The sequence below is a fragment of the Eulemur rufifrons genome, chromosome 6, assembly GCF_041146395.1.
Source record: "Eulemur rufifrons isolate Redbay chromosome 6, OSU_ERuf_1, whole genome shotgun sequence".
NCBI classification, from domain to species: Eukaryota; Metazoa; Chordata; class Mammalia; order Primates; family Lemuridae; genus Eulemur; species Eulemur rufifrons.
In genome coordinates, this window is record NC_090988.1 from 37,531,229 (window position 1) to 37,675,407 (window position 144,179).

The window sequence follows — 144,179 nt, forward strand, 5'->3', positions numbered from 1 at the left end:
CACGAAAAGTCAGAAATCCTGTCATTTGTGACAACATGGATGAACCTGAAGGACATTCTGTTGGATTATAAAGGGTAATCCAGACTACAGTTAATAATGCTGAGAGTAAGATTTTAAGTGTTCTCACCACAAAAAATGACAACTATGTGAGGTAATGCGTATGTTAATTAGCTCCATGTAGCCATTCCACAATGTATACATATTTCAAAACAACACTTACATGATAATTATATACAATTTTTATTTGTCAATTTAAAAAATCAAAAATAAAGGTAACCATTAGGAACAACTAAGACAAGGTAAAAACTTTTAAAATGAGCAAAACACACACATGAGCAAAGGAAACACAAGCTATATACTGAAAGTTATTTTGAACCATTGGTGGAAATAGTATAATGTAAGATATGGCAGAAACAAGACCAAACATAGCTGTTACCTGTAAAGTGTAAATGGCCTGGATATACTTATTTAAAGAAAAAGACTTAAATTGGATTTTAAAAGTTAATCCAGTATACATCTTATTTAAAAAGATACAGGCCAGGCATGGTGGCTCATGCCTGTAATCCTAGTCCTTTGGGAGGCTCAGGCAGGAGGATCACTTGAGGCCCAGGGTTTGAGACCAGCCTGAGCAAGAGCAAGACCCCGTCTCTACTAAAAATAGAAAAATTAGCCAGGTGTGGTGGTGTGCCAATAGTCCCAGCTACTTGGAAGGGCAAGGTGGGAGGATTGCTTGAGGCCAGGAATTTGAGGTTGCAGTAAGCCACTGCATTCTAGTCTGGGGGACAGAGTAAGGCCTTATCTCTTAAAAAAAAAACAAAAAACAACACACCATACAGTGACTCAAAACAGTTGAAAATAAAAGGATGGGCAAAAGTATATTAGTGATGCATCTAGAAAAAATACCATTAAGGGAGCGCTCAGAGGAAAATTCATATTTAAATATTTATATCTATAAACACAAAAATGAAATTGTCAAGCAAACAGGAGGCAGTGGTCACAACCTTAACAAAGGTGAATGGCAGTAAAAAGCATAAAAGAGATATAGGGCACTTTAAAAATCATGAATATGTAGAAGATCAAATTTTTCTTAACAGAAATTATAGGAAATACAAGGAGTAACAGGCAGAAATGTATTAGTAAATAAATGTAGACTTTAGTTTTCAGCCTATGACAGAGAAAGTAAATAAAAGATAAAGGTTTAGAAGACTCAATAAAATACATCTGACTCAGACATATCAAACTCTGTTCCTAAAAACAGAGGCTATGTATTTCTTCAAGTTTCAAAAACATTTACAAAAATTACTTACTTATTTAATGTTTGTTTACTTCCTCTAACTCATGAGCTCCATGAGATGGGAAAGGAACTTGTCTGTCTTGTTAACTCTGTTTCCCCAGGAACTAAAAGCAGTGACCAATAAATATTTTTGAATAAGTAGAAGAACAGATAATTCACAAAAGAAAAATACAAAAGACCAGTAAGCTCATCAAAAAAAAAAAAAAAAAAAAAAGCACAACTCTATAAACAAAGGTATTTCTGTTCAAATAACAATAGAGTACACCATCCTACCTACCAAATTGGCAAAGCTTTTAAAAAGTAACAGACTCTAAATCCTTTGCTGTATATATAAATGCATACCTGGGTAATTTGTCAACTTTGTAAAATGTCAAGCAGAATTGCTAACACAAAGAGTTCCCAATTCCCATTCCCCTCCTGCCAACAGCCAAGGAACACAGTGGCCTGTGAGGAAAGGCACTGCTTTGTGCTGTCACATCCCAGCTTCCCTTCATGTCTGAAGTGGCACGTCCCCAGGCAGGCCGTCCTGTCCTGATAGACCCAGCACACGGGCCGGCCCAGTCCTGCACGGGTCCCCGAGGAGCCCTGCTTAGCTGCTCCTGCCCATCACTGTCCCTCTGCTCCACTGTGCTGCTGCCCACCAGGGAATGTCTCCCCCAGGCTGGCATTTAGTCTGTTGCTGATACGTAGATTCACTGCACGGAGCCCAGAGCTCATTTTCACATAGTAATGAAGGTCTAGATTTCATGGTTATATTTCCAGACCATCCCCAAAAAACCTATTCGAATTTTAGAACCTTAGAATTGAAAAGGTCTAAGGTGACTTGGTTCAACCCCTAACTCTTCCTGTAGCACCCAGATAGATCCTGATTAAATATCTACCATTAAGAGAGCCTACAGCTGGAGAAGGTGGGCCCCAAATGCTAGTATTAAAAACGTAAAACAAAAGAACAAGGGAAAATGGATTTTGAAGAAGGTTCCTTATCCAAATAAGGATATCTTACTCTCTGTACTTCCTCCTTCAAGTTAGGCTTGGGATATGACCCCGCCTTGCAGTCTTTATCATTACCTGTGGTAGGGGTAGACCTAATCTCAGATAATTTGAGTCCATGTGCATGAAGTAACCATGGGGGAGGAGCCCATATCCCAGCTTTTAGCTGGATAAGAATGATGACAAGGCCAGATGTCATGTTAAACCCTTAGAACCACATTAATTCCTGATGTGTTGGCTCAGACTATGATTATTTGAGATAAAGCCTAACTGTTGTTTATGTAATGCTCTTTCCCTAAACATAATTTTTCTGTCCATCTTCTAAAGACATCACTGAAAAATATTTTCTTTGTGTCTAGGCTAAAAATTATTAGATAATGTAAAAATAGCATAACTTTTATTATTTTCCCCACATGGGGCTTTGTGGGTACACTAAAGGCTTTGTGCCCCTCTGATGTTTTGTCATCAAAGATGGCTTCTGTGGAGACAGCTCTGTTCACCATCTGCTTGCTCACAAGAAGCAATACTGGGAAGTATTAAGAGCTGGAGCCAGAAATCAGAAGGCCAGGGTTTTTTACAGCTCTGCTTCCCAGGGAAAAGGGTGTTAGCCTGGCTGACTTCATAAGCTTGTTGTGAATTTAAAATAATGCTATGTGAAGATGTATGGACTGATTGTTTGTGTCCCCCAAATTCATATACAGTCATGTGCCACAAAACAATATTTCAGTCAATGATGGGCTGAATGCACAGCGGTGGTCCCACAAGATTATAATACTGTATTTTTACTATACCTTTTCTATGTTTAGATACACACATTATTGTGTTACTACTGCCTGCAGTATTCAGTGTAGTCACATGCTGTACAGGTGTGTAGCCCAGCAGCAATAGGCTACACCATATAGCGTAGGTGTGCAGTAGGCCATACCATCTAGGTGTGTAAGTACACTCTATGATGTTCACACAACAACAAAATCGCCTAAGGATCCATTTCTTAGAATGTATCCCTATCGTTAAGCAATGCATGATTGTGTTGAAATCCTAACCCTCAACGTGATGGTATTAGGAGATGGAGGTTTAAGAGGTAATTAGGTCTTGAAGGTGGAACCCTGTTTAACGGGATTAGTGTCCTTATAAGAAGAGACACGCTAGAGATGTCTTTCTGCCACGTTAGCATACAGTGAGAAGGTGGCTGTCAACAAGCCAGGAATCGGGCCATCACTAGACACCAGATCAGCTGGCACCTGGTGGACTTCCCAGCCTCCAGAACTGTGAGAAATAAATGTTTGTTGTTTAAGTCACCCAGTCTATGAAATTTTTTATAGCAGCCTGAACTAAGACAGAATCCTTTTTTGCAAACATCAAGAGCTACACAAATACACGTGGTCATGTCACCTAAAGTGAACAATGCTCTACATTTTTCACATGAAAATGACACTTGTTATCTAGAGACATTTTGAATTATCTTTCAACATGTTGAGATTGTTTCTTTAAAGAGAAATAGAAAGCTATAAAAGCTGTAGGACTTACCTTGAGTTTTTCATATCCTCTCTCGTTCTATTTATATATATAAATTTTTAAAGAAAGAATAGAATATTGGATTATCATTGTATATTTGTAACTTCAATTTTATTGTTCACTACCATGCTATTACTGCAGATACAGATACAAATCTATTACAGATTTGGCATTTATGTTTGAAGTCCATTGAATTTTGCATTCCTTTATTGTGTTAAAAACAGAGGTGATTACAAAGGAGAGTATAGCAACAGTAACGTATTATATTTTCTTTATCTTGTTTATATCCATGAAAAAGATTTGTATTAACAGGAAAGCATTAATCTTTGGCACACATATTTTAAATGTGTAAATTGCACATTCCATATACCTTCATTGTGTTAAAACAGACAGAGATTATGAAGGTGAATGTAAAAACAGTAAACCTATATCTTTTTTTCCTAAAAGAATTTTTAGGATATTTACATAGCTCAAAATATTTAAACATTTTTCACTTAAAACCTTGAGTTTTCAAACCTAGTACAACTGAGCTGCACTTGATTCCTCCGGATTTAGAATACAGCACTTCCCTTTCCCTTATTTTGTATTATTGTAGAAGAAATGGGCCTTTAGTATACATGATTAAGTGGGGAAAACTGCATATTTAATTCCAAAATATTCCTTAGACTGGAAAAAAAATCTCTTTTGGAGTAGTCATGTTTATTTTATAGTAATTCTATAGCAGAACAATTTAGTATGTTAATGCAGAAATGCAAACACCTTTATCGAACAAAATACTTACTATTTTCTAGCTGCCTTACAGAAATTATTTACTCAAGAAAACAGAACAGAATTTCTCAGTTTCATTAATCAGCTTTGTAAATATTTTGCCAGAGGTTTTTTCTTGGGGTAGGGAAGCAAATAAAAAAGTTTAAAAGGTCATATGTGTCTATTTTGTTTTATCTTGGTGTATTTATTAAGAGTAAATTCTGTATGTCTTTGCAGTTCATCAATATGTGTATTTAGGAGTTTTTCAAGTTCTTTTGCTCGCTTCTCTTCTTCCAGAAGGAAATTCTGTGCAGCCAAAGAAGCTGGGAAGGATATATCTGGAGGAGACTAAAGAGAGAAAGAAAAGTGAGATGAGGAGTATAGAGCCTTTAAAAATCTTCCTATTTCCAGGCATGCTTCATCTCCGACATATTGTCAAACACTGCAGCTCTTAATGAAAGAATACATCTTGAGCTAACTCCCTCTACCAGTGTAATGCAGTCAGCACTAATGAAATCCTCAAGGAACTAAGTAAGACATCACAGCACCATTACATTAAAAAGTCCTAGAAGTGAATATTGTAGTGTCCAACTGCAAATTCAGGGACAATGTAATCACCACAAAACCTGCCTAAAACATGCTTCACTAATTTGCAAAGCCAACGATTCTCGTTTGAAAATAGGCAACTCCAAACCTGTATACTATTTGCAAAACAGTTCCTGTCATGCTGTTGAGTCCTGGTTGAGACAGAGCATCTAGCAAATGGACAGGATGACTTGATTCAGCCTCTGTCCGTGTCCACCCCAGTGGAAATCATGTGTGGGCCCAACAGCATGGTCTCCTCTTTCACCAAAGATAATCTAGCTACCATTGTTGTTGAATGTCTGACCTGCTTGCAACAGAAACAAAAGCTGAGCTCCTGATATGGCACTGTCCCTCAAGGAGACCAAGCAGCTACTTGGTAGCAATTTGATTACGTCAGGTCCCTTACCCCTTGGAAAAGACAATGCTTCATCCTTATCAGAATTGATACGCATTCTGTGTACCTGCCTTTCCTGCCTGCAGGGCCTTGGCTAGCATCACTATCTGAGGCCTCACAGAGTGACTGATCTGCTGACATGGGATCCTGCTTAATAGTGAAAGAACCTGCTTTACAATAGAAAAGAATGGCAGTGGGGGCATGACCATGGTATGCATTGGTCCTAACCATATACAGCACTACCCGGAGGTTGCCAGCATGACAGAGCTTTGGGATGGCCTCGTGAAGGCACAGCTGAGGCACAGCTTGGAGATCATATCCTGTGGGGATGGGGTGCCGTTCTTCAGGATGTGGTATAGACTTTAAACCAATGGCTGTTATATGGTGCTGTGTTTCCAACAGGTAGAATACATGGATCTGGGAACAAAAGGGAGGAAGTAGGAATGGCCGCACTCTATTACTTCTGTTGACCCACTGGAGAATTTGTGCTTTCTTTCTCTGTACCTCTGTTGGTCTACAGGTCCTGTGCCTTAGAGGGGGCATACTTCCACCAAGAGCACTTGAGCTTTGGCTGCCATGTGGTCCCTTTGGGCTCCTCATGCCAACAGATCAGATGCATAGAATGGAGTTCCTCCACTGGCAGAGGTAACTGACCCTAATCATCGTGAAGAGGTAAGAATGCTACTACATAATAGAGGCAGTGAGGAATATGTTTGGTACTCACATGATCCACTGAGGTATCATTTCGTACTCTCATGCCCAGTTTTAATTATAAATGGCAAGTACAGAAACCACATCCTAATAAGGGCATGGTAACCATGGGTTCACCCCACAAGACGAGCCACCTGGACCAACAGAAGAGCTAGCTGAGGAGAGAGGAATCTAGAATGGGTGAGGAGATGGTAAGTATCAGGAAAGAGCTTGGGACCAACCACAGAATCAGGAGCTGTAGTTTGTCCTGCTGATCTTCTTCCTACAAAATTTCCCAGAAATTATGACCTGCCAGAATCTTGAAGAAGCTATGCCTAAATGGAATGAACAATGTGGAGGAAGGTAGATTTGAGTGGTGCAAGAGGTGGGATATAGTGGATGATGCTGGTGTCCTACCCGGACCCCTCCAGCAGGCTGGCTCATCTCTCCTCCCACAGCTGTGGGTGTTGGCTGCTAACAGCTCACAGCTGACACCTCCTCTGGAGAACCACCCTGAGCTGTACCGGGGCCTCCTGGCTCATCTGGGAGGCTGTAGTCACCCCTCTTCCCATTCCTTCCCCTCTCTTAGGCAATGACTAACTGACACGGGCACCCAAAACACCAGATTTCTTGCCTCCAGCGGGAACCAACGCAGTGGTGCAATTCATGCTCCACGCTCCCTGGGAGACCAGGCTACACTAGTCTCCAGCTAAGACCACGCCCTTGCTTAGCTTTCCTTCCTTCTTCTCCCCTGCCTCCTTCATTCTCCTTCTCCTGAGAATACTCCATCAAACAGTCACTTTCATAAGCATCTCATCTTCTAGGAAACCTGACCTTGGACAAATGGCTTCCTAGATCCTGGCCTCAGTGACTAGGGACACTGATGCCATTCACTGAGAAAGGAAAAAAGGTAAAAGAAGCCATTCAGGTAAGGTCTTATTTATTTCTGATTCTCCAGTTTCTGGCAGATATTCTGGGCCAAAGTGTGTTTTCAATAAAAATTTTGAGTTGGTACATGAATGAAGGAAATGCATTGAGGTTTGAATAATGCTGAGTTTAAGGCGACTTGGGACTCAGACTGTCAAGTAGACAGATGGGATATATCAGTCCAGGTCTCAGAAGATAGGTCTGGATCAGAGATATAGATTTGAAAGTTATAGATGAGAATTAAAGCCATGAGATTGACTGAAATTATCCAAGATATATAAATAAACTAAGAAGAAAAAGAAGTTTAAAAATGGGGCCCTGGGGAATAACTGCATTTCAGGCATCTACTCCCATGGCCATGTCCTTGACCCTGTCAGGAATGATGACTGCATTATTCACTAATTGGGATTGAAAGCAACCTACCCATTCTCCTTCCAGCCTATTTAGCCTTGTGCTCCTACTCCAGCATTTCTTTGACTCATTTAGACTCCCTCCTTTTCACTATCCGTCTTCTTCCTCATTACCTCCTTTCCCCTATCCATCTTCTTCCTCATTTCCTCCTTTCCCTTCTAATTGCTTATATTCCACATCCATCATTACAACCACTCAGCAGCTCGTCCTCCCTGTATCCTGTCTCCATCCTACTTACCAGGTAAAACCCATCCCTACCTAAACTGACCCATATGCCTGGGTCATGCCTGCATCCAAGCAGCTGGATGCTGGGGCAGACAGGTTCCAGGGGTCAGGGGAGCAGGAACTAAATGACCACATGGACTAGTTTCACTTTACATTCATGACCACAGATGTCAAATGGTCAGCACTGCCAGGCAACTCCACCACATTCCCCTATTTTTTTTTTTTTTTTTTTTGAGACAGAGTCTCACTCTGTTGCCCAGGCTAGAGTGAGTGCCGTGGCGTCAGCCTAGCTCACAGCAACCTCAAACTCCTGAGCTCAAGCGATCCTCCTGTCTCAGCCTCCCGAGTAGCTGGGACTACAGGCATGCGCCACCATGCCCGGCTAATTTTTTTTTTTTATATATATATTTTTAGCTGTCCATATAATTTCTTTCTATTTTTAGTAGAGGTGGGGTCTCGCACTTGCTCAGGCTGGTCTCGAACTCCTGAGCTCAAACGATCCGCCCACCTCGGCCTCCCAGAGTGCTAGGATTACAGGCGTGAGCCACCACGCCCGGCCCACATTCCCCTAGTATGTTCACTGTCCTACTCATGACCTCATGACTTCATCTCCTCCTCCCTCATCATTCCACATCCATATGCCTCTGTAGTCATATTTCAGGCCACCCTTCTGTTGCAGACACTCGTCCTTCCACCTATACTGTGGGTCCTATCTCTTCTTACCTTCTCAATGACTTTGCTTTTGCAAATGAACTGTAGTTCCTTTCTTGAGCCCCTCCCACAGGTGGGGAACCTGTGGCCTCAAGGCCACATGTGGTCCTCCAGATCCCTAAGTGTGGCCCCTCAACCGAATCCAAACTTCATAGAACTAATCCCTTTATTAAAAGGATTCGCTCTGTAAAATTTGGATTCAGTCAAAAGGCCTCACTCAAGGATCCAGAAGGCCACGTGTAGCCCCAAGGCCTCAGGTTTCCAAACTTTCCTCCTCTCCTTGAAGATTCCCACTGGGCCACTAAACGTTATGACTCAAGGCTTTGTCTCAGGATAATTTCTCCATTGTACTCTTTACGTATTTTCCTCCAGTTCTATAGACTTAAATACCAGCCACACACTGATTATTCCCATATTTATATTTCCAGCTCTGACCTCTTCCTTGAATACCAGCTTCACATATCCCATTGCCTATTTAATATCTACATTTCGATGTCTAATAAACATTTTAAACTTAAATGTCCAATCTACAAATCACGATTTCTCCTCTAACCCCACCTCTACCCAATGCTCAGGCTGAAATCCAGGAGGCATCTTTGTTCCCTCTTTTTCACTCACACCCCATATCTGATTCTTTGTCAAATTCATTGTACTCTGCAGAGTATTTCCTGGGTCCAGCGTGTCACTCTGCCTCCACTGCACCAAGCCAGCATCATCGGCTCTCACCTGGACCACTGAAATAGCTTTCTATAGTTCTCCCTGCTTCCACCCTTGCCCCTCTATAACTTATTCTTTATTTAACAGTTAAAAGGATCTTTTAAAAAATTTTAAACAGATCTGTTTATTACTAAACAGAATAAAATAATTTTAAACAGAGTAAACAGATTAGTACTCCCCTACTTGAAACTTTACAATGGCTTCCCATTGCTTTAAAATAAAATCTAGACTCTTTTCCGTGGTCTCAGGTCCCTAAGTATCTGGACTTCCCCTGCCTGCTTCTATGTTCCTTTTCGTTCCATTCTTCTTCTTTCCTGCTAAGCTCCAGAAGGGCCCCCCAAACACACACTTTTTCTGGTTCTCAAACCTGCCAGACTTGTCCCTGTCTTAACATTCCTTCACCTGAAACCCTCAGATCTTTGCAAGTTTGGATCTTTCTTCATTGTTTAGGCCTCACCTTAAATGTACCCCCTCCCCAGTGATAATTTTCCTGGCCACTCAACCTATAATCCCTCACTCTCACCAATCCCTATCACATTACCTGTTTTTCTTTTTATCACTATTTGATATTTTCTTATTTGTTCATTTATTTCCAGTCACTATTTTTTCCTCTTTTTTGTTTTTTGAGGTAAAATTCACATAAAACAAAATTAACCATTTTAAAATTAACAGTTCAGTGGCATTTAGTACATTCACAGTGTTGCACAACCACCACCTCTGTCTAGTTCCAAGATATTTTCACCAACCCCAAAGAAAACTCTGTACCCGAGAAGCCATTGCTCTCCATTTCCCCTTCCCTGCTGCCCCTGGTAACCACCAATCTGTATCCTGTTTCCATGGATTTACCTATTATGGCTATTTCATGTAAATGGTATCACACAACATATGACCTTTTGTGTCTGGCTTCTTTCACTCTGCATGTTTTTGAGGTTCATCCACATTGTAGCATTTTGGGGCACAGCTCATTTTATGGCTGAATAACACTCCATTTATGTATATATCACAATTTGTTTATCCATTCATCCTTTGATGAAGTTCCCTCTTTTTTTTCATCATACTGTAGACTTCTCTATGTCATCCACAGATGTGTTTAGAACACAGCCTGACATATAGTGGGTATTTAATACATGTTTATTTTATGAATGAATGAATGAATGAATGACACTAATATTTAAGGGGCAGGTATAGAAGGGAGAACCTTGGAAACAGACTAGGAAAGAGTAAACAGAAAGGCAGCAGGAGAATCAGTGGAATATAGTGTCACAGAAGCCAGAGAACATAAAAGTTTCAAGAAAAAAAGAATTAAGGAAGATGAATACCTAAAAATGTACATTTAATTAGCAACTACAAAGTTAGTAGTGGTCTTGGTAGGAATGATATTGATGTGGGAGTCAAAACGTACCAGTGGACCCAGAACAAGGGGTCAGGCCATGTCTCCCAGAGAACTTTTAAGTCCTCCATCACAGACTAAGTTCACCACGCCCAGACTTAGAACAGTCAAGAATTTTCTTCCCTGGTTACGCTGCAGGTTAGGAATTCCCCAAAGGAGTAATGTAGAATTTTAGAGGTGGAAGGAAGCCCAGTGTTCATTAAATTAAATCAACAGATACTTTTGCATATCTTTTATGTGCCTGTTAGTGCCAGGCACTATTTTAGGTGTTGGGTTACCACAATAAACAAACAGAAAAAGTCCCTGCTTTCAGGAGCTCACATTCCAGAGGAGGGAGGCAAACAAACAAGCAGACAAATGAAACATCTCATGAAGTGCTATGAAAGGAAAGGCAAGACAAGGGGACAGGGACTGAAGAGGGAGGTGCTATTGCAGGCTGGCTGCTTAGATATCTCTGATGAGGTGACACTTGAACAGAGACACATTAATGATCCTAAAATCCTAAATCATTTGATATTAGAACCATGGAGTATTTAGCAGCTTATCATTTTTTTTATCTATTGCTTGACCAGAGTACGTGCTCACTTTGAGTCCTTAAAGACCAAAGTTTTGTTGGTGAAGAATTTGCCAACTCCCCTTAGAGAGTCTCAGAACTTAAATGAGGAAGTTTATTTTGTTTATCGGCATGAAGTTTTTTAAAAAATCTTTTTTCCCTTTAAAAACAAAACAACTACCAAACCAAGATCTAAACTTAAACAGTTCTACACCCATTCTGCAAATCCTAGGAATATGAAAATAATGCTTGACTAAAATTCCCTTGTCTTTTTTCCTTAGATAAAAGTAGTAACATGCCTTGCTGAGGAAAGTCATGGATATAAATGCCAGTAAAATATGCTGCTGTAACCTTGTATGGAGTTTTGTTCTGTTCAAAGCATGTTAGCATTTTATGTTGACATGAAGACAAAAGAGGATTTCAGGGCTTTAGAGATCTCTACAACTTCAAAAGTTAATAGTTTAAGCCTTCGCCTTCTACCGCAATAGTTTAAATCTTACTTTCATTCTCTACCAATACAGGGTGATAGATTTCAGAAAAGCAGAAGCATATTCATGGGATAACCTATCCAGTTTAAATATTTTCTGTTGTGTGTTTGTAATTTGTATCCAATAGCAGTATATCATGAAGAGGCACTGAAGAATTACATAGCATACAAGTGAAGATGATTGCTAAGAGTACCACTGTCTACTTTCTGAGGTGAAAAATCTACATATGTTAAAAAAAACTGATTATTACCCTTAAGAAATCACAAAGCAGAAAATTTCAGCAGAGAACTGGAAACTATAAAAAAGAACCCAATGAAAATTCAAGAACTGAAAACTGAAACTGACATTAAGAACCCTTCCCACCTGCTTTATGAGATTAGCATAATCTGGTACCAAAACCTGACAAAGACAGAAAAGGAAAATTACAGGCTAATTTGTCTCATGAACAGAAAGAAAAAATTCTAGACCAAATATTAACAGACCAAATCCAGTAATTGAGTGAGGTTTATTCCTAGAATGCAAAGTTAGGTTGGCAATCTAAAATCAAGATAAAACATTACCATTAACAAGGCAAAGGAGAAAAATTATATGGTCATTTTAATAAAGGCAGAAAAAGCATTTGATAAAACCCACTATCTCTTCATGAAAACATTTCTAGCAATCTAGAATAAAAGAGAATTTCCTTAATAATTTAAAAGGAATCTATAAAATATCTACAGGAAATATCATATACAATGGTGAAATATTGAAAGCTTTCTTTTTGTAGTTAAGAATGGGAAAAGGAAGTTTATCACTTCTACTCAACATTTTCTGTAGGTCACAGTCAGTACAATAAGCAAGGAAAAGAAAAAAGGTATAGGTACAAAGATTTGAAAGTAGGAAATCAAACTGTCATTATGATTGTGAACGAACATAGCACCTGTGAATTCAGTACCATGTATTCCAGTACTGCTGGGTTAATGGAACATTTCCATAGGAAAAAGGGATTGAGAATCTTACCTTACATTGTGAGCAAATATTAATTCCAGTTGGATTATAGATATAAAAATGAAAAGTAAAGAACCAAAGCCTCTAGACTATAACACAGGATAATATTTTTATAACCCAGGAGAGGCAAAAGTTTTAGATAGTACAGCAAAAATACTAACCATAAAAGAAAAGATTAATAAATTTGAATCTACTAAAACTAGGAACTTTTGTTCATCAAAAAATACCATTAAGTGAAGAGGCAAGTAAGAGTGGGAGAAAATATTTGCAGCTACAAGAAAGTTTATTTAGTTTACTTTATTGATATGAAATTTTATTCTGCTTAATAAATTAAATATTAAAGGTTTGCATTTTATGTTGAGATGAACATAAAATAGTATTTCAGGGCCATAGAGATCTCTAAAACTTCAAAAGTTAACGGTTTTAAGCCTTCCCCTTCTACCACAATAGCTTAAATCTTACTTCTAGTCTCTATTAATACAAAGTGAGATCAACATATAACCAAGAAAGGACTTATATCCAGAATATAAAGTATTCCTATAAATCAATAATAATAAAGACAATCCAACAGAAAATTAAGCACTTTACAAAGGAGGATATCAAAATTGCCAATAAACATACAAAAAGGTACTTAGCTGCATTAGGCACCAGAGAAACATGAATTAAAGCCATAATAGGATGTTACTCCACAATTGGCCATAATGGCTAAAATTAAAAAGACTTATAATGCCAAGTGTTAATAAGAATATAGAGCAAGGAGACTTCTTATACACTACTTCTTAAGGTATTTATTGGCTTAAACAGTTAGGAAAACAGTTTGGCAGTGCCTCCTAAAGCTAACCATATCCACATCCTATGACTCAGATATTCCACGTTAGGTATATAGCCAGCAGAAATGTGTATACACGTGCACCAAAAGACACATACAAGAATGTTTTTAGTAGCATTATTTGTAATAGCCCCAGACTGGAAATGACTCAAATGTCCATCAACAGTAGAATGAATAAATGAATTTTAGTATCATTGTGTGTGGTATTTATACATAATACAATAGCTTACTATAGAGAAACAAAAATCAATAAACTACTGCTGTATAAAACAATATGGATGGTAAAGAATCTCAGAAACAATGTTGAGCAAAAGAGGCCAGACACAAAAGAACACATATAGTATTATACCATATGGGTGAAACTAACTGATAATGCTAAAAGTCAGGACAGTAGTTACCTTGGGAGGAGGAAGCAGAAGCAGGGACTGGAAGGGGATAGGAATGGGTGTCTGGAGCGTTGGTAATGTCCTGTTTATTACCTGGGTGGTTACATTGATGTCTTCCCTTTGTGATAAGTCACCAAGTTATTCATTTCTAATTTGTACATGTGTCTGCATGTATGTCAGAGTCAATAAAAAGATGTTTTTAAACAGGTACAAAAGTTCACTTGCAGCTCTTTAAAATGTGCAGATCTTTGGGAGAGCTCATGCAATATCCAGGGGTGAGGTCCAAGCACTTGCATTTTTAAAAAAAGCATCACCAAGAATTCTGTCCCGCACTAGAGGTTAATAACCATTGACTGGAATACTTCATGAAACATTATGGATGTCTTTTCCTTCTCTAGATAGGTATGGCTAGATGACTCACAGACCTATCTTGGAGTCCTATTCAAGGAGCCACATTAAGAAAAAAAAAAAAAACCCACCACTATGTACATCAGTATATTGGCATCAGCGTAAAGTAAAGTAATCACCCCTTAAAGGAAAAAAAAAAAAAAAAAAATCAAACAGCCAGCAACTCACCAGCGGGAATACTTCATCATCACTAACCAAAGGACTTATCATTTCTTTGGTTTGAAATGTCAGAGATGGCAGTGAAGGTGTTGCACTTCCATTTGGCTCACAATCTTGGCTAAGTCTAAAAGAGAAGAAATGGCTGTTATTGTTGCTACCAAGGACACATGTTAGCTAAGGATTTTAATTTCTCAGATGTCTAAATAAGGGGAAAACACAACAATATGTTTGGGCTTGTTATCTGGGTATTTCTCTGAAAATGACTTTTCCTGATGAATAATTTCTACTTAAAAGACAGAATGATTAAAAATGAAGCAGAAAACTTATTAGTTGTTAAAAATATTTTGCTATCCTTATTGCCTATATTGCTTCCTTTTCTGTGTTTGACTTTTATATCTCTTTGCCATTTAATTAAATAACATGGAGTCAGTTTGAGAAAAATCTCCAAACAGTAACACAGCTGCCCTTGAGAGTTCTAAATAGATACTCTTTTTCTATTCTCCATTACACCTAACCTTACTGGCTTTCTTAACAAAATTATACTCTTTTTTTGATGCTAAAACAAGTCTTTGTAAAATGGTAACTCTAATTTCTATAGGGTGTAATAATTTAAAACATGTTTTCAATTTATATCATCGCCCAAGCTCCTCCACTTATCCATTGTGTACCGTGAACAGATGACTTTATCTCTCTGGGACTCTAATTTTCTCACTTATAAAAAAGAGTTGTTATGAGAGTTGAATGATTAATACATGTAAAACACTTAGAACACAATGCCTGGCACATAGTAAACACTTATTTAATATTATGTATTATTATTTTTGAATTAATTTGATCTTCAAAATAACCCTAACGAGGTGAAAACTATCTACAGGTGAGGTACCTAAGACTTAAAAGTTAAATTATTTATCTAATCATTTACTTTTTGAATCAGAATAAATTGCAAAGAAGTGATAATTTTGGATTTTGGACTCCAAAACAGATTTTCTTGACTGCAAACCCCATAATTTGGATGAAAGTCATAGTATGGAATTTGTTTGTGCTAAAATACAGGGTAGAAGATGAGACTGAACAAAGTAACAGTGAGATTTTAAATTTTGGATTGCTGACTAAACAAATGAATAACAAAACAAAGAAACAAACCAATTTACCCTAAAATTTTACAAAAAAGGTCCTAACAGTATAGACTGTTTAGGATTAAGTATCTTTCATGAAAATGGGGTTTAGATGTAACCAAATCATCAAAACAAAAATATTTTCAATTTAAAACTATTTATTTTTACTAATAAGTCAAATTCCCCATGGATATTGATTAACCATTTTCAATGCCTTCATATTTTGACACAGTTAAAAAAAATTCACATTATTTTTCTCTGTTCTTATCCAAAGACTATCTAATTTATATAGACTTGTTTCTTATTATGCAAACATTTTCAAACTATGCATACAAATAACAATAAAAGTTAAGTGAGGCATCTGTAAATTAGTACGTAAAAACAAACACAACATGTTTTCCATTTTTACTTATCTTGAAATATATCTTTTTTTTTTTACCCATTCTCCCAAACCATAATTACCATGGAAACAGAACAGCAAATTAAATTGAAATAACATGGTTTATGATGTGCACAATAAGATGAAACATCTTGCAATTCAAATAGAATTATAACAATTGCATAGTACATCTGCATATAATCTTTAGCTGAACCTTTTAATTTGAGTGAGGCTACTCTCTATACTTCAAAGCACACTGGAAAAATTAAGATAATTATAGAAGTGATTCAAGAAATATATGCCTCTCTGTAATCTCGGTTATACAGAGATTTCAGGCAAAGTATTATCTGTCCTAAATTATCTAAATAATTATCTTAATTATCCATTTGCTTTGGATGTATAGATATGGTTTTATGATATTAATTACTAAAATTTATATGGGAACATTCTTTTTATTGTAAGATCAATAAAATGTAGAGATTGAAAGGAAAGACTACATTATGAAGTAAAGTACTTTTGTTTTAAATTATATTTATATCTGACAAGTTCTTCTTCCAGAATATAGCCATTCAAATACTTCATAAAACCACCTTGCATAAAATGCTATGTATATCAATTTAAAAGCTATCTTAAAAATTATTTCAGAAAGCTTTTAATATCCTCTCACAAGCTGATCTGTTCAATTAGCTTTTCTACATGCCCTACTCCAAGGCTGCTGCCTAATTTTGCAGGAGAGCAGGACCTGGCTGCTTTGTTGGGGAGTAGAACTCCATCGCCTTGAGACTTGTGTCAATTTTCCACAGTTTTCAGCATTGTCTGACATGTACATCCAATCCTGTCTCTCCATTAAATTTCCCCTGGGCCATAGGATAACGTCCTTAGCATGGAACAAGATCCCTTCACACACTATGCTAATTTACCTTCTCTTAGCCTCACCTTCCAGCACTCCTGGCAAACTCCCTCTTCTGTGAACTGCTCATTGTTTCCTGGCCTAGAAGTGGTCAACCTGCTAGGTTTTGCTCCTTCTTGAGCAATACCATGGGAGAAACATTCTCAACTCACTTTTGGCTTCTAGATGACTATTGATTCCTTGACAAGGGATCATGTGAGTGGTGATGACAAACCTGCTGACTTTGTGGTTTTTTAGTGTTAGAAACTCTTAATTTATTAGCTAGACTTGAAGCCGTTTTAATGATTAATGTTTGTGATTGCTAAAACCTTTCTAGCACATGATACAAATTTTAAACCCATAAATTGACTTTTAAGTAGGTATCTTACGTAGAGATAAAACTCCATTTATTACAAAATTGATTTGTCATTAAAATTAGTTACATATTAATAGCTCTAGATACCAATATTCCAAATTAGCTTGTAAATTATCCTGAAACTTCAAAACTCTAATTTTTGAAAATGATATTCAAAACACCTTCACCAAATTCAATTACATCTCACTCGTAATTTTTTTAAAGTGCTGGTTAACTATCTTATTGGAAAGCAAGTGCTTTGGAATATGCTAAAATGCTTCACATTTTAAGTGAGTAAGCATTAAAAACTTACCTCTTTGAACAGGAGGGAAAAACAACAAAATTGAGTTGCTTCAGAGTGAATGAAAGATTATGTTAATAATGTGTTACACAAATCTTCCTCAGTTAAAAGCAGGGATTATCTTAAAATTAGACTATGGAGTTTCAAATTTTGTGGCACATATCTTCACATACCTTTACCTAAAAGCTTTTTTCTTCCTAAAACAGTTAAATAAGACCTTACTGTGTTAACCATTGATATGTAAAGATGACTTGTGTTTTTTAAATTAATTTATGCCTAATAAATATATACATATATAGCTTTTACTATTTGACTTCACTGAGCTGTGCCAAGAGGGAAAAAAAAGATTTTATTTTTTCATGTGCTAAAATTAATAGAGAGATATCTGCTTTATAGTTCTCCATTGGTGAGCTCACAGTGTCCTTGCATCTCAACAACTCTTCCCATAGTGAGTTGTACATGGTAATAATTTATTCAGAACATTTGAAATGCTGTTTCTTTTAAAAACCAGGTCACTGGAGAACACTGAAATCAGAGGCGGCATTAAAACAAATTTAATGAAACTTTCAACAAATGAAGCTAGCAGGACACAGGCTTTGGCAGGAATAGCAGTCTAAACTGCTTATTAAGATAATCTCCTGCTGAGCGTTTTACCTCTTATGCTGCTTTCGGTGTCCCCTACTGTCTTGTTTTTGTTGGACACTTTTAACACATTCTGCACTGCCTAACAAAGAGAAAAAAGGGGGCAATCCAAACAATAAAAGTACTTTTTAAAAATTATAAAAGGCAAGGTAACTGTCTTTTTGTCTAAATAACAACACCGGTATTTTCATCTAAGGCTTTAAAAGTTTTTCCAAACTAGCAAGAATAGGACACAGTGTTCTGTGCTCAGTGGGTGCTCAGCACAGATCAGTGACCAACACAGGCAGGAAGACCCTTTATAGCATCCCTAGGGGCCTGCTGTGCTTTTACAGTGAGGAAACTATATACAGTATGTGGGAGTCACGATTTGACCTATGGAGAACTGAATCCATATGGTGGAGAAGCACTTTGTAAAGTGTTTACTTATTCTATGTTAGAAAATATATTCTTATACCCAAATCAAGATTAGACCCCGTTGGACAGACTTTCTCGTGGGCACATTCACCAGAGAACTGGTCCATGGCTGTGGCCCAGTGAGCTCTTCCATCCTCCCTGTGCTGCTTTTATACTGCCACTGCTGCCACCGCCGCCCCACCTCAGCACCCTACCGCCATGCTCTTTTGGGGTAGCAACCAGTCCTTCATTACCTTACTTAGACACCTGAAGAGGGGTTATTGATTTAGCACTTTTGGATGGTTGCTGTTTCTTGCATGGGACTAGAAAACATCTTTCTAACTTATACAGGGCTGAAGTGGTGAAAACAGGAGAGAGCTGTACTACACCCACAAGATATTGAACAGACGTATTTTTAAATACTTTCCATGGACTTATGGATTTATCTACCTGTGGAACTGGGTGGGCATGCTTAGTTACAAAGATGAGCTGGCATCACCCGTCCCCAACAGAACTATCTTTGAGGAAATGTCAGATTCAACCATTTGTCTGTCTATTCACCAAAATATACTATTTGGGCACTGTAAGTTGTTGGAAAAATATTAATATTATTATAAATACTAGCAATTTTATTAGTAGCAATGGCTAGCACTTATGGAACTGTATGTTTTACATGGATTTTCTCCTATAATCTTCAATTAAATCCTACAATTATTACCCTTTTGTCAGATGGGAAATTAAGGGTGACAAAGGTTAAGCAAATTTTCCAAGTGTGTAAATATTAATTCTTTCATATAAAAATAATACGTAAGTTTTTCATTCTAAGTATTATGAGCTTCTGAGCAAATGTAATGAGGTTGGGTTTGGACCTATTAAGTCACCATTTCTCAGCACTATGGAATGTTAATAAATCTGATGTCAGCTAAGTTTGGGGAACACTGCATACCATACCCCTTCTTGGAAACTCACAATGTAAATTAACATGTTAATGGCCCTAAGAAAGCCTGTAAAAAAGAAACTTGTTTATTTTGTTGACCATTTTCCAAGTTTGGGAAAACGGTGAAAGACCTTCAGAGATAGTTTTGACTCCATAAATCTTTTTAAAAAATGAGTAAATTAGCCTATTTTTATGGTTGATATATTAATATTTAAATGTTAAAGAGCACTGGAATAATGTATATAGGAGATATTGATTTTCCATGTACTTTTTACCTGGACAAAACCTCTTATACTTCTATAGATTCCTTCCCTGTAAAATGATCAACAGTTTGTTCCGACTGTTAGAATGCCAATAGAGTAGAAAATGTACCTACTATTGAAGATAAGTGAGAGGTGACATCTTCCTGTATTTCTGTTTTGTTTGAGCAATATACCTAATATATTAAAAACTAGTTTTTTCTGTTCCCATGACATCAAAAATAAGTAAAGATTACTTATCTGTATATTCTGGATACCATATCAGCTTCCAAGAATGGTCTGAAGTGACTAACAACAAAAATCCACTATAACACTCTGCCCATTTCACTACTGTGTTTTGAAAGCCATTGACAACACAGAAGTTTCTTATAAAACAATGTATCTAGCCTACTGCATTATCATTATAAAGTAAATTTTAAACACCTGAAGAGAAAGTGCATAAAGTTATAATTTGAATTCTTTAAAAATAAATTTCAATTAAATGTTTTTAAACTTATGTCCTTATATAATGGAGACACCTACCTATCGTCATTTTTTTCCATTTTCATTTGGCTTTGATAGGCATAGCTCCCTGTTTCTTCATAGGTGCTTTGATTAGTCCATGCTGATTGACCATTGACATGAAGTTTTGCGAGATCACTTCGGAGCCTTTCATTCTCATATTCCAGTTTGTTAATAGATGTATGCCTGGAATGTTCCCTGTTAGTGAAGTCCATACTCTAGAGAATAAAATAAACTATCATTAAATAAACTGTCCCTTGTAAGTAATGCATATTTTCTGTGTGTTTGGACACATGTGTTGGAAAGGCTCTTTCATTTGAGCCAAGCAAGGTGGCTCTACTATTGCTCACCTCCTAAATGATCCTTCTAGCTCCCTCACCTCCTCACAACAAGCAGATCCTCAAGGACAGCTGCCGCTGAACACATTTGCAATAAAAGCAATGCATAAATACTACCCATGCTCCAGTACAGAAAAGATTTACTCTATGCATTATTGCTCTCTGTATCTAGAACTAATTAGCTAGATTTAAAGTTTTTTGTGTGTATAGGATATACCTTCTAGTGTTAATAATGGAATTAGAAATAATATACATTTCAATTTTAAAAGAATATTTCTTTCTGAATAAAATAATACATGGGCATATAATAATATATGGACATGTAAAATACTATGTATGTCGTTACAGAAAATAAGTTATTAAGAACAAAATAAATACTCCATGCTACCAATATTCAGTGATAACTGCTATTAACATTTATATTTATATCTTTCTAGTCTCTTTTTCTATCAATAGAAAATAAAATATAATCAACATAACAGATCAATATAATTATAATGCATGGATACTTATAAAATTATAATCAATATACAGATATGCAGTCATGCATCATTTAATGATGGGATACATTCTGAGAAATGTGTTGTTGGGCAAGTTCATCATCGTGTGATCACAAGAGTGTACCTACACAAACCTAGGTGGTATAGCCTACTACACATGGAGGCTGTATGGAATAGCCAGCCTATTGCTCCTATGCTACAAACCTGTCCAACATATTACTGTACTGAATACTGTAGGCAATTGTAACACAATGGTAAGTATTTGTGTTTCTAAACATATCTAAACATAGAAAAGGTACAGTAAAAGGATGGTATTATAATCTTTTGGGACCACCGTCATGTATGTGGTCCATTGTTGACTGAAACATCATTACGCAGTACATGACTATAAATATCAACAGGAAATATAATCAATATAAAATATATTCATACTTACAGAATTATACCTATAATTACAAAATTGTAATGTATAAAATGAATAAAATTTTAGGGACTGTTTTTTTCCTTTAACATTATATATTCTTCAAAAATAAGATTTTTAATGACTGCCTCGGTAGAGGTACAAACAAATTCATTTAACCATTCCTCTATTATTGACTATTTAGCTTGTTTTCAAAATGATAAATAACATTATTGATTTCCTTATACATAAATTTTGGCCTATATTTCTTTAGATAGATTTCAAGGACTGGGACCACTGGGTTAAATTGTATGAATATTTTTGAGGACTTTGATAAAAAGTGTCCCCAAAATTATTTTCCCATAAATCTCATAAATTTTCAATCTCATAAATTCCTACCACTAACATATTAAAGGGCCTATCTTATCACACTCACAACCATTTAATATTACCATTTTGTGTAATTTGCTAATCTGTTAAATAAAAATAGTAATTTTATTTATTTGATTATTAGTGAAGTTGAATATATTTTCATCTATAACTTCCTAGCAATTTTTACTCTGTCTTTTGTCAATTGTCTATTTGTGTCCTTAGGTTATTTTTTCCATTAGAGTGTTTGTGGAACACTTACCTTACTAATTTGAAAGAATTTTTTTTTTTTACATTAGGTATAGTAAGCCTAAGTTGTTTCTTAAGTTGGTTGAAAGTAAGTTTTCCATGTGATTTTTAAGTTTTAATTTTAGTGTGTGGTGTATTTTATCCAGAAAGTTTTGTTTTTTATTTTTATTTAGTTAAATCTATCAGTCTTTTTCCTTTGTGACTTCTTTGCTTTTATATTTCAGTTTCCTTTTTCATTCTAAAAGCTAATAAATATTAACTTGTATTTTCTATTTGTTTTATAATTTCATGATTTTACATTTAATTTTTTAGTTTCTTTGTGATTAACTTTGTATAAAATGACAGAGGAGACTAAAAATTAATAATCAATTATTGCAATTGTTCCAATCACATATTGACTAAAACATCCATTCTCCACTCGTGGATGATGCAACAAATTATATACTAAAATCCATATAGATTGGTGTCTGATCCTGGACTATTCTGTCCTACTTATCTTACAGTTGAAATTGTGCCAGTACCACACAGTCTTGAGCAATACAGCTTCATTATAATGCTTTACTGTCTCATAGAGGCCACTCAATTTTAGTGTGTCTTCAGAATAGAATATGAAACATGTTTAAATCCAAAATGAGATATTTAAGTAAGAATAAAGATTGCTGAGGGTGTTTTAATTAAATACCCTACTGTAAGAAGTTTCCTAGGGAGTGTCTAAACTTTTCTTTTCACAAAGTTTTAAAAAATAATCTCACAAGAAACACTCATGAAAATGCTTTAAATGACTTTGCACAGTGTTTTTAGTTCTCTAATTTGATTATCCATGAGTTGTGTAGCTGCTGATTAAACTACAGTTCTCTGTTTTCAGAAGGTTAATATTTTTGCACAAAAAGCATAACTTGAGTAAAATATCATTTCTGAAGCTCCAAATATCTATGGTTCAAATCTGTAAGACTATAAATGATTATAGCTTAGGATTTTCTTTTTGAAGTTCCTAAATTTAAGGCTTTAAGTGCCATTCATATGGGCTGGCACCCAATAAAATCATCCTAAATATTCTAAAATTTTTGACTAATTTCACCTTGAAAATTATTAATATACTATCATATTAGTATCAATGCTGATAAATACATGTGGAAATATACACATATTAGTTATTAAAAATGTTTACTTATTTCATGTTTTGCATCAGAGGCCAAGTCCGCTTACTACATTTTCTGTTTGCTGCCTAATGCATTATGGAAGTTTAGAAAATACGTAAGGATTTTGAATGTAAGGAAATGCTCCAGGAGGGCAAACTTTTCCACTAATATAGGATAAACAATATAGGAAGGGTTTCTAAGTCTATTGATCAAGGTGCTCTTTGAAAAAAGAAGGCCATGAAGGTATTTCTTTGCTTGTTAGGCCCTTGCCTTTAGGATTATTCAACATTTATTTTTTGAGAGACACAAATGCAGATAAAAGAGCAATCCATAGTTTTTTGCTTTAAAAGAGGAAGAAATGCTTATTCTAAAATTAGAGTAGATTTGCAATAAATATATAGGAGGCAGAGTATTATAAAATTTTGCCCTACATAAGGAAAAAATTCATATGCGCAGATCTGGTTGAAAAAAGTTGTGGATAAGATTCAAGATTTGACTCCCAATAAGACATCTACCAGGCAAAATATATAATTCTTTATGGTCTGCTGCTCAATTAAAATTTTATCTAAGCTTTTTCTATAAAATTAGATTTCACCTGTGACTATTTTTGGTCCAGTGTTGGTTTAAAGTAATTAAGAATGATAGTAATGATTTTTTAAAACCCCACAATTTGACAAATGTACTAAAATTAAATAAGTGTTGTGAGCAGGACCCAAAAGAATTACACAAATGTATTTACATGTTTTATATTTAAGTACATATTCCATTTTCCTTGACAACAAACTTTGAGGGCTCTCATTTCATGTTTTTCTTAAATACTTTCCTAGTGATTTCACGAACATATCCCCCACTAGCTGGTTATCATGTGGAAATACGCATTAATTAAATCTACCTCCGTTTTTCTGATGGGCCTTTTTATAGGCCTGCTACTCAGCTCCTGTTTCTTTCAAAATTTTAGAGTCCGCTTCCTGGGCACTTTTTACTCCAGTGACCCAGAGCTGGTTGTAGAGGAAGCAGGGCTTAATTCCTGGAGAAGAGTGTGGTCCTGGTGCCTTTCTGTCTGGGCCTCCAGGGGAACTCTGTCCCTGGAGTAGCGGTAGCCACCATTTGGAAAACTTCTTTCTACTCTCGGGGCCTGCTGTCAGTCCCATTCCTTCTTTCATTCTCTCCTCTCCTCATCCCCGTTATTAAAGACCTTGACGTGGCCTTATAAAAAGAAGGCCAGGTTTAAAAGATCTACTTGTGGAGTTGGAGGCCACTTTTTAAGTTTTTGGACTTCATGCAAAATATCGGGGGCTGACTGGGAGATGAAGTGCATTGCTAAGATAATTTGTCCCTCCCTGGTATCAGGATCTAAGTTAGTAAAAAGGCAAATGGCTTCGAACAGTCATGAAAGAAAAAAGGCTGGATTTTCATTTTGGCTCTGAGTAATTTATATTTTCCAACCCAGCAGCCTCCTGAAGAGGGAGCTGGTGTACAGGTAGGGAGGGTTTTGGAACAGCCAGCCAGAGCATGCATGGGCAGATGAGAGCGGTGGAGACTGAGAAGGAGGAGGAGGGGGGGAAACAGGGGGAGTCAAAACAGAAACATCATCTGGAAAGTGAAGACAGTGGGAGAGATGCAGGGGTAAGAAGTTATATACAGTAGGCAGAGCAAAGATCAGGAAGTCTAGCAAGATTACAGAAGGTGAGAATTTCAGACCCCTTGCTGAGGCAGTGACAATAAAAGGTCTAGTTGTAGAATGGTGTTATGACTAAGAGATCCATTCTTGGGCCAAATCTCCTGGTCATTTAATTTATATTGTGGCCAGGCTGTATTGTAATAGAAGACTAAATGTTTGGGAAAGAGGTCAGATAAGTCCCAAAGTTTGCAAATTCTTAGGAGACATCCCAATGGGGAGTCTTTAGGTGGAGTTGACTGAATGTTGCCCATGGCAACTAGGAGAAAGAAAATGTGGAAAGACTTTAGGAATAGTCATACATTGAAACACTGACAGTCTGAGTGGGGTATCCCCCACTAGACAACCGCTGGGATGCTGATCAGACATCAGGCATTCCCAAGTTCTGAGTCAGACCCAAAACGAAATGTAGGGTGCTGGCCAGAAAGTGGGCATCCCTGAGTCCTGGTCCAGACTGAAACTTAAAGGAGTTTCTCTAAAGCCAGGTGTCCCTGGGTGTGGGCAAAGTCTGGGAGGAGGTGGTTACGAGGCATCCCTCCAAGGCACCTTTCTGAGAGTGGCAGACATGGTGCCAGGATTCTCCATAACCGTGAAGCTGCTGACTCTTTTTAGAGTATATGACCATTTCCAAAGCCCTACAGACTTACCAAAGTTTGAATGAGGGTACCGAGAAGGCTGTCCTGGGAGCTGTACAGCAGAGGAAGCAGTCTCAAGACAGATGCAGAAAAGTGAGTTCCCATACAGAGCTAGAGAAGTGACCTCCCTGTATGGAGGTAGAAAAATGAATATCCATACAGAGGTAGAGAAATGACTTCCCATACGGGACACCAAATTTTAGGGTGGGGACTCATAGCACGGGATGAGAAAACATTCTCGACACAAAGATTAGAATAGTTTTAAAGAAAGAAAGTTTATTTTTCTTCCCAAAGGGGGAAGGGCACAACACAAAAGAAAGAAAGAAGTGTCGGCAGAAAGGGTAAGGGGTTTAGGATTTTTATAGGTAGTAAAAGAGAAAAAAAGAGTGATTGCTGTCAGCTGATAGAAAGGCAGCTGTGAAGCCACTGTGTCCGTTTTTTCCTTTTTTTTTTTTTCTCTTCTCTGTGAGGCCGGCTTATCAGAATCCTTGAAATGTGGTCTGGCAAGAGCTGGAGTGGAGAGCTCACACCCTTGTTGTCTGTTCAGGGCTTTTCAAGGCTATGAAAACAAACTTTGTAGGTGATTAATTAAACAAGGAAACTGTTGTGCTGTGATCTTTCCCTTTAAAGGGACAATTATGTGCTGTGAATTTATTCCTCTTTTTTTTTTGGTTAGATAGTTTATTTTTGTCTGTTAGATAGTTTATTAGTCAGGCCATCCTATCAGGTAACTGAGTTAAAATGAGGTCACCAAGGTGGGCCCTAATCCAATATAACTGGTGTCCTATAAAAAAGGGGGAATTTGGACACAGAAACAGACACTCATGGAGAGAAGATAATGTGAGAACCGTGTGAAAACGCCCATGTGAAGACAGAGATACAGAGAGAATGCCATATGAAGACAAAAGAGTGTATTGATGTATCTATAGGCAAAGGAATGCCAAAGATTGTGGGCAAACCATTAAAAGCTAGGAAGAGGCAAGGCAGAGTCCTCCCCTACGGGGTTCAGAGGGAGCATAGTCCTGCAAACACCTTGATATTGGATTTCAAGCCTTCAGAACAATGAGACAATCAATTTCTGTTGTTTCAAACCACCCAGGTTTTGGTACTTTGTTACGGCATCCCTACCAAACTAATGCAATGACTAAAAAGGTTTATTCCAAGAATTCAAAGGTGGATCAATAGCAGGAAACTGTTAACCATAGTCTATTACACATAAACAAATTAAAGGACAAAACCTGCATGATGTCATATATATTGAAAAGGCATCTTATAAAAATCAGCAGAAATTCTTAATAACAACTCTCAGTAAAATAGGAATAGAAAGATATAATAAAGCCCATAAATCAACAACAAATACTATATTAAACAGCAAAGCTCCAAAACCATATCATTTAAAATCTGGAACTAGCAAATTTGCCAGTGAATCACTATTATAATTTAATATTTTCTTGGAGGTTTTAGCAAATGATATATGACAAAAAAACTGATATGAACAGAAGAGATAAAACTATTTTTATTGAGATGATTGTGAGTCTCAAAAAACCTAAGAAACCTCTAGTAAAAAAACCTACTAGAATTAATAAGATAATTTGGATTTTTTTCTATATTAACAAGTTCCTATATATGGAAAAAGGAAAATAATTCCATTCATGATGGTGACAAAAGTTATAAAATACCTGGGAATAAATTTTCAAAGAAAGGCACAGAACCTATACAAAGAAAATCATGATATCTTATTGAAAAACATAAAATATGAAGAAATGGAAAGCTGTGTCATATTCTTGGATGGAAAAATTTACTATAATAAAAATGCAAAATCACTCAAAGTTAATATATAAACTTTTTCAATTCCAAATAGAATCCAACAGGAAGTTATCAGGAGAAAATGGATAAATCGAGCTTAATGTTCATATAAAAATTTAAATTGGGTTCCTATTTTATATCATATGGAAAATTACCATTCAAATGGATGAAAAATATAAAAATCTTTGAAAAAATCTATGAGGCTATATATATGTCTAGAAGTTGGGAGAAACCTTACTCAAGGAAGGAATCTCAGAAGCTATAAACAAAGGGATATACATATTTGACAAATAAAAGTTTAAAACTTTTTGAATGGCAAATTTATGACATTAAAAAAGTTACAAACCACAAAATTTAAAAAGTGTTGATATAAATTGACAAGAAAAAGACAAATAATCCAACAGAAAAATGAGGAAAGGATATACCTAATTCATATTAGTATACATTGCCAATAAATATACAAAATTATGCTCATCTGTAGTCAATGAAATGCAAATTAAAGTACTATTGAAAAATTATAACCATGAGACTGACAAAAATTTTAAAAATCAATAACACCTATTGCTGGTAAGAATGAAAGAAAGAAAAAAGGTATTCTTATACAGAGATAATAGAAATATGATTTGATAGTAGTTATTAAAATTAAAACACATATCCCTTTAATCAGCAGTTCCACTGCTAGGAAAGTATTCCAAGATATATATATACAAGGATTTTTCTTACGGTATTGTTCACGTGGGCAAAAATCTGGAAACAAATTTGAATAAATTATGATTGAAATAATTATGAAAAAATAGTTTAATACATTTTGATACATACCATGGAATATTACTAAGCCATTATAAAGAATGAAATGGAATGAAACCAGTTGACTTGGAAAGATTCCAAGGGATATTGTTCAGTGAACAAAAAGCAAGACACAGAGAAGTATGTATAATATGATCCAATTTTTTAAAAAATGGTAAAATACCAAAATAGGTACTATATGACTACATATATATGAAAAAGTATAAAATGATACATCCTGAGTAGTTAACATGTATTATCTTGTGGATGGGGTATGACGTGGGTGGAGAATTACAGGAAGGGGGAGGGGTGAAGAAGGCAACAATAAAGACTGCACTAAAAATACCAGTATGTGAGTTATTCAATTTATTAAAAATTATATATATTTTACATTAGTATTTACTTTTTCTAAGAAATTAGGAAAATTAAAGGGTGTCTATGTAGTGACTTGTAGAGATACCCATGATATATAGTCAAAAGGCAATTTGGGAATAATGTATATGTCATACATTTATTTCTGTAAAAGAACATTCAACCCATCCACTCCCTGTGTGTGCACAGCAAGGAAAAAGTTATAAAATGCTACAATAAACCCTAGTTTGTTAGCACTGGATATCTCTGGAGTCCAAAGTGGGATTGGGGCGAGGGGTGCGGATAATTAGCTGCTTCTTTATACAGCTGTGTGTTCTAGTCTCAAAACAAACAAACAAACAAAAACAAAAACAAACAAATAAATGAACAAAGACAAAAGCCTACAGGAGCCAGAATGCAGTAGGCTCAGTGGAGACTCTGATGACTCAGAATATATTAATACACCTAAAAACATTCAGGTTGAAATTAAAAAAAACCACGGATACCATTTTGTGAGCAAAAAGAAGACACTCATGGAGGCAGGATCTGATTTAACTTTTTGCGTGTCCAGCATTTAGAAATAAAATGTCTTAGGTGGCACATATGTTTTTATGTAACAGGGAAATCATATACTCCTTACTTTTCATCCATCTATACTCCAGTCACGGGATCCATAACCACACCCAAAGAAGAGCGAATGATTCCAGAATGTGTCAACTCTTCTGGTGCAAAAATGTGGACCATTATAACAACAAGTACATAATATCACAGAAACATAGCTTAAGAAGGGACTGTGCCTAATTCAGCTCCTTCATTTTATAGCTGAAGAAACTGAGGCCTGGTTAAGCATTGTCATACTCATCTCTTCTCTTCTCTATTCCTCAAATGGTGGAAAACTATTTTAGAATTTCCTCTCAGAGCAAATAAATGATAAACAAGTAACAAGGATATTTCATTAATTCAATAAATAAAATAAATAAAAATTCTTATGTAGAAATCAACCGTGTACATCAAACAATTGAAATGAGAAGCACATTGACTTCATTAAGGTGGAAAACCTGTTAAAATTGCAGAGCCACTGGTTATAACCAGAAGTTCTTATCCTCAATCATTCATTTATTTAATCTTCTTTTTAACACACTGACTGCTACACTATAAAAAATTTTTTTCCTTGGGGCCATGGTGTTTTATTACAAAAATAGAATAAAAAACTTCACAAACAAAATGATTGTTTCTAATTTAATTTGTTATTGTTTTATTGTTTTCTGTGTGTGAGTTATATGTGATTAAATTGTCACTATTAATTGTAACATTAAGAAATTTAACAAGCAAGATTTTCATGAACCAACAGCAGGGTTTTGCCCCCGGGGCTACCCATCACATAATTTGTATGCTGCAGCATGGCAGTGTGAGCTGCTTGTACACCGTGTGGCTCCCAAGGTAAAGAGACATGTGAGTTACTCTGCTTCAGGTGGCCCCAGATTCAAAATCAGCATGAGTTAAATACAACTCACAGACAGTTAATGTGGTAATCAACCAACATTCACCGAACAGTTACTCTATACCTGATGTTGTGAGGTGCTGGTGAAACAAACATCAAAAAGACATGGTCCCCGCTTGCCATCCACTGGGAAAGCGACAAGCTACAAAACCGTTCAGACCAAAACACAAACCACGTGTGGATGGAAGAATTCATTCTGACTAGGGTTTCAGGGGTGGCTTCATTGAGGGGAAGGTTGACACTTGAATTGGGCCATGTAGGATGTGGGGCTTCAGAGGAAATAGCAAGAGCAAAAACAAGGGACCAGCATGTTTGTCACGTTCGGGGAAATGATCAGAACTGAGATGAATCCAAGAAAGAACAAGGGAGAAAACCAGAAATTCAAATGTTCCAGCCTGAGGATAAAACTAAATGCAACTAAAGTGCAAGAAAATTTGCCACCCCAACTTCTACATGTCTGACACGTAGCACTGCTCAGTAAATGATATCTAGGTAAATTGTGACCAAGTAAGTAACCTCTTTGTTTAATTTATTGGATGATTTCGGCATATTACCATGTATCGTCCAGGGTCTAAATCTCCCATCATTCCTTTCAGATGTGTGTTTTCAGTTTTGACAGCTTTATATCTCACATCTGAGACCTGAAAGATTAGTATACAAAAAGTAAATGTAAAATTTATAATAAAACTCATAATTCTTTTAAAATTAATTTTGTTTTGTGAATACAAATATTTTCTTTCTTTTTTCGGGGGTGGGGGTGGGGGTGGCCTGGCTAGAGTGTAGTGGCATCATCATAGCTCACAGCAACTTCCAACTCCAGGGTTCAAGCATCCCTCCTGCCTCAGCCTTCCGAGTAGCTGGGACCACAGGTGCATGCCACCAGGCCCAACTAATTTTTCTATTTTTTGTAGAGATGGGGTCTTGCTCTTGCTCAAGCTGATCTTGAACTCCTGACCTCAAGCGTTCCTGCTGCCTTGGCCTCCCAGAGTGCTAGGATTACAGGCTGCCACGCCTGGCCGAATACAAATATTTTCTCAGTGTAGTGAAGGAAAACACTTCTTAGGTATGATCATTATCAATCAGGTATTCTTACTCAGGTCTCCTATCTTTGGCAGGCCCCACTTTACCCTCCTTTTCTGATCAATGCTAAATTAAAAGTAGATATTTCCAACAATGATTCATTTACTTTTTTCCTTCTCATTCCTAGAATGAGAAATTCTATTTCTCATTTCTATTTTCTATTGTATGTAAATTATCACCAGAAAAATCACAATTTTTAAAATTTGCTTGATAACACTGTCCATTAAATTTCTTTAACATCTGATTTTTATGATATGCAATATATGACTTTCATGTTTAATTTTGTTCTTTGCCAAATTTCTATCTTTTTTTTGTGTGACGACTTCATTTTGTTTCCTAATTTATTTTTTTCTTCTACTTGAACATGACTTGGATTTATCTAGTGTCCCACTACTGGGTATCTACCCAAAGGAAAAAAAGACATTTTATAAAAAAGACATCTGCATGCAAATGTTTATAGCAGCACAATTCACAATTGCAAAGATGTGGAAACAACCCAAGTGCTCATCAATACATGAGTGGATTAATAAAATGTGGTATATGTATACCCTGGAGTTCTACTCAGCCATAAAAAAATGACAAACTAATACCTCTTGTATTATCCTGGATGGAGCTGGAGCCCATTCTCCTAAGTGAAGTATCACAAGAATGGAAAAACAAACACCACATGGCCTCACCATTAAATTGGTACTAATCAATCAACACTAATGTGCACATAAGGGAAGTAACATGCCTAGTGTGTCGGGGAGGTTGTGGGGAGGAGGAGATGGGTAAATCCACACCTAATGGGTGCGGTGATCACTGCCTGGGGGAGGGGCACAATTGTAGCTGTGACTCGGGCTGTGCAAAGGCAATTTATGTAACCAAAGTGTTTCTGCCCCATAATACTCTGAAATTAAAAAAAAAAAAAAAAACAGTGCTTGGATATAGTACGTGTCCTTTTATTTATCTGGGGATAGTTTCTACATAAAACACTTGCCTTAAGATTTACTTTCATAAATTGCAAACTATACGCTCATTGACAAAACCTAGAAAATATGTAAGTATATGGAGGTGAAAGTAAAAATCATTCATAATCCAACTACCCAGATCACCATTAACACCTGTAAAATATCTTTCCCTATACAGGTACAACCAATGTGATTATCCCCTCTGTGTTGCTGCCCTATGTATTATACAAATTAATGACAGTTTAAGGCTTATGAGGGCGAAGGCTGAATCTTTTGTTTTTATAATACAGGATTTAACTAGTTGTGCTATTTGTGCAGCGACCCTTATATGCCTAGAAAGTTATTGAATGGTGCTCTCAAAACCTCTAGATTTGGGGTGAAAGGGCAGATGAATCCTGTGCTGTCAGTAGTAGGCCACCAATCTGATCATGAATAAGGGACTGTGGGAATTTAAAAAATAAATAGAAAGGAGGGAAGGAGGAGGGCAAGGGGCAGGGAAGGGAGGGAGGACTTACTTGCAGTATTTTAACAGTAGAATGTTACAATCGCTGTTTTCCCCATTTACCATGCTGTGCATTGAGTGAATGTTTAGTAAATATGAACTGATTTTCATGTTTCAACAACCATTTTTTAAAACCATAAAAGATATACATAAAATGGAGGGTGGAAGGTGTCAAAGAAGAACTGGAATAAAGACTTTTTTTTAAAGGTAAAAATGTTAATGGAAGGGAACTAGAGAAAACAAACTCAGGAATAAATCTTTGACTAGAGCATACTGTGGTTGGTGATCTGAATGTGGGTTACAAGAAAATGTTAAGATGGGATTTAATGAAATTATCTTGGCACTGTCACTTATTTTCCTACTACTTTTTTTTTTTTTTTTTTTTTTGAGACAGAGTCTCACTCTGTTGCCCAGGCTAGAGTGAGTGCCGCGGCGTCAGCCTAGCTCACAGCAACCTCAGACTCCTGGGCTTAAGTGATCCTACTGCCTCAGCCTCCCAAGTAGCGGGGACTACAGGCATGCGCCACCATGCCCGGCTAATTTTTTCTATATATATTTTTACTTGGCCAGATAATTTCTTTCTATTTTTAGTAGAGACAAGGTCTCGCTCTTGCTCAGGCTGGTCTCGAACTCCTGACCTCGAGCGATCCACCCACCTCGGCCTCCCAGAGTGCTAGGATTACAGGCGTGAGCCACCGCACCCGGCCCCTACTATGTTTTTGATGACACTTTGCATTATCTCACAAAGGTTTTATGTGATGCCATAAAACATTTCTGTGTTGCTAGTCTCAGAAATAATACCAAGAAATGCAATGCTTTTATTAGACAACAATGAAGGCTACTATCAGCACCGAGCAAGAGTGTGCCCTGGGCAGGTGCTGTTCTGCCGGTTTGCATACCTGTTGTTTTGCTAACATTTTTTCTTTTATTTCTAATTCCATTTTTAACTGTTTTTCCAGAAGGGCAGCTTTCTTCATGACGGTTGCTATAGTGATCTCCTTCTGATGAAGCTCTTCTGTTAGGTTAGAGATTTCATTCCTCATTCTTTCCTGCTCAGAGCTATGGTACTCTTCCTCCTGTTGGAGTTGGCTTTTTATCTGCAGTAGATAGAGACCAGAAACATTAATGAATCTTTTTATTTATAGAGCAACTTAAAGCTTTTATTGGCCATGTTCAGTCGTGCTATCCTAAAGCTTTGTCAGGCCCCTTTTCTGATCAATACTAAATTAAACACAGATACCTATAATAATGATTCATTAATTTTTCCCTTCCAATTCCAAAAATTCATTTCTCATTTTTATTTTCTGTTGTATGCAAATCATTACCTTCCACTGATACTACTTGGAAAACTACTTTGACAGGAAGATGGAGAAAGTACAATCAAACAGTTTTTATGGAGAAAAAGTTGGTTTAAAGAGGTGAAATGACTTGCTCAAAATCATAAAGCTAGTAACTGGCAGAGCTGGGATGAGAACTCGGGACTCTTGGCTTTGAATTCAGGTCTTTTTTTTTTTTTTGACTAAATTAGGCTGTATTGTTTGTGAATAAACACTGTGTTTTTCAGAATCGTGTTACAATAAATTTCATACAATGCATTTATGAAAACATCACCTCCTCCCCTTAAGCCTGTGGAGTCTCTTATATTCTTAATCTTGGCTAAGCATTCCATGTTAGAAACCTCTGGATCATTTTGGGCTCCTACTCATCCTCGTTTCTCCAAATCTAGTCAGGCAGCAAATTCTATCCACCCTATTTCCATGTCTCTTAAGTCTTGCCTCTTTTCTCTGTTCCTACTACTGCTGTTTTGGTTCAGCCTCTTAGCATCTTTCTAGAAACCAGTCACTGTTTCTAATCTTGATATTCAGAGGTGAAGTACACAATCATCCACCTCAAAAAAAATCATAATCCATTGGGGTGAACAGAAACATAAACAGCCAATTCCAGCACAGTATAGCAATTGATGTCTGCAATATGCAAGGAGGGTGTTTACCCCAGTCTGGTGATGTCAGCACCCCAGAGTAGGGGTCATAAGACCCGATACTGAAGGATGAATGGGGGCCAGTCAGAAGACAGGGATGGAAAAGGGCTCCCAGGCAAAGAACACAATGAAGTCATGGGAATGAGAGACAGCAATGCATACTTGGTGAACTAAAAGGAGTTTGGAATAGCTAGGACTTAGTGTGTGATGAGAAAAAAGGCTGGAGAGTTAAATAGAGGCCACTAATGAAAGAAATTTATATGCATTTACCCCAAGGTACTTACTTATAACATTGATTTTTTTCATTTCACCTTTAAACCTTTCAGTATATATCTCTAAAAGACTAAGGGCTCTCTCTCACTCTTTTTTTGTTTGTTTGTTTGTTTTTAACATAGCCAGAATACCATTATGATGTCTTTAAAAATTAACAATTCTTCAATATCATCACATATCCAGGCAGTATTCAAATTTTAAATTGTCTCAAAAATATAATGGATGTTCTTTAAGTTTATTTAATTGAATTAGGATCTAAATAGGATTTGCCCATTGAGACAGAGTCTCGCTTTGTTGCCTGGGTTAGAGTGAGTGCCGTGGCGTCACCCTAGCTCACAGCAACCTCAAACTCCTGGGCATAAGCGATCCTACTTCCTCAGCCTCCCGAGTAGCCAGGACTACAGGCATGTGCCACCATGCCCAGCTAATTTTTTCTATATATATTTTAGTTGGCCAGATAATTTCTTTCTATTTTTAGTAGAGACGGGGTCTCGCTCTTGCTCAGGCTGGTCTTGAACTCCTGACCTCGAGCGATCCACCCGCCTCGGCCTCTCAGAGTGCTAGGATTACAGGCTTGAGCCACAGCACCCAGCCATGACTGGCTCATATATCTTTTTAAAGCCTTTCCTTTTGTGTGTGTCTGTGTGTCCCAAGTACTTTACATGCATCATCTCATTTAATCCCCATAATCTCTTTATTTTGCAGATTACTCTGTTTAGCAGATGAGAAAATTCAGGTGCATAACTTTTCACAGTTACGTTCCTGGTGAAAGGCAATCTGATTCCAGGACCTGTGATCTTACCCGTTGTGCTCTACAACCTCTGAATGGCCCTAGAAGATGGTTCACACGCTGGGAAAGCTGAGTTTTAGGGGATGACACCTAGAGTAGCATGAGCTAACATGGAAAGTACACATGTCCAGAGGCAAACGTCATGCATCATCACACTTTATGTCACCAACCCCTCATCTGATTCTATCCTTACTACTAATATTTTTAGAGTTTCAGAGTTGGACATGACCTTGGAAGTTACATGGTCTAACGCCATCATTTAACAGATAAAAAAATAAATAAATAAAGACTTACAGGGAAGAGAATAAAGAGGATACTAGAGACTGGAGTACAAGTATCCTAACCCTGAAGACAATATTGTAAGTCTCTTTTAATCCCTTCTGTCTCTAAGTTTTACACTTGAAATTTATTTGATGAAACAACAGGGTTGTTCTGGAGTTTGTCCCAATCTGGATTTTGCTGATTGTATCCCCATGGTGTAATTTAACATGTTAATCTTAAAATGGAAATTTTAAAATGTAAAAAATTAATATACTATTTATGAAAAAAGAGTAATTTATTTTTATTATTTTCACGATGTTTAGAGATTAAAACAGCATACTGTATTGCAAAACTTTTCTCAGTGAGATTAATTTACCTGAGCTCCAAGTGACTTTGGCTTTATTAAAAGTACAAATTTTATCACAAAATAAATGCATAAAAATAGTTCTGTACTGGATAACAAGAAAAGAAATAAAACACTTGCAAGATTCATAATATGTGGCTCTTGTTAGTTTTATTACAAGAGAATGAAAATGCTCTCCACAAACACTTCCTGTTAAGCAACAGCTATTTATATACAATTCATTTGTTACCTTTTCTGCACAGCATTGCACTATCTAGTGGTCTCCAAGAGCCTATAAAGAGATTTGTGCTTCATATTCTCTCTCGCCACGTCACAACTGTGCAAAAGCAGCAGATTCTTTGTATTACTCAAAATTTTATTATTTTATCTAAATCCATGTAGTTAAGAATGGTGTAACTATAGCTGGCTTTAATCAATCTTTATCGTAATGTATTCACTGTTTTTTCACCAGTAAAAACCAGTTTTTTAAAGTTATATTTCTAAAATCAGTAAAATAAGTTTCATGGGATTAGTAGCATCAAAGTGTTCCAAATATAAAGAAAATGGTCATTAATTCATAATACCTTTTCTATACTAAACCTCTATTAATTCTCTAACAGTCAACTCCTTGGGAGACAGTATCTGTCCCTCATATATCATTGTACTTCCTACAGAAATTAGCAACATAGCTATATTCCCACTAGATGCTCAATAAACGTTTGTTGAATTTATATAAACAACTGAATTTATGACCCTATATATTTATGGGAGAACTTAGCCTTAATAGTAATTAATTCATTCTATAAATAATTATTTTCATTTATTGTGTGTCAAGCACTATACAGGGCACTAGTTGATAATTCAAAGCCATGCCCTGGTTTGTTTAACCTTTAACATTTGCTTAGATTTTATAGATTTGAATATTCTGTCTGAGCCTCAAACCTAAAGACCAGAAAGGTAAATAAATGTTATAATAAACTCATGGAAAGAAAGCCACTACTGGATTTTATTTATTTATTTATTTTCGAGACAGAGTCTCTGTTGGCTGGGCTAGAGTGCCATGGCATTAGCCTAGCTCACTGTAACCTCAAACTCCTGGGCTCAAGTGATCCTCCTGTCTCAGCCTCCCGAGTACCTGGGACTACAGATGCTCACCACCATGACTAATTTTTTTGTTTCTATTTTTAGTTGCCTGGCTAATTTTTTCTATTTTTAGTAGAGACGGAGTCTCGCTCTCACTGGTCTCGAACTCCTGATCTCGAACTATCCTCCCTCCTCGGCCTCCCAGAATGCTAGGATTACAGACGTGAGCCACCGCGCCCGGCCAAGAATATACTCTTTGTATGAGAGTAGAGATCCACAAGCTCTTTAAGGACAGTGCCCAGGTCTTACTCATCCTTATATTTCTAGTTCCTGACAGAGTACTTGGCACAATGAAAAATGTCGGTGTAACCAATAACAATAGTAGCCAACATTTACTAAGTGCTTCCTCTGAGCTGGGCTCTATTCTAAGCACTTTATATGCATTATCGCATGGATTTTAATTTAGGGCAAGATACAGACTCTAGAGCCAGATTGCCTAGATTCAAATCTGGTCTCTGCCACTTAGTAGCTATGTAATGTTGGGGGAAGTCACTTCTCTGTGCTTTAGTTTCCTCAAACATAAGAAGGCGATAATATTAAGCCCTACTTTATAAGATGGTTGTGAGGAATAAATGAAGTAAGATTTGTTAAATCCTTAGAACAGTTCCTGGCAGAGGGTAAGTGCTATTTCAGTAGCAGCTATTATTAGCTCATTTAATCCTCATCCCAACCTTATGAGTTTACGCTTGTGGTTGAGCACCAGTGTGTGCTCTCCATCTTCTTGATATGAGCCACCTCTCATGCAGCCACTGGCCCTCCACATTCCACGAGCGGTCTCCCCATGGTGGAGTGATAACCTAAAGTTTGTGTTTTTTAATAGTCTCACACAGAATTAGCAGCTTGGTAAGTTATCATCTTAGGAAAAAATATAAAAAGAAAAAGAAGAGAATGAGAAGGAAGATTTTTTTTAGCACTTTATGTAAACACTTTACATCTACTCGGAAGAAGGGAGCTCATATTTTCCATACCTTATTCAGTTCTTTTTCATGATTTGGTTGTTCTCGGACCACAGAAAACAGCTCTTTCCTTTTCCTTTCTGATTCTTTAATAGAAGGTGAGTAAGATGATTCAAGTCTACACATTAAAAATAAAATGAATAAAAATTAAGCTTAACTTGATAAATTGTTACGACTATACTGTTAATTTAGACCTTTGTAGGCTGCAGAGATAGATCAGAGATAAATCATTCTTGGAAACATTTCTAGTTACAGAAATCTCAAGTTCTAATACATTCAGATCCCATAAGTATTTACATCTTTGAATGAGTGCAAATGGTTTTAATGAAAAGAAAAAGAAGCAATTAATATGGAATTTCAATTATACATTAAAAATTGGTAGACTACTAGGATTGCGCATGCAGATAAGATTTTTGGATAAAAAGAAGCGACTTCCTATATTAAAATAGCTTGGGAACCCTTTTAAAAAAAGGAAACACATCCAACTTGCTAATGCATTGTGGAAAGAACTATGTCATGAGAAGTCCAAGGAGAACAACTATTCCATAAAAGAGATAAAAAATGATTAAATCTGACAGTCTAACCATAGAGAGCTCAAATACATCTATTCCTTGGCTGCTCAATTTATAAAATGGAATTGCAACCACATATTAGTACTAAAGAGGAAAAGCAGAAACTGGTATAAAAAGTACAATTCCCACAGGAAACTTGGAGAAGTATAAGCAGATAATGTTGACTTTCATATGAACATTGGTAAAATTGGTAAAATAAAATTGGTAAAATAAAAATCATCAACACACAAAAATAAAGATAACCGGATGAGGAAAACAGCATGCTTTCTATCAGAAATCAGGCTTGACTATTCTGGCGGAGGATGATGTTTTGAGGAATATACCCATTTGTGAGTGAGTACAATTTTAGATTTCAGAAAAACTTTTGAACAGATTCCATGCATCAAAAATTTAAACCACACAATTAAAACAAGAAACCAAAATCAGAGTAATGATGGAGAAACAACTAATATAATGATTGAAAATAAAAGATCTTTCAAGAGGTATAAATTGATAGTGATATCCCTGAGGTTCACATGCCTAGGCCAGATTGCTTTTTTCCGATTGTTATATATGTTAACTGCAGACAACAAAGTACATCAGAATATAATATACTGCTATAATGTTATCATGAAGGAAAGACCATCTTCAGCATTTCTGTGTGTAGTAATTGTCTTTTTTCCCCTATGCATATATGTGTATAAATAAATACACATTTCCCAGTTAGAATATACCGTACATATTACTTGTCTCAGTCTCCTTTTGTTTCCCACTTAGGAATATATTGTGAACATTCTCCACTTTGTTCAACATTCTCCTAAAATATTTCAGGATTACTCTTAAATTTTTCTTATTTCCTATGATTTGGAAGAAGTGAAAAATAAAATTCCCTATTTTTCAATTCTCCCTAAGCAATTTCTGGGAGTAGACTGCTGAAGTGAATGCTAAAAACTTCATGGTGATCTTGCAAAGTTCAGAGAGTGACTGGAACAAATGTCAAACTCTAATGTGGACAAATGCAAAGAAGAAAACAATAATCATGTTAATATTAAATGCTAATATAAATATATAAAGACTCTATTATTTGTCATGCAGAAAAATAGTGTTGGAATTATTTGTTTCTTTTTAGAGCTGAAGTCTCGCTATGTCACCCAGGCTGGCCTCAAACCCCTGGGCCTAAGCTATCCTTCCACCTCAGCCTCCTGAGTAGCTGGGACTACAGATCCATGCCGCTGTGCCCAGCTTTGATACTGTCTTTAATAATTCTCAGAACATATCAGCCCAAGGTGCTTCTACAACTAAAAAAGAAATAAAGAAAAAGCTAACAAAATCTTTTCATTATTGAGAAAGTTTCTGAAAATGAATAAAAACATTACTATCCTATTTCTATAAAACTACTGTGCGTCTACTCAGTAGTCTGGGCTGCTTCATCTTAAGACAGCTGTAAAGAAGATACAGTCCAAATAGAAGAAATCAAAACAATAACGCAGGTAGAACAGCACTCATATGAGAACAAACTAAAAGGATTTGAAACTTTTAGTGGGAAAGATGAAGGCTGAGAAGCCTACAACAGTAGCTGTGAAAAGTTAAATACATACATTTTCATCAAATCTCAGAATACCAGAACTGAGGGATATCCTCCAAATGAGAAAGATGTATGTACTTTGGAAACCAAAATAAATGCCAGTTAAATAGAGGATGGCAAACAGATAGAATAAAAGAGTTTGTATTGGCCAAATATGTGAATAAGTGTAAGATTTTAGATCAAATAATGTATTGAAGGAAAGTTGACCATGTTCAGAATTCAGCATTGGCCTTTTAAGTGCATCATAAAAAATATCTACAATGCTCTTAACAAAACCAGAGCTAGACATGGGTTGAATGGTGTGTTTTTCTATGAAATTTTTTACGTTTTCAGGCATATACATTCTTTTCTTTGCATGGAGATATTTCTCCCCAACACCACACTGAAACTGCATTTTACACATAATAAATATCCAATGGATGTATTAATGATCAGTGATGATGACATATAGCTTGTATATGAGCACTCAGTAATGCTCATTGGCTAACAGGCATTCTGCCATCTTTGGTGAGACATGCAATAGGTCATTTTTAGGGATCTTAATTTGCCATTTGTTGTTAAGCGTAGAACTCAAAGAAATGCTAGCAGGTCCCACAACTTTGAAGAAATAATTAGTGCCTTTAAAACAATGTAATCATCTTTCAATAAAATATCCTTCACCATTTGGCTCTTCAATTTTTAAAATCGTATCATTAGTCTGGCATTAGCTTTCTGATTTTAAGAAAGATTTGAGTTCTAATGACAGTAAGAGCATCAATGAACTATTAAAGCAAACTGTCTATTCACAAGCATAAACATTTATTAATCCTCAGCAATCCCATTTCCTCTGTCGTTATGGAGTACACAATATCTGTCTGATTTTAAAAGAGGGAAAAAATCTGTTTTAACAAGAACCTTAAAGGAACAGAAAAGGTGGTGAGTGTAGAGGCCAAAATAAATATAATATGTACAAGGGAAAAAGTTAACATTAGTTTATAGGCAATCAAAACAAAAGCATTTGAAAAATATGGAATACATCTTATTTCTCTGCATATATAACTAAATATCAGCTCTATACTATTATTTTTATGATATCCTGAAGGATAAAACTTCTAAGAAAATTTCTGACTCATTGTGACAGAAGTAGCCATAAATCAGAACATGATATAATTTTCTAGGTAAGTGAAGATGTTAATTTTAAAGACAAAATTACCATAAATTTTATTTTAAATATTTAATATAACCATAAATTAACAGCATGTTGTACAAGATAGACTTTTTATTCTAGTTTCAAAGATAAAACTCATCAAAATATTTAAACATCATGTTTTGAACAGTTTCTCTCAGACTATCAAATATAAAGATTATACCTCTTTTTATTTTCTTGAGCATTTTGGTACTCTCCTATTTTTAATAATTCTCTGTGTAACTGCAATCGTTCCATTTCTATAATTCTCAAGAGATCATCACGTGACTGTAACTCACTTTTCACCTCTGAGAGTCCTGCTTCCATGGCCTGAATAAAAATATAAAAAAGTTTTTTAATGTTCATGTTTAGATATCATAATATATGATATATTTTAAAATATTTAACATCTACAAATGACCCTAATTTTAAACAAATTGATATTTAATCCTTTGCTTGCTCTGTCTTACAGAATTCCATTCCTTCATTCATTTACTCAACAAATATTTACTGAGCTCTTTCTATGTGCTCTTGGGATACAAACACAGAACCTGTCCTCTGTGAGTTTACAGTTTAATGGCAAAGAAAAATCAATTTATCAAACAAATATGATTACATTGAATGTAAAATTTGAAAGAATTAAACATAAAGGTATGAACAAAGTGTAATGCATAAAATGTGAATTAATGCAAATTCATCACACACCATTTCAGAGTCAGCCCTCTATGTCTATTATCATCCTTAAGAATGATGTTGCAACCTGAGTGTTAATTCTTTATGTAAATATATGGAAGCCCCTCTGCATTTTGGTGGCAAATGTGCGGAATCTTGTAAATTTTTATGTCCTAATTTCATTTCTGCTTTCATATATTTTTCCTTTTTTGTTAATTTCAGAATATTATGGGGGTACAAATGTTTAGGTTATATATATTGCCTTTGCCCTGCCCGAGTCAGAGCTTCAAGCATGCCCATCCCCCAGACAGCGCACATGGGACCCAATAGGTGTGAATATACCCATCCCCTCCTTCCCCTTCCCAACACCCATGACTGTTACTACCATATGTGCACATAAAGTACACGTGGTGCTTGTTTTTCCATTCTTGTGATACTTCACTTAGAAGAATGGGCTCCAGCTCCATCCAGGATAATACTAGTTCACCATTATTTTTTGTGGCTGAGTAGTGGAGAAGATTTGAAACGGCTTACAATGGGAATGGGGGAGTTAGTTGATTGTAGGAACACATAAGATTGCTGGGCAGTGCTGAGTACCCGTTTGAGGTTCGTGACCATAGCCTGTTGAGCCATTTCCTGCAGTAGTTCTTGGCTGCTCTCTAGAAGAGAGGAATGGACGAGTCCTTCAATATTATTGGGTCCCTTCCACTCAGTTATATAGAGAAACTAATATATATTAGGAGCACCTGGCCCAGGTCATCAAATCCATTGCCATTTTTATAGATGAGGAAATTGAGGAACAGACTTGACCCAAAGTTACACAACTCATAAGTTCAAGAATTTGGAACAGAAAAATCCAGACCTTTTGACTCCTAGTCCAATTAGAACACTCAAGATGCAAAAATAATTTGTTTCACTCAAAATACGTTAAACAGACCTGTAGCATATTGGTCAAGATAGGGTGGGAGGTTCTGAAGGCAGGAGATTCCTATGGTAATAAAGGTCTTAGAAAACACTTTAGATATTTTCAAAAAGCATTTGTTCAATAATTCTTAATATATAGACATATTCAATAACATTTAGTGAAATATAATCCACATACCACAAATTCACCCATTTAAAGTGTACATTTCAGTTTTTAGTTTAGCCACAAAGTTGTACAACCATCACCATTACTTAATTCCAGAATATTTTCATCATCCCCAAAGAAACCCCATATCCAGGTAACCACTAATCCATGTTCTGTCTCTATGGAATGGCATATTCTGGATGTTTCACACAAATGGAATCATACCATATGTGGCATTTTGTGACTGGTTTCTTTCACTTAGCTTAATGCTTTCAAGGTTCATTCATGCTGTAGCATGTATCAGTGGTTCATTTCTGTTTGTGGCTGAATAATATTCCATTAAATGGATATAACAGATTTTGTTTATCTGTTCATCAGTTGATGGACATTTGGGTTGTTTCTTTTTGGTTATTATGAATAATGCTGCTATGAAATTAATGTATACACTTTTATGTAGACATATATTTTCTTATTAATTCTTACCCCAAAATTTATAAAGCCTAGAAGAACAATTGTATAGAAAGTATAGGACATAATGAAACTCTGTAAAATGTGATAATAATAGAATATTTACTTACTGCTATTAGAAAACTGTATTTATAAGAGTGATAGAGATATCATTGAGGGGAAAAAGGCTTATTTGTGACCTAGCATTACATAGGTAAGAAAATATATGTTAAAACTGAAACTTTCCATAATACAAATAAATAATAATGATTTGATACATGAAGCCATATGCAAAAGATTTTAATTATAATTGACAGCATTATGTAAATTGGCTGAAAAAGTACAAGAAAAGTTTGAAAGCTTTGTTGATATCGATATATTTAGAGTTATTTTTTGACTTTGAATTCAAGGTTAATAATACTAAATTGACATAAGAATTAGTGAATTTATTTAACTGAGATATAGTTTTGAAATTAGTATGCTTTTGCATGAAAGTTAAATCAATTATTTGTCAATGTGGGTGCAAATATTCAGGAAAATGATTCTTTGGTACTTGATTCAGTTATTGGAACATTTTCAAGTTTGATTGGAACAACGTAAGTATGTAAATCTACTTTTTTAATGGTAAAATTTTATGAAATCTAAATATGGATCAAGTATTTCAGATGAATACTTAGCATCTAAATTGAGATATGCATGTAAGCATAAAATACACACCAGATTTTGAAGACTTAATATGAAAAAAATGTAAAATATGTCAATAATTTTTTATATATTGATCACATGTTGGAACAATAATATTTTGGATATATATTGGCTTGAATAAAATACATTACTATTATAGATTAATTTTACTCATTTCTCTTTACTTCTTTAAATATGGCTACTAGAGAAATTTAAATTATATTTGTGACTTGCATTATATTTCTATTGGACAGTGTTTCTCTAGTACCTTAATGACACATTAACAAGCAAACAAAAAAAGGTTAAATTTTCCACCATAGACATTAGAAAAATGCAGAACAGTCTATTTTTACCATTAGCCTCCAATGGGAAATATTGCACATTTAAAAAACGTGAGTGTAGTGTAGCATAGTAAATAAAGATATGCAATGGAATTAACATGTATACTGACACATTTCAAGGTTGTAGAAAGACAAGTGAGAAGATGTGATTCATGTGAAAACTGAGATGCATCTGGCATTAAAGTGTGCAGTAAACTAAACAGAATTTTATATACAATAAATGACAGTATTTCAGATTGAAATGGTTGTCTTTTTGCATTCATGTGCAAGATGTGAAACACTGTGTCATGACAAGTTTGTAAAGAAAGAAGAGAAACTTCTTTCTAAATATATACACTGGTTACAGTATTATTTACCTCTAATTATTCCCCTTTAGTAAAATATAAATTTTGTAAAATGTGCTTAAGGCCCATCTGTTTAGTTATAAATTTGCCTAATGGCTTGAAAGGAGCAGTGATTTTTAAACTTTCAAATCAACTACCAAATATAAATAATTGATATCTCCTTATTTAGTATTTATCCTAAAGAAAAGAATGAAACATGAGTAAAATTTAGAAATAAAACAGTAAAAAGGTTAAGTAAAAGCATTATTTTCAGCATTTTTTCCAAAATGGATGAAAAATACTTAATGTATTCCTGGGAGTAGAAATCTTATCTTTTAGACATTTTAAATTTTTTGAAGGAGGGGGGAAGGCCAAAAACTTAACCAGTGGGGTGAACTAATACCTCTTGTATTAAACTGGATGCAGGTGGATACTATTCTTTGAAATAAGGTATCACAAGAATGGAAAAACAAACAACACATGTATTCCCCATTAAATTGGAGCTACTTGATCAACATTTGTATGCACATATGGAAGTAAAACTCAACAGAAACCAAGCAGGTAGGACAGGGGAGGAGGGGATGGGTAAATTCACACCTAACAGGTACAATGCACACTATCTGGGGGATGGGCACGCTTATAATTTTGACCCAAATGGCCAAAACCAATTTATATAACCAAAACGTTTGCACCCCCATAATATTCTGAAATTAAATAAATAAATGAATAAAAGACTACTTCTATCATAAAAAAAAACTTACCCATTGGGTACAATGAACACTATTTGGGTGATGGGCACACTAAAAGCCCCAACATAAGCATTATAAAAGGTATCCACGTAACAAAAACGTTTGTACCCCCTTAAGTATTTTGAAATTAAAAAAAATACTAGCCAGAAATTTTTTTAATGCAATTACTTTCCAAAAATATTTTTATTAAGACTATAACAGATTTTTTTTGTGCATAAAACATGCTCCAGAATAATTTGGTTTATTTTTTGATACATGCAATTCTTTTGTAAAATATAAAATGGAGATTCTTAGTTTAAATTTAATAATGTTCCTACATCCAAGGATAGCTAAATTATTTTTTAAATGAATAAAAATTTGTAAAAATATAATTTTGGTAAACTTCCTCATAGAAATTAGTATGAATATCAGTCACATTAAAATTTATCATTAACTGTGGAAAACATCACAAAATAAAGTTAGAGAATTGCTGGTGATGAATATGATAAAAATAACATTTCAAACTTTAAAGAAGGGTTTCTCAGCCTTAGCACTATTGACACTTTGGGCTGGGTAATTCTTTGTTGTAGGGGTTGTCTTGTGCATTGTAGAGTGTTTAACAGCATCTACAGCCTCCACCCACTAAATGCTGGTAGCACTCCTTCCCCTTGTTGTGACAACCAAATATGTATTCAAGAATTGCCAAATGTCAACAGAGGGCAAAATCACCCCAGTAGAGAGCCACTGATTTAAAGGAAAGTCATAATAATTAAGCAATTAGTACTGTTGTGTTGCAACCTTTAGAATGAATATCAGTAAAAATGTTTCACAATTACATTGACTTCTATGAAGAGCTGGTTTTAATTTCATTATATTACTTATTATTATTATATTATTAAGGTCACTAATGAATTATTAAGTACGTTAATATATGCATACATAAGGAAAAATCAAAGTAGATAACGTGGACTTTGCTTAGCTCAGGCAACCCACAGAGCTTTCTCAGGAGTACATGTAAGCCCCTGGAAGTTTGTAGAAATCTTTGAGTTTGAGAGAAAGAAGGGTGCTAAGTCAAATCCTGTTGACTTGGGTCAGGAGGTTAAGTCAACTGAATGATATCAGGAAAGGATAGGGTGACCTTGGCCAGGAGCTGGTTTGAGTCCTCTCACTTCCTGCTACACCTTTGACTCCCAGGTTGCATGCATTCTCTCTTCTTGCCAATAGGAATGTGTTATTGTGATAAGTATGAGCAGAACAGGCTTAAGGCATTTATTCAGAGGGAGGGTATAGATGGTGATCCAAACTGGGAGTGTTAATTTATTAATGTTCTTCAATGTACAAACTTCCTATATTTGCAGCATTTTTTCTTTAAGAAGATTCTCCATCCTATGTCCTGGAAAAGTATAAACGACAAAGTTCTGAGGAGGAGAAAAGGGGAATTTATCAAGGAAAGCATTGCAGAGAAAGTCAGTCATGCTGCCAAGAACAGCAGCCAGGAACAGAGGCCCTTTTACCCCCTAGGGTACAGGTGTAAGGGTAGCCATTTCTATACTGTAAGTGAGCCAGACAAAAGCTGAACCTCACCCTATAAAAAAGGATGAGTTTGGGCACTGTACACAGGTTCAAATAGAATTACTTGGGGGAAGAATAAAAGGAACTGATGTTAGTGAAGAAGTTGAACCTCACTGAAGGATAGAACCAAACTTGTAACTGGACCTACTAATGAAATACGTTTCAGGCAAACTAAACAGAGAAAAGAAAAATAGGCCTGAGCAGAGAATAGATTTGTAGGGACCAGAGCCAAAAAGACTTAAAGAAGGAATAAAGCAGAGAACTATTCAGTCTGCACAGGATAACTTGAAGCCCAAGGGAGAATATTTGGGAAGTACCCAGAAAAATCATTTTCTTATTTATTGAATACGATCCCGGTGCAGATTCCAGCAGTAGAAAGACAGCTGCAAAATATAAGTTTAAGTTGTCTTTAAACAGAAGGCATGTCCAGTTGTCTTATACTCAGGGAGGTGAATGGGCAGCAGCCTCTGAGAGGGTAAGAACCTCATCAGTGCATTACCAGCAGTCATGCAAACACAGCTCAAACAGCACAGGGTAGGCTGATGGGCAAGCTAAACGCTAGAAGCCCCTGGATACCCTCTAGAGCAGAAGAAAAAGGGTTAACCTCATTTGTAATATAATCAAGCCAAAGAAAACACTATCAATACCTTTTCTATTTCTAGACAATTTCTGGCTTCCTCAGTGTTTAGTATTTGCAGTTTAGCTTGCATTGTTTGTTTACATCTGTATGCTAATTTGTATTAGAATAAGACCTCCCTTCTCAAACAAAATTGGAGTTTGAGATGGGGGAGATGTACATCTTTTAGAAATGCCACTGAATGGGAGAAGCTAGGAGCCTTGTTTTCTGTCCCCTCCCAAACTTGGGGAAAGAGGAACACAGGAGAAGAGCAAATGCTGGCAGAAAAAGTAGTTAAACAACTAATTTGATATATAATGTGGCAGGGTAGGGGAATGAGGAGTTGGCCCAGCGCTAAGACAGGACTCTGGGAGGTTAAGTGGCAGAAAATCCTGGGTGGAATCTCTCAGGGAAGTGGAAGTCTGCCCACATAGCGACCTCAAAATGTGTAATTTAGGATGAGGATGGAATAGAGTGGGGTGAAGAGATGGGCCAACTGCCATGGAGAAAATCATAAAAGATGCTGAATGTTTGAAGCTGAGAGATAAAACCTAGAACGGGAGATAAAACCATAGAATGTCTCAAGTAACTGGATATTCATGAATAAGAAATATTTAGTAAGGAAATCAGTAATGACCAACTTTGATGAATCCTATATAACCTTTCTAATAATTGCAAGAAGTGAAAAGACAAAAAAATTGTTGGGTGAAGAAAAAAATTAATGCTTGAAAAAAACCATCCGTCATATTTGCCAATGTGAAAGTTACTTACAAATAAACTCTAGGATACTGTTTGGTAATGATTATAATAAGGTTACCGGTGATAAATCACCCCCATATGCTGAGGTTACTAGATTGTTGTATCCTTCATGATTTCCTGCATTTCTAACCCAGGATTCTTATGAGTAAAAGAGGCACAGAGTCAGAGAAGATAATAGGGAAGGGGGTGGTGTGTGGCTAAAGGACCACAGTTTTTGGACATAGAGGTCTGTAAGTGACTGCTGTTACATTGCATTGGTAATACATTATTATTATGCCACTGCACAACCAAAATGCACTCTAGTGGGATGAAGTACCTGTGGGATTACTGAATTTACTCATCAAGTGAGGAAATATGAACTAAATTCATACATGTAATAGAAAACTAGCTTTCTAATCCCGATACCTGTTGAGTCACCATTTATACAAATCATGGACAATATTAGTCGGAAAATAAAAATTAAATCTTCACCTGGCATTGTCTTTGATACATTTTCAGTTCTTGTAAGAGTTTCTGATTTTCATCTTGTAACTTATTCCTGCTTAATGCTATTTCACTCACAGCTGATTTTAATTTTTCAATAATGAACTCATCTCTTTCACTGGTTTCACAACTGGGATCTGGTTCACATATCAAATGAGGAATTTCAGAGCTGCTGTCTTCTATGCACTGTTTTTTACCATTTAGTTGAGTTTGGTAACTTTGTGCCTGTTTCTGAAAAATATGAAAATTGTGTAAATTAAATAAAGAGTATCATATTGAAGCTTACATAAAGTTCATGAATGATAGAAATGAATTAGTAAAAATATCTTTAAATATATTCCTGGATAATGAAGGTTGGCTGTTTGTAATTCAGTCCTGTGTTGGTTCTAAAATCTCAATTTCAGATGGCATAAAGAGAAAATATATCTGTATAACCTCAGAGTGAAGATGTAAAGGAGGGAAGGGGGTAAGGAATAGGAAAGTCTTATTAAGCAAGAAAAAAATCTAGAAGCTATAAAAAGATGAGAATTATGAATTCAGTTGCACAATAGTTGAAAAATGTCACTATGACTAAAAATAAATAAAATAAACAAAATGAAACATCAACAATTGGATTGTAGGGGAAAAGTTGCCAATGCATATAACAGGCTTAATGATTCCTATTGTACAAAAATTTCTACACTCAGTAAGAAAAAGACAAACACCACAAAAATGGGCAAAGTTTATGAACAGGCAATTCACAGAAGAGGAAATGAAAAAGGCTAAGAAATATATGAAAAGATGCTCAGTCTTACAAGTGGTCAGAGAAATGCAAAGCAAAGCAAACATTCTTAGACTCCCTAAGTACCTCACCCATAGGCATGCAAATACATGTGTTATTTAATGATATAACAACAATGGAATTTTTAATAGCACCATTCTTTGAGACATGTAGACTAAATTCACCATTACAGATTTTTCTTGCACTTGGGACTATACTCACTGTTGGACCTACTTTGGTTACTTTACCTTAGTTGGCATTTCTATCTGTAAATAGATTATATGCTAGTGGCAAAGATACAAATATTTAACCTCTACTTTCTTCTAATTTAGAGGATAGTATTAGATAATTTACCTGAAATTGATTATACTTCTCAGATAATAGTTTTTGTTGAGCATCTAAAGAAACCAGATGAGTCTGATATAGTATCTCTTGCTTGTCCCATTCTCTTGACTTTGCTCTAAACTCCTTTTAAAAAGTGGGAGGACAAACATAAAGAATATTACTCATTTTAAAGCACAATGAATAGTGCTTATTTCATTTGTACATCTTCATTCTGAGAAAAAAAAAGTAAGTCCATTCCTTATCTATTAGGAAAACAAAAAAAAGTATCGAATCAATCCTGTTGGATTAACTATCTTCTCATTTTCTCCAGGAAATATGGAATTTATAACTTAATCATTTAAAAATGTAAAAAGGTCTCTCTGATAACAAATGCTGATTACTAATCAGGAGTTTCCAACAATGTTTTTGCATCAACCAGTACTTCCTTACTATTTCCTGACCCCTTCTTTCATTTTCTACACTCAGTTGCTAAACTTACTCTCTTGTGTTGCAAAGGGTGGGGCCTGAGCTTATTTAGTCACGGTTATGGACTGAATGTTTGTGATACCCCCCAAACATATATGTTGAAGCCTAATCCCCAATGTGATGGTATTAGAAGGTAGGGACTTTGAGAGGTAATTAGGTCATGAGGATGGAGCCCTCATGAATGGGATTAGTGCCCTTATAAGAAGAGATGAGAGACCTTGCTTTCTCTTTCTTTCTCCCTGCCACATGAGGATACAACATACAGACACCCATATGTGTACCAGCAGAAGGGCCCTAACCAGAATCTGACCATGCTGGCATTGTGAACTTGGACTTTCAGCCTCCAGAACTATGAGAAATAAATGTCTGTTGTATAAGTCACCTGGTCTATGGTATTCTCTTATAGCAGCCTGAACTAAGACAGTGACTTTGTCCCCTTGTGGCCAGGCCTCATTTAGGCAGGGAAGAAATGATGGGAGTAGCTTGATAAAGCATGCTCAGCTTAAGTTTTTGCTCGAGTAGTGTAATCATAGGCCCTGATTATCTGTTCATAACTTAATAATATGAGCCAAAGAAAACTTCACTGTTTCTCAATTTTGCCTAGGGATGGCCATTATATCTTTTCTGTCCAGGCTTTAAGAAACTTAAGGATAAGAACTGTTTATTTTATTACTTTTGTAATGTTCCTAGTGCCTGACAAAGTACCATGAACGTACTCCATGAACGTACAAATAAAACATGATACATTATTATTTCCTAAAATTTAAACATTTCTCACTAAATTTTGTAAAGAAAACAACATGGTTGGAAATAAACTCTAGAGCTACTATATGACCATATATTACTGCATATAGAAACATGGCATGAATTTATTGATGTTTTCAATCAATTCAGTAATATTTATTGAGCACCTGATATCTACCAGGTCCTGTGGACAGAAGATTTGGAACTATTTCATGATTTAAAAAAAAATTTACTTTGAAAAAAACATAAAGGAATATATAGTAAAGTAGGGAAATGTATACACAAATAATTTTACAGTATAGTAAGTACAATAATACTGACACATAAAAGCCATGCAAAGGATATTGTGATTATCTTAACTATTTCCCATAATATGTCAATCATATAGCTAGAGTGATTTGTATTGTTTGGAAGATGGCTGAAATGACTGGATTGGTTATGCTGAAAAAAATGCTAATTTAGAGAATGAAAGGTACATTTTGCTTAAAATGAGAACATGGCATTTCATATATTCTGTAAGAAATGATTTTAAAGAGCATTTGAGGAATTTTTTATTTTATAAATTCATAAGTCCTAAAACAATTAGTGAAGGAAGGCCATAAATAAGGAAGCTTTTTATAGCAATTAAAGGTGACCTGAAATTGAGTGATGGTATTAAGGCTGGAGAAATATGGAAAGACCTTCCCTATATAATAGTGCCTCATGATAAATAGACTATATTTACTAGGATAAATGGAGATGTTCATTTAAAGTTATAGACTTTGATTCTGACATTCAACAATACAAAAATCAGGTATACGGAAACATGGTCTTCAGTAATAGTGACACATTTACAAAACTAAGCTCTAGTAGAAAATAAGTAACATTTTCAAATCAATGCAATTTAGATTTTAAAAAATTCTGTTTACTTTTAAGTTAGGAAAGAGTCTTTGGGGATAAAAGTCAAAATTTGGGCAAAGTTGACTTAAGTAGTTCATATCTTTTAGATAATACAAATATTTAGCACCATCTGCCCAATAACCTCAAATAATCTTGAAAATAAATATTCCCCAGCATGCTTTAGAGGCAGAAACATTAATCTCAACTCCTTACCAATGCTACAACAGGTAGCAATGAGGCCAAAAACAGCCAGAAATGCGTGCAACATATCAGCAGGTGCTTATAACAATCCTGGCTTCCTTGGTCTTAAGATGTATTGGTTTCAAGACTAGCAAGTCAGTACAATATATGCAGTAGTATGGAACCATGCAGAGACCAAGAGAGCTTCATTAGGGTTTTTATAGGGAGTGGAGATTTCAGCCTAGGTTTCAGAGAGTCTGTAGGTTTGCCTAGATCTCCATAGTAAGGTCTCCATGATTGGAAAAGCTTTTCTGTGTCTTAAAGCTTGAGAGTGGTTAAGGTCATTAAAATTAGAGTTTCTAGTGACAGCTACTTATTAGATTTTTTTAAAGCCCTCTGCTAAATATTGGGAGATGGTCCTTAATGATTATTATATGTCAAGGACCTCCACCTGTAAGATGGTTTAACTTTTTATTATGAAGATTTCCATACTGAAATAAAAGTAGAGAATAAAACAAACCCCCATGTACCCTTCACCCCATTCAACTACCATCGACTTAGTCCATCTTTACTTCTCCTATTTCTCTACTCTTTTTTGTTGGAGTATTTTAAGGCAACTTCCAGAGCTCATGTATTTTCATCCCTAAACCCTGAATGTTTTAGTGTGCAGCTAAATATATACATATTTTTTTTTTCCAAAACCACAGTGTCGCCTATAAGATATTTTTAACCCTATTTGCTGATTAAAAAATGGAATCTCTGTGAGGCTAACAACTTGCCTAAAGGTCACAGGGCAAGTCAGTGAATCATCAAGGCCTGTTTTGAGTTATGAGCTACCATGTTCTTCCACTACCACACTCTGCTCTCCACTCCATTACTATACTAGTGTATAAATGTTTGCTCCAAATGAAAAACATGTTTACATGCAGACTAAAACTAGACAAATCTGTCTCTTACACATTAATTTTTTAGATAGTTAAAAGTAAAAACAGGCACTTGAAACATTTTTTTATAATTATACAAGTTAAACTATATGTACATAGTTTGCTTAAAAATTTTTATGTAAGTACAAACATATCAAAACATATTTGCTACTTATTTCCACTATAATTTCATGATATGTATTTCATGTAAATATTTAGTTCCCTAAATGTAAAATGTGCACACACAAAGTACTTAATATTAACGTAAGGCTTTCTTTTTGTTTGAACAATTTATATGCATGTGGTTCTCCCAGGAAAAGTCAGTAAAATGGATAATCAGTGACTCGACTTCTGCATTTTCGGTGAAAGCATATGTATATTACAGTGCACGTCTTTGGGTATCTTCTATGAGACCAGGATATTTCTGAAGCCAGTCTGATTATATCACTGCAAGAGCCAGAGAGTACTACACAGTGCCTTTTCCTAGAGGGCCAACTTAGCAATAGTAAGTTTGTATTTAAAAAAACTGTATGTAATTCAGTAGCATGTAAAATTTGTAGGACATTTAAAGATACAACCTGACTTCCTACAAAGTTCTTATAACAAGCTAGTTTTAGGGCTGTGACCTCAGGCTTTATTTTTTTTTTTTCCTGCTCTTAAAGATATTTTAAGGCAAAAAGACTGCTAATTGAAGAGTAAGATGATGAAGTATGAAACAGGGCAATGACAACTAGATAGGAGGAAGGAGATGAGAGGTGTTGGACAAGGCAAAGGGGCAGATCTCACTCAGCTGCAGTTGAAGTGAGAGAAAGGAACCAAAGAGGGTGTCTATCCTGGGTGACTGGGAGCCGCAGGACCATTACCTATCAATGAGTAGAAGAAACTGAAATCACTGGCTGGGAGTGAGGGAGTTTTGAGAAGAATGAAAAGAAATTAAGTGGGATAACACAAAAGTCAACTTTGGGTCAATTAAAAAATAATAACTGAGCAATACTGCGAACCCCGCTGAGGTTAGATAATAGGAATTTACAGTAGAATCTTTTTGCTGTTACATGACTTATGGGTTGAATGCTCAAGAGCATAGGGAAGAAAAATAGCTGGCTTGCTTTTTCCAAGATTGGAAAGTTAAGAGGATAAGGATAAGTGCATTCATTATGCAGTGAACCTTTTTAGAGACTGAGATTTTAGAAGTTCTGGGTGATAAGGGACAACATAATTAGAGTGGCACTATGCCTTTAAAGAAAAAACCCTGAAACTTTAAGCCATGTTCTGAAAACTGCTATGAGGCTTCATTGGGATTTAAGTGCCTAATAGCTAAATGGCCATTAAAAGATTTATTAGATATTTGCTTTAACTGACCCCAGGGGTGTCCTTCAATTTCACTCAACAGCTGCAGTTTGCTTTTAACTTTTTTGGGTTTCTTCTTCCTTTTTTTTTTGTTTTTTTTTGCTCTCCCAAAATGCTGATATATTGAAAAGATGTATAAATCAAAGTATTGAAGTGATATTTTAATTCACTAAGTGCCTGAAGGGAAGGTGCACCAAGAAAATATGTTCAATGAGAAGCTGATTCGTAATAGTGTTCATTATCACAGCTGTACATGCCATTATATGTACACTAGAGACAAACAGCCCGCAACAGCAATGGAAGTCAATCTTTAATACACATGAAGAAACTAAGAAAATATATCTCACCTCTAATTTCTGGTTCAAATTGCTCAATTCAAAGGGTATTTCTTCTTTGAGGTACGGTAAATCTTTTCGTCGAACTTTGTTTTGTTTCATCTGGTGTAACCTCAGTTTTTCAAAGTTATTTGTTAGTTTGGAAAACTGTAAATAATAGAAAATGCTAATGTTTTACAATTACTAGTTATTTCTAACTTGATTTCACTGTACTTCTTTTCTTGTGTACCTCTTTGAAAATTTAAATCATGATTAGAAAGTGCAACAAAGCTTATATGTTCCAATTAGTGAAGATAGAACCAATTAAAGCTAAATTATTGAAGCTGAACACAATTCAGCTTTCATGTAAACTCGAGACTTCATTAACCGCACAGTTAAACAATGATTCACTTGATAAATGGTTTGTTCAGTTTTGTTTTAACCATCTGTATTGAAACTCATAATTAAAAGAAAGAAAAAAAATACAAGTTTTTTTTCTTACTTTTATTTAGTGCCATCTTGTGTTGACAATTTTAATTTCAGTAACTTGATCTATGAACTAACCAGTTTATACTTTATTTAAGAAAATGTACTTAATTTCAAAGAAACAAACAACATAAACCACTTATTCATGTGGATATAAGTTTGAATAAATTTAAATATCAAACTTGATTTAATTTTTTCCTTATTGATAACTCTTTTTGTAACTTTGTATTTTTTTTCCATTTCATGTTCTACCTTCAGATAATTGATTAAAAGCAGCTTAGTGTTTCAACATCTGTGAGGAAGTCTCTACAGTCACATATCTATTTTTAAACTTTTTTTGTTTATATTTTTTACTTTTAAACAATTTTAAGTTCACAGAAGTTGTAAAGTTACTACAGAGAGGTCCCAGGTCCTCTTCACCCAGTTTCCTCAGGATTTACGTCTTACTGAGTACATCAAACCCAGGACATTGAAATTGGATCAATACATGCATAGAGTTCTATGCCGTTCTGTCGCACGTGTAGATTTGTGTGGCCACAGACACAATCAGGATACAGAACTATTCCGTCACCACAAAGATCTCTTTGGAGTCACACTCAGTCCCCTCATCTCCCTACCCCTACCCTCTGGCAACTACTAATTTGTTTTCCATTGCTATAATTTTGTCATTTTGAGAATATTATAAAACGGAATCATACAGTATATGACCTTTTGAGATTGATTTTTTCACAAGGATCACACACGTCCTTGAGATCCATGTGTGAATCAATAGTTGATTGTTTTTTAGTGCTGAGTGGTGTTCCACAATACGAACATACCACAGTTTATTTAACCATTCGCACATTGAGACATTTTGATTGTTTCTAGTTTTTGGTGATTACAAAAAAAGCTATGAACAACTGTGTCTCCTTTTTCTGATATTAAAGTGGCCACTTCTGCTTTTTTTCCTCATATAATTTTTTTATTGAGATATAATTCACCTACTCTAAAAGTCACCTGAATAATATTCCATTGCAATGACTGTATTGCATTTTGTTTATCCATTCATCACCTGATGGACATTTGGGTTGTGTCCACTTTGGGATAATGTGAGTAATGCTGCTGTTAACACTTGCATAAAAGTTTTTGTGTGGATATATTTTTTCATTTGTCTTAGGTATATATCTAGGAGTGGAACTGCTAGGTCACATGGTAACTCTAAGTTTAATTTTTGAGGAACAGCCAAACTGTTTTCCAAAATGGCTACAACATTTTCCATTCCCACTCATAATACACAGGATTCCAATTTCTCCATATCCTCACCAACATTTGTTATTTTCTATTATTTTGATTACGGCCAACCTAGTGGGTGTGAAGGGGTACTCATTATGGCTTTGATTTTCATTTCCCTAATGACTAATGACGTTAAACATTTTTCCATGCATTTATTGGCCATTTGTGTATCTTCTTTGGAGAAATGTCCATTTGATTAGTAAGTTATTTATACATTCTAGATACTAGTCCCTTATCAAATATATGATTTGCAGATATTTTCTACCCTTCTGTGGGTTGTGTTTTCACTTACCTGATGGGGTCTTTTGAAGCCTAAAAGTTTTTTAATTTTGATGAAGACAAATTTATCTAATTTTTTGTTGCTTGTGCTTTTGGTGTCATAGCTAAGAAATCGTTGCCTAATCCAAGGTCATGATGATTTAGTCCTACGTTTTCTTTCAAGAATTAGATCTTTGATCCATTTTGAGTTAATTTTTGTCTATGGCTTAATGTCCAGTTTAATTCTTTTTCATGTGCCTGTAGAGTTGTTCCTGAACCATTTGTTGAAGAGACTAATCTTTCTCCATTGAATTATCTTGGCACCATTTCTGCTTTCTTTTGATTAATGTTTGCATAGCATATTTTTTCTATCTTTTTACTTTCAGCTTGCCCATATAGTTATATTTGGAGTGAGTTTGTCATACTTTTTATTTACTCTGTCAATCTCTGTCTTTTAATTGGTATATTTAGACCATTTCCATTTTATGTAATTATTGATATGTCAGGGCTTCAGCTTTACTTTTTGTTTGTTTCCTGTTTTTTCTCTAGTTTTTGGTTTCTGTTTTCACTTTCTTGTCTTCCTGTGGGTTACATAAACTTTTTTTTAGGATTAATTTTAATTTATCTATAGTATTTTTTAGTGTATCTCTTTGTACAGCTTTTTTAGTGGTTGTCCTAGGTATTACATGGTATTTACACAATTTATCACAGTCTACTGGTGTTTGACATTTTGCCAGTTCTAGTGCAGAAACTTTACCCTGCCCCATTTATAATACAATTATCTTGTCTGTATTTCCACTACATATATTAAGAACCATACTAGACATTGTTATATTTTTTTGCTATCAAAAATTTTAGAAAACTCAAGAGAAGGAGAATCTATTGCTGTGGGTTTTTTTTCCTGTGGCATTTGGCTGGAGTAGAAAGCTTATTATCTAAAAGTGTTTTTTATCTTGTTAGGCTCTCTGCTTCCTGTTCTTTTGGCTGGAGACAGCAGGCTTTCCTTGGGCTCTTTTTGTTTACACCCACTGGCATGTCTGAGTTGCTGGTTTAGCTGTTACCCAGTCTGGGATAACTGAAGCAAAAAAAAAAAAAAAAAAAAAAAATCCCAGGGAACTCACCACTGTGTCATTCTTTGTGTGCCAAGGTCCCAGGCTAATGGGCCAGTCTGTCTCTTCTCTTTATTTCTCAGAGTCTTCTTATGTTGTTTTATACATAATGTCCAGGGTTTTTAGCTGTATTTAGTGGGAGGATACTCCAGAAGCAGAAGTCTTATATATACACATACACACATATATATGTATGTGTGTATGTGTATATTTATACACACATATATATACGTATAAATATAACAATGTCTAATATGGTTCTCTCTCTATATACACATTTTATATTACAGTTTTATAATAGAAGGAAAAGAAAATATCCCCTTTTTAAAAAGGAAGCAATTTCTACGTGGAAGCTTTGACAGAGTTGAGTTACTCAAGGAAGAGTTGCAGTAAAGTATATCCTTAAGGTGTTTTAGGAAAATGAAATTATAAATAAATTAGGAATTTCAAAGAAGGAATATCAGTAGAATGAGCAATCAGCAACAAAAGCATTTTTGCCACAGCATACCATTTCTGGTTAGAAAAATGACATATTACTAGCTTTTATGCAAACCAAGTCAAGTACATAGTACTTTTGTTTTTCTCTCTTTTTCCCTCCTTCCCTCTTTCCTTCTCTTCCACTCTTCCTCCCTAACTCTCTTCTTTCTTGTCTTTTAACCAGAGAAAAACAGAGAAGCAGAAAACTGTAGTGGAAACAGGTGGTTGTTCTCTCAGTAATAGTGTAATGTTTCCAAAGTGTATTCCATGAACCCCCTATTTACAGGGGTATCAGTAGGCTTTAGTTTAAAAAATAAAAAGGTCAAACATCTTTGGAAAACGATGGATTGAGAAGGTTAAATGGGTTTGTTTAATGCAGGGCCACTCACAGCCAGTAACATGCTAATGTGCGGTGTGACTCTCTAGGAGAGAAGGAAGAGTCTTAACTTGGCCAGCATTAACTTAACTTAGATAGCTTTTCCTAAACTCTTAGTGTAGTGTTTCACAGAACAAAATTTTTTTGTTAAATTGTTAAAATATTTTTTGCTTAGCATTAAAAACCAGCCAGCAGCCAAATAATAAAATAGAGCTAAAAGTATCAAATGGCAAGGATTCATATAGTAAATGACTGTCCAGCACCTGTAAACAAGGCCCAAAACTTTTCTTTCTTGCCTTTTTTTTTTTGTTTGTTTTTCTTTTTTTAGAGACAGGGTCTTGCTATGTTGCCCAGGCTGGTTTCAAACTCCTGAAACTCCTGGGCTCAAGCAAGCCTCCTGCCTCAGCCTCCCCAGTAGCTGAGATTACAGGTGTGAGTCACCTCACCCAGCCAAGGCCAAAACTTTTTAACAAGAGAAGTGGGGAAAAACTCCAACAGAAATGAAAGATTAGGTAAACAGTGACTGAACCAGTTAAATATAACATAGAAATAGTACTTAACCTGTATCTAGATTTCTGTATTTTTTCAAATTATTCCAAATTGTTATCTCTTTGTTTACACTGAACAATTATAATTATTTAATATGTATGTTTTTGCTTTACAGCTTTATCTTTATAGAAAATGTAAGGTTGATAGACTTAGATACTAAATGCCTGGAGTCTCAGCTAGGAAGTAACACATCATTTTCATAACCAAGCTACTGTCTAGTGGCAGTTATGTGAACTGCAGGCAAAATGTGTAGGTAGGGCCGGGCGCGGTGGCTCATGCCTGTAATCCTAGCACTCTGGGAGGCCGAGGTGGGCGGATCGTTTGAGCTCAGGAGTTCGAGACCAGCCTGAGCAAGAGCGAGACCCCATCTCTACTAAAAATAGAAAGAAATTATATGGACAGCTAAAAATATATATAGAAAAAATTAGCCGCGCATGGTGGTGCATGCCTGTAGTCCCAGCTACTCGGGAGGCTGAGACAGGAGGATCGCTTGAGCTCAGGAGTTTGAGGTTGCTGTGAGCTAGGCTGACGCCACGGCACTCACTCTAGCCTGGGCAACAGAGTGAGACTCTGTCTCCAAAAAAAGAAAAAAAAAAAAAATGTGTAGGTAGACTAAGAGCTAGTCTTCTAAAATTATACCTGTTAAGTGGCATCAAATGTTTCATATTCCAATCTCAATAGCTGAATTCTCTCCCTAGGAAGGTACTTAAAGAGATCATTAACTACTTTGGACTCCCTTAACTAGATTGTCACATATGAAATCTTTGCATTCCAAAAAATATTGGTTGTAAACCGACCATATTTCATAATCAAACCATATTTCCCATTGATTCATTTACTAGGTTAAACAAAGATATAGTATCTGTTAGATCTGAGACGCTCAGCTGACTACTGCCCTACATGCTACCTGTGGTAAGGGAGATAACACTTTCTCCTTGCCAGCTCCGTGTGAAGATAGTGGGATAAGTAAGAAAGAAACTGGTATTCCTCTCATTACACATGCAGAAGTACTATCATTTAAGAAACAGCCCTACCAGTAACAAAGCATTTAATAATAACGACCAATTTTATTCTTTCAGTTATTTATTTTATAATATCAAAGTTTTTATTTTATGTTTTTATTTTTGAGACAGTCTTGCTTTGTCGCCCCTGCTAGAGTGCAGTGGCGTCATCATAGCTCACTGCAACCTCAAACTCAAGTGATCCTCCTGCCTCAGCCTCCCGAGTAGCTGGCTAATTTTTCTATTTTCTTGTAGAGATAGGGTCTCGCCCTCACTTTTGCTCAGGCTGGTCTTGAACTCCTGACCTCAAACGATCCTGCTGCCTTGGCCTCCCAGAGTGCTAGGATTACAGGTGTGAGCCACTGTACCCCACCTAAACTTCTACATTTTAAATTTCTACAGAATAAAGGACATCTCTATTAGGTAGTAATAACCACAAAAGATAATTTTGTTTTTTTGTTGTTGCTCACATAGCTAATAGTTATCATCTAATTAATCAAAAACTCTCTTTAGAAATAGAAAGCTATGCATCTAGTACTGTGCTGAACAGTGAAAGAGGTCCAGAAGGTATACAGAGCTGACAATCTAGTAAAAGAGACAAAATCAACACATATGAAGCAATGAAAGATCCCAATATAAAATTAAAATTCAAGAACTTTTGCTTACATTAAAAACAATTAGTTTTAATAAAATTATAACAATTTGATAGGTCAAAACATATCAAAATGTGTGCTATTAAATTGTAATAAGTTTTCTTACTTGAGCTTTTAGGGTTTGTAGTTGTCCTTCATAATTCTGAGTCATTGCTAAATTGCATTTTTCCAGACTGTCCAACTTCTGTCGAAGTAACCCCACCTGCATGAAGAATAAAATTTAATTTTGCTTTTCCTAAATTTTGCCTGAAAAAATCAGAAAATGTACAAAAGAGAAGCACAATTCAAATAAAATTGCTATACCAAACCAAGAATAAATATTTGTACTGCAGTTCCTAAAATAGCTATTAAAAATTAAATTCACAGAAACCAAACATTGCTAGCACTATTCAACAAAGTCCACATTAGGACAATATGGATGTTTAACAAAAGATCCTTATCACCACCACATTGTAAATGAAGGTTTAGAATTTACTTTGCATTATCTTTTTGGGAGGCTATGTCATCATTACTCAGGCAAAACCTCTACTTTTTTTTTTTTTTTCCTCCATTGCCTTCAAGGGGATCTCTGCTGTAATGGTATTATGGAATAATTGTCACATTTTTACAAGAACTAACATATTAAAAAGAAAAAGAAAAATGTCTAAGCAGTTTTTAAGGATTTGGCTTACAGAATTTGTCTGCCTAAAAAGCAGACAAGGCACCTGTTTACACATCTGTGTCATTACAGGTATAGAACTGAGAGACACAATATGTCCTCATCAATGAATATCTGTGGATTTAGGCTTATCCATAGATTGTCATTTATTTGATAGAATACCTTTAGCATACTATTAGCTGACAGAATTTCAAGCAATTAATGCTGTTGCTGATGCCTGTTAAAAAGTGTATAATAAAAACCATATTCTGATAGAATAAATACTATTTATAAGAGTCTGGTGAATTGACAATATTTTAACACATGTATTCTGTACCTCTTGGCCTTTCTGATCCAAACAAGTCTGTGCATTTGCTAACTCTTGATCCCGAAGATCTAATCGTGTCTCCAAAGCCCGCATCTTTCTTTCCCAATCCAATTTTTTATTGCTTACCATGATGTCAATTTGTTCCATTAATTCCTGAAGCTCAGCCTCACAAGGGGAAGTTCTGGCAATTGTAGGAAAATAAAATACATTTCAAAAGAGTGAAATGTGAGGGCAAGAAAACTTATTATACTGCTCTGCATAGCTTGACCATTATTTCCTCAAGTTGTTTAATTATGTAAATAGGAAGAAGTTCAAAACCTAGAGGTTAATTTTTAAAATTAAAAAAACTAATTCCAGAGCTAACAGTGTATATATATCTCATTTTTTTAAATAAATTTTTTTAAAGTGGGCTAATTCTAGGGAATATGCTAATTATGAAAAATGGTAAGACTTAGCTTAAGGATCAATGCTCTTACATTGTCTGTTGTAACTTAAGAAGGTTTGACAGAGGCAAACTGTGATATCAGTCATACTGTTCAGGGATAGAAGAGTAAGCCTGGGCTACGTAGGACCAGATTCAAGAGTACCAACTGGGCTACAGTGCTGCTCCTCAAGGAGAGGAATTTGGCATGATCTGGCTGGTATCTGTTTGGAAGGAATTTGATCAGGCAGGTTTGGGCAGAGCAGTGTAAGTCTTTAGACAGTGGGGATACTATTAGTCACATAGGTGGCAATATCTTGGGGCTAGGAAGGTCTACTGAGTTTGAAACAGGGCCCTTGGTAACAGCTAGGATTAGAGACTGAAGGTTGGTAAGAAGACAGATTGTTAGGTGCTCCCAGTACAGGGTTCTCTTTCAAAAGAAACTGAATCATTCCACAGCAAGCTGTCATAAGTCCAGTCATTCAGACTGGGGAAGCAGGTAGATATTAAGGCCTCAGACTTCAGCCTAAATAACACACAAATGCCAAGATTAGAAAAGCAAATTGTTTCAGCATCCATTTCAATCGTGGTGATGAGGCTTCTAATATATTTGTGTAGCTGGGAAGAGGGCAGGAGGGAGAGGCAGGTGCAAAATGATAACATTTCCTCCATTTAGTTTAACCAAATCAGAATTTTAGGGCTAATTAAGGATCATTTAGCATTTCGAAAAAACTGAGGCCCAGAGAGGCCCAAGGTGAGAGCTAATTAATGGAAGAGCCAGAACTAGATCCTGGGCAGCTGCTTCCTGTTTTATGTGCCTTCCTATATACCACACAGCAAAAGACACGGTGTTTTGAATAAGAGTATGCTTGAAAAATATAGTACAAATTCGCTCCATTGAAATAGGGTCAGAAACAAGTATTAAAACCCAAAGAATTCAGAATTTCCAGAATCACTTTCTAAAATACCCAGAGTCAACCTGAACAAGGGATGTTGCTTTGGTTTATACAACAGTACATTCCCTAGTATATTTTAAAATTCTTTTAAAAAAATTTTTATTATTATGGGTACATATGATTGTGTGTATATATATACACACACACATATGTATATGGGGTACATGTGATGATTTGATACAGCATACTATGTGTAATGATCAAATCAGGGTAATTGGGGTATCACTTTAAGCATTTATCATTTCTTTGTGTTAAGCACATTCCAATTCCACTCTTTTATAATAGTTATTTAAAAATATATAATAAATTATTGTTAACTATAGTCACCCTACTGTGCTACCAAATACCAGACTTTATTCATTCTACCTGTATTTTTATATCATTAACCATCCTCACTTTATTCCCTCCTCCCCACTACCCTTCCCAGCCTCTGGCCATTCACCAGTTTTGACATCAGAGAGGTTTTAAGTACAAAGTGCTATTCTGAAGTCTTCTGCTAACATTCCTGGACTAAGGCCCAAAGGCTCCCAATTTTTACTTAAAACCTAAAACAAATCTGAGGAAAGCAGTATATTAATTCCTCTATAAATAACTTGCTTGAATTTTAATCAGACTTACGATGTGGGGAGAAAGAATAGAACTATGGCCTGGTATTTTCATACCATTTTCATAATAAGACATAATCATTCTTTGCTGTAAATACATTTTGTCTATTTTTTCTGCTCCGAAAAAAAGGACTATACCAGTGTAAGCTTTAGAAAAAAAGAACGTTATCAGCCTTATTCATCACCATTTCGCCAGAGCCTAGCATAGTGTCCCAGCACATAGTACATGCTCAATAAATCTTTGAAAAATGAATAAAAGAATTCTTTTCATTGCTGTCTCCCTGGCATGTAGGAATGCACTGTGCTAATGAAATTTAAAATATAGGACCATGTCTTTAATCCCAGCACTTTGGGAGGTGAGGTGGGAGGACTGCTGGAGGCCAGGAGTTTGAGACTAACCTGGGCAGCATAGCAATATCCTGTCCCTACAAATAATAATAATAATGATAAAGGTTAGCCAGATGCAGTGTCACGTGCTTGTAGTCCTAGCTACTAAGGAGGCTGAGGTGGGAGGATCGCTTGAGCCCAGGAGTTCCAGGCTGCAATGTGCTGTGATCATGCCACTGCACTCCAGCCTGGGTGAAAGAACAAGACCCTATCTCAAAAAAAAATTTTATATATATAAATATATGTGTGTGTGTGCGTACACACACACACACACACACACGCCTAAAATAGAGTGTGGGCATAACATAATCTAGTCAATCAATATTGTTAAATGAGTGAATGGTTTATTATGGTTTATTTCCTGGTTATGATTATGTTATGCAAAAGTTAGAATATTAGACTCTCAGGATAGTAGGACTCTTACAAGTCATCTAGTCCAATTACTCATCTAGTGTTTGATTCCTTCCACAAATATTTCTTAAGAGAATCATCTATCATATGCCACTGATCAGATTCAGCAGGTCTAGGACAGAGCTCAAGATTCTGCATCAATAACAAAGATACCAACTGATTCTGATGAATGCCGAAGTTTGTGAACTATTTTGCAATATCCCTACAAAGAGGTCATCCGGCCTAGGTCTGAATTCTTCCCCTAAGAGGTAACTACTATCTGAGACTGTATCTAGAAAGCAATGAGTTTTAGAAAGTTCTTTTATTATAACTGAAGAACTTTTCCACCCACTGGTCTTAATTTGTTCCATTAAGTCTATTCAGAACAAATGCCTTTTCAACGCAGTAGACGTTAAAGTAGTTGAACACAATCAATATGCTGAATAGAGTTTTCAGTGTACCTCCAGTTTTCTCCTGTCAATGTTCAATATTGGAGACTGAATATATAGAAAACGGCCAGGCCATATGATAGTAGACATTGAACTACAATTTCTGCAACAGCCACTCCTGAAAGCCAAACCACAAGTCTGCAGCAATCGTCCCAGAATGATCAGAACTGACTGCCAGCTTCCCTCATTTTTGCCCCAACTTCCAACTCAGGATCAACTAGAGAAAGGCAAATATGCTCCCCAAACCAATCACACAGGATGCCCCACTTCCGGTTATCCTGCCTCCAGCGTCCCCATGCCAATGGCTTCTAGTCACAGCAGAGACGGGGAAACCTTCCCCTTTTTTTCATTATAAAGGTTTCTCATTCCTTTGCCTGCCTATGAGTCTCTGCCAAAACCAAATGATGGTGTGTAACTCCCTTGGGATAGCAAGCTCTGAATGAGTAGCCTTCAGTTGTTTTCATTTGGGTGGTCTTTGTTTATTTTCACAAACATTATTTCCACTAATATTATTTCCTTCTTTTTTTTCTAAAGATGGTTTTTCTCCACTACTCTAGACTCAGTACCCGGTATACCACCTGAAAAATGCTAGATGCCTAATATACATGTGTTGAATGAATGAAAAAATGAATAACTATGGTAAGATTTTCAGACCCTTTATAATCCTGGTGGCTCTCCTTTGAACCAGTTCTTATTTATAGAGTTCATCCTTGAAATGTACCATTCAGAATGTTAACATAATACCACAGGTATGTTCCAATCATCTCAGAGTCTCTCATATCCTTTGTTTCAGGTGCCATATTCTTTAATTCATGAGCTGACTTTGGGAGAAGGAAGAGTAAAACAGTGATACACCATTTCAAGGTGAGTTTATTCTTGTCTAACAATCTTATTTCTTTTTCATGCATGCTATGAGTAAGCCACCTATTCACTATCTTCTGCTTGTTTTTTTAGGGGGCGTCCAAGGGTAGGGCTTTATATTTATCCTTATTAAATTTCAGCGTGATAGCTTCAGCCTTTCAATGTGGGTCATCATCACTGTTCTCTGAGCAAACATTCACATAAGCACTGTGTTGGGTGCTGGGAAAATGAAGACACAAGATCAATTGTCTGCGCACAGAGAGAGACTTGCAAGGCAGGCAGGCAAGCAGAATAAAGGACCGATGGATACACGAAGGCTCCTTAGAAATGAGGGGTGCTGAATACAGGCTTGGTGGGGGCTACCACAGAACTCTTCCTAAATGAGGTAACATCTGAGCTTGTATTTGGGATCCTGTTTCTGCCAGAGAATACATTCATTATATCTTCCAGCTTTGTGTCAGCTGAAGGTTTGATAAGCATTATCTGTTTTTCATATATATATATAGATACACACCATTTATACATATGACATATATACTTATAAAATATGTTATACATATATAATATGTAAAAATATATATGAAATATATATACAATACGAACTCTATATCTTTTATACAAGTCATTAATAAAATGCCATAAAAGACAGAATAAAGGACAGACTCCTATGGCATTCCCTACCAAGCCCTTCAGAGTGACAATGATTGGTTGATTTTTTTAAAAATTATAATAAAATACTAATCCATTTAATTAACCTTGCAATTTTTTCTTTCCCACAAAAATATCATGAAAAAGCCCTGTAAAATATCATGCCAAAGCCCTAATACAACTCTATCTGTTATGTTTCCCTGATGCCCCAGCATATTAACCCTGTGAGCCTAGTGAGGCTGGCCTGCTATGCAGGGGTCCAGGCACCCCACTGAGTCCTGACAGCTACTGCTTCCTCCTCTGGATGCCCACAAACCACAGATAATCTCTTCCAGAGTCTTACCTAAGATTAAGTCAAACTCAGTTTTACATCAAACTCAGCTTTTTGTCAAACTTAATATTCCCTTTTGAAATTCAATTGTTCAGTCTCCTAGTGTGTCTTCTGCTCTGTGGTTTTTCAGGTAATTACTAGCAGTTCAGCTGTCTTGCTATCACCAGTATTTGCTCCTAAATCCAGTGAACTTTAAAATAAAATTAAAGGGCTTGGTTTATCCTCCTTCACATAGCTGGGCAATAACATTATTTATATTTTCCTTAACGTTAACTTCCTTTAGTCAAATGCTAACGCTATGCTAAGTACTTTCCTGTACTTCCTCTCAGGGATCCTCACAACATCCCCATAAAGTGGGTATTAACCTAATTTTAGAAAAGTTGATTGAGAAGCTAAGAAAGATAAAAAATCCTCTGAGTCTTCCAGCTTTGGAGACTGGGTGGGTTGTGTCTGATATACTACTTAAGACATCCAAACTCTAGTCCTTACTGTTGGGTTTATCCCTGGGAACAATTCACAAAGGAAGGATCCTAGGGTCAGGCCAAATCCTCCTGCATTAATCCTTCAATTCATTAAGTCAGAAGGGAAGAGGCACACAGACCTACAGGGGACATACCCATCTGGGAGCCTAGAGTCTAGATATCCGGATATCCACCTTGGAGATGAAGAGGGAGCAAAATAGAAAACTGGTGATATAAATAGTAGTAGCAGTGGCCAGTATATTGGGAAGGGGCATGGGAACGGAGGAGAGAGTCACATTCAGAGTAAAAAAGAGCCAGAGTAAGATACACGGACATATATGGAGGTGGCCCAGGGCAATCCTGTGGCCTGTGGCCTTTCATTCAACCCAAGGTCCTTTAACTTAAGGGCTTATGTGCTAGTTCTTAAAGGGACAGACCTTCATCAGACAGATTGCTCTGATGACCATATCACTTGTTAGCCAAGCCAGGACAATTGTGAAAGTGAAAGGGGCACTAATAACAATTATGTCAGGGCACTGGGTGTAAACAGTGATTGTTCTGGGCAAACTGGGATGTAGGGTGAGCCTACCTATCACCAATCTGGAAAATAGAGGTGCAGAGACAGGTTTGTGGGGGGAAAAAAGGAGTGAATTCAGTTTGAGACATGTGAAATATCTGAACAGAAATGAGTCTGGAGCTTGGGAGAGAGAAGAGAGGGTGTAAAAGACAAATATGGAGGTCACCACGGAGAGGAGGGAGGGAGGGAGGGAAGAAGGGAGAGAGAGCGGCACAGAGAAAGGAGGAGAGGGGACTGTTTCATGAGACACGGAATAGTTTAAGAAAATGAGTTTCCAAAATGCTGATGAGCAATCATTAGGTCTTGTTCCAAATCTTTTAATGAAACTCATTGGAAAATATATTAAATACTTATTTGCCTTCATTAACAGGCTATACTAAATATAATTTAACTTTTCCATAGTGGCTCACACCCTATTCTGCATGTCAAATACTATATCAACCAAAGACAGAAACAAGGCGAACTGGGGAGAGCCTCCAGAAGTCCTTCAACCCACTTTCATAGACACGCCTGTGATGTCGTCTGCTCTTTAGTCAACTGTCTCTCCTAAAACAGTAAAACGGCGGATTTATTACTTTATGTCACTTAGGTCATAGTTTCATGGGTACTCTTGTTCAAAATTAATTACTGAATCATAGATAAAAACAGCTTTTCCTCAAGCACTTTTCTTGTTATCCAAAAAATGTTATTTACTGTCAGCATTAGCATTTGCTGACTTAGCAGCATTTAAATGCTGCATAATTGAGATGGAGGCTCATGTGTAGTCCATTCTTTTCGCTCATTTGCAATGAGCTTAATGCTGGGACTTGGACGAAGTATAAACCTCACTATCCCAAAAAAGGGTGCTTAAATGTACCTAACAAGGCTTTGTTCTAAAGCCTTCATCATAATCACAAAAGGAAGACATTTATGGAAATGAAGTGCAATGTCATAGCCTCCAAGTCCTTATCAATGCCTTGTCAGAATCCTAGGCACATACAAATGTAAAATCTCATTTTTTTAATGCTCTAAAAAGAGCAGAAGATCTGTTAAAATACCTCCGTTATAGATAAACTTTTTCTGTCATAATTTTTCACATTCTAAGTGACCTCTTGGTCCAGAGACTGAAGGAGGAGAGAAGCTAGCAACAGTGAAATATTAATAGGCACTAACCTCTTTCTTCAGGGTGATCTTTACAATTATCTAGAAATATAAATAGCTTCACTCTCCTCGTAAACTTGTGTATCTGAAGTCTTACTGCATATTAATACAAACATATGATACAATTAATAATAAACAAATATTTATCTACACATGCATTAACTTGGTCCTGTAAGCCAGTCTCTAGGACAATTAAAATTCCCTATCGCCATAAGGTCTATTTGAGAGACTGCAGTGTTAGTATACGTGAGGAGTCATTTTATCCATTTACTATTTAAACCCGGAGTTTGGCTGTTTCACTACATCCCAACAGGGGAGAACTAGGCATGCATTGATAAAATCTGTTTTTCTAATACTAGACAATTTTTTAAGAAAGATACTGCTTCCTGAATGTCAGAAATTTCCAATGACAGAAATTTCCACTTTTCTCATGTCATCTTATGCTGATTAATTCTAATTCCGTATCTGCAGCCTAAGCTTCTGAGCTCCAGACTTCTACGTCAGCCACCTTTTCAACACTGCATTTCCCTAGGATGGTTAGAAGTGTCTCAGAATTTCATGTGTTCAAAACAAAGCACTTGAGTCCCTGCATCACAAGCCTGCCCCAACTCTACTCCACACCATGTCTTTAATTGGCACCAATGATACCAGTTGCTGCAGATAAAAATCCTTCTTGATCCTAGATTTGTGTTTCCCTCAAACCCCACAACAACAGTAAGTCCTATTGGCACTATATCCAATATAATAATATATCCTAAATTCTGATCAATTCTCACCATTTCCAGAGATAACACCCCAGTTTGAATCATCCTCATCACTTGTCTGCTAGTTGCCTACCCAATGGCCATCCTTCCTTTCTCCCATTGTAACAGAGCTCTGATGATATTCAGAATGGAAATGTGTCCAACTGGAAAAGGAACAACTACATTTCCCAGCCTGCCTTGGAGCTAGGCATGGTCATGTAACAAATCCATCCTGTGAAATGTAGGGGGAGGGTGCTACAAGGCAACTTAAAAGAGGGCTGCAGCAGATGCTGTCAGTACCTACACGTCCCTGATGTTGACCATGGCAGGGCACAATGGCCTGATTTCCTGTGGACAGGACCTGCATTCCTTTGCTGATGTGTATTCTCTTGCTACTGGAGTCCTCCTTGCTGTCTTGTGACAGGTCAGAAGTGACAGGAACTTGAAACCCTCCTAGAAGCAACCTTCAACCAATGACTGCCAGAGATCAGTATAGAAATGTTCACTTTTTCCTTGGCTGGGAGAAGGCTGAGAGATGTGATTTATACTGGGTTCCAGGGTTTCCTATCAGGAGTTAGCTCCAGTCACCCACAGTGGATCTCTCGCTTTCCTTAGGTCTTTCTCCAAAGATTACCTAATCAGATTTATTCTGTAACATCCTACTTCCCTCATCTGCTTAAGTTTTCTTCAGGTGGGTGGCACTGTGACCATCACCACTCAAAATGTCTTATTTCCCTTTGCTGTCTGAAGTCTCCCTTGGGGTTATTGGTGATTTGAGGCCTCATACCCCCCTCCCTCAGTTTCTCATATAAATGGACACAAGCTCTGTAGATAATCTGGTCAGCTTCCCTTATGAGTCAGCTATTTTGCTGATCCATCAATTTTTTCCTATTCTTGAACCATTTTAAGTATTAATAGTATATAACTTGAGAATTATGAGATTAGCATAAAGTATTTGCAATTTTCTCTTTCTCTTTTATAGTGAAAACATGAAGGCCATTTTGTTGTATGAATTCTATAGTACACCTAGCTCTATGCTGCCCATCTGTACACTCTAGCATTTGTACAGATTATGGTTATTCCATTGTACTATGGGTTGGCTAGTGGATTTCCCCATAAACAGTTATGACATATGTGTTTGTGCTTTAGTATGACAATATGTAAAATATTTCCCTCATTCTATAACACTTTATAAGAAGCAAGAACAACTTAATAACTGCTTTTAGAGTAAAAAGGGAATAATAGCCAAATATACCTTCTGATTTCAAGATACAACCTAATGTAAATAACATTAAAAGGTGAAAACAGTGTGTCCTGGTATGTTACTTTCAGAGACTCAATGAAAGCAAACTCTGATTTGTCTTGTCTCTGGCCCTGAAGCCATTCCTATATAATCATGCTCCATACGTTCTGCAATTAAAAAGGCAAGCCCTTGATACCCCAAATGTATCTATGAAAATAGTCCTGGATTTGACAAGATTCTATGAATGAGATCAGTGTCTAAGGTATAATTTACAGAATAAAGGGTACAGTTAGAGATTCAGTAGAAAAAAGTGAGACTTTGGTTGAAGATGGATGAACATACACACATTTTACTCCCTTCCCAAATCCTACTAAAATAAAGCAAAGGGATATTTTTAACCCAGAAGGTTAAACCTACAAGGACAAAAATAATGGAAGCTGGCAGTGGAGAAAGCCAAGAAGCAACCCATCTAGGTACTTCTGGAAGCAGGGGGTGAGTGTGAGCCTGAAAACAGGAGGAATGGCTAAGAAGGGGTTGGACTCCTAGAGTGCCTCACTGGCATTAGACTCAAAGTATATTCTCTGGACAGGGTGAAATGGACAGGCTTTGGACTGGGGGAACCCCAGGCAGGGCACCATACTGGAAAGTGAGGGGTTAAGGTCAGCAGTGCAAGTCTAAGTCCCCAGCCCCTTCCTCCTCAGCTCCCAGAATGCTAGCAGCCGGGGTCTCTGGAATCTGATTAGCGTGAGACAAAAGACTGCAAGAGAGTGACCTGGGGCCCTGCAAGGAAACTGCCTAGCCTGGTGACCACACAGTGAAGACTGCCGCCCATCAGCCGCACCCATGTGCACACAAGCTTCCTACCAGCTTCTACTCCATCACTCTCAAACAGAAGCAAGCAGCCAGGGATCTCAGACATTCTAGGAAAGCAGCTCACACAATGGACAAGGTAGGTCAAATACAAACAGAAAAACATTTTTAGAAGAAAACTCCAAAGAATTTAATATTAAGATACCAGATTTACTAACTCCAGGAAAAACAAAATGTGTCAGAAAGGAAAAAGAATCACAGCAGACAATACGGCTCTGAGGTGAGTAGTACTTATAAAGTCATAATAGGGCAAATAGAATATTGATCCAATCAAAATTATGGTGTATTGAGAGGATGGAGGATTGGGAAGTGTGACTGTGTGTGTCTGTGGTAGAAACAAGTTAGTGGTGGGCATGAAAAATATCTACTGTGGAAGTCAATAGATAATGCTTAAACGGAAAAATCAAGAAGTAGCAATGTAAGCATGTTATCTGAAGATACGAAGATAAATACAAAAAAAAAAAAAAAATCAGAATTGCAAGTGCTTGCCTCTGGGAGTAGAAAACTGTAAGGGAACAGGAAATTGCTGTTTTATGGTAACAGTGACGAAGAAGCAAATGACTTTTTAAATTACGTACACGTGTAACTAAGTAAAGAAAGACCTGGATAAATGTTCTTTTCATATAGAAAAGATATTTTAAAAAAGTAATCCATCATATATGCATCTACTTATGCAGGGAAAATGACATTTTTAAAAACAACACTCCGGAATTCACCTATTTTGGGACTCTATGAATGTTTTTCATTGACTTTAGCATTGCTTAATGCATTTGTGGAACTCCTATTTAGAAATGATCTTCAGAGATAAGTTGGTTAAATATAAGCTTTAATAATCTTAAATACATTAAACTGCATAGCCCATTGGCTGGGGGCCATGCTTAGCCCTTAGGGAGGTGAAGCTGCACTGTAGTTGGTGGACAGATTTCTCTGAAAAAGCTAATTAATTTCACTTTTAGAGTAGTAGAGTCTAGGAGGAAGGCTGAGCTGTGGAGCAGTTGTCAGGGTTTGAGGAGAGGCACAAATTGAAGGATGCGGAGAATTACACCAGGGGCCACACCCCCAGAATGACTGATTGGAGTTAAGATAAGAAACAAGTTGGAGTTGATAACTGAAAAGTGTTGCCATAAGAAGAGATAATTTCAAACATTTCTAATTCATATTTTTAGTAATAGTCAACGGTACATGAAAGTGATTTACTATATAAAAGTAACAACAAAAAAAGTTGTTCTTGGAAATAAATACATGGTTGCCAAATCAACAGTCAGTAAATAACAGAATGTAATCATTGGTGAACTAAAAATGAGAAAATACAAGAAATTCCTCCAGAACATAGAGCAAAAAAAGACAATGATGGAAATTATGAGAGAAAAGAAAAAGACATGGGAATTCCAGGAGACGAGAATGAAACAAGACAGTGGAGAAACAGAAGAAACAGAAGAAAACAGAAGAAAAGAAGAAACAAAGAAACAGAAGAAAATTTTACTGGGCCGAAGAGATTTGAATCTTTAGCATAAAAGTGCATACCAAATGCTGTGCAGGATTATCGGAAAAGGATTAATACCTTGAAAGTTATCCTGGTAAATTTGTAAATTCCAAGAATAAAGAGAAAATCTTGTAAGCCTCCACACATTAAAAAAAAGAAAGAAAGAAAGAAGAAAGAAAGAAGCTAAGCAAGAGCATTAGAGTGCAACTGGACTTTCCCTCCACAACGCCCAATGCTTTAAGATAACAGTATTAATGTTACAGAGTTCCCATATGTGAGTAAATATAGGCCATTTTGGACATATAAGAAATCAAGAAGTATATCATTCATGTTCATTTTTATAAAAAAGATTAACTAAGGAAGTATTTCAAATTAAAAATGAATCCATTTTTTAAAAAATCAGGAACAGGCAAGATTTTGTATGCAGATAACACCAATGAGCAATGCAGTCAAACCTATAGCTGTTAAAAAAAGGATTTTTAAAGTAAAGGAGGAATAAAATAAAATTAATAACAATCAGGAATTAGAAATACAGATTACTTCAACAGAAGCTTGGAAGTGGGATAAGAAAATGGGGAAGCAAAGGCATTACTAAACATCAAGTCTTATTAGGGCTGAGAGTAGTCAAAGATAGTTAAAATTCAGGTTAATTCAGGTTGCCAAAAGATAAATACAAATTAAAAATTTTTTAAAATATAAATCAAAAATTTATAAATTTGGGTGTAGAACCTCCAAGAGAAAGAGAGGGGAAAAAAAAAAAAAAAAAACCCACACAAAACCTAGATCAGCCTAACAAACTTCAGGAAAGCAAAAAGGTCTAGAAAAAGATTACATTATTGTTAAAATAATTGTTAAAATCCTCTTTTTAATGACAAAGATTCTCCAATTGGGGTATATATTTGTTAATCTAACCATATGGTATTTGTAAGAGACACACTAAATATGATATAAAAAGGCTGAAAACAAGCAGTGAATAAAGATATTAATATTATTGACTAAAGTACATTAAAAAAGCAGGGATGGTAATATTAATATCAGGCAACAAATTCAAACAGAAAACATTAGCTTATAATTGTGATATTTTTATAATGTTAAATCATATACTGAGAAGATATAAAATCTCATGAACCTTGACATACTAGGCAATAGAACACTGAAATATGTAAAACAAAAACTGTTAGAAATACAAGAAAGGACTGGACAAACTACATTCATAATGAAGATCTTTCTTAGAATTTGACAGATCAAATAGACAAAATCAAGGTAATAGTGTATCTGAAAAACATAATGTAAACATAATAACAATTAAAACGTTTGGTTATATATGTATAACTTGTTAACATTTTTATTCAACCAAAAGAGAATATATATTTGTTTTCAAATACCCAAAGGGCATTTATAAAAGTTTATGCAATAGACCACAAGAATAATCTTCATGAAACAGACAGAGTCAAAATCACATAGGCCATGTTCTATGACCATGGTAGTAGAAATATTAGAAAGTAATAATAAAAAGACAATGTAATGCCCCTAGAAATTACATTTCCTAAATATCTCTTTAGTCAAAGAGGATATTAAATTTGGAATAACAGACTATTTAGAAAATGACAGTGGGAACACTGACCCTGTGGCAAGCAGCAAAGCTGTGCTCAGGAGGAACTCCAGCCTTAAATGTTTTTATTATTTAAGGAAATCCAGAATCATAAAAATTACTGAAGTAAATTTTTCAACTCAGCAATCAGAAGAAGATAAAATAAATCATAAGTGGGCAAATTAGTAACAGTAGAAATTAGAAAACAAACAAAAACAGTAGAATAAGACAACAAAAACAAAGCAAAATAGAGAGAGAGTTATCTTAAAAAGGCCAATAAAAGAAATTGGCCTTTAATTATATAATATGGCCTATAATTATATAATATGTACAATATAAAATATGTAATATATATCATATATTATAATTATGTTCTAGAAATACACTCCAAAAACAAAAAGGACAAACATATAAAGATGACGTTAGAAGGAATTTAGATTGATTATTATGGCACAAATACAAACACCTATAATTGGGAGAAATAATAGATAAATTAAAATCAAACCCTATTATAACTATGATGTCAGAGAATAATGATTCACTCACACTGTAAACCTTCTGTGTAAAAGCTCATACTTCAGGCCTTTGTACTTTCTGTTCCTACTTTCTGTAACTTTCTCCACCCAGATATGATCTCTGCTCAAATGTCGCTAGAGCATCTTTGTTTGACCACCCCATTCAGACTCTATTTTCTCTCATCCTTAGCCTGCTTTATTTTTCTTCCTATCACCATATGATACATATGTTTATTATCTGTCTCTTCCACTAAGGTATAAACTCCTTGAGAAAAAGTCTTTGTCCATTTTGTTCACTGCTATCTTCCTGGTCCCTAGACCAATGAGTGGCTTATAGCAGACTCGAAATAAATATTTGTGAAAGGAAGGCTGCTACATAAAACATTTCTGTGTATTTAGGTGGCATGGTTTGATAAGCTGTATAACAAGTCCTGGATCTATTATACTCATGGTCTAGATTTTTACCTATTTCTCAATAGCACGAGAGACAGACAGAGGCAAAGCCAACCTAAGCTACCCTTGCTTTGGAGACCATGGTAGACAATGTCTCATCCTGTGTCTGCTGTGATGAGTGGAGTACTTCCTCGGGGAAACCTGTACTAATTCTCACTAAATTCTGATTTGTAATTACATTGCACTCAAACTCTAGAGTTCTTAACTAAATTCTAAGTTCTCTAAGGAAAAGGTATGTTTCTTAGTGATCTTTGTATGAACCATAGGGCATAGAACTGTGTCTGGCATATATTCAGTACTCAATACTTCTTTTCAAAAGAATGCATAAAGAGAAATAGCATTCTCCATGGCCTCAGATTTGCAGGAGTAAAGTGATATCTGGTACCCAGCCTTAGATTCAAGACCTTCAATCTGCATCGTAGCCCTTAGTGCCGTCGTCATACCAGGAATCCAACACATGCTCAGTCTAGAATCCTAACCTGGCTCTGCTATCGGATCCTAGTCAGGCCGCTCCCTGCATCTCATTGTCATCTACTTCCAAAATAGGGAGGAATACAGGGATGTGAGCCAGACACGTCCAAGTTCAAATCCTACTTCCTGCAAAACCAGGTGTACATTCTGGGGCAAGTTTCTGCTTTCTTTGTCTCTCTTTCCACCTTTCTGAGCCTCAGTGTGGCAGAGGCTGCTCATTATCCACCAATATCCATTCTTCTTCCTTTATTATAGAACTTCTAAGCTTCAGCTGGCTGTATGGCTGCCCAGTTAGAGACCACATCACCCAGTCTTTCTTGCTGCTACCTGTAACACTGGGACTAAGTTCTGGCCAATGGAAAATGAAGAGAAGTGAGATCTGCCACTTCCATGTCATAGTCTTAAAAGGAAAGGTCTTACTCTCTCCTCTAGAGTCTTACTCTCTCCTCCTAGAGTCATGATGACAGAGCACAGTCATTATGGTGGGAGCTGAGAGATGGAAATCATTTAGTGAGGATGGTTGAGCTGCCATACCAGTCCTGGTCTGCTTACCTCTGGACTAGCATATGAAATAGAAATAAACTTCAGTCTTATATAAGCTACTGTATTTTGGCATCTCTTTGTTACAAGAGCTTAGACTGTACTCGAATATACTCAGTTTTCTTAGTTGTATAAATGAGAATGATACTTAGCAAGGCTGTTATAAGGAGGGGTATGCAGTAGAAGCTAAAGAAGTGATAGTTATTATCATCCAGACTTGTACAGCTTTCTTTTAGCCTGACATCAAAGTCAGGGTCTGAGCATAATCACTGAAAATGAGACACCCAGAGTGGTGTGACTAAGTGCCAAAGTCATTCACAATCAAGATTAGGCAATATAGCACCACCCATTCAACTCTCAACACCGAATCTCTGAGGTCAACCAGTGGCCAGTGGGCTGGCAAAACAACAGGAAGAGAAACCTTTGTGGTGCTAGTTGCAGGGAGGAGTGGGGACAGTATTTGTAATTTGATTAATTTTCTACTACGGCAAATGCTATACAAATTCTATTCCTTATCACTTTGAAACTTTTGGTAAAATATCCAGTTCCTGTGGCTGTTTTGTGGAGCTGGATCTATTTTGAGGCTATGTTTAAGCGTTGAGTCCTGCCTTCAGGGGCAAGAGTAGAGGGAAACTTGAGTTACTTGATATAGCAAAAAAGGGGAATCTGGCCAAGAGTTGCTGCATTGTGGTAACGTAAGAGCTCATGAGGCCTGGGCACTCATCACCCTGACACTGGATGAAGTCACTAAAAGATGGAAAATAGTGACTTTTAAGTGCAGATTCACAGAGTCAAAATTGGAAAGACTCACACATTCTTAATTATAATCACCTGAAATTTATCCCCACCCTCCTCACCAAAAATAACTGGAACAGCCTTCTATTAATAGCAAATTTGAAAACTCATGTTTCATCAGGGAGATTTTGGCATAATTAAGTATCCACTTATTAAACAGAAATTTCTTAGCACTTACCCCATTGTATTATGGGCTTGGTTCTCCATGTCAACAAGCTGCTACATCTGCTTTATATTTCTTGATTTTTAATCTGTTAGGGGAAAAATAATCTAAATTTCTAAAATGCTTACATTTATTAACTTATACAACATAAAAATATTGCTATTGGCAAAAACCATTTAGTATGAGTTTTTCTGAGTACAGTAGCCCTTGGTTCTACAAAATGTAGAAACTTGGGCTTTTTTTAAAAGTGTTCCCATGCACTTATGTATGGGCTTAGCAACGAGTCGAAATAAGTGGTACTGACTGAAATGAACATCCATTTACTACTTACTGAACAGCAGCTTGGTACTAGGCACTTTACCAAGAAAAGTGCTCAGTACAAAAAGATGAGTAAAATAGAATTCCTATTCAAGAGGAGTTCTAGCTAGACGTTCTCAAAAATCTCTATTCTGGTGGCTCTCCTAAAGGTTTGCCTTTATATGAGTACCGTCTTTCTTTGGCCCGTTCTGTGTTTTGTTAGAATGAATATACCATGAGATCTAAGAAAAAATACTAAGAATCGCCTTAAAATAGAAATCTTAAAAGTCTTAAGTGGCTCTCTGTGCACTGGCTCACTTCTTGACAAAACAGGGTGTTAGTACTTGTCTAAAGTAAAAAAAAGTTTTTCTGAGCAACAAGATTTTAGTTAAAAAATAATCTATGAGGATAAATAGACAAAGTATTGAAAAGGACTTCAACTCCTCCGAATCACTGAATAAAAGTCAGTTAAATAGCATTCAACGTGGGCGAAAGAGGAGGAAGGCTCGGGCTCACATCACTTCCAAATAAAAGGAATTTAAGAGTAACCCTGAAATTGAGGGCACAGTCAAGGGGCTGGGCGAGGAGCGAGTATGGTGAAGACAAACTTGACCAGAACGAACAGGTGGATAAAAAATTTCAACCTCTCAATCCCTAACTTTAATGTCAGGGAAACTGAGGCACAGACAATTTAGTGACTTGCCCAAGACCACACCACTAGAACCTAGACTTTCCAAGGCAGGGAGAATCTCTGCTATGGATTCTGCAAGGGGCGTCCTCCCGTCCCGGGCTCTATCTACCGTCGCGCGCCCACTCCGGGACCCGCGCGGTTCAAACCCAGCTCCCGCAGAGCGGCCGCCTTCGGGGCCCCCCGCCCGGTTCCACCGCACACGCCAGCCCTGCCGAGCGGCGAGGGCGAGGGCGAGGGTGAGGGGCGAGACGGAGCAGGGGAGGCCGGGGGCCGGTTACCTACGCTCTCCGCGAGAGGTCTGAGGCCGGGGAGCCCGACCGCCGGGGTCACCGCCTGCCCGGCTGGGCCCGCCCCGAGGGGCCCCGCCGCCCGCCGCCCCGGCCCGCCCGCGGCGCGCCCGCCTAGGCCGTTGGTGCCTCTGCTTCCCCGCCCGCAGCGCCGCCGCTGGTTGCCAAGGCGACGCGTCCCGAACTCGCCGCGGGCGGGGAGGGGGATGGGTGCGGCCCCTGGGGGCTCCTCCGCCGCCCCAAACTTCAGCCGGCGCCAGCGCCACCTAGCTGTCCCGCAGTTGTGCGTCTGGTGTCTCCGCACTAGACGGAGGTGACCACATTCTGGGCCACTTCCTCTTTGTGGTCCCACTGCCCAGCCCAGTGCCCGGCACCCATCCGCGCCCCAGAAATATTTGTTGAATGAATAAACCAAGTCTCGAGCTAACGAAGGAACGGTATAAATGGCTGGGAGTTCCGCTTCCAAGTTCTCTCAGTAACCACCCCCCCCTCCCCGGCCTTCTTTCCTCTTAACCAAATTCGAAATGGTATGAAAAAGAAATAGACTTGGGGTAAAGAGCTGCTCCTCTCTTCACTAAAGTGTCTTCCAGCTGGGAAGAGCTGGGTTTCTTTTAACTTCTCTGCTCAGTCCGAGGTCACTCGGGTAGCGATAAGGGCTGCATCTGTACCTGTCTTTCCTGTACAGCACATTGGGTCCTGGAAAACTTGGCCAGCTACGAGGAGCAAACGGTATGGCCTCCTTTTTTGGGGAGAAGGAAATAGCTTCTAAGTGGGGGAACTGGAACGAAACTCAAGGTGACTGATTCCAGATTCTTTCCATTTTCCACCAAGTTCTAAGAATAATTGATCACAGAATTTGTCCCACCCTTCTGATTTCATAGAGGAAATGACAAGAAAGAATATATATGCACACACACATATATATAGTATACGGAATTTCTAATCCTTAAAATCTTTGATTTGCACTCCACTTTCATAACTTTCTCATTAATTTGTTACTTTAATATGGCTATCAATTTAATACTGACCCACATCCTTCTGTCCAGGTTCTATCTGAATTTCATAAAACCATTTGCTGTTTTTTGACAAATTGAGTTTCATAGATGAATTAAGTACTCTAACCCAGGTTATTAGTTCTAATAAGTGTTTCATAGTTCTCATATTATGCTTAAATTAAGGAGTAATCATTTCATCTTAACTTGAAACTTTTCGTTATTCTGAAAACCTTAGTCATAGTCTTTATTCTTGTCTGAATTGAATGGGTCAATATTTTTACTGACCCAAACAAAGAAAGGAAAATGGAACTAGGAACAAAATTTAATGAAGTCTCTGAATGTCCAAGATCACTCAGGCTGTGTAGCATTGGTAACTACCTTCGTTATTTCCTTAGAGGCTCAGAAATACCCTATGAGGCAAGTGTAACAGGTGTTACTAATAGCTCCTTTTGGCAGATTAGGACACCTAGGCTTAGAGAGAACGAAGGTTTGTCCAGGGTGATATATCTAATTCAAGTGCAACTTGGTTATTTTTCAAATTATCTCTGTCATTTTATGTAATTTCTATTTCTCTGTCAAAATGTTCAAGCTTCTCTTTTAACTTTTTATTTTAATTTTTAGACATATTAATAAAGTCATTTTCTATTTTGTATCTTACCAATCTAAAATATTTGGGTCTATTACTACAAGCTCTTACTCATGTTGTCTTGTTTTCTTGTGTGTTTTATGATTTTTGACTATGAGATACATTTTGGGGAGAACTTTATTTCTGGGATATCTTTGAGGCCAGGATTGAGGTTGAATTCTTTCAGAGAGGATTTGCATTTGCTTTTGAGAGTTGCCTGGGGGTATGACCAACCTCAAACCACTTTACACTAAATTTTTTACAGGAGCTTTTTCAGACAATACAGGTAATATGATGAACAAAAATAAGTTTAGGGTCAGCTTATGATACAAATTTCAAAAAAATTTTTCCTTCTTTTTATTTGTTTTTCCTTACCCAGTGGCACAGTCAAAATAAGTATGTTTTCTGCCATTCCATTTTTGTGCCTTTTTTTTTAAAAAAAAAAATAAGCTTTTTAACTTTAGAACAGTTTTAGATTTACAGAAAAATTATGAGCATAGTACAGAGGGTTCCCATATACCTCACATTTAGTAGCCCCTATTATTAACATCTTATATTAGCATGGTCTGTTTGTTACAATTAAGAAAGCAGAGTACTAAAGTGCATACTTTATTCAGATTTCTTAGTTTTTAACCTAATGCTTTTCTGTTGTAGGATCCTATACAGGATACCACATTACATTTAGTCATTCATGTCTCCTTAGGCACCCCTTGGTTGTGACAATTTCCAAAAATTTCCTTGTTATTGATGATTTTGTAAGTTTTGAAGAGTAAGGTATTTTACAGACTGTCCCTCAATTGGAATTTGTCTGATATTTTTCTCCTGATTAGAGTGGGAGGAAGATCACAGACATAATCTGCATTTCCATCACATTGTATCAAGTGTACATACTAACAACTTGATTTATGACTGCTGGCACTCACCTTGATTAACTGGTTGAGATGGTGTTTGTCAGGTCCCTCCACTGTGAAAGAACTCTTATTTTCCCCTTTCCATACTATACTCTTTAGATGGAAGTCATTATGTGCAGCCCACACTTAAGGTGTAGGGAGTTATGTTCCACCTCCTGAAGAGTTAAGTATCTACATAAATTATTTGGAATTTTTCTGCATGGAAGATTTGTCTCATCTCTCTGATTTATTTATTTATATCAGTATGGACTCATTGATATTTATTAAATACTTTGAATTATAATCCAAAGGTGTTTTATTGTGTTTCTGAAATTAGTCCAGCTTTAGGAGCTCTTCTCGTTAGCTCCTAACTAGTTACTCCTTTGACATCCCCCCATCATTGTGGGATTTTATTTTTATTTGTTTGAGAACCTCCTGACTTTCTGGAAGATGTTTTGGGGTTCTTGTATATGCATATTTCCTGCGGTAGTCCTACAATTAGCTCTTTCTTCAAGGAGCCCTGGTTCCTTTTATTAAGAATGAATTTGAAACCAGTATCAGGGCTCTAGGTGTGCTCATTGCTACTTGGGTATCATTGCTTCCAAACCCTCTCAGCTGACAGAGCAAGTAAATATATGTGTATGATACTGACCCTTGTATGTACCAATATCTATATTTCTGGATACCACCATTTGTATCTTTGTTAAGCTGAACATGAGTTCACAGTGATATCTCCAACTCTATTACTCCCACAGATCATTCTAGCCTCCTCCCCTTGCCTATGTGTAAATTCTTACTCCAACAGTGAAAAACTGGCTCCAACATCCATTATCTACTCACTTAATTATGCAACTGTAGTATATGTGTAAAACAGTATCAGAATTGTTAACCTGTACCATCTGGGAAACAACTTTATCAATTAGAATACAGTGCTTTTAGACAGTTAATTTTGCCTTTAGTTTTATAGATTCCACTCATTTACAAAATTAGTTAGATCAGTACCTTTTCCCTCCACCTCTTTCAGTGAGGTTGTTCCACACATTTGTAATACAGTTAGATTGTTTTGTTACATTCTGCATTCTCTTCTGGGATCTTCCAACTTCCTAAATAATTTAAAAAATGTGCATCCATTAAGGTTCACTAGTTGTGCCTCATTTACTTTTATAATGAAGGTATCCTTTTGGGATCCCAGTTTCATGTGGAAATCTTGTATTGGAATCCTCACTTAGGCTGGTCTTGCCATTTATATCCTATTGTCCTTCTGCATGCAGCCATGACAATGTAAGTAGAAACACTCAGGGAAAAATCTACCTTTAGAATTCACTCCTTTGTTAGGGTTCCTGCTTTCGCTTAGGTTTTGAAATCTATGGATTCTATTCTTTCATTCCAACTCAGCCATATATTTATATTTTATATAATGTTTTGTTTGTTTTAGTTAGGAGAGTTGTTCAGGGTGTGTAATCAAACATGCTACCAGAAGTGGAAGGCGTTTCTACATTATTTTAAAATGTTTTCATATTTTGCTATATATAAATGTCTTTTCAGTCTCCTCAGCTCTTTACTTGTGGAAACAGAAAGGGTAAAAATTATGAACAAGTTACATAAATAATGATTCAAGATAAGATTCCATCTGTTATAAATAGTGATGTTAGGGAAAAATTAAAGAACCCAATGGAACCATTTTAAAAATAGGAGACTATGTCTTTAAAATACATTTGGAACACATAATTTTGTATTAGGAAATTCAATTGTTGTTCTTTTTGTTGTTATTATTTAATTTTATTGAAATAACTTCCATGAATGAAGAATTAGTTTCTGTTCATTTCTGAGCGTCATGTTTCCTGGGTACCCTATAAATAATGGTTAATATGCCATTGGCTGAATAATACTGAGCTAGAGATACATGAACAAGTACTTCAAACAAATATTAATGAATAAACATTCTGTTATTACCATGAGAAACTGCAGCACCTGTTTTAGAGAGATACCAATGTTTTACCCATTTTAGTGTCACCCTTCAATGATCACGTGGAAAACATGCAGGTTGAAGAAAAATGACTCCCAGTACCCTCATTACTTAGGTTTGTGCTGCCAGACTACTCATCATGTTGCCACCATTATGCCTCTTTTTGTTCCCGATATAAAGCATGTTAGCACCGTTGCCACTGCTGTTGAACGTGTACTGTTATGCCTATCATAAAACATTATTCCAGTGTGCATCTGAATTCAGCATTGAGGGAACATGAGTTTGCCACATTCAGTAGAAAACAACAACAATTCTCTCTTTTCCTTTTCCTGGACTCAAATTATGAAGACTCTTAAAGATGCCTCAGAAAAGGAAGCAGAAAAATGCTCATCCATGAAATCTAGTTGGTAGTGCCCTCACATACGGTGCCGTTCCCCCCACATGCTCTCATTCCACAGTGCTATGATTTTGTACAAGGCTTGTTAGAAAACAACTTTTGGTAATTTAGGGGAGTTATCTTCTCTGAAAAATAAATATACATCATTCTGATGGAACATTTCAGAATGTCACCTGAAAAGTATAGCTGCCTTCAGCCTGTGGTGACCTCCACATTCAGAAACCCAAATTATCTCTGAAAGTTTGTAAATTGCTTTGTAAAGAAGGCATCAGTTTCATTATCATGGTGTTGTGTTAAAATTCATTATTCAGTCCTATTTCTGAAACGACTGGGAGAATTTTCTCAGCTTGACATAAATCCTCAGCTGGTGGAGACTGATCCTAGTGACAAGAAACCACATTTCCTTTTTTTCTCTTTTCATAGCTAAACATTTCAGTTGCATTTTCTCATTTTAACTAGGTATGTCATTTGCTCATTGATGGCTAAATTAAGTTTTTAAACCATGAAGGAAAGGAAAATGTTCATTCTTTTTAATCTTTTTTTTTCATTTTAGTAGTTATTGAAAAAAGAATCAATAGCAGCTAGCAGCTGCCCTCTCAGGCAGGAAAAAATGTATATTGTCAATGTTCATCCTTTAAAATTGTTGATTTTTTTCTTTTACTGAACTCTCCTTTTTCTTTGAACATAAAATATGAGAAAACAACCATACAAATGATTTATTTGTAATAAAGTCAGCTGAGCATTGTAGAAAGAATATGGACTTTAAATTCAGACAAGAGTTGAATCCCAACTCTACCATTTGATAGCTATGATTGTGACTAATTTATTTGACCTTATTGAATATTAGTTCCTTCATTTCTAAATGGGGACTAATAATACTTATAGGGCTGTAATAAAGATTAAATTAGGCCAGTTATGTATATAATGCCCTTATCATGTAGTAGGTGCCCCCAAATCATTGCAATTAGCATCATTATTGTTGTTACTAGTATTATTTGTCATATAACTATTCTGCTATTTTAAAAATATTCAGAGAGAAAAAGTATACAGCTGCTTTTAGAAACAAATTAGCCTGAACCAGTTGTAAAGATGAAGACCTAAGTCAGAGAGCACTTGAATGACGTGTAATTGAATAGTGATAAAGGGGAAGGAAAAATATAATTAAATTAACTGATTGCTAAAGTTTTTTCTCCCCCAATTAAAAGTCAGTGCTCTGGGGTTAAATGAAGACTTTCTGCATGTTTGAATCTCATTTATTCACTCATTCAAAAAAGGCATATTTATGCAATATGAACTGTATGTCAGGCATTGTGGAAGAGGAAAGATCAAGGGACAGGAGCATGCAAAGAGAATTTCATCTAAAATAAGCGAAGTGCTTTTTTCAAACCACAAACAGTCAAAAAGATGCTCACCCTCACCAATAGTTAAAGAATATAAATTAATAAAAGTATGAAATACTTTCTCATAGAATTGAGAAAAATTAGAAAGACTAACAACATTTAAAATTGGTAGAGATATAGGGACACTCATCTACTGTTCAGAAGTGTATAAGTTGTAATAATTATTTTTGTAATTTGACAATAGTTATCTAAATTTAAAATGTGCATTGCCAGCAATTCTCATTTCAAGAATTTATCTTACAGACGTAATACCATGAAACCATAAAGATACTCATATAAAGAGATTTGTTGCAGTGTTGTTTATAATTACGTAAAAGAGAGGGGGGAGAACAACAGAATAGTATACACTTATGTTATGTATTGCCATGTAACAAATTATACCAATAATTAGCAGTTCAAAACAAGAAACATTTATTATCTCACAATTTTTATAGGCCAAGAATTCAAGGGTGGCTCAGCGGGGTGGTTCTGGCTCAGGGTTTCTCATTAGATTACAGTCAAGATGTTGACCAGGACTGCAGTTACGTGAAAGCTTGACTGGGACTGGAGGATCTACTTCCAGGAAGGTGCACTCACAAGTCTGCTAGCAGAGAGCCTCAGTCCCTTACACATGGGCTTCTCCATAGGGCTGCTTGAGCATCCTCATGGCCACTGGCTTCGTGGCCACTGGCTTCTTCTGGAGAAAGTGATTAAAGGGACAGCAAGATAGAAGCTGCCACCACTAAAACTCATAAGTATGTGAGATAATGCATTTTTTTTTTGTTGTTGTTTTTTTTTTGAGACAGAGTCTCACTCTGTTGCCCGGGCTAGAGTGAGTGCCGTGGCGTCAGCCTAGCTCACAGCAACCTCAAACTCCTGGGCTGAAGCGATCCTTCTGCCTCAGCCTCCCGAGTAGCTGGGACTACAGGCATGCGCCACCATGCCCGGCTAATTTTTTTCTATATATATATTTTAATTGGCCAGATAATTTCTTTCTATTTTTAGCAGAGACAGGGGTCTCGCTCTTGCTCAGGCTGGTCTCGAACTCCTGATCTTGAGCCATCCACCCGCCTCGGCCTCCCAGAGTGCTAGGATTACAGGCGTGAGCCACCACGCCAGGCCGACTATGCATTTGTTAATTATCTTGGTTTAGCCATTCCACAATGTATCCGTATTTCAAACATCATTTTATACATGATAAATATGTATAATTTTTGTCAATTAAAAAACTAATTAATTAAAAAAGGAAGCTGCAATCGCTTTTATGACCTCATCTCAGAAGTCACACAATACTGGCCAGGTGCAGTGGCTTGAGCCTGTAATCTTAGCACTTTGGGAGACCAAGGTGGGAGAATCACTTGAGGCCAAGAGTTCAAAACCAGCCTGGGCAATGTAGTGAGACCCCATTTCTAAAACAAAAAAACAAAAATTTAAATAGCTGGATGAGGTGGTGCAGACCTATAGTCCCAGCTACTTGGGAGGCTGAAGCAGGAGGATTACTTGAGCCTAGGAGCTTGAAGTTGCAGTGAGCTACGATTGCACCACTGCACTCTAGCCTGGGGGTAAAAACAAGAAGTCACACAATATGATTTCTACAATATTCTATTCATTAGTACTGAATCAACAAATTCAATACAAACTCAAGAGCTGGTGAATTAGGCTCCACCTTTTGGAGGGAGAAGCATTGACTATTTTGTGGTCATATTTTAAAACTATTCCACTTTGTCCTCTGGTCACAAATTATGTATATTCTTTACACATGGAAAATATATTCAGCTTCTTCCAAACATACCCACCAACCCCAACTCTCAACCCTTTACAGCATCAGCTCAAAGTCTAGAAACTTGTCATCTTAATCAGATACAAGTGTGCATGAGGCTTCTTTAGGGTTATTCCTTAAGTGTAGCTCCGTGAGTACAGTTCCTTTTATGTCAAGCCCTGTGAGTTAAAGAGACAAGATACCTCCCCACATACTCATCTAACATACATTTGTGGAACAGGTATAATAAGATAACTAATCTAGACATTCCTTCTCAAAAAGAGGAAAAATGGGAGGCCTGAAGCAATCACTAGTCCACAGCAATTCTGAAATCCACCCAGGCACATATTACAACTGCCTAGGAATGGATTCTCCAGGACTCTTTGCTCCACCTTCTGGGTTTTTGGTTCCATCCTCTGATTCATCCTTCTTTTTCCTTGAAAGGTAGTGTTGTTTTGGAGCTGTGTAGTTTTCTCAGTAAAATTTTGGGGTTCCAAACGCCTCTTTTATTGTGTACTGTTTCTGCCCCCTTCAGAGCTGATGGTATATCTGTCACTATAATTATTTTTAAAAAATTTGTGGGTCTACTGTGAATATTACTGGAGTTCACTTCATTAGACAAAAGCCACACTCATAAATCTCTTCAAGGTAAGTTTGTATCTACCTTGGGCTTCTGTTGAACTGTGGAAGAACAATGCCTTTAAGCTTCTCTAAAGCCCTGTTGTTTGGCTGAATGGCTCTCTGAGGCACCATCTTACATCTTTCTGAGGTTATAAACAAAGAGCTTTACAGCCACACTCTCAGCGTCATCTCTGGACCATGTTTTCCTGTCAGTGCCCTGGAGTTGATCTTTGCTGCAAAGCCATTTATTAATTTTAGGTTTGTTTGTCATCTGGAGAGGCTGGGAATTTTCAAAACCATCAAGTTCTCGCTTCTCACATTTAACAATTCTTCTTTTAGTTTATCTCTTTCCTCTCACATTTCATACTAAGTAACAAGAAGAAACCAGGGGAAGCCTTTAGCACCAGGCCTGGGTACCTCCTTGGCTAGACCATCAGTTCGTTAGGTGCATGTCCCACTTTCCACAGTATCACAGGGGACAGTATTGCTAACTTGCTGCCACTGCATAATAAGAATCCCCTTATCTGCAATTTTCAATAAGCTTTTCCTCACTTTCCTTTAAGCCTTTACCCTCAACCTCCCTATAGCCGTCAGGCACCTATTAACAGTTTCATTAGGCTTTTTCTGACATTCTCTCCAAGCCCTCACAGCTTTTGTTCACTATCTTGTTTCAAAGCCACTTCCGTATCTTCAGGTACTTATTATGAAAGTACCTCATTTTCAGGTACCAAAATCTGTGTCAGTTATCTTCTGCAGTTTAACAAATTATACCAAACCGTAGCAGCTTGTAAGAACCATTTATAATATCACAGTTTCTGTGGGTCAAGAATCAGGGAGCAGCTTAATGGGTGGTTTTGGCTTAAGGTCTTTCATGAGATTACAGTGAAGGTGTCAGTCAGGGCTGCAGCCATCCAAAGGCTTGACTGGGGCCAGAGGACCCATTTCCAAGATGACTCACTCACATATACACTGGCAGAGGGCCACAGTTCCTCACTGGCTATTGGCAGAAGGCCTCAGTTCCTTGCTATGTGGGCCTTTCCTTAAGGTGGCTTATGTGTTCTCATAACACGGCAGTTGGCTTCTCCCAGAGTGAGTGATCTGAGAAAGACAGCAAGGGGTAAGCTGCAATGCCTTTTATGATCCAGCGTCAGAAGTTGCACATTGTCACTTCTGCCTTATTCTATTCATTAGAAGCAAGTCACTAAGTTCAACCCACACCCAGGACAGGGGAATTAGGCTCTACCTTTTGGAGGATGGAGTATTAAGAGTTAGTGAAATTATTTTGTTTTATGAATGTATTTTAAAACCCTTGCAACACTCATTAGAAAGAATGTGTCAAAAAATTGAAAATAGAAGAACAATGTTGATATATCATTACGTGAAAAAACAAAGCAAGTTTTATAACTGTAGTATAGCATGATTCTATATTTTGTGAGAAAGAAATCTAGCCTTGCATATATAGGTAAAAGCAAAACAATGTCTTGAAGCTACAGACCAAAATGTTGATGGTGCTTACAGAGATGTGGTAGGCAGTTGGAAATGAACCTGGTGAAACTGAAGAAAAGAGGAGCGAGTTTTACATAGTACATTGAAGAAGTGGAATTTATGCATGATTTTTACTTTCGGCTTATGTTTTCTGTACTTTCTAAAATAAACACATGTAGCTTACAAAATTAACAATTGTGCTTAATAGGGAGAGAGTTAACATCTAGCTATAAAAGTTGAATTGAGACTGGAAGAGAATGGAGATGAGGACGCGACCAACCTCAAGTCGCAACATAATGACCAAATGTCCAAAAGGAAAATCAGTTTGTTACTATTGAAAGTAAGATTTGTTAAAAGTGGATGAAATCAGCCATGTAAATTGTGAAAAACGTAACTGCAATTCTATTTGTTGTACTACAGGGTAAATGTTGACAAGATTTTAAGATGGCATATGAAACAAAAGACTTCTGGTTAAAATGGAAACATGGCAGATTGAAACATGCTTTACCTACTCTTTCCTCCTGAAACTCCCCTGCAATGTCAGTAAAGGCTTACACACACACACACACACACACACACACACACACACAGAACAGGAAAGAAGACAACAGTGTGCTTTTGACAGCTGGAAAGCAGATGCACGGGCAGTAATTGGCTCTGCACATCAGAGGAAACTAAAATCGAAGCCCACAAGATTGAAAGCTCAGAAGCATATCCACTAATGCCAGGGAGTTCCAAAAGTTTTAGGAATTGAATCCACCAGATACTTTAGAATGTAGGAGGCACAGGTAGAGAAGAAAACAGAAAAAGAATGATTAAGTCTGCATAGGATGTAGTTTATTTCCCAGATCCTGCCCCTTGCACCACTCCCCAGTTGGGCAAATCCCTCTTCCTGTCTGGCAGAAAATTAAAAGTTTATTCTCTGGAGATGTCAAACCAGAGGTCTCTGGACTTAGGGCATTAGGCAGAGAGGAATATAAGAATACCATACCCCCAATTAAGGAAACTAATGAAAATCTCTCTTCTAAACAACTTCTTCAATGGCTCAGCTTTAGAATGTTGACAGCCATTTAAAGGCAGGAGATTGGAGAATTCCTCTCTGGGGAAGGTGATCAGTCCAAGAGAAAAGCAAACAAAACAAAACAAAACAATGACAGTTGGGAGTCCCCCCAATGAAATGGCTGTGTTCTATTCAATTATTCTTCAGTGAAGCCCAGTTTTTAGTAAGACCTACTTTTTCTCTCACAATTGTATGTCTTCTTTCTTAATATGAGCCAAAATAAGAATGACAAGAGATTTGGGGGAAACTTTTTTTTTGAGACAGGGTCTCCCTCTATTGCGCAGATTGGAGTGCAGTGGCACCATCACAGCTTACTATAACCTCCGACTCCTGTGTTCAAGTGATACTCCTGCCTCAGCCTCCTGAGTATCTGGGACTATAGGTACGTCCCACTATACTGGGCTTATCTTTTGGTTTTTTGTAGAGAGCAGTTCTCGCTGTGTTGCTCAGGATGGTCTTGAGCTCTTGGCTTCAAGTGATCTTCCCACGTTGGGCTCCCAAAGTGCTGGGATTAACACCGTGCATAGCCTGGGAGAAACTTTTAACATCAGAAAGACCAAAACAAAGAAAAAGGTAATGCTAATGAAACAAACAAAGTAGGAAGTAGAATTTTTTAAAAAAACAGTAATTATCATCAGGGAAGTAAAAAAGCCATTACATCCATGGCACACAAAATCAGTTACAGAAAGGGAATATTTGGAAAACAAAATAGAGTTCTTAGACATTTTAAAGTGTTATACAAGAAATAAAAATTTAAAGTTTTTATTGCATGAATTAAGAAAATCTCTTAAAAATGTAGAAGAACAACAACAATGAGTTCTAAAATAAGAGAGAAAAGATTGTCTAACATTCGAATACTATATATATCAGAAAAAGGCAACAGAAAATGGAGAGGGAAATTGTCAAATAGATAATTTTTTAAAATTTCGAGAATGAAAGGACATATTTCCAGATTGAATGAACCCCACTAATTGCTCAGCATCCCACATTAAAGTAGACTCATGCAGAAATATGAATTACATAATACTGAAATTTCAGAACACTGGGAAAAAGCAGATCTTAAAGGCATCCAGATGAAAAGTCACATACAAAGGATTGAAAATCAGAATGTCATCAGACTTCTACCGCAAAGTCAGACAACAAAACAATGGAGCAGTGCCTTCAAAGTCCTTGGAGAAGATTGTTTCCAACCTGTAACCTGTACCCAAACAACTAATACAGTGTGAGGGCCAATAAGAATGGTTTCAGACAAGCAAGATCTCAACAAATTTACCTTCCATTCATCATTTCTCAGACAGCTAAAGAAGTATGTGCTCATCAATAAAGAGAGTAAACTAAGAAAGGAGAAGACATGAACCCCAAGGAACAGGGATCTCACTCGAGAGTCAAAGGGAATTCCCTGGATGATAGTAAAGGAAGATTCCCAAGGCAACAGCTGTGTAGCATCCTTGAATGCAACTGGCCCGAAATGAAGAGGAGGACAGAAGCAGGAAGAAAGGAGGGAATAACAAATATGAGATTGACAGACTCTTCAATATGTTTAACTGTTTTGAGTGGAGATTACAATTCGGGAATAAAATTTATAATGCATTAATGATAAGTACATAGAAAACTAACAAATTTTAAAAAATGAGATAATTATTAATTCCAGAGAAAATATGATATTATACAGGAAAGGAATATAATAACAAAGTACCTGGCTCAGATAAAATAATTTTTACATACACTAATATAAACACAAATACTAATCTTTAAAAAATATGGTGTAACTATATACATATGAGTGGGTGAGAGAAAAGTCTGTGTGGGTGTTCAGTGGGGTTCGAATGTGTCTTTAGCTCTTCTGTCCTGCCACGTGAGGACACTTGGCAAGATGCCATCTTTGAAGCACGTGAAGAAAAGGAAGCCATGTGAGCAGAGGCCCCGGCCCTGCCCACTGCACACCACGCACCTCCACAGCCCAGTCAGCTGCCGCGATCCTGCTCGCCTTAGCTCGCCTTAGCTACCACATGCCACCACTGCACCTGGACCTGGGCAGAGCGAATGCCCACATCCCTGGCACCTGCAGCTACTATCTAAATAGCTTCTCTCAGCCACCACTGCCACCGCTGCAGGGAGACCCAGGCAGAACAAACTCCCGTGCGACCCACCTTTGTGGTGGGGGACACACTCAGCTCCCCGGCTGAGCTTCCAACAGTGGCCCGGGAACCAACCTACCTCTCTTCACAGATATCCCCCAGCACCAGCGTGGACTGTGACAACCACACAGGAATGTGATGATGCAGGGGAACAGCTGCCTTACAGGCTATAAGTGCATCTGCCTCTCTCCTGCCAGGACATTCTTCTGGAGTAGGACACAAATGCGCCTAACTGACTAATCGACAAGAGCTCTCTTTCTCTCCAGAGCCTGGAGACAGGCTCACAGTCCTTCCCAGTATCTGTTTTTAGTCATATCAGAGTTGGGTCTTTGGATGAAAACTCTTTGCCATTCTTGGCCTTAAGGGGAAATAATCTCTTATAGGCCTGGCCTTGTATTTCTGAATTTAATTGAAAGCAAGCCCAGAATATGTTCAGTGGTATGCCAAACTAGAACACACATCCCTGTACAACTAATTTTGAAAAATAACTTAATTAAAGGATGTTCGTTACCACTGAAGAACTCCAGTGTCCTAGTGATATTGCTACAGTTGAAAAAAGCCATTTAGGAGTTTTTTTGGATTTCTCAACATTAATGTAAGATATACTTTGAAGCTTTGCAGCACTGTGATTAACAGAACTTTATTACTGAGAGTTTTCAAAATAGCGTGTATCTCTTCACTAGCAATATTGGCTTAACACTTCACAGGAAAACCATTTTCCTTCAGGTCAACCTATAGTTAATTCACATTTGCTCATGAGGCTACCATGACAACAGGACAATTTAATGAGGTTTGAACAGCTTCAGAAAAGGGATATTAAAAGAAGAGAAAAGAAATGCCTAGTGATAGAGAAATCGAATACCAGAATTATCTAGACAATGTTTAACAGTCATATGCGAGGACTTATTGTCACTCTTTTGTCATGGTTTGCTTTCTTTCCCCCCCCCCCACTTCTACTACTACAGTGGTGGGATTATTTGTTCTATGATGAAAATGAGTTTCTGTACAAGGTTCAAGAAGCATACTTGTATCCATCAAACACAGGATCTGTTAAAATCTCCTGACATTTTTCAATGGCACTTTTATATTCCCTGGAATTTGATTATATCTGTCTCATCTTTATATTAATCACATGGCCAGTGTGCAAGGGCAAAAGTTTATAGCATGAATTTTCCAGCCCACAAAGTTCAGAAGAGATTGTAGCTCAGGTCTTGGAGAGGAAGACCTAGGCAGTACATGGTAATGAGATATGGAGCAGTGCGGGGTAAGGATACAATGCTAGAAAAAGCACCAGAAGATGAGGGCCCCAAATTCTGCAAAACCAATGGATGATGTTCGTGTCATTTATCCAGTGACATTGGATAAATCGCTTAACCTCTGAATCTCATTTCTCTCATCTGTAAAATGAGATGGATGGGTTCAATGATCTCTAAGATTCTTTTTTTGCACCAAAGTCCTTCAATATTGATGTGGCATGTTTTATATGTTTTAGGATTCCTATGGATGAGTGTTTAAATATAGGAAGTATGTAGATTGGATAGTCTGCATTCACTTAGGAAAACCAAAAATCATGGCCAGTGTTAAGAGCAGTGCCAAGATAGGTACAGGGTACATATGAATCCATTTGGGTAGTTTAAAGCTGATATAATTATGTCTAATCAGAGAAAGGTATTGAGAAGCTGAGTACCATTTAAAAAGTACCTTTATAAAGACTATCTATGTAAAGAATAAAGCTTCAAGAAAAATGAGACAATGAAATCCGTAAGGCATGAAATGATTCACATATATTATTTGTTTGTTTATGGACAGTGTATAAAAAGGAATAGTATACTTTTTTGGTAAGTTGACTTAACTTGGTTGGGTAGGATATGAGATAGCAATTCAGAGTACAGCCTTAGTCCTAGCTTACAAATTTGGGCAAATTAATTATTTTTCTTAATTTCAAGTTCATCATCAGTTAAAATCTGAGGGTTTAGTATTTATTTTTTAGTACTGTATAAGGGAATATGTTTCAGCAGAGTAATTAGGGATGAAGGCTCTTGAGTCAGACAGAACTCAAGATTTGAATCCCAGCTCCGTTACTTATCTCCTGTGTGTCCTTGGGAAAATTAAGTAATTTCTCTGAACTCAGTTTCTTCTTCTCTAAGGAAAGAACATCTGTGGCAGAAATTTTCTATTTTTGCCTCTCTGGCATTGTTTTTCTCTCTTCCAAAACCTCTCTTTCTTGTGGGAACACCCATTCCATGTGGTTATTTTGGGTAGGAGCTGAACCCACTTGTCCTATTCACATGGTTGGGTATGACCAGGGCCTGGACAACCACATTTCCCTTCCCTCTAATCGGTCTCAGTTCAGGGATAAGCAGATGACCCAAGGCAGCCAATCAGAAAATTCTCTGAGATTTTTCTCTTAGAGCTATGGGGAAGATGCTTCCTTTCTGTTTGGGGTGCTGAGCTGGTAGAATACAAGTTTAAGTCTATTGATCTCCACCATGATTGCTATGTGAAGGGACACTTTTGGAGAGATAGAGATACAGGTAGACATAAGAAGAGGAATAGAGATAGAGATGGAGATGGAGAGAGGAATAGAGTTAGAGCTAGGTGTAAGGATGGAGTTAGATACAGGGATAGCACTTCATGGCACTGTTTGAACCCTGCATCCAGCTGAATCCTACCCCAGATCTTTCAGCTACCTGCACCAATAAATTCTTTTTATTTAATCTAGGTTGACTTTGGTTCCTATCACTTACAACTGAAAGAGTCCTGATACAGTATTTACCTCATAGAGTTATGGCAAAAATTAAATAAAATAAAGCACTTAGCATAGTGTTTGGCAGGGCCAAGTTGCCATTGTAAGATGCTAAGTATACAGTAGCCATTATTAAAATGAATTAAGTATAAAGTGTACTTATTTACACTTTTATGCCACATTTTTATCCTAAAAAGATTCAAGAAGAAGAAGATAAAACATGAGATTTATAACAGTATACTATAAGGCTCTAGTGTGGTTTTTTTAAAAAAAAATCATTGAGACCCTTTGTCACCTAGGCAACTAAGGGGTTGAAGCTAGGTTACTTGAAGAGTGGGGGGGTCACTTCTTAATGGAATGGATCTCTAGCAGAATTATTCATTGATTCAGTTTTTCATTCATTCATTTACTCATTCAGTTTTTTTTTTCATTTTCATTCCTTTAGTTTTTCATACATTAAGTGACTATAATGTCCTTGTTGCAAGATGTATAGGGAAGAAATAACTGAGTCTTTGCTTTCTAAAAACATGTAGTCCAACACAGAGACAGATATGTAAAAATTTTCAACACAATTAGTTAATTGCATGTATCCAGTGCATGGGCACATAAAAGAAAGGACACATGAGTCTGCTCTGTCTGGGGGAATCATGGAAGATTTCAAAGAGGTCTGGAGCATTGGAGCTGAGACTTGAGTTTCCCAGGTTGTGGAGTATGGGAAGGACATTCTAGAAGGAGAGAAAAAATACAAATCTGTAGTGTGAAGGAGAATGGCAATATTGCTGCAGCATGGAGTTTGAAAGTGGAGGAATGGCAGACAGGAGGCTGGACAGGGAGGCAGTCATCAGATCTTGGCAGACCTCATGTGATCAGTCAAGGATATTCGACAAGCAGGAAAGTTGTTGTTCCCAAAGGTACAATGGATAACGTGGATAGCAGAGCTCAGAGCAGGGGACAGATTGCATCAAGGGCAGGTGCGGAAGAAATGGCCAGGGCACTGCTATCAGTTAGGATTCAATTAGCCTGCATACATAACAACATTAGGAGAAACAGTACATTGAACAAAACAGAAGTTTATTTCTCTCTTATTTTAAACAATCTGAAGGTAGGCATCCTGGAACTGGCAAGGCCCTCCAGTTGCCAGAGAACCAGACTCCTTCCAGCTCACTGTGTGGACCTCACTGATGTTTACACAAGATGGCTGCTGGAGCCCCAGCCATTGGGTTGGTGCTCCAAGCAGCATGTTGATGGAAGGGGTTGAAGGACAGTGCATGCACTCTACACAAGCCCTTTTGTGTCTTATTGTCTAAATGAGGTCATTTAGCCACACCTAACTGCAAGGAAAACTGGAAAATGCAGTATTTGGGTGGGCAGCAATGCATCTACGTAATAAAATTCAATGTTTTATTACCATAGAAAGGATAAATGGGATGCTAGGAAGAAATTAGCACTTCCTGACACAGTACTGGAGGGATGAAGCAGCACGGCAGGATGAGGCTGAGAGCAAAGCTATCATTGCCTGGGGAGAAGGCAAGAACAAGTTGACTTGTGCAGGCAATATCCATCACAAAGACAAGGCCAGCCTTGGGCATTCACTAGTGTGTTTGCTTTGCTCCATAAAGATCTGTACACATAGGCACACGTGCACACACACATATACCTAAGTGCACACACTACACAATGGGTCAAAAATGTAGTGCAGCACTAGCCAGTTCAGTCACAGAGATTAATAAAATACATGAAGCAGCCCTGTCAATTCTAAATTTCAAATGATTCAGGTTTCTCTTCAGTAATGAAACCAGACATATCCTTATAAATATTTTAAAACACAAACTCCTCTGCTATGCTCCCTACAAAAGTTTTCAAGCTCAGGGGAACTCTGAATGCTCTACAGTGTCAAAGGATTTCTGGAGATTTGGGAATTTTTTAAGAGCTAAGATTTAAATATTTGAGGTGATAGACTATAAACTAAGTCTAGCCATTAAATTACTATTTGGGGCAGTGTATATCTGTCAGTCAGAGACTGTTTGTACAAATTCCCAGGAGAACAGGTCATTAAAATAAATATTCCAGAGGGTTTTAGCATCAGCAAAACACAAACTTATGAAATCTATGACACTGCTAGATTTCCATCTGTTCCAGGAGCTGTTGATGATACATGTGGGGTTATCCAGACACTATTTCAAAATAATGTGAGTCGTAGGGACCGTTAATCATCTGCAGACTCACTGTGGGAGGAGGACACGGTGCCAGGTGCAGTACAGCAGATGTGGTACCCAATTTACCAGGATCTTGTCACAATTCATTCACACTGTGGCAGTCTGGTGTTCAAAATCTGCTCAGAACTAGACAAACATATGCTGGATGGCTGCTAGGTAAGCATGTTTCTCAGGGTAATGAATTATACCTAGCAGGTTGCTGGATTAATTATTTATTCCTGATCTGCAAGAATCATTTGGAGTTGTCTCTGGGCATCCATGTCAAAACCCTAAAGTGCTAGAGAACAGACTAGGATGAAACTCACAGACTTGCCAGGACTGTGACAGAGTATTTCACATCTGATGCTAATATATTGTAAAGTATGTGCTAATGAATTACAAATGGTGTCACACAGTCTCTGCACATTGTCATATTAATTCAAGATTTTGGAATTTTAAAATGCATTTCCAATACGATTCAAGTGTATAAATATTAAGGAGGCATTAACCTTTATCAAAATGATTTTTTCTTGTGTTAAAAAGATCAAAATTTAACATAACAGGTCACACGATTTGACTTTGCTGTAAAGTGGTTGATGAGAAGAACAGTATTGGCCCCAAAATTATTCGTGTAAAAACTGTTAAACCTTTCATTTACATTTCTTTGGGAATAGCAGGAGCGGGAATGGGAGTTGGGGGAGAAAGAAAGAATATTGGAAGTAGTGAGAAAAGAGTAAACGGAAGGATGTCAGTTCTTTGATTAACATGCCACTTGTCCTCTGTTAGCAGAGAATAACAAAACCCTGCAGGCACTAAGTACAATGAGCCTTAGAGAGTTTTCTCATCCCAGACAACCTGCAGAGTTTGTGTCAATTTGGAGTCACTGATGCAAACATTTTGTTCAAATATTTTATTTGTTTTCTACCCACATGGCATCAACAAGAATGTTTTCAAGGTCAAATGAATTTTTTGATAAGTCTGAATGTGGGATTTCATGAACTGGCCTTCTCAGGGACCTTGGTGAAGCAAATTGGGGCTTAAGCTCACGTCCTCAGACCAGTGATTCACTTACACAGCTATCAATTCCCTTAAAGAAAAAAAAAAAAAAAGTAAATTCTTTCTCTCTCCAGCCAGATTTGCAACAAATTTCCAGCCCCAGGGGAGCCTAGATCCCAAGAAAATAAAACATCAAAATGCCTCATTTTTGTCTGACATTGTCAGAATCTTCAATTTAGGAGGCAACAATTTTGGGCAGCATTCTTACCACCGCACCTCCCCTCTCGCTGGTAAGGCAGCAGTCACCTTGGACTTGGTCCCTGCCATGTCCCTGTCTGGCCCAGCACCTGGAGCATGGCAGGTACTCAATAAATACCTGTTGAACAAAAAAATAAATATCAAGGGTCAAGACAATGGAAACCGCCTCTTCAAATTAACTTAGAAACATCCCAAGAAATAGTAAGTTGTAATTACAATCTTATATTTTACTTATACATGTCTGAGAAACTAAGGGACTTGTGAATTTCTTAATATGCTAAACTCTCATTTTGTTAAGAATCTCTGTCTGTGCTTCTGCATTTATGTGCAAGAAATAATTGGGGTACTTATCAACTCAACTCTGGACTGTAGATATTATAGGAAGTTTCTATAATTAGTCGAAATTATAGAAACTTTCTACATAAAAATAAAGAAGATGCACTCTGCAGGGGAATAATATAAGTTGAGACATTTTCAATGATCGTGGTTACATAAACAATTCTAATGGTATACCACCCCAAGGCAGAACAATACATTTTCTCCAACTTTTTTCCATTTTGAAGGGAAGTCCTTTCATGAGACAACCCACACAGCAGCCATTGGGTGGCACCATAAGTGTGGTCATAGCACTGGGGCCTCTAATCCCTATTGTACTGATTAAGGGCTCAGTTTGGGCATCTTGGGTTGAACTCTGATTAGAGTGACACCCTGGATTGCTACTGTTCCCACGCATTTCTTTGGAAGAGAAGGGGGGAGAGAGACTGATGATTTCACCTCTAAAGGAAAACACAGTAGGATGTCTAGGCTGACTTTATACATTATATTTATTTGAGCCAACAATTGCCTCCCTTCCCCTCATTCCCAAGTACTGCGATCACCAATCAGATTGGTTTCATCCTTTCCTAGTTTATAATTCTAAAGGTTGTCTTGTCATTTGCTGGAGTGTCTCCTAAATAGTGAATATTTAATATTTAATTCAATTTTTAAAGGGTTGCTGTGGCACTGACTGCTAGTTATCTCCCAATATGTTACATAAATGAGCCCAAGATGGTCTCTGTGTAATCACCCCTAGGTTGTTTATTTCTTCACTGCAGGCTGAGACCTGTTAGTTCTAAAGTCTTCCCAAATTTTTACACATCCAATTATTTTAAAAATAGTCCAAACAAGAAAATCTGTAGCCATTTAGAGTCTTCCTGCTTTGCATACCCCAGGAAACCTCAGCCCATATCTGCTGGGCGTTGATAAGATAGAGCCTGTGGTTATAAGACTACAAGCTGCTATGGCTCTGTAAGGATTCCCTACTGTGCTGCTGAGCAACCCAGGAGTTCCCTTGCCCTCCTCTGCTTCTGGATGGTGGCTACCACACTGTGGCCTATGGACAGTCTCGTGCTATGACAGATTTCTTTCATGCATCCCTGTCGAAGAGCTAGCCAGTAAAGCTTGTGTGTTACTGCCTCGTGTGGTCATGTCTTTTTCCTTGATCAGTCCTCAAGTCCCTTGAACCTCCTACACAATATCATTCTCATCCACCCTATCCCGCAGGAATAGAACTCCTTGCTTTAAGAACTTCCAGAATAAAGATGGCCACCCAGACTAAAGACTATACTTCCTAGCTGCTTTGGTGGTAGAGTGGTCATGTGACTAGCTCTGTCCAGTGGGAGATGAGCAAAAGTAAATTAGCCATGGCTTCTGTGAATCTTTAAAAGACTGCTGGCATCCACTCTTTGTCCTTTCTCTTTGTTCTTGTGTCTTTTCCTCCACTTCGCTGGTTGTAATGCAGACAAGATGGTTGGAGCTGAAGCAGCCAAGTTGGAATATAAAACGACCTTGGGAATGCAAGCCATGCACAGATGAAAAACACAGAAAGACTGGTTCCATGAGGACTTTTTGGAGCAGAATTGCCACACCTGACCTGGACTGCTTGGAAGATATAAACTTCTCTTTTATTTAACCACTGTTATTTTAGATCTCTGATACTTTCAGCTAAGATGAAAGCAAACGGCTATCGTTGGATTATGTGATAAACAGTGTTAGGTAAATGGAAAAGTCCAGGGGGAAAGTGAAGAGATTCTGTTTGACTGAGGCAAAGATGAAGAATGATAAAGGGAAATCTAGCAATAACAGCATAGACTGCCCACAAATGTGGTTGCACAGCTGCTAAGTGGTGAAGGTAAGATTTAACACTCAAGTTTGTCTGACTCCTAATCATATGCTCTTCATTTGGTTTCCACGCCTGTAAAATGGGGGTAATAATAATTGGGACTCCTTTCACAGGGTTATTGTGAGAATCAAGTCAAATAATGCATTGAAATTTCTTAGCACAGAGCTTAGTGCCTAAACTGTTTGATATAAGCTGGCTTTTATAATTTTTTAAAATTGTCTTTGTTTACACATTCTTGTGTATATCTGGGATGCCCTTCCTTCCCTTTTTGATGGGGAAGCAACTTAAGCACTTCTCCCATGAACCTCTGCTACCATCTCTTTACCATATATTTCTCTTTTGTAGCACTTAATCTACTGTATTGTAATCATTTCCTTACCAACTACACATATATGCTATCGATTATAGCATACCAGAAACTCATCTAATCTTAAGAAATACATGAGGTGTTTGTTAAAATGCTCATTCCCAAGCTTTCTCTGAAAATTCAGTTTTGGATGGGTCTCAAGTGATGCCCAGGCATCTGTATCAGCAAGCTCCCCAGGTGATTTTATACACACATATATACATTTATATGTATGTATATATGTCTATGTATATACCTCCCCATAACAATTATAGGCTTCATTTTTGAAACTGGTCACATGATTGTAGCTGGTATTTATGAATACCTTCTTCTACTACCCATTCCATATTCCCTTAGCCCTCAGCATGCATCTCAGCTAGTTATTGTTCTTTACCTGGTGGGGTGACCCAAACCTTCATTCCTAAATTTTCTGGCCATTAGTAGTCCTGTCTGAATTGGGATGTTGTAGTTTTCCATTGACTGCAATCACCGGGCATGGGATTACGCACTAAGGGATCTCCTGTATTCCACACATAGTCTTCCTTACTCCCTTTATGTAGGAGCAGTCAAATTTCCCCTTGGATCAATCACCTCAGCCACTTCAGTAACTCTCTTCTTTGCCTGTTGATTCAGAGGCATGAGGAACCCCAAGTGGCCAGGTGGCAGCCTTAACTTTCCATTCACTGGAATTACCGTTGTGTCTCCTGGAGAAAACATTCCTCCCTTTGGAACTATTTAATACAGCCTCTCGACCAGGGAAGCGTATAGTCCTCAGGGGCAGGAAGTAAATACTTTGCTACTGGTGACAAAGATTCTCTCCCTTGATCAAACTTGAGTCTAAGTCTTTTGATTCCTCTTTTTTTGGGTAGGCCCTGACATTGGGCTCTATCCTTGGCTCACTTAGTGCAGTTTTAGCAAGAATCCTGCTGAGTCAGTTTAGTGAAAATCCACTTGGTATCTGATCACCCTCGATATCTGATCAACTTCCTCAGACCCACTGCCAATATCTTACCATTCTGGTCAGCAAGAATCCTGTTGAATCTATCCAGCCAAAATCTCTCTAGCCTTGATGCTTCCTCTTAGTAATTTTCCATCCACTGCTCCTCAGCTATACATCTCAGCTTGTCCTTGTTGTATTCACAGTTGAGCCCGATCTCTCTCCTCTATAACAACCCCCCCACTGCTCTTGAATAAAGTTTTTCTTACCATCTCTAACAAGTGACATGAAATTTTTTTCTTTAATAGTCAACCACTAGGGGTAATAGTGAATGGTGCCACTGCCATTTGGTGATTAGTTAAGTTTAGGAAACTGCCCTCTTAGATGATGTTCCCCTTGAAGGCAGAGACAGGCCTTACTGATCTTTTTATCCCCTGTACCTAGTGTATAATGAATGTTTGATAAAAGTGTGTCGAATGAATTATTTACCTTGAGATGGGCTCTGAAGGCTGAGTACAAAGGCAGGAGGCACAGACTGGCGGTGGAGTGGCTGGACTGGGAGGACAGTCCTCAGAGGGGACAGATCACAGCTGTGACTCAGAGGAGTGGGAGTGGGAGTGAGAGGGGATTTGGGGAATAGCAAACAGCCCAGCTGATTGAATCATAGCAAACCTGCAGGGAAAGAGGGGGAAAAGTTTGAAAAGTGTGTTTGGGTCACATGGCAAGGCCCTTGCACACCAGGGCCCCAAATGCCATGGATTTTGGCAGGCAGTGGAGGTCCCTGAAGGCTCTTGAATGAGACAGTGATGTGATGGGAACTGTGCATTTCTAAGATTTATCTGGAAACAGCATGAAGCCTGGACTGAAGAGAGGAAAGACAGGAGATTAAAAAGACACCACTTCAATGGCTTTGCAGTAATCCAACAAGATAATAAAAGTCTGAACTGAAGTGGTGGAGGGGGAAGATTCAAGAGACATTCAGAGGTTATTGATCATTTCTCTGACCATAACACAAATGATGCCACCCTGTGTCTTATTCTTGTCTATTTTTATCATTGACACTAGAAGCATAGGTAGCTAGAAGCAAAATGGCATTATTCTGTGATCATATTTTTCACATCAAACACATCAAAACATCCAAAACCTCTGCAAAGAGATCCTGAGCTTCCCAGAAATACACAAAGTGCATAGGTAATTTACCAAACTGATACAATTAAATACTCTAATAGAAGGAAAAAGAAAATGGTTAACTAAAGAGCCTTGTTGGCGGGAAACAGCAACTTCCCATAAAGACATTTATTTAATTAAAAGCGAAGTTCAGAAGGCCATGTTGATTTGATATCTTCCTATAAAATATATTTGCAGTTTTTTCACCCAGAATACACACTAGCCTCATAAATTAATGAAATTTAGGTTAAATATTGCTCTGGGAAGGAAATAATCAAGCACAGAGGACCTCTGCAATGGATGTGACGCAGTTATCTCAGAATACCATTAACTGTCCAGGTGCTGTTAATCAATACTCAGGCAACTGGAATATTAAAACTGTAGCCTAACTGTTTCCCACAAAAGAAGTTTCAGAAGTTATTTTAAAAAACTTTTGCCTATAGTCTCAGGGGGATGTTTGCCTCCCTGGAATCCCCTCCCTGCCTCCCTCTACCTCTTTCCCATCCCTAAAATATGCAGTCTTATGGTTTCTGGAAAGTCGCCTCTACCCCCAGTCCCAGGGAAGAAACTGACCTGTGCTATGACAATGAATATGTTCCATCACCCCGTTTCCATTTCCACTGTGACAGTTCAGAGCTCAGGACCTGCCACAGGGAATCTACAGAACATCACTAGCTTTTGGTCACTAATAACAGAAACTCTGACTCAAATTGGCTAAAATAATAAGGGCATTTATTTTCTCCTACAATGAGAAGTTTAGAGGTAGAACTATCCCAGGCATACCAGAAAGACTCCAGGACTCAGCGTTGCCTGTTCCACAGGTTGGTATTACTCTCAGGACGTCTTTCCTCAGGACCTCAAGAAGGTTCCTGGCAGCAACTAGGATAACATACTTCCTTCCTTGTACCAAGCAGGTGAAATAGAGAAGAAGCCTCTTGCCCTTTGATATCACTGGGCTAACGCAGGACATATGCTCAACCTAAGCCAATTACAGACCCAGAGACTGTCTTTCTTGATTGGCTTAAGCTTTGACTCTTGATTTGATCATGAGTAAGAGGGAAACAAATACTAAGACTGGGTTTCACTAATCAGGATCCTGGAGATGGAATGGATATCCCAAAAAAGCAGTGTTGTCTTAGGAAGGCAGAAGTTAGAGGTGGAGAGATGAACATTAGTGCAAAAAGATGTTACAATCCACATGTCAACTGAGACAACGATATGATCAGTGAGTTGTAAGACAGATTACTCGGCAGAAATTTCAAAGTAGGTGGCAGAGATGGCAGAGAACTGATTAGATGAATCAGTCATATCAAGGACATAAAATGGCAGAGAGAGTACAGATGGAGACAGGGTTTGATGTGAAAGATTTTTATAGAAAGAGATGCTGATGCTCTGTGAGTCTCAAGGAGAGGAGTCCAATCTCAGCACAAGCTGAGTAAGGGGGCTGCATCAGAATCACTCGCATAGCTTGCTGTTTCCCTGCAGTTAGAGAGTCAGTGTGGATGTGGCTTGACTCCCCCCTCCGGAAATCTGGTGGCTGCAGGTGGGCTGGTCAATTTGCAGAGTTGGCAGCAGAGTGGAGGAGGGTTGAATCTGCACTAACAGAGTTTTGGGGACAAGAAATGCGTGACTGTTTCCTGTGGCCCAGATGTGAGCTATATGTGTGCACTTGAGAGTCAGCGTGGCAATTATCTTAGAGTCTTTCCGTTAGGAACATCAGAAGAACAATGACCCTCAACAGAAATGAAGTTGAGGAAGGTCACCCATTCCCTAGACCTTGTAGAGGAAGGAAGTGCAGAAATAGCATGCATTTGCCCAGATCAGAGAAACTGCCGGTGAAAGACCATTGTGATATCAAGGTCTCTAAAGAAGCCCCCAAAGTGAGTCAACTTTAAACATCTGCCAGATCCAGAGAGTGTCAACCCATCTTATAATAGTACCAGTCAAACAGGGCCTCTTCTGTCCCCTTTCCTTTCCAGTCTCTCTGATCTCCATTCCCAGAGGGGTCAAAAACTGAAAAGCAAGCTGGAGAAGGAAGAACGGAGAGGGAAAGAAGGACCAGACGCTCTAACCCCTGCAAGTGGCCAGCCTATATGGGAAGAAGATTTTAAGTAATCAACTTTGGAGTTTTAATTATTATCTAAGGCTGAGCATTTTAAATGATTGAACTGACACCGTGTTTGCATTCTAAAGTGAGTTTTAAACATTTTATTAGTTAAAGGAGACCCCCAAATCATGGACTGCCCAGGAGTTTTCATCCTGGAACCACTTTACTTTGGCCATGATCTGCATGGGCAACAGGAATGCTCTGTAGCATGTCTTTCAACAACCAGGAAGCTAATGACTAGACCCTGAGACTGCTGCTATAGCTGCAATGTCTTGACTACTGTGCTTGCAAAAAGTAGCGGTAGCAGTGTGGCCTCTTGCATGATATTCACTTCCTCCCAAATCTGGCACAGGGCTTATCTGCCTGAAAGAATCTAGATCAGCTGCAGAACCTGAGCAAAAGGAAGCCTGGGGATGTAGTCTTAGCTTTCTAGGCACAAGTATGCAGCAAGCACACCCTTGCAAGGGGTTGCGGTATCTGCTACAGTGCCCACACCACACACCAGGCAATCTACATCCTGGGTAGTTCTACTGCATGAATATGTTTACTCAAGGGATAAGATTAATAGGAAATTGTCCACTTCATGGCCTCACTGTATACTTGGAAGCTGACTGTTCACTGATATCCAGGTGTGACCCCCTCACTGTCTCCTGCTAAGTGGCCACCTTTCCGCCAGCCCCGTCCTTTCCTTGCGCAATGCTGCTTCTCTCCACAGGTCTCATCAGAGCCCGTTCACATCTTACCCATCCTCTGGGGTCCAGCTGAGGTGCTACCCCTCCAGGAGCCTTTCCTTAGGCTTTCTACCAGGCTCCCCTCAGCACCCTCTTTTCTGTGATTTCATAGCACGTCCTCCCCAGAATATCATTTGTTTACATGGGATTATATAAGCCTTGGCTTTGTTTGCTCATTAATTCATTTATTCATTCATTCAATAAATATTTAAGGAGCCATTCAAGGTGCTTTGCTGAGCGTTAGGTGGTCCCTGACTTGTTGAAGCTTGCAGACTTGGGCGGAGGAGGCAGACATGGAACAAGTAAGCAAATATGTAAATATAGAGTTCCGATTGCTGTGAAGGAAAACTACCAGATACTTTGAGAGTCTATCTTAAGTTGGACGGTTAGAGAAGGTTTCCCTGAGGAGGTAACATTTAAAACAGAAAATGTAAGTGGTGAGCCGTAGGGGGAAAAACATTCTAGGTAGAAGGAATTATGTATTATTTAAAGACCTTGAGTTGGGAAAGATCGATGCATTTTAGGAATTGGAAGAAGGTCAGTATGTTGGGAAATGGTGGCAGAGGGTAAGTGGCAGGAATGAGATGAGGTCAGAAATGTGGGCAGATCATGAGAGGCTTTCCAGGCTGTGTTAAGAACTTTAGATTTAAAGCTGAGAATACTGGGACATTTTTGAAAGCTTTATAGCAGAGCAGTAGTATCACCCAATTAATGATTTAAAAGAATGCCCTAGTTCTTCAGTGGAAAATGGATTACAGAAGAGCAGGAGTGGAAGAAAAGAAACTAGCTAAGGAGTAATCACAGAAGTTCAGACAAGAGGTCACAGTGGTTGGCCCCAAAGTGGTCGCAGGGGAGATGGAAAGATAATAGTTTATAATCGTTGTTGTCTCCCCAAATAGATCATAAGCTTTGTGTGTTTTGTGCATTCTGGGCACCTCCCTTGTTGGAAACCTATAGATATACTCAGTAACTAAATATAATGAATCAATACATTAATTGGTTAATTAATTACATGCTGTTTTAATCTCTTAAAAAGAGGAGCTGATCTATATTAACTGCATCAAGCATTTCACAACTGTTGAGAAAGCATTCAACACATAGTCAATCCATTTCCTTTGCTAAGAATACAGACTTGTTGCAAGAATCAGTTTGGTTACTTTGGCCATGTTAACAACTAAATACACAGACTACATGGTTATCCAGCATTATGTTTAGTCACTATGCTAGTCCAAGACAAAATCAATTCTATTGAGGTCAGTTTAGTTATTCGTTAGATAGAGCTTTGAGTCCACAACTTAGCGTTATAGCATACAGCAATGGTTCCTAAATTATTTTTAATTTCATAAACCAATAATTTTTTTTCAAAAATTGGGGAACTGCTTAACACATTGATTGTCACACCAGAAAAAAAATTTTCCTTGGGGCCATGGTGTTTTATAACAAAAACAGAATAAAAACTTTGAAAAAACAAAATGACTTCTTTATAATTTAATAAAAAATTTGTTATTTTTATTGTTTTCTGTGCGTGAGTTATGTGCAATTAAATTGTCAATATTAATTGTAACAATAAGAACACCAACAAGTAAGATTTTCATGAACCAACTGCAGGCCCTGGGCTCAATACTAGTGTGAGTTAAATACAACTCACATGGCAGTTAATGTGTTAATGTTGACACCTTTTAGATTGTCAAGAAAGACCACTGAAAGGAAATGCTCACTGGGAAAACAAAAAGAGCATTAAAACAAACAATCAACTATTCTTGCAGTGAGGGATCTTAGCTGCAAGCAACATAAACTAATTCTGGTTGACTTAAGTAAGAAAAAAATTATGATGAGACTTGTATGCCACTCACAGAATCACCAAGAGGGCTGGAGACTTAGGGCCAACCTACCCAGAATGTGGCCCCAAATCTTTGATATGACAAAGACACCACTGCCACTGCCAGTGCACTGAGCAGAGCACTGCCATGGGTTGCACTGCTGACGTCACTAACAGTGCCTGCTGATGGAGCTCTCACTAACTCACGGCCCTGGGAATCTGGGGGTAGCCATCTTGCTGCCACTGTTCATCCCCAGAAGGGATTCTGGGTAATCTTTGCTTCTTCCACAGGGATTGGATGATGTCTGCCTACATTAATAAAGGATGGTCTTCTTTACTCAGTCTACTGATTCAAATATTAATCTCTTCCAGAAACAGCCTCACAGACACTCCGAGAAATTTTGTTTTACCATCTGGGTATCCCTTTGCCCAGTCAAGTTGACGCACAAAAGGGACCATCACATGACTTAATCAAAGTGTATAGAACACTGTAGAATGCTGCAGATATTAAATGTTAATATAGAGATTTTTATGAAAAACTTTATATTAATAAATTAAAATCTTTAGAAAAGATGAGCAATCCCTAGGAAAAAATGTTACCAAATTTACTCAAAAAAGAAATAGAAGTAAAACCTAGATTTAGATGTGTGATCAAGTTTTCCACAAAGGAAATTATTTGGCCAGATAACTTCACTGGTAAGTTCTACCAAACATTTAAGGAAAAAATAAGTCTGATCTTACACAAGGTTAAAATATTAAAAGAAAATATACTCCTCTAACTTTTGTGAGATTAACAAAACCTTGAGATTAAAATGTGACAAGGAATATGTAGAAAAGAAAATTACAGGTCAATTTCACTGATGAAGTTCTATGTAAACAAAAAATAAACTAAATAATGGATAAGATATTATTACCAAGTTGGTTTATACCAGGAATGGAAGATTGGTTTAATAATTAGAGCATCAATTAAGGTAGTTCACTTTGTTAACAGCTTAAAGGAGAAATTCACCTGATCATCTCAATACATGCAGAAAAAGTATCTGGTCAAATTCTTTTTCCGATCACATTGAAACTCTTAGCAAACTTACATCATCCATGATTTTTTTTCTCCTAGCACTTCTTAGATTAAAAGAGAACTCTTGTAAAGAATAAAGAATAACCATAAAAACCTCCAGTAAACGTCACACTCAATAATGACATATTACAAAACTTATCCTTTGAGGTCAGGTGCAATATAAAGATGCCACAGTCAATGCTTCTACCTAACTTTGTACTGGAGGGTCTTCAGAGAGCATTTAAACAAACAAGAGAAAGAAATAAAAGATAGTAGGGATTGTCAGGAATGAAAACTGTCACTATGCATGAATAATATGAATATATGCACTGAAAATACAAAAGGATCTACAGATGAGTTGTTGTAAATAAGAAGAATTGGTAAGCTAGTTGGATACAAAATCAATTTACAGAATCAAAACATGACAGTTGTGGAATTATACAATGACCCTACTATTAATAACAGAATGGATAAATAAATTATACTGCATTTATATAGTAATTTATATATAGCAATAAAACTAAATGAATTATAGGTACATGCAAATGTACGGATGATTTTTACAAGCATAATGTTGAACAAAAAAGCAAGACACAAAGGAGTCATACATTATAATTCTGTTTACGGACAGGTCAAAATCACACACAGATTATGCCAAGTGAAGGAGCCAGACACAAGAATGTATGTGCAGTGTGGTTCCATTTACACAAAGTCTACAGCAGGCCAAACTAACCTGTAGTGATAGAAAGCAGATTAGTGTTAGCCTGGGGCTAGGACTTGGGAGAGTCACTATAAAGGGAAATGAGGAAACTTTCTGGAGTGACTGAAATTCTGTATCTTGATTGAGGTGGGGGTACCACAGCCAGGTACATTTGTAAAACTCAGTAAACTAAATGTAAATGGATATACTTTATTGTACATGAATTATGCCATAGTAAATACAATATAACAAATTTTAAAAATAGTCACAATGGTAAAACTATGAGGAAAAGTATGATTGTCCTCAAAGCCAGGCCAGTGGTTACTTCCAAGGAAAGCAATGCATGGGGGGCGGGGCGGACTGTTCTAGAGTCTTGGCATGCTCTATTTCCTGATCTGAGTATGACTATTATCAGTTTCACTTTATAATTATTTTGTTAAACTGTAAGTATATGTTTCATGTACTTTGTGTGTGTGTATTTCACAATAAAACAAAAAAGTGAAAACATAATTAAATCCATGAAAGAATGTTTCCCTCTCTTGTACTTGTTGACGTGCATTATCATGAGACTTCCCTTGTTGCTGTTCACAGTTAGGGAAGTGGCAAAATGAACAGAGTGTGTTAGCGGTGATCATGTCGGTGGAAGATCCTAAGCACATTTCTTTAAAACAAGTTATGCCAAATGCCTCGTTTCAAAAAAGACTTCTGTTTCAGGCTGGGTGCGGTGGCTCACACCTGTAATCCTAGCCCTCTGGGAGGCCAAGGAGGGAGCGTTGCTTGAGCTCAGGGGTTTGAGACCACTGAGACCCCATTTTTGCTAAAAATAGAAAAGTTGGCCAGGCACGGTGGTTCTCACCTGTAGTCCCAGCTACTCTGGAGGCTGAGGCAAGAGGATCATTTGAGCCCAGGAGTTTGAGGTTGCAGTGAGCTACAATGATGCTATTGCACTCTACTCAGGGTGACAGAGTGAGACATTTTTGTTTCATAAAATCTCTTTCTGATGTAAGTAGGGGATTTGGTACCTATTTCAGCACTGACTACAAGAGAAATTTCTCTAGATTTGGGAAGGAAACTCAAGTTAAAAGAGGTTTAACACTTCTGTAAACTAGATTCTTTGTGTTATGCTTCAACTCTCAGATGTATACTTCCAAGATAATTTTTTTCTTCATGCTTTTGTTTTTGATCATTACCATATTTATATTCCCAGAAAATTGCCATATTTTTTTTTCTGGAAGTTGAGTTGGTGAGTTTATCATCAGTCAGAATAAATTAGATTGTGCAATGATTATAAAAAATGGCAATATCTCAGAGGATTAATAGAATGCATGTTTATTTCTCAGTCGTGCTAAGTCCCTTGTGGGTCTAGGTGCCCCTGAGAGCAGTGGCACTCTGTATGGTATGAGGCTGCCACTCCGGGCTGCTTCAGTCTCACGGCAGCTCTGTATCCATGTGGACCCCCACAGTCACCGGGGTTGGGGAGAGAGAGCTGGAGAGTCAGGCGCTGGCGGTGAAATGCTTCCATGTGGAAATTACCCATGCCACATATTCCACTGGCTGAAGCAAGTCACATGTGCACTCCTACTTTAAGAGGGCAGGGGGTGCAAGTCTCCTTGATGCCCAGAAGGAGAGGAGAACTGATGTGTTAGTCAGCAACATAATGACCACTTACCTATCAGAATTTGGTCAAAATAAATTTTACATTTTGTAATGGTGAATTGAGTCCCACTTGAATGGCAAGTGCAATGGACTGGATGTTTGTGTCCCCCCAAAATGGATATGTTGAAACTCTAATCCCTAAGTGGGCCCACTGGGAGATAATTAGGTCATGAATGGGATTCGTGTCCTTATGGTAAGAGGCCAGAGAGTAAGCTTGCTGTTTTTCCGCCAAGCGAGGATACAACAGAATTCGGCAGTCTGCAACCAGGAAGAGGACCCTCACCAGAACCTGACCATGCTGGTACCCTGAACTTCCAGCCTTCAGAACTGGGAGAAATAAATTTCTGTTGTTGGCAAGCCACCTGGTTTTTATAGTAGCCTGAGTTAAGACAAGAAGTATAATGATGATAATATCCTACTTTTGTTATAATACTTTGGAGTTGATTTTTTATTCATGTATTCAGCAGAGATTTTTAAGCACTGACTATGGGCTAGGCACTGTGCTAGGTACAGAACGTGTGAGTAAGACACAGGCTCTGCCCTTCCCCAGGACAGCAGCGTGTGGTGAGCACAACATAAAAGCCTGCAGAGGCACAGTGGTGGCCGGAGGAGGGAGAGCTCAGCACCATCACGGACAGAAGGAGAATTCTTAGATGAAGTGATACTTATTTAAGCTAGGGTTTCAAAGATAAGTAGGAGTTTATCAGGCAGAAGGGATGGGGAGATGGGAATGACAATTCAGGGAGTAAGAAAAGCATGCACGAAGGCTCAGACAATTGTCTTACTTGCTCCCCACAAAACTCCAGGAAGTAGGTATTTCCCACTCTCCCATTTTTTAGATATGAAAGAAACATACAAAAAGGAAACGATTTTCTCTGGTTATGTACCTAATGCAGGACAGAGTAGAACTCAAGTTTTTTTTTAACTCCAAATCCCGTGTCCTAACACTTGTCATTATTGTCCAAGTAAAAGACACACCTTCAAGTAATGAACATATATAATTCACTCAACTTATCTTGACTGTATTAATGCCTGGCATAAAACGAGTATTCTATAAATAATGGTAAAATGTAAAGCTCTAGATGACTCTGCCTTCTATGTGCATAGTATGTATGCGCCATGCAGGCAGAAACCATGTTTCTTTTGTTTACTATCATATCTCTGGCTTCTAGTACAGTGGCTGCCACATTATAAATTCTCTAAAACATTTATGGAATAAACGAACGAATGAATCTCTAAGTCTTTACCTTAAACCAATGGGAAAAAAATTACCCGAATCTATTTGAACACTGAAATAATCCTTTAATTTGCATTCATAACACTTCCATTGTATACGTTGCCCCCTTTTCATTATGACACAGAGCAGAGAAGACACAGAAGTGCGGGTCGCGGGGAAGGAGCCTAGTTCAGTGCTCTGAGCAGGTAGGCATTCCCCGAGTGCGGGTTGGCTGACTGAACGGCAAACTCCTGTCTGTCATTATTCATCTGAAACAACACATCTGTGTGGCTTAAACCTTCAGAGACTGGAGATTTATTACACATTAGCGATTACCTCAAACATTGGAGATTAATGAGGCATGAGAGATTACTTCAGACCTTAGTGATCTCAGGAGTTTAGTAAACACTGTGAGCTCTGCAGTCGGCATCGAAAGGCCTGATGGGGCCGCAGCAGGACTTATTTATAGAAACTCTGGTTCTGCACCAGTGGTCTATCTGCCCTTTGTACTTTGAGAGAGGATTTGAAAGACGGTTTGGGGTGATTGCACACCAGTCCTTATCTCAGTGGTATATCAAAATGCTCTGGTTAGTCAACTTCATGATTAACCATATTTTTGTGTAGCTATTCAGACAGTCTTGTGTCTGAACACATGGAGGCTAAAGGGTCACCTGTCTATCAGTCAGCAATTAGTTTTAAGGACCTATTATGCACCAAAGAATGCATAATCAGTCACTGAAGGGGATAGTAGAGAAAAACACAAGGCACAGTCTTGCTCTTAGGAAGGATGCAGACCAAATGGGGAAATATAAGACAATAGTGAGAGAAGTTCTGAATCAAATGCCAAATAACCAGGCAATAGTACTATTAATACAAGAAAGGAGAGGCCCCCGGATGCCGAATGCCTCCAGGAAAACTTATTGCAGACAGCAGGACTTGAGATGTTCAGGTCTGAGCCAGCATTCCTGCCCGGGGAACCCTGTGATCCAGGCACGCAGATCCATGCTGTTTCCAGGATGTGCCTCATGAAGTTATTCATGGGCTGCTCACTCGCCCTGGCATATTTTTCCTCCACTTTTCTGCCTGGCCAAATCCTTCTTCAAGGTCCAGTTCAAATCCAGTTTCCTCTTCCAGAGCCTTGCCCTTACCTCCTTTGTCACCTGGACAAAGTCAATCACTTCCTTCTTTGCCCTCCCCCAGCCCTTTGTACGTGTCTCTAACGCAGCACTTAACCACACTGCAGTGCAATGAATTGTTTGTGTGTCTGTTTTCCTCACTTGATGGCGCCTGGCAAGCCATGAGTTCTCAATAAATATCACTTATATGGATGCATGGATAAATTAATTGGAGAAGAGCTTTCTATTTAGAGATCGGGGGGAGATCTAGTAAAATGGGTCTAGGCTCTTAAATATCTTTTAAAAGACAAACTGGAGGGAGGGAGGAAAGCAGGAAGAGAGGAAGAAAAAGATATGTTTAAGTAGTTTAACATAAAACATTGGAGCACTCTTTTTTTTTAATGACTCATAAAATAAAAGTCTTCCATAATCCCACTTCTCAGAGATATTCACTCTTAACATTTGTGTTTCTCCAGCAGTTTTTCTGTGTATATAAAGGCGTTGGAAAATTTCCGTATAATTTATATGCCCATTCTTCATGTAGGAGAGTGCCCCCAAACCCATTCAAACAACAAATATTTATTGTGTGCTTAGGACTTGCCATATAACAGGAAATAAAAAAAGGCATTATTCCTGCCTCCCATGGATTTTGCTGTATAGTAGATAAAACAGCATCTAAAAAATTATAAATTAAGTAAATGATAAAAACATGCAGACTCGTCCACACCATTGCTGTGGATATTTCCAACAGAAGCATGATATGACGAATGCAGTGTTTAGGATGATTAAGCTGGCAGCAGGATAGGCTGAACAGGAGAGATATGAGCTTAAGAAAGATGTTATGGGAAACTTGGGCATGGGTGATGGCAATGAAAATAGAGAAAAAAGGCAAACCAAGAAATACTTTAAAGTAAAATTTCTTAATCTGTGATCCATGGATCCCTTTAGGGAGGTGTAAGGGTAAACTGCAGGATTTTTAAAACCTCAAATTTAGACTTCCTGTACAGTTTATCTGTATATTTTTCTATAGACAGCAAGTTTTATAGGTTTTACCAACTTCTCTGTAGGAGCACTATATCCTAGTGTTTAAAGATCACTGGGATAGTTAAATTTATGTGTCAACTTGACAGGGCTAATGGATGCCCAGATAGCTGGTAAAGCATTATTTCTGGGTGTGTCAGTGAGGGTGTTTTTGGAGTAGAGTAGCATTTGTATTGGTAGGCTGAGTAAAGAAGAGCCACCCTTACCAGTGTGAGGGGACATTACCCAATCCATCAAGGACCTGTACACAACAAAAAGGCGGAGGAAGGGGCAATTCACTCTCTGCTTGAGGGAACCATTTCTCTTGCTCTTGGATGTTGGTGCTCCTGGTTCTCAACCCTTTGGTTCTTACACCATTGGTCCATCAGCTCTTGGGCCTTTGGACCAAAATTGGGATTTCACCACTGGCTCTTCTGGTTCTTAGGACTTCAGGTTGGGACTGGAACCACAGCACTGGTGTTCCTGGGCCTCCAGCTTGCAGATGGCAGATAGTGGGACTTCTCAGCCTTTATAATCATGTCAGCCAATCCTTCATAATAAATCTCTTTCTATGTATCTATATATATTCTATTGGTTTTCTGGAGAACCCTAATCTAATCATTAACCTTGGAGTTCGGCTCAAACACCATCATTCACTAGCTTTGAGGCCTTGGAAAGTTACTTAACCTTCTGGAGATAACAAAACAATAGTAATAATGCAAAGTGCCTATCACCCAATAATTTTTATTCTACAGGGGTTCCTTACCCAAAAGATAAAAATTGATATTTTAAAACAATAAGAGACAGGGTTTGATGTTTGACTGATAATGCAGGAGGAGTAAGGAGGAGTAGAAGGAAAGGACTCTAAATTGTCTGGCATAGAAGATAAAATGGATTAAGATTTATAACAGGAGCATGAAGGACAAACTATAATCCCTCTGCATCGTGCAGTTTTCAAATGCTAGGGGGGGTCACACTATAAATTTAGTTAGCTTAGGGAGTTTAGATCACTTTGCTGATTATCAAAAATGTTGACTATCCTTTTCATTGAATGCTAAAAGCAGATGTTGGCAGAGTGTAGGAGAGAGGAGAGTGGAGAAGAAAGTTGAGTAGGAAAATGAGGCTGGGCAAGAACACTTCTAAGGGATCTTCAAATTCTGAGCAATTATAAGTACACATTACTCACAAAACAGCCGATAAAATTATTATGTGTGGCTGGTGGTGGGGGCTGGAGGAGGAGAGCCATTTGGTCTGGACCTCAAGACATTATGTACAAATAATCACATATATATATTTGCAGAGACATCCTGACAAGATTCAAAGAAGTTGTCAATGATCATACAACTTAAATATGTGTGTTATCTCATAGCCAGACCATACCATCTGTAGCACAGTATAAATTAATATATTTACATTATCATATTTTCACTTTTTCCTTTTATAATTTTGAGAAAAATGTAGGCTATAGACATACTATGAATTGACTATCAATAGTTATTTTCCTTCATTAATATTTGTATAAATCTTTTAATTATATGTAGCAAAGTTATATTGTATTGCTTTGTGTTTTGTAATCTTCTTTTGACTTTTAAAAAGTTTTTTACTGCAGAAGCCACCAAACATGGAGGTGACCTGGCCCTCTCTAAGCAATCGTAGAGACCTGCTAAGCCATTGTGATAGACGCGGTGGAGAGGTGTACAGGGCTATGAGAACACAGCATTTTCAAAGGGCTCCAGGAGAATTTCTCTTCCAGTTATATCATGAAACTTGCCAGAAAAATTCAGGTAGTTCCATTTGCTACTGAGCAAATATTTAATTGCCTTCAATAAGACAAGTTGCAAGTACTATTTGAGAATCTATCATTAGCCTAAGAATCTGGGATAATAAAAAAGAAATAAAAACATGGTTTTCTGTCTTCAAGCTGTCAATCTAGTGTGGTACCAATATTCATGTCTCAGAAATGACTGGGAAACAATGGTAGATAAATCTCGGGCAGTGAGGATGCTATTTTGCTGGTTCTTTCCTTTTATTGTCAAAGAAGATAGTTTATAATAATGTCCCTAATGATTTAAAGCCCAAATCTTACCTCCCAGGCCTCATGATGCTATATGCTTGTCTCTTGCTGAATGCTTGTTCTAGTAACTGAGCAAACTCATACCTCTCTTTACAGAATTGTTGCTATCTGCAAGCCTGTGTATAGCCCACCTTCACACAGAAATGGAATCTTCCTGAACAATGTGTAAAACACCAAGCACATACCATGTTCATCCTCCCTGTAGGATAAAAGACGGTTCTTTGCCTCCGAAACTCCCAGGATTTGTGTTGCGTCACCCTATTACCTGGCTGAAATTGATTGAACAAGAAATTGGGGCCAGAAGTATTCCATGGCTGGACATAGTAATGATAGCTAAATATTTAATGAGCACTTACTGTTAATCAAACACTATGCTGAGACAGTCACTGATTGTTTTATTTGATCTTCACAACAGTCCTAGGAGGTTGGTTGAAATATTATTAAATGCATTTTCATAGTAACACACATATAGTCACAGAGATATCCTGACAGGATTCAAAAAGTGGGCAATAATTATCCAACTTTAAACACCTGTGTCTCATCACCAGCCCACACCACCACAGAGACACAAATATAAAGAATAAAGAGAGAGAGAAAAAAAGTTTAGGAGAATGCATGTTAACCAGAACCAGGAAGGATGAGACCACCACTGTGTCACCAGGGCTAAGGCGAGGTCACAGGAATGCCAGGATGCACTAAAAGTCCCAGAAAGATAGTCAACATTGCAGTTGTCATCAGGACTGATGGTGTGACTTTCCCCAAAGAAGTCACCTGAGCACATCTCTGGCCCTGGTTCCCTGAGCAAACCTAGCACAGAAGTGAGTTTTTGTTTGGGGGAGGATCAGGTTGCCAAGTCAATTGCCGTAGCAGAAAGTTAGCTCCTACGGCATTCCTGGCACCAACGCCACATGGAGTGCTCTTTAATTAATGACAAAGATTATCAGCACTTCAAGAGAATTTAGGAGATCATTTGACTGTGAATGGACACCTCCTAAAAGCTTACTTGAAGCAGGATCTGAGAGTGAGTCTGAGAGACTTGTTAGTTTTCTAAACCTTTAGCTTCTTGAAATCCTCTCTCAGCATTAAATTAGGTCATCATTGAGTAAAGATTTAGTGTTATAGATTTTGCACTAATGGAGAGTCATTTAAGGAGCATCATTTAAAATAATAAATCCCTTTTGTTTCACTGGGAGGAAAAATTCATTTCTCCAGGTAAACAACATATGCTTCCTTTCATTATAAAGAGGATTTTAGTAACTGAATAGATTTTCTGCTTTCTCTTAGCTGCCAGGAAACTCGCAGCCACAATATAAAGTGCAAAGGCAATAACTAATGCATCTCAGATGCCTGGTACCATTTATATAGCTGCTGTTTTCAAGTACTTTTGTTCTCATTTTTAAAAAATTACCTGTGTTATATATTTTATTATTATAAGTTATCCTCAGACATTTTTGGAAGTGTTAGGTTGAACCACTTGAAGTTGCTGTTGATTTTTTTTTTTTTTTTTGAGACAGAGTCTCACACTGTTGCCCAGGCTAGAGTGCTGTGGCATCAGCCTCGCTCACAGCAACCTCAAACTCCTGGGCTCAAGTGATCCTCCTGCCTCAGCCTCCGAGTAGCTGGAACTACAGGCATGCGCCACCATGACTAGCTAATTTTTTCTATATATATTTTTAGCTGTCCAGATCATTTCTATTTTTAGTGGAGACAGGGTCTCGCTCTTGCTCAGGCTGGTCTCAAACTCCTGACCTCGAGTGATCCTCCTGCCTTGGCCTCCCAGAGTGCTAGGATTATAGGCGTGAGCCACCGCACCTGGCCCATTAATCATTTTTAATCTACAAAATGAATAATTCCAGTTCAATTTATAAATCAGAAATAAACACCAGATAGATACATGTACATGGGAAAAAGTCTCAAAGGGAATATGGCAAAATTTTAACCGTGAAAGCCTGTCATGGGACTGTATATGCTTTTTATTTTCTTCTCCCTGCTTTTTGTATTTTCTCAACTTTCAATTGACTCTACTCACCAATAGGAAGAGATTGTTTCTTCCTCTTTTTCTCTGTCGTAGATTGTGCCTTATTATCCTGTGTTGCACCTTTTTTTTTTTTTAAATGTGTTTCTTCTATGAATTTCTTGAGAGCAAGTACTGCCTTGTTTATCTTTATAGCCACTGTAGCTGGCATATAGGAGGATTCAATAAATGTTTACCTGATTGAATGAATAAATGTATCCAGGTCTGGCTTAACCAAATCAGAACACAATTCATAATACAGATTTTTCTGCCTTGGCTTTAGTACCTGATTTTTCAAAAAATATTTAAATAAAGCATCATAAGGACTTCTCATATTTTAACTCTTCTCTATTAATATACTAACCTTTGGATGACATACATTCTTATATTTTATTCAAGTGACATTTACATTTCTTTTCAGTTTATTCTGACCCAGCAGTGGCTTTTAGCATTGCTTGACTAAAGCCCTAAGATCATACTTGGATGTTTTCCAGATTTCTTAAATTGAATGGAAGTTATGTTCAAAGGATGTCCTTGACTCTTGTCCTCTCTGGGTTGGAATTGTTTCTTTTAATGCACCCAGTATCTCTCCCAATTCTGTAGCAGATAACCTTCAGGTCATTTTGTCTCAGAGCTTTCCTCTGTGCTTTACTTCAGTCGCCTGTTCAGAGTCTACAGCATCCCTTTAAGAATGATGCCCTGGGCCTGGAAAGTATAAACAGCTCCAATCTCCTGGGTACATGAAGGCAGCAGGTTATGATAAGGACCACACTTCTCAAAATTTAACGTGCATACAAACCACCTGGAGATTTCTTTAAAATGGGGATTCTGATTCGGTTCGTGAGGCTTGAGGTTCTGCATTCTAACCAGGTGCTGTTGGTCTGCGTCCACAGTTTGAGTAGCAAGAGTATAAGCCCGCCTGTGTAGCCCTGGGTATCTCTACGTGCTCCAACTTAAAGTCTGAAGGGGGCTTAGCTCAGCATTGCATCTGAGTCCTGCCTCAGGTTAGCTAAAGTTTTCAGTGGTTCTCCATTCCCTGCATCCTTCCAGATGTGCAAGGTGCCTGTGGAAGCCCAGGGTTCTCACTGTAGCATTCCACCTGGGCATAGCTTTTCTTTATGCTCTGAACTGTCCTGCCATGCATCCAATCAGTTCGAGTTCCCGATTGAATTAGCTGACAGAGGCTAATTTGAGGAACCAATCAACCCTCAATAATGTGTCAATGGACAATATGGTTTAATGTGTTAATTTCAACTTTCAAACAAAAGTCTTTAGTTTGCATTCTTGCTCCGCTATTCACTATTTATAAATCTCATCAAGTCAGTTAATGCCTGTGGTAGGCTGTAGATGCCCCCCAAAGATACTTACATCCTTATCCCTGGAACCTGTAAATGTTGCCTTATATGGCCAAAGGGATTTTGCAGATGTGATTACCTCAGGAGCTTGAGATCTGGGCATCATCCTGGATTATATGTTTGTGCCTAGTGTAATCACAAAGATCCCTATAAGAGAGAGACAATGTAAAGAAGGAAGCAGCAATTGAAGTGATGCTGCTATGTTTCTAGAAGTCTCTAGAAGTTGGAAGAAACAAGGAATAGATTCTCCCTTGGAGCCTCCGGAAGGAACCAGGCCTACCTATACCTTGATTTTAGCCCTGTATAATTGATTTTAGATGTCTGGCCTCCAGAATTCTAAGAGAATAAATTGTATTGTTTTCAGCTACTTAGTTTGTGATATTTAGGAAATGAGTACAATGTCTCTATTTGTAAGGATGTAAGGATTAAAAGGGATAACATATGACAGCATTTTGAAAATTCTAAAGCTATGGATCTCAGATCTTAGTGGATATAAGAATCACTTGGGATTTCGTAAAATGAAGATTTTCTCCTCTAGAGATTCTGACACAACATTTTTGGGTTTGAGCCTATGAATCTGCAATTTTAAAAATCACCTCAAACTTTTAGACTTAGGTGACTCGTGGACCATACCTGCAGACATTACTCTGATGTGTGGTTATTGATTAGAATTCAAGCCCTGTTGTGGGCCAGTGGAGGAGCTTTTTAGAGAGAGGGAAGCAAAGGGCCAAATTACCCCACAAAGAGTCTCCCATGAATGAGGGAATCTTTGCAGGTGCCCTTAAGTGGGGGTGGAGTGCATCATTTCAGAGGTGGCCTCTGTAAAGTGAGGGTGACGATTTTCCATCCCAGTGGCAGGAGCTGGAAGCAGCTTGTGCAGCCTGCAGAGACCAGGTCATAATTCTCCCCCGCCAGTCAGATACGTGGGATGTCCCCGGGCAGCATGTCTGTCCTTCATGTTCAGAACACACTGCTACCTCCTAACTGAGGATACCTGAACCAAGTGCATCTTATCTGCAAAAGTGATGCCCAGCAAAGAGGACAAAGAAAAATTGTTTAAAAAAATTCTTAGTTGAGGTGTTAGGCACTAAGTTTCTGTTCTGAAGGAGCTTATAATAAGGTGTGACATAGACATGTAGCCATCACAAGGGCAGGCGTAAGGGTCAAAAATAGTATTAATAGAAGAGTCTTGGGGCCGGGCGCGGTGGCTCACGCCTGTAATCCTAGCACTCTGGGAGGCCGAGGTGGGCGGATCGTTTGAGCTCAGGAGTTCGAGACCAGCCTGAGCAAGAGCGAGACCCCATCTCTACTAAAAATAGAAAGAAATTATATGGACAGCTAAAAATATATATAGAAAAAATTAGCCGGCCATGGTGGTGCATGCCTGTAGTCCCAGCTACTTGGGAGGCTGAGACAGGAGGATCGCTTGAGCCCAGGAGTTTGAGGTTGCTGTGAGCGAGGCTGACGCCACGGCACTCACTCTAGCCTGGGCAACAGAGTGAGACTCTGTCTCAAAAAAAAAAAAAAAAAAAAGAAGAGTCTTATAGTAGAGGAATAAAAATAGCCAACACTTATAGTGGTACTAATAACTTTAAAGTACTTAGACCAATGCTTCATACCTATCCTTAAATATGGGTCCTGTTACATGAGCTTAAGGGAATGGCTAATTCTGCTGAGTATGGTGTGATGGTTTATTTTATGTGGCAACTTGATCGGGCCATGAGGTGCCCAGATATTTGGTCAAACATTATTCAGGGTGTGTCTGTGAGGGTGTTTTTGAATGAAATTGACATTTGAGTGAGCAAAGCAAATTTCCCTCCTAACGTGGGTGGGCTCCAGTCAATCAGTGGAAGGCCTGAAAAGATATGACAAAAGAACAAAAAGGCTGACCTGCCACAGAACAAGAAGGGATTCCTCCTGCTTGACTGGCTTTGAGCTGAGACATTGTTTTTTTCCTGCCTTCAGACTCAGAATGAAGTATCAGCTGTTTCTGGGTCTCAAGCCTGCTGGCCTTTGGACTGTAACCGCACCATTGGCTCTCCTAGCTCTCAGGCCTTTGAATGTGAAACTAGAACTCTATCATTGGTTCTTCTGGGACTTATAGATTGCAGATCTTGGCACTTTTCAACCACCATAATCATGTCAGCCAATTTCTTATAATAGATTCTCTCTCTCCCTCTCTCCCACATCCTCTCTCCCTCCCCTTCCCTTTTTCCTCCCTCTACATATATATATATATATATATATATATATAATGTATAAATATATATATAAAATCTCCTATGGTTCTTTTTCTCTGAAGAATCCTGACTAATACATATGGATATTTGGGAAATCTGATGTCAATTTCAGAGAGATGTTGAAATAACACATTATCTATTTATTAATATTCTACTTTATAATTGTACATTGTAAATTCCTCTGTCATTCATTCACTTCGACATACATTTAAGGCTGAAATGAATTTAGTGAACGCTTATTGTGTGTCAGGCCGTTTGCTAGGCACAGAGGCGAGGTAAAGAATAAGATATCACCCTGCCCCTCGAGTGAAGAAGTCAGGCTGAAAAGCTAAATACTGCAGGGAAATATGTGGGCAAATAAACTTCTGGAAGTGGAAGTCCATTTTTACAAAATAGAAACACACTGTCCGGTTAGGACTGCCAGATAAAATGCTGTATAGGACATACTTAATTATTCATTGTTTATTTGAAATTCATATTTAGCTGGGCCTCCTGTGTTTTTAATGGCCAGATTTGGCAACCCTTTGTCCAGTTCTCCCCATACATTCAGAATGGTACAGAGACTGGGAAGACAGGGCTCTCCTTTAGGCTCAGAAAGATCCTCCCCTGTCCTCCCCTCCTCTCCTCTTTTCTTATGGATTAAAGGATTCAGCCCTGTCCTCCCTATCCCCCAGACCCCACACTCTGGGATTTTCACTGCAGACGTTGCCTGTCTCCACACCTGCTGACAAAGCAAATCCCTTGTACATAGTTTCAGAAATAGTGTAGGGAAGCCCTGCTGGGACACAGGGGAATGCCCATGACTCTGCCTCCAGGGAGTGGAAGGGACCTGCGTGGCCTGACTCCAATTCTGCTTTGCCCAAAGCCTCACCTGTCTAGAATTGCTGCTTCAAGTATTTATATTTAGTTAAGGCCAAGGCCAGGTGTGAAAAGATACGGGCACTCTTCAGTGCTCTTACACACAAGACAAGTAAAGGTTGAAAACAGGGTACTTGGAATTAACCAGCCTGAATTTCAATTCTTGCTGTCATTTACTTGTTCTATGAACCTCAATAGGTAACTTAACCTTCCTAAGCCTTCATTTCCTCATTGATAATGTGGAAAAGATTACTCCGCTGTGAGTACGATTTATACAAGGAACAGTGCTGAGTATGTAAGGATACGTGCTCAATAAATGGTGGCAGTTACTATGAATACTTCTAGGTCCTTTTTGCACCTAGTTTATGACTAGTTTTTTTGTTTGTTTCAGGTATGCTGATGTGAACATTTTTGTGCACTTGAGTTTTTATTTTTAAGTTTGAATTTGTTTCTTGGAATAAATCGCTAGGAATAGCATTGTTAGGTCGAAGACTATCAAACGGACTCTCCTTTAGGCTCAGAAAGATCCTCTCCTCTCCTCTCCTCCCCTCCCCTCCCCTCTCCGCCCCTCCTCTCCTCTTTTCTTATCGATTGAAGGATTCAGCCCCATCCTCCCTACCCACCAGACACCACAGTCTGGGATTCTCACTGCAGACGTTGCCTTTCTCCACACCTGCTGACAAAGCGAATCCCTTGTACATAGTTTCAGAAAGATGCTGAGCACACTCTGGAGCCAGACCACCTGGGATTAAATCCCAGCTGCCCCACTTCCTGGCTGTGCAATTTAGGGCAAGTTCCTTGACTTCTCTGTGCTGTAATAGTGCAGAATTTAAATCAATGTTGGTTGTTGTGATGAATACGTGATGGATCTTAGTACACATGGGCAGGTTACCTTCTAAAACGATGATAATTTGATTACTATATTAACTATTTCATCAGACTAAGAGCAGATCTTATTCTTCTTTGTGTCTACTATATTTATGAAATGTGTTTTCACATTCTTTCTCTGTTTTCTTTTATCCTAATTTTGTTTTTTTCTGTCCTATAGTTATTTATTTCTGTATTTTATCATATCTTTCTCTTCCATTATAAGATTTTCTGTTGCTTCAAAAGTCAAAAATTATATTCCATTTGTCTCATCTAAATGACTCTAGCTGTGGCATTTTAAGAAGTGAATGGAGGAGACATTTTGGGAACAGGAAGCCGTTCTAACATCCTTTATGTGGTACCAGTGATGAGCAATTTGAGTGCAATAGCAGGAACCAGGGACTCAGAGACTCGCAGTAGGATTGGCTTTGAATCTGCAGTAGAATTATTCAAGTAGCAGGATAGGAGAAGAGTGGAAGGGGTGTCAGGTTCAGAATCAGAACATCTTTTTGTGAACAGTATTATCTTTGGCGGGTGGACAGAATATCTTCTGGTCTAGTGCAAGTCATTTTTCAGGCAGCCTTTTAAAATTTTGCCTAACCCACGCATTTGCTGTCACCAAAGTAAGCACTCTGTAGAGAAGACACTTAAGAAAAAGGAGAGTGTTTTGTCATTTGGGTGATATGAACAAAAGGAATAAATAGAAATAGGACTTATTGTCAAATGGCACCTCTGTCTCTAGGGTGTACTATCCTCATGGATAAGCATTTATGTTTTTGAGATTAATGGAAATGGATGTAATGATTTCTCCAGGACTAGTGGAAGCCCACCTTGCCATCCACAAGAGCTGCACAAGTAGGCAAGGCTGTGTCTCAGGGTATGCCCTGAACAAAACGGATGTGAGGAATGACTGCTGAGCTTCTATGGGGCTCTCCTCCCACCACACCTCCCAGGTACTGTCTACCAGATTCAAGGGAATCTCTCCCTGGTCCCCCTACTGGGCTGCTGCGACATCAGAGCATCATTGTTCTCATTGGTTTATTTCTCCTCATTCCCAACCAGAAGAGCAAAGCTCTAATTTTCAGAGACTCACAGTTTTTATCTATTCGAGAAGACAAGGTTAATGAAGCATATTATTTCCCTGGTTGACTTGAGTTACCTGGTTAATAGGTTTTTAAGCCCAAGCATACTTACTGTCTGAATTCTAATCGAGATAGTCTGTATTCTAGTCCCCTTTACAGGGGTAATGTACAAAATAATGTTAGAAATAGAAAAATTGCCAGACTGACATTGGTTTTACCTTTTCTCATTCTCTGAGGCTAGAGAATCACAAATGAAACTTAAATATTCTATATAGCAGGCCTGTTAGCTTCTCTCAATCCCAATTTCTTCACTTTTAAAATGGGAATAATTGATAATGCCGATATCTATCCCCAGAGTTGTTATAATTGTTAAGTGAGATAACGTATTACTAAAGTGCTTAAAAATATTAATTAGTATTTTTATTAGCTTCAAAATCTAAACCATAATTCCACTCAGTACTAACAGAAACAAGAAAAAGAGAAATATTCAGAAACACAGAAAGGATAACAGTTAAAGCATTTCACTAATATTGATTGAATATACATGAATTATGTAAATTCAAATATTAATTCCATTAATTTTGTTTTATAGTTTACTAATCTTTTAAAAATCTTTATTAATTCTATTCTTATATTTCCCTTTTTTTTATTCTTTTTTTCTAATTTCTTAGGTTGAGTATTTAATTCATCTATTTCCATTCACTATTATTTAATAATGAAAGATTTCACATAGACAAATTTACCTATGAATGGAACTTTTTCCATATCTCAAATGTTTGATATGTAGTGTTATTATCATTATTTTCTAAGTAGTCTGTAATTACAGCTTGATTTTTCCCTTTGATCTAAATTACTTAGGAGAGAATTTTAACATTTTCAGGAAGTTGGATTTTTTTGTTCATACTTCTGTTAATAATTTCTACCTCTATTATATGATGAATGCAGTGCACTGGTGGCAAATTTTCTGTTTATTTTCCTTTTGAAATTTATTAAGATTTTCTTTGTGGCTCACTATATAATTAATTTTTGTAAGTATTCCCATGAGAACATGAAAGGAAAAAGTGCAGTATTCTGATTTTCTTAGGTGCAGAATTCTACAAACTGTGTATATTTATTACATTAATCCATTAATTAAATTGTTTATCTTCTCTGTTTTAAAATTTTTTAAATGAATTATCCATGGATGAACTTTAGGAGAGCTGTGTATGCCTTTTTATAGGGAGAAGGTTCACGGTTTTTTCAAGTTCACAAAGGGATCCGTGACCCTCAAAATATTAAGAAACTCTGCTTGACAAATCTACTCGATCTGTCAAGGACTAAGAAAGGGAAGTTAAACTACTGAATATAACTTAAAATCAACATTAAAAGTATTATCAAACAAGTAAAAACTATAATTATTTTATTAATATATAGGATCACCAAGAAATAGTTCCATTAATATTTACTATAACGTTTATCCATCCCATGAATTGTGCTAAATGGTTTTGCTTATTTCACTTCAGGCCTCGGAATGGGATTCACAAGGGAGCTGGCATGACAGGAAAAGGGGCCAAGTCACTTTATCAAAATCTATCAGATCTGGAATAAATTGGTCACACATATTTCATTTCCCTGTGAGTTTTGCACTGGGTCCTTTGCAACCTCCTCTGATGAATTCTCCGTCTCTTCTCTGAGCGCTTCCCCTCACCTGATGCTCTGAGGAGACAGTCCCATTTTGGAACGCTAATCATGTCCTTAAGGTGAATCAGTTCAAAGTCACACACTTCCTTAAGGGAAATAGGAAAGTAAAATGCATCAATTTCTTGGATGAGAATGACGACCACTTAAAAACCGACAGCCAAATTACAGATGTACTTGGAATAGGAAATATGAGCTGACAAACAAGTCAAGCATTTTTAAATGATGTACATGAAGAATGTAAGGCCTACCTTATAAAAATTGAAGAGCTCTTAAAAGAAATGGTGAGGGTTGAAGTGATACCCGGTGTCCTCCAAAAGTCCTTTATGCCTAATCCTCAGAGGTATTTGAATTTCCCCGAGTTGACTTGTCCATTTAGGCACATGTACTGTGTTCCTATGTACATATGGCCCATGACACTTTCAGGGCCCATGAAAATGTCTTACTTTGAATGTATCTTGAAATCAGAAGAAAACAGACTATAACAGTAATAATGAATATATAATAATGAATCTAGCCTGGATTATATTTGTTTTATATGAATGCACTTGTAAAATATAATTTATAATTTTTTTTAATGGACGAAGAGACCCATGAAGACAAAAGTGCCCATGTCCCATGAAAGTCATAGTGGGGTCATGGAAATAATTATCTATTCTGTATGGTGATTGGTCAGAACCTAAGCAGATGCCTTGTGAAGGCTGTTTGATGTGTGTTTATGCATGATTTTGAGGCATTGGTTAGAATAGATTATATTCTCCTAGAAGAATGGAAACTGAGACTGATGGTCTTTTCACCTATGTGCTTCTTTCTTTCTATTTTCTTCACTCTGGCTCTTTCTCTCCATAAAGTTTTTAACTTGCTTGACTCTTGCACATGACTCCGTAGTCCTCAGTCTCAACTCAGCATCAGATCTACCACTGATGTTCAGTCTCTATGGATCTGAGTTCAGACTCTCTCTAGAGTATCTGCTATAGCATCCTCTAGTCAGGCGTCCAACATACATCCAATTAGCTGTAGCAACTCTTTCCCTTCTCCCCAACACTCCTGTGTGGTCCTCAACCCCCATGGTATGTATGCTGGCCCCTCTGCAAGCCATATTGGAGCAGCTAATGAAATGTCTTCTACTATCATATATATCATTATACTCACAACAGAAAACAATCACAGGAAGAATGATCTTAGTGGTAAGTAATGGCCTTATAATTACGTGATTATAATTTCTTATGCCCTTAATTGTCATTTTGCCATATACTCAATATGTAAAAAATAGAAGGCTCTTCCCCAGGAAATGCCATTTTCGAGACTATGTCCAATTTAGGGATCTTTTGGTTAAAAGCCCCGTTGTATAATCAGGCAGGATCCCTGCCTCGAGACTAAGCCGTTCTCTGAAGATGAACAGATACCTGCTGAGCCCTTTTTGCTAGATGAGTGACCTATCTGAGTAAGTATCCCCATCACATACGTTTCCTGTCACTTCAGGACTGTAATAAGCCTTCTTAATTAATGATTATGTATTAGGAACGTCTGAGTAGATGTGACTTCACTAGCAAGTTGAACTTTATTTAATTATCACAGTGTCATACACCTTTCTACATTTGTAGAATTTTAATACTTATTGAGCACAATATTGTTTCACTATGTTCCCAGCACAAAGAAATGATCATTGTTTGAGTTGATGGATACCTCAAATACCCTGATTTAATCGGTGCACATTGTAGGTATGTATCAAAATATCACATATGCCCCATAATTTGTATAATTATTATGTACCAATAAGAAAATGAAATGTAAGACTTAGAGTTTATTCCCAAAGAGCCTGTATTCCATTTGGAGAAAAAGTCAAAGTTTATCTTTGAAATCTTATCACATCACTCTCTTAGCCGTTGAAGCACAAAGCTGTTCTGACACACTGTGATGACTGCTGTGTAAGAGCAGTCCTGCTCCTGGTGGTAAGGGTAAATTACCCCGTCAGGTCGGTGACTCCTTACTTTGCCTAGTGGCCTTGGCAAAGGAGCCTGAAAAGACTGGGTAACATCCATTGCTTAAAGTTCAATGGGACCCTTGCTTGTCCCTTGGTAGGAGTATTTTACATCTGGGAATCAGAACTTCCAGACACACAGATCTTTGCATTGTGGAAATGGAAGAATGAATTACCCAAGTGGGTCTACTTCTATTACCATTCCTTAGTTCTTGGACCCATCTTGTCTGCATATTGGAGATGTAGCACTGTAAAATGGTCATTGGGTTAAGGTATATACTGGGCCCTAAATGATGAAACTCCATATGCATAAAGCATCACCTCTAATCAGGTGCCTTAACTGTGCCTTCAAAGAGCTGTTCCGTTGCTGCATCAGGCCAACATCTTCTGGGTGGTGCAATATGATGTAGGACCAATGGATCCCATGATATGGACCCCTTTGCTGTAAAGTGGGTCCCCTGGTCAACTGCAATGTTATGTGGGATTCCATGTCGATAGATCAGTTACTTACTCCCTGCGCTCAGATAGTGGTATTTGCTGAAGCCTGGCAGGCAGAAAAGGCAAATCCATACACATATCAATTCTAGTCAAAATGAAATTCCAGAGTCAAAGTGGTCCAAGGAATCATTTTGCCATGAAATGGCCGGTTGGTCTCCTCCAGGAATGGTACCATGCTGGGGGCTCAGTCCTGTTCCTTGTTGCTGGCAGGTCAGGCACTTCACAGCAACAATAGCTATATCAGCCTTAGAGAGGGGGATCCCATATCGTCGGGCCCGTGCACAGCCCCTATCCTTGAAAGCATGGCTCTTCTCATCATGCATCCAGTGTTCCAGTACTGGGCTGGCCAAGTCATGCCATCTACTTAATAGTTTAGCATGTATTCCATGGTGGATGTTCTTTATTGTAAATTAACATGTCATGCAAACATCTTCACACTTTGCACCCTCTCCCCTAAAGTCCATGTACTTGCCTCTTTCGCAGTTCTGCTGGGCCGTGACCTTCCAATCTCTCTCCTTCCAAATCCAAGATATATATATACATTTTAAATCTCAGGACACGAGATAAAGTGCGTGACCAGCTACACTTTGTGAACTCTGCACTTTGGTAGAATCTCCTTTCACCACTGTTTTCTACAGCCATTCTTAATCGACACTCTAGTGCAGTAACAGTCCAATGATGGCTTCACCCACGTATTGAACTGGCTCATCAATCAACCAAGTTCATCCTATCTCTTCTTTCATCAGCAGGTCATAACAGACACCCCTTAGTGTGGGCTAAGGGAGGCGCATCAGTGCAACAGTGGTGGATGACACGGGAGTCTGACTGACCTGATCATTCAGCTTACTTGTGTCCTTTGGCCATGCTAAGCTGGTCCCAGATGTACCATGTTCATCTTTTGAAGAACTGATTTTGGGGCTGCCAGACCTCATGACTTGGTGAGTCTGAAAGAATCCAGCTCATGACAGGCAGTTCTGGTCACATCACCACTTACATCCCATGGTCAGGCTCTATCACGGCTCTTTTTCAAAGACTGTGTTGTCGTCTGTTGTGGATGGCATGAAATGCTCCAGAACCCCAGTCTTCTATTTTGTAGTTTTTCTTCTCTACCTTGTAATAAACTTCACATTGACTCTCTATACACTAAGGGTACATTAATATCATAAGGTCTGCCGTGTATGGCTTGAGTTGTAGGGCTGCTTGTTCCACAGCCTGAACTGTTGCAAAACCTTTTCCTACTTTGGTCCCCATTTAAAGCTGGTAGCCTTCCATGTCAATTAGTAAATAGGTTAGAATAATACTTCCCATTGTGGAAGGTTTTGCCTTGAGAGTCTGTGGAGGTCTTCCAGGTGTTGTGCTTCTTTCTTGATGGTGGGAGATACAAATTGTAATAATTTGTCATTTACTTTGTAGGAGGTGTCCCAGCACAGCCCAGACTACTCAACTCCTAAAAACTTTACTGATGTGAATCCTTTGAATCTTTGAAGAGTTTATCTCCCACTCTTGGATAAACACATATCTTTGCAAGACTTCCAACTCTTCTGATGTACCACTACTTGCACATCTGACTCAAATAACATGTCATAAATATGGTAAACTAATATGATTTACTGGGAATATCCACATAGGCTTGGTCCATTCAGACTATATGATGACAGAGAATGGTAAACTTAACATAGCCCTGGGGCAAGACTGTAAATATACAGTTGCTCCTCGACTTATGATGACATTACATCCTGGTAAACTCGTCACAAGTTTAAAATACTGTAAGTTGGAAATACCATATATCAAAAGTGCATTTCATACACCTAACCTGCTGAACGTCATAGCTTAGCCTAGCCTACCTCAAATGTTCTCAGAATATTTATGTTAGCCTAAAGGTGGGAAAAATCATCTAGCACAAAGTTTATTTTATAATAGATGTTTAATATCTCATGTAATTTGTTGAATACTGTACTGAAACTGAAAAACAGAAAAGTTATATGTCGTACTTGAAGTATGGTTTCTACTGAATGCATATTGCTTCCACACCATGGTAAAGTTGAAAAATCACAAGTCAGAGACTGTATACTGTTATCTATCCAACTTGAAATTCAAGTGGTCCACCTTCATGATAGGGATGAAAAAGAAAGCATTCACCAAATGAATATCCACATACCGTGTACCCAAAACTGTTAGTCTGCTCTAGCAAAGATACCACAACTAACACAGCAGCTGAAACTAGGGCTGCCACTTGGTTGGGTTTCTAATAGTCTGCTTTCATCCTACAGGATCTGTTTGTTTGTTTTTTTTTTTTTTAGTGGGACCAGACTACTGAATTAAATGAAGAGAATAGGATAGGGGCCACCATCTCTGTATCCTGTAGGTCTTTAAGGGCAGCACTTATCTCTGCCATTCTCCTTATCCAGTGATACTGTTTTGATTTTACAATCTTAAGTAGGAGAAAGGAAGTTTCAGAGACTGCCATTTGGTTTTCCCCATTGCAATAGCTGTTACCTCATAGGCAAAAGAGCTAATGTGGAGGTTAAGCCAATTACCAAGGGTGTTGATTCCAGCGACATATTTAGGGACTGGGGAAATGACCACTGGATTGGTTCATGGGGCCAGTGAACACACAAGGACTCCATTTATACTTGACTGCATATAACCCCAATCTAATAAAGGGGCCGTGATGTTAGAGTTGCAACAAAGACCTAAGTTGATCATGTGGGTATACATGTCAACTTAGACTGAGTGTCCAACAATCCTTGAAATGTCTGGGTATTGCCCTTTCAGTGTAAGGTAGCTTAACTCAATGGCTGTAGATCTCTTTGAGGAAGGACTGGAGAAATGATTACTCTCATATATTTGCTGTAGTGTTGCAGGTTCTTTCCTAATGGGGAGTTGGCCTTTCCTTCATCCAGTGGATTCCTTGACTGAAAGTTGGGTCTGAATGGGGATGGCCCTTCAGAGATGATCTGAATCAAAGCAAGGCACATATGGGCCTTTGTATTCACATATTGATTAGATGTGGGCTGCTTCTGAGGAGGAGCCATAAATTTGAGCAAAGTATCTACCTTTGACTGAGTGCAATCTCTGCAGAAGGCCTGCAAGCTGTTAGCTGGCAACACTCTCAAAGCTGGAGAGTTCCTTGATCTTGAAGGGGACATCTGGGTGTTGTCTCACAGCATCTACTATAACATCGAAAGTACTTTCTCTGGAAACACTTAAATACCATCTGAAAAGTCTCTTCTTTTCTGAATTTAGGCTAGCACCTCATTAGCAAGTCCCTAGCATCTTGACTGTTTTCTTTTTTCTCAACATGTGTTCCATTTAGTATGAGAACACTAATACTAAGAGATGTTCCTCCCAAAAGAATTCCATAGTTAAATGAACTTAGGTGACGTGGCCTAGTTTATCCCACTCTTGCAGGCTGAGAAAGCACATTAACATGCTAAAATCTCTGAAAAGACTCACGCTACAGCAATCTGTTTCCTAAAGTCAGTATTTCCAAAACTTTTCTTATTTTAAGAAACTATGATTCTAGAGATAAAACTTTGGCTGAAGCTCTTTCAATGCTTGAAGAAATTCCTCGTGGCTTCCAGCTTTCAAGCATTTTTCTAAATGATTGCTCTTCAATCAAATAATGAATGTTTACCTTTCTTTTTATTCCCACTGCTCTAAGCCTGGCATATGTCTTTATGATCCTTCAGACCTAGACAACTGCAACAGTCTCCTACCAGTGACCATCCCTCAAGTTTCTCTCACTTTCAATCTTTCATAGAGACCTGGGCTAAGTCAATGATCTGGAACTGTGCTCTCTACTAAGCAGCTACTCACCACACGAGAAAGCCAAAACATGCACAGATGAAGCACCTTGCATGAATAAGAAAATAATAGATCAACCAAATCATGTACTTATAATAGACTATAATAGTGTGATTCAAGTTGAATGCAGAGAAAAAAGAGTTCTTTATTCTCTGGCATCCTATACACAATTTCAAAGCCAGAGGTCAGGGGACTGCTTTATGGTGATTGCATTGCTTTGCCCAACAATATGCCCAGATGGAGGCTTAAGAAATATTTTCTCAGTTCTAAAATAGTAACATTTAAAAGCTGAATCTCACTCTTCTGATTCATCAGTGGTCAAGGAACAAGTAGGAAGTCAGAGACAGATTTCTTTTAACAGAATTACCTGGAGTGTGTAATGGTCTAAATAAAGATTGCATGAAGTAAATAACAAAGTTAAAAAAAATTACTCTCTCAGGTTCCTTTATCTTGGGAAGGTGCCCACTAGACCCATGTAGCTTCCTTGACTTGTGCACAGGATAATATAAATCCCAGAGAATTCATAAAAAGACAACAGGGCTGTCTCTAGAAGGTGAAGGTATCAGGGTAAACCACAGTATGTGGGCTTCCCAACAGCCAAAATTTTCATGCCATTGAGATCTGTATGAAAACAACTCTGACTTTTAGCTTTCAAGGGGAGAAAACCAAAAGGGAAGAGGACCCAAAGCATAAGATACAGCCTGAAGAATGAGGGATTGGGGGTGTCAGATAGCTGGCTATAATTCTATTTGCTAAATAAGCAAACATTTAGACCAGAAGATGCAAAGTAAGGTGAATATAGAATACAATAGCTAAAACAGATGAGGTAAGTGGTTGAATGATATATCACACATTGCCTCAGAGACTGAGCTTCTAAGCAAGGAAGACAATAGAGAATAGTTGAGGCATAGGCCAACTGTAGAGTATGTACAAAAACTCAGACAGATATATCAAAACATCAGCATGGTTATTTCTGTGTAGTAAGATTTTAGGTGATCTTAAAATTTTCTTATTTTGATATATTTAATTTTTTTATGGTAAACATCTGGTACTTATTAAACATATTTTAAAATTATAATTAAGGACTTCCCTTTCAGACACCAGAAGGTATATTAGTTAGCTTTTGCTTCCTAATAAGCCAACTTAAAACATTAGTCAGTCATTTGCTCCCAATTCTGTGGGTTGGGCTAGATTCAGGTGGATGGCTTGTTGGCTCTCCACGTGGTCTTGGTTGGGCTCCCTCATACTCTGCCCAGTTAACTTCGTTTCTAAAATGAGGGGAAAACAAATATTTTTAACAAGAAAATCTGTCAGGATTTAACACAACCAGACTCTCGCTAAAGGAAATTCTAAACAGTATACTTCAAGCAGAAGAGAAACAATACCAGATAATAATACCAGATCTGAGAAGCAGGAAGAAATTAAAAGCAAAGACAGTGATAAATGGGTATAGCTAAAACAATAATAATACACTATTAGATTAAAAATAAAGAATTAAATACATGACAACAATAACACGTAAGTTGGGTGAGTGAGAAAATTGGGTTAAAATGTTCTAAGGTTCTAATATTATCTATGAAAATGGAGCAAAGTATTGATTAATTTTGGAGTTTGATAACTTAAATGTAAATGTTGTAATATTTAAGGAACCACTAAAGAAAAGGAATAGTAAGTATATATTCTAAGCTAGTAGAAGAAAAAACCAGAATGATAAAAATTAATCCAAAAAGTACTACAGGGGTTAAAGTTATAGGAAAAAAACAAATGCAAATAATAATCCAAACAAGACAAAAAAGCAAGAATAATAAAAAGGATAGGTGGGACAGATAGAAGTACAAAATAAGATAATAAATTTAAAACCAAACATATTGGTAATTACAAGAAATGTAAGTTAGCTAAATGCTTCTATTAGTCCAAATTGAAAACTACTTAGATGTCCATCTACAGTAAAATTGAATAAATTGTAATATAGATACCAAATTGAATATTTCCTTCAAATAAAATAAAATAAAATACAACAAACTTTGTATCTATATACAACAGTATGGATGAATCAAACAAAATATACTGAGCAACAAAGCAAGACACAAAAGAATGTACATAATATATTCCATTGAAATAAAATTCAAAAGTGGGTAAAATTAAACCATCTAGTGTAGGTATGCATATAGAAATGATTAAACTATTTAAAAAGTAATGATATCATTATCATTAAAGATAGGATAATAGTTACTGTTGGGAAAAAGGAAAGTTTGTGATCAGGGCAAGACACATTTGGGGAGAGTCTCTTGAATACCGACAATGTTCTATTTATTACTCTGCAAGTGATTATAGGATGTGAACTTCATAAATATGTGTAAATATGTACATATATGTACTTATACAAGTGTAGCTTATATTTAACGATAAAATGATGTTTTAAATCATAAATTTAAAGTGGTAGGAGTATTCTCATGTAATATGATTTATTGTTAGCCAGATTAACATTCTATCAGTGTGATAATCCTAGCAGAAAGAGAATGGCTTCTCATTGTAAAATGAAGTATCTTTGTTGTAAGAACATATTCCTTCTGACCCATAACACCTAGAATACTGAGATAATTTTTTAAAAACACAAAAATCTTATGCCTGTAATCCTAGCACTTTGGGAGGCCGAGGAGGGAGGATCACTTGAGCTCAGGAGTTTGGGACCAGCCTGAGCAAGAGTGAGACCCCATCTCTACTAAAAATGGAAAAATTAGCCAGGCTTGGTGGTACGCACCTGTAGTCCCAGCTACTTGGGAGGCTGAGGCAGGAGGATTGCTTGAGCCCAGGAATTTGAGGTTGCAGTGAGCTATGATGATGCCACTGCTCTCTACCCAGGGCCATGGAGCAAGACTCAGTCTCACAAAAAAAATCTGTCAGAGATCATCTTGTCAAAGGAACACCAAGAAATTTCATAGGTTACAAAATTATAATATTTTCAATGTCTTCCTAATAGCCATTTATTCTCATTAATATACCTTGCCCCCCAAAAAATGAAAGAAAGAAAATTTTAAAAAGGAAAAATAAAAAGAGCAAAATGAGTGTGGTTGTGTGTGTGTGTGTAGGGGGGAGAGGGCTTCTTTTTTGTCTTTTTTTTTAACTACTTGATTATCTAGGGCCTTATCTTTTCTTTGATGACTCAAGATTCTACCACTAAACATTAGGTTTGCAAGAGAAAGTTCTGATTGTTGCTTATTAGTGGAAGTGGTTTCTATCAGGGGATGTTGAAGATGTAGTGCTATTCAGGAACAATTAATTAATTAAAAATCACAAAAGGAAGAGAAAACAAGTCAGCTATTCAAAGTCATCTGTCTTTAAAAGATCACACCACCAGTCTGATAGAAGCAGATTCAAAAGTTTTCTGCTTGTGGGGTTGGTAACCTGCCTGTTATAACTAATATCAATCATCAGCATAATTAACCATTTTATCCCTCAAAGTGAATTATAGAGTACTTAGTAATACCTAAGCATAGATATATGTACTGTAAATAATTAGCTGTGGTTTTGGTATAGTCAATCTTTCTTAATCAATGTACTACTCATGTTTCACAAGATAAATATTAAGCTCATATTCTACACCAATCCCTGACTAAATGTGGGGGTACAGTGCTGGCTGGAGAGAGAAGTCCCTGCTCTCATGGAGCTTGCTTCCTGGTGAGAGAAACCTGGTAAATGCCTTAGCCAGCATGCCTAACATCCTGTCTGTGCCATTAATTGCCTGGAGTTTTTCCATTTTCTCTCATCCTGCTGTTGGGTTTTATGCTTCTGTGTTCCACTCCAAGGGAGGTTCCAACCTGGTTCACACCAGTCCACTTTGGATGACTCGCTTCCCTGTTACCAATCTGGTTTGCGCAGTTCCCAGGCTTTGTGCCTGAGATGTGCTATTACTGTACACGTTCCACCATGTGCACTTCTATTCCTTCATTTTGATTCCCTTTCATTGTGATAAAAACCCACATAATGGCAGGTTTAGCATCCCCCAAGTATGAATCCACTCTGAAAAAATGCTCTCTGCTCATGAACACCTTCTGCAAAAGATCCTGTTCTTTAAGAAGAGGGCTTTTACAGGCTTCCCTGAGTTAAGTGGAACAACAACAACAAAAAGTATCTCTTAGGAGCCATAGCCTAAAGATATCTTCCTTGGTCAGAAACTGTTTTCCCTATGGTTGCACTATGAAATATGCCCCATTCATCATCCCTGCCTAAATACCTGCCCTCTGGGTTCAAAGTTCTCCTTTTATATTGCCAGGTATATAACCAATATAAATTATGTACTTGTTCACTAAAAGACATGAACAATAACATTTATAGTAGCACTCTTCATAGTAGCCTCAAATTGGAAACAATCCAAATGTCTATCAACAGAAGTGATCGATACATTGTAGCATAGTCACACAAAGGAATGTGACACATCCATGAAAGTGGACAAAACACAGCTACACCAAACCACATGGTGAATCTCACAAGCTAAAAGAAGCCAGATATAAAAGAGCGCATAAAGCATGATTCCATTTATGTGAAGTTCAAAACTAGGCAAAGCTAATGCAGAGTTTAGAAGTGGTTCATGTTGGGGTAGGAGGGAGGGCTAGTGTTTGGCAGAGGGCAGGAGGGGCATCTTCTGGGGTGTTGGTAGCATTCTCTATCTTGACCTGGTTTCACAGCTGTGTTCGTTTGCGATAATCCATTAAAATATGCATTTATGATTTATGCACCTTTTTCACTGAAAAAGCTTTTCTTAATAAAAGTTCTCATTTGCTGCATTACCAAGGCTTTGTTTAGGTCCTGCTTCCACAGGGAGCTGTCCTCAACCTGAAATTCCTGGGGGCCACATGGGTTTTTTTTCCCTGAGTAACTGGAGGAAGTGTTTCTGTGTGTGAGGGGGAACACAATTGTATTCCATATGGGGGAAACCAAGGTTGGAGGAAGAAAGTTCCAATTAAAGTGATTGGATGAAAAAGAAGGCCAGGAACTGGTGAGATCAAGCTCCCGAAAGCTGGTTTCTGAGCAGGAGAGGTTATGATGCGCAGTGGTTACATGTATAAACCCTGGAGCCAGAATCCGTGGGTTGATAATTCCAAATCCAGTAACTGCTGCCTCACTTTGGGCAGGTTGTTGATCCTCTGTGTGTCTCAGGCCCTGTCTGTGAAATGCAAGTGAGCAGTCAAAGTCAAGCACTCCCAGCTGTGCTTGTCCCGTGGCGGGGGCTCCACAACTTTGCTATTAATACTTCATCTGAGTCATTTTTGCCCTCACAGTCCCAAGAGATGCCCACTGCTCCCGCATTTTATAGGAAAGCAGGAGAAACTGTTCACTTCCTCCCAGATCTAGTTCCAAAGTTCCCAGGCCAGATAGCTTCCCTGTCCTTAAAAGCTCTGACTAGAGAACAGGGTCACAGTTTACAAAGTGACCACTCATTCCAAACTATATGAATTGTGAGTCATACATTCAACAAAAGGGGCAGTTTCCAGAAAAACAGAGGCAAGGAATCACTTGAATGGTATCATGAGAGACATAGAGTACAAACAGCACATTGGTGGCCTACCTCTGTTTAGAATGAAGCCACCCCTCTATACACACGATAACAAAGTGTACGTTAAGCCTGAATATTTGCCCCAGATTTAACTCTGTCCTTAGTCAGTCCAAGACTGTTATTTCTTTGACAAGAGAAAGAACAGGTCACATTTCATACAGTCACCATTTTTACGTTATTTTGTGTCTCACTGGGTTTTCATTCCATTGCTTTTATCTTTGTGCTCTGTTTCCCACGGTTTTATCTCGGAGTTTCTGAATGTTCTCCTCTAACAAACAGTATAAACACTGTAAACAGTGTAACAGGCAAGAACCTTGACGGAGAAGCGGAGGTGCATCGGCGTTAAGGTGTCCAAGGACACCAGGATAAAGCGGGGAGGCATGAAGTAGCAGGCGAGTGGGCGCTGAACGAGAACTTGACAGTGGGGGTTGTGCGGGACGGAGGGGACTGTGAGCTAAAACTCAGTCTGCTAAATCTCAGCTATTAGCAGAATGTTAAATAAGTATGGTTATAGGCAATGATAAACGTGAGAAATGCTTAGAATGCTGTCTTACACAGAACAGGGGTTAAATAAAAATTAGTCAAATGAACAAATCAATGGAAAGAGGAGAAATCACAGATTTGCTGTCATCCACATGTAGAAGTTTTGATAAATCATGGTATTTTAGAATCAAAAGCGACCTGTAAAGTCTATTCCCCTCACAAGTGGTTTTGTCTTGAATACTTCAGAGTCTCAGGTTTGAAACAGAGACCAGTAAGAAAGAAAGAAAAAGAAGACTACATTGCAGCATGGATTTTTTTTAGGGAATACAAGGCATTTTAGAATAATGGATGGCTGATGAACAGTTTTAGAAAAAAAAGATCCTCTGGCTGTAAAAGGCAGAAATCATTCGCTGATGGCAACAATACTCTACTTGCATAGCACTCCTCGGTTTGACTTACGGAAGTTCAGTTACCTTAAGACAGAAATATGGAATGTCCTTAAAAAAGGTTCCTCGACAAAAATACACACTCATTTATTTGGTAACAGGGAGAGTTGTTGAGAATTCGTTGGTGTCTTGTCTTTTCGAAGCTGTGAATGCATCAGTATTAATTTGGAAAGTATCTTTATCTCCCCCTCCTAAAGGCAACAGCAAGGAGAGCAACCAAGGTGCTTACAGCAGTTATCCAAGGGGGAAGGGGAAGGGACTGGTGCTTGGTGGGAAAGTGGGGAGTGGCCCCAGCCTGGAGGAGACTCCCCAGGCACAGGAAGGGTGGGGTGTCCAGTGTGTTCTGGGCCTTGCTTTGTACCTGTGCACCTCTTGCCAACAGTGCAGGAGAGGACAGACCTCAGATGGCGGTGCTGCTGGCAGGGGTAGAGGGATTCCTGTGAGAGGTGTAGTTGTGCTATAACTCACCCATACTAACAAGCCTGACTGGTAGCAAAAGATCAGAGCTCAACCTCTGCTGCCTGGTAAGGGCCAGACGCTTTTGCCTCCATTTTCCTCAATTGCATATACCCTGGGATTTTGGTATGATCCATAGGAGATGGAAGGAAATTTAAAAACTAGTATTGGACTTGTTACTAATCTTGGTAAATTGAGATTTGATTTGATTTAGAAAAATAAGGATATGATGTTTCTTGCACTTGAGGTGTCATGGAACAACTGTAACTCCATGAATCTTTATTCAGCAAGCATTTATTAAGCACCTATTGTGAGTCAGACTTTCTTGTTTTTTTCTCTTTTTTTTTGAGACAGAGTCTCATTCTGTTGCCTGGGCTAGAGTGCCTAGCTCGGAGCAACCTCAAACTCTTGGGCTCAAGTGATCCTCCTGCCTCAGCCTCCCGAGTAGCTGGGACTAGAGGCACACACCACCATGCCTGGCTAATTTTTTCTATTTTTAGTAGAGATGGGGTTTTGCTGTTGCTCGGGCTGGTCTCAAACTCCTGACCTCAAGCGATCCTCCTGCCTTGCCTCCCAGAGGGTTAGGATTACAGGCATGCGCCACCGTGCCTGGCTGAGCCAGACTTTCTAATAGGTGTCAGGGATATAGTGAGACACAATACAGAAATGGCCCCTGTCTTTGAGTAGCTTGCTACATCTATCAGGAAAGATATGCAACTAAACAAGGAATAACAATACCGTGTGCTAAGTGTCACTGACAGAAGTACTGGGATCTGAGACACCACAGAACAGGGGTACAGAACCTGGTCTCCGGGCCAGAGACGGCATCCTCCCGGAAGCCACTTTTAAGCTGAGACCTGAAGAATTCTGTCTTGTATCGTACAACACTTCATCCCTATCACTACTATGCTAAGCACTTACCACGGTTACACAGTATTTGTTATTTTCAAATCTCTCCCTTACTCAGCATTGAGCTCCCAGAGGTCTTGGTGCATGACATAAATTATTATTTTTAAAAAATGTTTGTATCCCTAGCACCTCTTGTAGGCTTTCAATGCATGGCTGTTAAGTGACACAAGAATGGAATGAATGAACGGCCGGAGTCCTGATTGAACTATTCGGCAGAAATGCTAAAGGTCATCTGCAAAGAGCCCAGGCTAGGTGCTGCGCCCTAGCTAAGCAGTGCCACTACTGTGGTCTCCATGCAGCTGGGTGATAAGCATCTGCTAATTAAGGCTACTCTGCCCCTGTGAGGGCGATCTGGGTAGTGCCAGGAGTAGACAGGACACTGACACCCGCCTTGGTTCTCAGCTTCAGGCTGGTGACAGAACTAGTTAGGCAGCCTTCTCAGTGAAGAAAGGAAACACCCCTCCCCTGTCCCCGTCCTGACAATCCCCCTTACTCAGGCTGCTCCCAGCCCTACTGCAAAGCAAGGGCATGAAGTCCCCTCTTAAAGATGCAGGCTGGCTGAGAAAACTGAACCATGCTTTCGTGGCACAATTTTGGGGACACAGAGAAATTGAGTCACATTCCTTTCCTTGTGTGTAGGTTGGAGAGGAGGAATCCAGCCCACTCCACCCCTCCTATTGCCCTGGAAGAGCTGCCCCCCATTGACCATCTTGAGTGGGCATGAAGCTGACATGCTCCCCTCCTCACAGGAAGAGAATGCTTTAGCTGAGACATTCTCCTCATTGCCAGCACTACTTCTCTCCCCTCCAGGGAGCTTTAGACGCTGGTGAATTCCGATCAGCACCCTGGAAGGGAAAGATACACAAGTACTCAGGGCACTTTCCTCATTGATCTGCTGGCCAGTCCCCCAAATATCTGTCTGGCTATTACCGTGTGGCCCGGCGAACTGAGACTAAGAAACACTGGATTCTAATGTCAGCTTTGCTGACCCCTAGGCATTAGACCTTGAGTTAGTCAACTAATCTCTCTGAACCCCAGTTAGCTGATCTATAAAATAAATATTAATATGCCTGACCTATCTTACAGGGATGTTGAAAGAATCAAATGGTATAATATACTGAATGCCCTTTGCAAACTCTAAGGCACTATCCACATGCAAAGTATTGTCCTTAAGTCCTATGTGTCTGAAAATGTTGTATGAAATAATGATTCCATAGAAATGTAACTTTATGCTGTGGAATCCTCATTGTCTCTGCTTGTTAATCCATAGCCAGGAAACCACTGACCACTGATGATCTCCTTTCCTTCACTGTTTGATTTATCCAAAAAGCAGTCATGAGCAAAATTCAACATCAAAAATTATTTATCGAGTGCATACCATACGCCAGGAACTGTAAGTGCTGGAGACACCACAGAGATTAAGGTAATCAAGTCCCTGCTCTCCTGCCCTGGGGATAGAGCAGGGAATAAAATGACAGTCCCTACGGTTTAGTGAGGAAGGCAGGAACTAAACAATTCATCACATGAATACAGTGTGTGTGTGTGTGTGTGTGTGTCAAAATCAAACTCTCATTAAGTATACAGGAAGAAGAGAAAGTGTTTGATATTGTTGCGATCCTCTTATCTTTACAAACCCTCAACTGCCAGTGGGAAAATTAATTAAATGTCCGATACCATTAAACTCCATTCAATCCAATATTTTAAATATTCTCAATCAGGCAATGCTCAGAATCGCCAGCAAAATGTTCGGTCTTTCAGATTGCCCGCCTTCCCTTTGGTTCCAAAATTAGCATCCACTTTTACTGGTGGCTGAGGGGAGGAAGTGTCATTTCCAGGACATGAGGCAGAGGGGAAGAGTTGAGGTCCTCAAGCTGTGTGTCTTCTCCCTCTTCTGGCCTCCAGAGAGGTGCCTCTTTCCTCCTGTGTGCTGGTGAAGTCTGTGCTAGTGTCACTTAGAGCCCAGTCTCCTTGGGTCAGATCGGGATTAACCCCTGACCAGCTGGGCCTCCCCTCTGCATCTGCTGGCTGCAAAACCCAGGTCTCTGCCACACCCAGGTCTCTGCCACATTTGCTCTCCAGCCTCTCGGCTAGACAAGCTACTCCTAACCTCCACCGTGAGGGTCGCCTCACGCTGCCATAGCTGCCCCAGTGGTAGATCTGCTGACTTTCCACTTCGTGTCCATTCAGCTTGGGAACCCAAGAGACTCAGAAAAGCTGGACCACACCACGCTGCACCATGAGGTTTGTGAGAGCTGCCCCAGAGACCTAAATGTGAAAGGGCAGCAAGTCTCTTAAGAGACCTCATGAGTCATCCCCAGTTCACCTTCAGGTGAGGAATACAGGGACCCGCACATGCGGTTTTCCTCCTGCTCTCTGCCTTTGCCTCCATCCACCAGTGCTCAGGGCTAGGAAGTGGGTAAGCATTTCTTTTACTGCCTCTGCATGACATCTGCCTCGTAGTACCATCGACACGTCTCGTGGCTTCACTAAATTCCCTTCACGAGAACTTGGGTGCTAAGTCCCTGTTGCCAGTGAATCCTGTCCCCCTGCCCACCTAATGTCCTGCAGCTGCGGAGCTCTCTCCACCCCGCTGTCCACAGGTCTCCCAGACCCACCCCTCCACCTTCAAGCCTCAAAGCCCCATAACACATCACTGTGTGTGTAATA

The 144,179-nt window shown here is 37.9% G+C and overlaps 1 protein-coding gene across 1 annotated transcript; it reads right to left on the reverse strand.

Moving 5' to 3' along the window:
- Positions 1-3,988: 3,988 nt before the first annotated feature.
- Positions 3,989-78,488, reverse strand: DEUP1 (deuterosome assembly protein 1). Its single transcript, XM_069469072.1, has 13 exons — positions 78,413-78,488; positions 62,314-62,485; positions 61,446-61,541; positions 55,192-55,326; positions 50,316-50,429; positions 49,190-49,432; positions 41,692-41,837; positions 38,219-38,324; positions 33,362-33,559; positions 30,485-30,571; positions 20,200-20,396; positions 14,416-14,530; positions 3,989-4,894 (listed from the first exon to the last, which is right to left on the reverse strand). Exons 1-13 carry the CDS (start codon positions 78,439-78,441, stop codon positions 4,718-4,720), a joined length of 1,815 nt encoding a protein of 604 aa, XP_069325173.1. The 5' UTR covers positions 78,442-78,488; the 3' UTR covers positions 3,989-4,717.
- Positions 78,489-144,179: the final 65,691 nt, after the last annotated feature.

Bases quoted from the DNA above. Each gene is read 5' to 3' on its own strand.
- DEUP1 (XM_069469072.1), bottom strand. From the start codon at position 78,441: ATGGAGAACCAAGCCCATAATACAATGGG. The intron at 49,433-50,315 runs GTAAATTATCTA...CATATTTTTCAG, and splicing joins AGAAGTATAATCAATTTCAG to AAACAGGCACAAAGTTACCA. The intron at 14,531-20,199 runs GTAGGTGTCTCC...CTTCTCTTTTAG, and splicing joins ATGGAAAAAAATGACGATAG to ACTTAGCCAAGATTGTGAGC.